The following is a 144,179-nucleotide window of genomic DNA, read 5'->3' on the forward strand; positions in this document are numbered from 1 at the left end:
GAAACGCGTGCTTTCGGTGGCAGCCGGAGCCAGTTGATCACACGGATGGTGCAGTGGATGGTGATGGCTTTCAGATGCGAACGGGCAGCCCGGTTGTCGATCAGAGCGTCGCGGGTGAATAGAAATGCCAGCCCGGTAGCGGCCGTGGTGGATAACTTTAGTGCAAGCTTTATCAGTCGCTGCTGTTGCTGCTCATCTTGGTACGACATGTTGACGTCGAAGAACTGCTGGACTCTATCTGTGTGGCTTTGCCCGGTCGGTGCGATGCGCTGATCGTGGGTGGGCTTAGCATATCGGTCCGAACGCTAAGCGCGCGTGACTCTTCGGCCCGTCTAGATTAGATACGGTGTGATATTTTTTGTATCGTATACGATATAAAGGGAATTTAATCAAAAGTAATATAATCATGCTCAGACTTTGTTGTTCTTCGGTACAGTGACGATTGAACGAAGCGATCTATCATCACAAATATTGTGATATTAAAACAATTTAGTTTTCAAATTGCAATTCACAATGCTCACTAAATTCTTTCACTATTATTGACAAATGGCTTTAAAACCTAGAACGTCCTCTTTATTTCATTGTATTCCTTATTGACATTGTTTTGTAATAGCTGTTTGAGACTGTCAACTGGCAGAAAACTCAGAAAGTTTGTTCTTTCTCTTTTCAGCGGTTTAAAGCCGGACTAGCTCGTGCCATACCAAGAAATTGTCTCATTTTCAGTCGGTCTAGCAGTGGTGTCCTTGAAGAGTACAGATTTCAAAGCACTATCGTGACTGTCGCCAATCTCGTGTCGTGCCTGGCCTATCGTACTGTTCCGACTTTCGCTAGATGCACGAGGATATCTTCCCTAGGAGTGCCCGCAGCTCATAACTTACGCGTCTACGTTACTCTTCGCTTTGCTATATTTCATCGAAATGGATCCCTGGTCTGGTTAATCTGTTACAGTTACAGCATTTCATACCATACGCTTGTAGATAAAATTGAGAAAGCTCTTACAGTAAAGGAAATTGCACTTTGTTGTTTCCTGGATATTGAAGGAGTTTTGGACACTACTTCCTATTCATCTATGAAAGATGCTATGAAACAAAGAAAATATAGGTAACACGCACATAATCGACTGGATTCATGCCATGATGGCAAAAAAGAGGAATCACTTCTGAGCTCAGAGCATCCTCTATAACAATAAAAGCAATGGAGGAATACCCACAAGGAGGAGTTCTTTCACCACTGTTGTAAAGACCACATGTATATGATCTACTTAGGAGCCTAGAAGCTGAAGGTTTTGAAGTGGCAAGGTGACCTTGTCATCATGTTGAGAGGAAAATTCGATAATATTATAGTTTCGGAAAGAATAGTTCACAGGCTCTAAGGCTTACCCAAATTTGGTGTCAGAAGGAAGACTTAAGCATTAATCCGAGAATGGACGTGGTTATCCATACACTAAAAGGAAGAAACCTACTTTAAAGCTTCTCAATCTTGAGGGAAAAAAAATAAAATTTAGTGAACAGGCAAAATTCTTAGGTTTAGCTCTGGATGCAGAGCTAAACTGGAATGCACATCTTGACATAGCGATAAGCAAGGCAGCCAGTGCATTGTGTCTATGTTCAAAAACCTTCGGAAGGAAACGGGGCCTAAAGTCAAAAACGATAATGTGGATTTACCCGTCTTTTTTACGACCGAAAGTTACGTATGCTTCGTACGTGTGGTAGCCAAAAACAAAGGAGGCTACTGCTGAATCAAAGCCTGCAAAACTTCAACGACTCGACATCGAAACTTGCTGTATTTTCGTAGAGCAAGGCGCTTTAAAACCGCAAATGAGCGTCACCCCACGCTGGTTTCCGAGGTGGTCTACGAGTGGGCACACAATCAGAGACGAGATTTTTCGTAGTTTGAGTAAAGTGACTAACAGCATCGTTAACAATCGTAAATATGTCAAGGAAATTCCAATCGACCCAACTGATTGCTTCGGCTAGGGCAGACACAAACTCTCAGAGGCCATATGATGACCGATTTCATGTCCTGGACAAGTCCCTTCGAAATCCGTACCGTGCTTGGATCAGGCCAGAAAATCTTTCCGGGCTCGGAAGCGGTCAGTCATATAGCCTCTGAGTGACATGAGCTGGTCACCAATCGCTATTTTGTGAAGTGATGTTGTTTTTCGATATGCGACATGACATATTTTACTGATACTGAAATGTCCCTCTATGAGAACCGGTCAGGATTCCCAGTGCTCCCCCGGATCCGGATGGCGCGCACTATGGCTTGTAACTGATATGATCACAGTCGATGATTTGATAAAAAACAACACGTTTCAAACAAATTTCAAATATTTAGCAACATTATCTAAAAAAGTTATTTTGCGGTCCCCCAAGGAACACCGGAATAACTCCGCAACCATGTCACATATGACTATGAGTTGTAAATATTATGAAAATAGAAAAGATTTTCGGGAAAATTTTCAAATTTGGTGAAAAAATATTGAAAGATAAAAAAGTTACGCCCATTTTTAGTAAATTGTCGGATGCTAAAAATGATGTAGACTTTGGAGAGGTTGCTGCTGATCAGATCCCCATTGCGTTCAGCGGGGAGGTAAATAACTCCTACGCTTTTTGTGTGGCCAGGTAGCTTCACACTTATGCAGATTATTGCTCAACTGTATTGCATGTGGGAAAGGGATCGATAAACGCACCGATACCGCGTGATTTGTGGCTATTAAAGGGTGTCCCAGGTCAAATTGCATCTCGGAAGTTATGCTGTAGAAAATTACCCATTGGGTATTTTCTCTTCAAAATTTGGGTAGAAGTAGTTTAGAGTGTACTATTTACACTGTATTTTTATCGCAGTCAGTCTTTCGAAAATTGGCAAAAATTGCGTCACTCGAAAGGCAACGCCACAACGTTATTGTGCTCAAGCACTTGGAAAATTCTCAACTCTCTCATCACGGATGATGAGACTAACGTCAAGGCAGCTTCCGGGGCTACTGTATTTCACCGCCCTGCACAAGTTTGATGTTCCGGAGAAAGTAAGGATGCAGAAACTTTCAAAGTTTGCATAGAAATACATGATTTGGCAAGCGATCTGCTCATGTGGCACACAGAGTGCGCCGTCCGTGACTACCAGGACTGTAAACGGGCAGATATACTTCAAGAAGTGTCCACAGAAGCGCCTGCTTCCTCTGTTGAAGCAACTTGAGGGTCCTACGATCTTCTGGCCGGATCTAGCTTCATGGCACTATTCAAAGGATATCCTGGAGTGGTACGAAGTCAACGGGGTTACTTTCGTACCCAAAAACATGACCCCTCAACGCTCCGGAACTAAGGCCCAATTAAAAATACTGGCCTATTATTAAGCAGGCAGGTTAAATCTGAGGAAGATATGAACAAAAAGTGGGTTTCCGTACAGAAGAAGCTGCAGCGAGATGTAGCACAAAACTTTTTGAGTGGAGTTAAGCGTAAGGTGTGAGCATACGGTTATGGTATTGAAGTTGAATGATATAAATATGCCAAAAGCTTACTAATCGGTTATATTTTATTGTCTTGAAAAGGAAAAAAAAGGTTTGAAAAAGATCGGTCAATGAGGTAATTTTCTACAGCGTTTCTTCCGTGATGCAATTTGATGTAGGACACCCTTTATATGATTTCCGACCATAACGGAAAATAGATATGCTGAATAGATTTTCTCGTAAGAACGATGATAGCGAAGTTTGATTCCACCACAGCAATAAAAAAAGTTGTCGATTTTGGTTCGCAATCCTCGTACATTTTGATAAAAAACCAACGTGTGAGTGTGGAATTCTCCATTGAAGATGGCAGAGGGATGAATGTTCTCTTTCTGGTGCTTTTTCTGGTGATTATTCATTGTTGGCCTTAAAACTATATCATGAGCAATCCCAACAAAATTCAAGTAACCAGACGAACATCGATAACAATAAAATCACACTATTTTAAGGACTATAAAATATGTAAATATCTCGAAGTTTTCATTTCTTCGCTCTTATATTTGACCTGCACAGTTGAATTGTTGTTTTCTATTCTCTTAAACTGCACAAATTTCCATTGATTTTACGATTTAGAACTATTCTGTAAAGGTTTTTCAATTCCAACCTTTAATTCCAAAATTACAACTACAATCAAAGATCGCTTAAGCTTAATTATTAACTCATTATTACGTACTCACGCACATGGTGACATAATATTTTAGTAAATTTAACAGATGTTATGTTTGTCATATTCCTGCTTTCATTTATGTTTCTTGAATTTTCTTAAAATTTATGGTATAAACGACAATTTTTTTTTTTCAAAACGTTAAGTGCTTCTTAGACCTGCTTCTTGCTGCCATCGGATTGCAGCGGTATAAAGGACACCTTACCGCCCGGAGAGCAATTGTTATCGATTTCCAGACAGGAGGGCTTAGCGTCGATTTGCAACCGTTCCGACGGTGTTTCATCATCGTAATCCGCAGCTGGTAGCTCACCCTCTTCAACGGTAACTACGTCGGAATCGATGTCCTCTACTGGCGAAACTTCGGCATCCTGGTCAACTTTCTCGTCGAAAGCAGGACGTGTGTCCGGGCGTTTGTTACCTTTGGTAGCGATACCGAAGCCGTTGTTGCCGAAGCTAGGATTGATGATCATTGGGTACACTGAGGGTGAGATAAAATGTTGCTGGTGATAAAATGCTTATCTGTTACCAAAACGTAAGTGGACTCTGGACAAAATCGAATGATTTTGCTGCTGCAGAATCGAGTTATGTCATAATCAAAAACTGACTAGGAGCACTAAATAAGGGGCAAGATGAATAGAAATCTCACTGCTGTTTTACAACGAATAAAGTTTAATCTTTGAAAGATTTGGTGTAATGTGCGCAATGAAAAAATTTCGTGCCAAACTGAATAATTTCATTAAACCGAAGTGAAGTATGTTGAATATAATATTCTTACCTGGGTAGGAGCAGCATGGTCGGTGAACGGCAAGAATAGGAACGTATTTGGCGCAGTAGTTTCTCAATCCGTAGTCATCCAGGGTAAAAATATGTCGTCCAAGGTCCAATACAGCACCATGTATTTGCGGTGAATACGAAGGCCATTCTCCGCGTGCGGCATAGTAGCATAGGATGTCTGCATTAAAAAAGTAATATGAAGTTGTTGTAACGTTTCTGCAATAACCTTTAACTAACTTACTTGGTAGCCTTTGCAATTCTACAAATGCCTGATTGTTAGTATCTGGTCTATTTAATGTTAAAGCTCCGGTTGCAAATGGCAATCCTGGACGTGGACTATTACCACCTGCTGTATTGCCTCCTAAAGTAATAACATCGCCTGTTGACGCTCCCGGCAGTAACGGTTTCTTTAAAAATGTTGCCAAACATTTACCATTGGAACCGAACCACAGGAGGAACGTTGCAATGGCTAGTGAAAGCCGTAAAATCCCTGGTTTTTGAGTGCACATAATGAAGACCAACTAACGACTAACACAGAGTGCTAACGTCTGCTTGTACTTAACGATATCACTATCCAACCGATTAGGTATTGAAACCATTATTTGAAACGCTATTCGGTTGCGTATCAAACGTTACACAAGGCAGGTGCCATTATATGTTGAACACTTAGCCGTCTGAGTGATATCCATTAACGAAAAAAACTTTGTAGAATTTTACTTTGTGAATGTTACTTACCGTTTAATTCCATTACCTCAGATGGAGGAGTTCAATAAATGTTTTGACACATGGCCGTTTGATACATTTGAATTGAATACAAAATTGGGAAAGGTCAGATCCATGAGACGTACCTCTGCGTATAATTAGTCAAGAGGTATAAAATTATTTTTCCACGGATTCTGTAATTAAAACTTTCTGTGCGAAAATAAACATGTCGATACAATAGACGTGAATAGCAAATATCGGTATTACTTGTGGGCAGGTTGTTGTTTAGTAATTCGATATTTTCGAAAGTCCGCTACCTTTTTTTCCTTTCCTTCCCCTTCCCAAAGAGCTTCATGCCTATTACAATTTAAGGGAGGGATCGTTGTGTAATGGGGTCGGGTAGTCGTGATGATAACGATACTTGTATCTGGGTCACCGGTCGTTAGGGCAGATTTTCAGGCAGATTCGTGGTAATACTTTTCCCCCGCGCGTATGTCCAAAAGACAGCTCGTTTATATTAATTTATTTCCATGTCTCGATATTCGTCGCTTCGCTATGATTAGCGATGAGGTCGACAAAAAATAAATGGACTGCATTAGTGAATTCTTTTCTTTTTGTTTGTTATTGTCACACTTTTGGTGCTATTTTAATTAGAAACAAGTGTGATTTTATTTAGAAATTTGTAACATTTGAATGTCTTTTTATAGCCTAATTATTTACCGGAAAGCCTGAAATAAAATAGACTTTGTTTATGTTGGAATCTATTCTTGCCCTTGCCTTGGTAAGATTTTGGCAGGGGAGGTAAAGTTTGGACATGTCTAAAAAAAGAACTGCATTGCGTACTGTGTGTAAACACATCCGAGATTATTTTAATTAATTAGCTATATATTATACGATCTCGTTTTTATTTTTCGGAAAATTTTTAGATTGGTATCGCTCAACTCTTGAACTAAGTGTCGCAGAATACGAATGTTTGGACAGAGTTATAAGCCATTTTTCAGCAATCTGGAAAAAATATGATTTGGGAAAGTTTTTCACAAAATTTTTCACTGAGGTGAAAAATACTGAAAAAAAGTCCAACAAAATATGTTCTAAATCGTGTCGAATTTTAAAAATAAATGGTGAAACGTTCACGACAGCATTTTTGTTTCTAAATTTCAAGTTTGAAGCTAGAAAGTTGGATTTGAGTTAGAGAGTAACGCTGTCAAAGCGTTTGATACAATCCTATTTCGAAAGCTTAGAGTCGCTGATTAGAGAATGCACTATTCGTGAATTAATCATAATGTAAAGAAATTGTTTTTGTCAAAGGTCAAAGGTTTTTGTCGATCTTCAAAAGTAGCCTACTCCTAGCCTTTGCTGACGACCTTGTTATCACTACTAGAAATCTTGGGACGGCGCACAGAGGAGTAACTAGGGCAAAAAGCTGGCCAAAATTATTTTCTTATGTATTAGGTAATATTTCGCTCGAATATGAAGTGAAAAGTAAAAATAGTTAATTTTGTAACAAACTGGTGCCATTACTAGTCATTTCAATTCACTTATCAGTGCAGATTCTGCTTTTCTTCTAGTCACTATTTTGCAGCCTTCTCCAAAACCTACAAATGCATGAGCAAACAGTATAATCAATATATATAGAATGCCAGTGTCGCTGGTGTTTCATGGATATTTTGGTGGCAAACATGTTGCTGATTCGTGTCTTGGATACGGGAACAACATTGTCAGATTATCCAATAGAATATTTTCCTGCCGACGAAATACCCCAAAACGACCAAATCGGGTGATTTATCCTACGTGGTTTACGGAAAAGCAGAAAGATTTTTCATTGGGTTGCCCTTTTAGTTTGACAATCAGATTCCCGTTTCGAATCGGTCACTCACACATATGCGCATACAATGTAAATACATAATTTTCAAATGGGCGATGTTTACCACGAGCACTGCAGACACACTGGCTATACATGGATTCTACTGAGCAAACCAATAAGTATCTTGTTTGTCTCTGATTCATATAAAAAAATGATATTGGTTAATACCAAATTGTTGATAGTGGAGTAGACTGATTCTTCGACGCTAAATCAACGCAGATGTCTTCTCTGTGATATAAAACCTCTGTTATGAAATTTGTCAAATAACAATAACGCCATACATACTATAACATACTTTACCGTCTTTACTCAACTAACATTTTTCCTACTATTTTTGTCAGCGAATTTTGTTGAATGGTAATGTTGATTCAATTAGTGACACATCTGGAGAACAGGCCTCATAATCCCTAGACATGTAGTAGGGCTAATGTGCCCATTGTATTCAAGGTGAATTATCTTGCACAAAAGATAGTACGCAACTAGATGCGAATTGTCGAAATTTCCTTGAAAACAGTGTGAAACATATAATTTTCAAAAGGGTCGCAAATGCCAGTCCGGACGTTTCCGGATGAGCTTTACGTACCGATTTGTTCAGAATACCACAAAGATTCATTCCTCCATAGAATATATGACCAGATTCTGCAAGATTTGATAACTTTTTTACCATTGAAAAAGCACAAAATTGCAATAAAATAGTTGTTCGACAAAACTATTGAAAACAAGTCATATATTCAAAATTTTAAATTTTCTTCCTACAAACCAGTTAGAATTACTTATGATGAACCTATGTTTTGATAAATATCCTGTATTAATCTTTTTGTTTATTTCTGATGGAATCCGTTTCCTGATGCTTGATGATTTAACAAAAAAATGTTTCAAATATTGTCAATGTTTGTACACCTGCCAAAACTTACAGGTATGTTTCTACGTGTTTTGACTAAGAGTACTTTGTGCAGCATCTATTTAAGCATACAAAAAAATATATAGTACATTAGAAGACCGAAAAAAATGTTTTTCTTATTTTGGCCAGCTTTTTGCCCTAGTTACTCCTCTGTGCGGCGGAGGCAATCTACGCCAGATTAAAAACAGAGACTAGGAGTAGTGGGTTACAAATCAATGTGTCGAAAACCACACATATCATTGGAAGATGCTCCAGAGAAAACAACGTTTGCCTCTTATGGAGAGTGACTATTGATGGGGATCGATTGAAAGTGGTTGATGAGTTCATATTTTGGGATCTCTGGTCACCGCCGACAATAACACGAGTAAGGAGATTCAACGACGCATTCAAGCTGGATGTCGGGCCTACCACAGACTAACAGACGTTACACTGAAGCCTCATTCCATCGCCAATAAAAACCATCATTTCAAATGTTCACTTAAGCCAAGACTCAATAGTCGCTGCGTGAGAACGCCGCTCGCTCACGCTGGCGCTGTTGTCAGATAATATACAAGTAAATTTATAGCATTGCTAAATTTATAGCAAGCTGCTGTGCGTAGCGCGAAGACTGAATCAGGTGGTGCTAGTGTTTTTCCAAAGTTTGGGGTGTCATTGGAACGATGTTTTGTTAGAAAATTTGTTCGAAGTGTTACGACTGTTAGTCTGTGGGCCTACTATTCCCCTTGCTCGATGTTCCGATCAAGGAGCATACGCCGCCGCACAAAGCTGACGATGTACAAAACGCTAATCAGACCGTCTTTCCTCCACGGATATGAGACTGTAACTGTTCACGGAAGTTATACGTACACTTGCCGTATTTGAACGAAAGATGTTGCTTTATTAGTTTTGGCGAAGTACAAACGCAAATCGGAAAGTGGCGCAGGCGTATGAACCACGAGCTGTAGGCGCTACTTGGATCGTACACCTGGCGAAAGTTTAGAGACTACGGTGGCCCAGTCACGTTACAAAGATGCCGGACGAATGTGCAGTAAAATGTGTATTCTTCAAGAATCCCTTCGGTTCCAGAAATAGAGGGGTCCAATTGGCTAGATGGCTCGACTAGGTTGAAACCATCTTGCGTATATCGAGTCACTCAACGAATTGGCGACGAGTAGCCCTGGATAACCCAGTTACCTTTGTGGTACGATCCTGGCCTAACAAACCAGTCGGTGCTGCTAGATAGAGTTAGTAGGATTGTTATAATAGCCCCGTAACTGTCCTGTACTCTAACAGTCTGTCGATAAAGAAGGGACAAGTTCTTAAGGACGTTTATACCCATGGCTTTGCTTTTAGTCCTGGATCGTGTGTTTTTTCTCGTTAACTTTAAGTTAAAGCAAGATAAAAGCTTTCCTTTTAATTCTACTATTTATTCATTTATTTTTAATTCAATTTAGTTCTACTTTTATCACAAAAATGAATTTTGCCTCTGACTTGCAGGTTTCATTAACGCTGTCTATATAAGTTTATATCTTATTTTACCTGCTTTTAATCTTCACGTTGTTTTATTTCTCTGTACTTTTTATTAGATTCAACATTCAAAGGGCAAAGCCTTGGGTTATGTACGACTCCAAGACTTGATCCTTCTTTATCAACAGAGCTCGCAGCCGGTTATTAGAGTACAGGACGATTACGGAACTAGTGCAAGTGCTCGAAAAAATTGACAGCCCTGCACGAAGGCGATTATAAAACGCAATCATCGCATACAGCTTTACCCCTGGTAGTATTTTTTTATCTGTAAGCCCATGGACATGACTTCTGAGCTGCTGACAGTGTTTATCTGTTTCACTTTTCTTCCCTTCATTATAATTCATTTATGAATTGCAGTGCTGAATAATTGCTCGTCTGACCTGGTAGTCAATTTTCTTGCTTTTTATTGATATTTTAGGTCTCAAAGTTTAGTTTTGAAAACTACCTGCTTTTTAAAATCAACCAAAACCAAACTAAAGGTTGAAGGAAATTGAATAAAACTCGGAGCAAGGTTTTCTTTTTTTTTTGTAGTTTCGTTCGCCGTTGTCGGCAGTTCAAAATCAAAAAAATGATTCACATTTGACTTCATTCGCTATTGTCGAAAATGAATGAATGTAGAAAACAACACGAACATGAATTCAAGTGATATTTGTTCTATTTACGTATGACAAATTTCGTAGAATTACATGATCTGTCAATATCTCTTTATTTGTTGCATTAGTAAATGTTTGGCGGTAAATTTTAGGAAATGTCAGTTTTAGCCTAAAGCAAAGTACAAACGAGACAATATTGGACATACCGAAATATTCTGGAAACTCATCGCCAAATGATTACCAACATAATAGAAACAGCATTATTGCGGTACAACGTTTCTGAGAAAAAGGTACATGAAAGCAGCAAACGTTATTTTACAGGAACAGGAATTAATTGAAAGTTCGCCGTAGGACGCGTCATTGTGATTGTTTTTTCGATCAGCCAATTCCGAATAAATAATAATCGATATCAAATTGCAGCATTGTTTTATTCAAAGAAACGTAACAAGTTTTTGAATGTAAAATCTACCGTTTTTCCAAGTCCCGCAAAATTGAACCGACTGAACCATCCCAGTTTACCAAAAAAAAATCAATCGCATTGCGGTTACGGTGAACCAAGCTCTCCTTATATAACTTCCGGAACTTCAATGAACGTTGGAATGTTAGACAAGCAAAAGTGTTTTCATGCCATTACGCTCGGAACGTGTTGAAGTGATAATAATGTACATTTCGAACCAAAAGATATGAGCCCACCGATTTCGCTGGAAATTTACTCTGTTGAAAACTTTGAGGACAGTATTTTCCAAGAATCCCAAAATTATCGAAAAGGAGCTGGGATGGTGCTGGAATTGAAAAAAGTTTGAATGAAAGTGATTAACCAAGTGGGGAAAGAAATTTGGATTGAGAGAAAAAATGGAGTGAAATAACAAAGACAAACCCGAGTAATTATTTGAGCTTCATTTTATACGAGCTTAAACAGCATTTGGAATTTAGTGAATTTTTAGCGAATATTTGTTTTCAGGGATGTTTTTCATTAGAGTTCATTATGAAGAAAGTTTCTGCGGGAGACTAAACTATTAAATATTTCTCCAACTTCATTACACATTTTAATTAAAGTGGCAACAGCTGATTTGCTGTGAAGTGAATAATAATAACAGTTATGTTGAACCACTGGAGATAGCAGCACACGTTTTCACTTCGTTCTCTGTGGCGATAGCACGATAGCATATCGCACATAGTGCTTCAACATACGAGCAAACTTTTGCCGGTTCCGGAACAAGGCATCCGAGGTGAGTCGATTTACGGAATGTTTATTAAATTAATAACCGAAACTTTTACTTCTGTGAGCAACCTGTTGCATTCGTAATTTTCGTCCGTTCATACTACCGGTCCTTCTAGACCTCCGGTAATTCAATTAGTTAGGGTTCATAAAAAGGAATATTGTTTATTTGAATGTTCAACCGAAAACATCTATTTTCGATAGGTCAGCACCTGTGCTCCTTTCCAGTCACGAATTTTCCTCGAACATTTCGCCAAAAATATCTCCCCGACAAACATGGTTGCAGCTAGTGCGGCACCCCATACGATCACCAGGATGGCCGGTTCGGTGTCCACCAAGCTGACCGGTACAAACTTGCCTCCTCCACCGGTACATTTGGGCTTCTTAGTGTAGAAATTCGCATTCTCGCGATACTGGATCCCGTGTTCGTTAAGTCGAAACAACCTGAAAAAACAAATTGAAAAAATATTTTTTCGAGAAACTAATATATTGGACTACCCAATTTTGACATGCTCCTTGAAGGATGAGTTCTTTTGAATGGCGTAGTATGGATCGATCACCTGCAGATATTGGATCTCTTGCAGGCCACACTTTTCATCCTCCTGGTAGGTCTCGCTGATTACCTTGTAGCCAACACCTTGCTCAACGTGAAACGCGTACAGTCCGCGTCGAATTCGATCGATTCCCTGCTCCAATGGGACGAAGTTCTCCGAACCATCCGGTTGGCGTATTTTCCGTTCGTAGATTGCCTGACGTGTAGGTTCCGTGGCATGGGTGAAGTAGTAATGGTTGAAAACTGTATCATGAGCTCCAAACTTCAACCGAGACGCCAGCAGGTCTTCCAGTGTTCGGATCTTTGTCGATGGACTCTGTAGCAGGGCAACGATGTTGGCCGAGTAGCATACGTAGAGGAACATTAGGATTGTGAAGGTAATCATGGTGATGGTTCTGGCAGAACAGCTTCGAGGCAGCGTGGATGAGCCCTGCTGACAGGTAGCTCCATAGATCATGAGCAACGTATCGCGGAATGTCGGACGTAGAATGCTAGGATCATTTGGATCATCTTGAAGTAGAGGAACGCTCCACTCTGCGTGAGCAGTTATAACCAGCAATCCGGAAGAAAGTATAATAACTATTGCAATACAGACCCAGACGATCTGTAATGAGAATGACCTTCTTCAACGTGGATCTCTAGACATGATGCTAACCTAAACGTACGTCATCGAACGGTAGAAGAAAAACGTTTTCGGTGAAGGAGAGTTTCGGCGATCGGAATATAAATTTCGAGCGAGTTGCCGATGTCATGGCAACATAATCGATTACAGCGATGCGATCACTGGTGAAAAACAGCGGTGAAGCTCCGAGGTCTGCCGTTCGGTGAGATAGTTCACCGATCATGCCGTCCCAGCGTTTCGTCGTAGAATTGTAGTAACCCCAGCTGGACACTACCGAGTAGTTTATCCGGGCACCCATGTAGTGTACTAGGTCGTTTGTCAAGACGTAGTTCACCTTTGTAATGGTATCGATGTGCTTGTCTCTTACGAACCGGAGAAAAATAGATAGTTAGACATTTCAAGATACAATTTAAGTTTTATTTCCCTCCTAAGAAGGCTTTTATGAACAATTTTGCTCGTAAAACCTATTATAAGAGTGTCATAAAACCCACATTATAATTGGGAATGTGATAGAACAATATTATCTTACTTGTAATCCGTTAGATGATGAAGAGTTTCCGGAATGGTGACAACCATAGAGGCACGAAGCATATATCTACGTAGGTTCAACCTTCTAACGGAGGTAACCACAAGTTCACGATGATCCGTGAAACTACCGTTGACCCAAGTTCCAAATATTTCCACTCTCAACGGATCGTCGTATCCAGTTCGGAAAACAAAATTCACCACAAAATCGTTCGGTCCTCGTCGAATCATAAACATAATTTCACTACTGACCAACAGGGGTAGCTCGGAAAGTTGATCCAAATAGGAACGTGTCTGAGTGTCCTCATCGAATTGGTCATTTTCCAATAGCACTGAATCCAACAGTAGCCAGCGATATTTCATGTACAGTAACTGTCCTGCTGATTGTAAGAGATTGATTGTGTTGGGACAGCTCAAATCTACCACAAGAAGTATTTGGTGATCGTTGATATCCTCTTCGAACTGATTTATATGATCGTCAGCGAATGACGTCAAATAGCGATCGTTTAGAGCGTTGAAAAATTGTAATTTCAGCGGTTCTTGCCAACAACTCATGATCTTCACTTTTAGAGGATACTTAATTGCTTCTAGAATGTTCAATAGCACTAAAGGTACAGCAGAACCGGTAGCGGTGGCTCGTCCTCCGAAGTAAAGAAGCACTAGAAAGGTTCCAATGAAGTTCATTTTTGTTGCCGTGAATTACGATTGCAGTGCAATTGAAAATTTCCCCACTTGCGAGCAGCATTTTATATCCTTTTTCTGTTGGCTCCGGTAATGTGTAAGTAAACAAGATTAGACATAATTCGTCTAATTCTTTCAACGGAAATTATTGGTGCAGGGACTTTTCGGATCTAGTTGAATGACTGCAATTTAAAAAGCAGGTACTTATATAGCTCGAAAACAGTTATACCATATATTGAGTATACAAATCGGATTGAAATACATCGATAGAAAGATGGTCTGCAGATTTTTGCTAGGTGGCATTGTGTTAACGTCAACATACATGGGAGAGTTATTTTCGGCTTCTTTCATAACTGCTGCGGCATGCAATCCGTATGATTGTGGTCCTTCCAATAATGATTCAAAAACTAAAATGTCGGGTCGGATTGGACTGATCTCTGAATTTATTTAAGATTGGTTTTTTGACTTTAGCTGAAACAGAATGGGATTCTGTTGCTTTTTAAACTCAGCTTTTGAATGTTGTATGACGTTTTCGAAAATCAAATAATCAACAAATTTGTTTTATACCTAAATACTAACAGCTATTGTACAATGATATTCAACAGTGATTGGTATTTTTTTCGTAGCTAACAGATGTAAAGATTTTATCGTGTTTCAGACTGAGTTTTCTTCAAGTCCCTGGAACATAAACAAGAAAAAAAATCGAATTAATTTAATTAGTACAAACATCTCTCATGGGCCTACCTACTACAATCGAGGTTGAAACTTAATTGATTGAATTATTGATGACGCATGAACCGCCCAAACTCACCTGCATCAATGGACTGATTGCCCTCGGCGCTCCGGTTGTGTACAGATGCAGAGCACCGTTGGAGCCTCGTGCTGTGTTTGAATTACTTCCGTGCTGGACTGGAGGAGGTCCCAGCAAGGTAGTCGTCGTTGCCGAAGATGCACAGCTCTCCCGTTTACTATAGGTTAATGGCCTGAAATTAGTTATACGAGAAATCAGCTATTAGAAATAAGGCATGAAACACGTTTCGTAGCCAGTATTATCCAGACTAAAGTGAAGGTTTTCAGAGTAGGAAGGAACATGAATTGAATTAGTGGCAGGAATGTACTTCCTCCATGTACTTCTTACTTCGGAAGTTATCGTTCTCAGCAATAAAATCAATTTAAAGTCTTACTAGTATATTTTTCGTCAATAAGTTTTAACATTTTGACGAATTCCAAATATGATGCTGGAAACTTAACTAACCTAACCAAGCATTCAAAAATAACATCTATAGCTTTGAAGGTTCATTTGCACCATATTCATGAGCTTAAAAATTTGAGCTTAGTGAGAATTGGAGCACTTTTATTGCATCCCAATCGCAAATTTTGCATTTAATTTCGCGTCGAGTTTGTCAATGATTTTTCGAGAAAAAGTTGTCAACAGTGTTGCGAAGCCCGCACTCGTATGATCTAATTTTCTCACACGCGCGGTCTCGTTGTAACAAGCAGACTGATATGATCACCTTTTTCGCACTTTCTTATTTTTTCATGCACTGCAACGAGTTTTTGCGAGTGTGCATTTGGCTATCAACCACTGTCACCGTTCTCGCACTCTTACCCGCGTATGTAAGCGAGGGCGTAAAATGAAGAAGAAACGAATAAGTAAAGCAAAGTTCATAACCATACATCTCAGTGGCCGCTCGTGGGCTGTTGGCTGCTCACGAGCTGTTGGCTTCATGAGCGAGCTGTGCATAAAAATGCTGCGAGGCTGTGCGCTTGCGAGTGTGTAAGTAGCAGGATGTATGTTTCCGTCAGTGGCATAAGCGTCGAATGCTATGAGTCTCACGCTCGCTCGTGGAAGAGTGTAACGAACTCACAAGAGTGGGCATCGTTTGCTTCTCACTCGATGTGCAACATTGGTTTGCAACTAGTAGGTAATGTTGTATCTCATCGGAGCCAAATCCAGTGCAAAAATTAACAAAACTCGTTACAATATTGAACAAAAAAATAGCGCGACTTAAAGAAAGTTTCTTTGGTAACCACGGAGCCTGCAAAATAAAATAAGGAAAGAAGAAACTTTTTCCCGGTTGAATTTCGTTAGTTATTTTATTTCACTGAAAGGTACGCATTTTACCTGTGGCATGGAGGTGCGATAATGCCGTTAAGAGTATACTGAAATAGCCGTTTCTTTGCAACTAAAAACACCATGCGTCTCCACTGCAGTGGATGGTATAATCACAACCTCCTCAAAAACAAATTTTTGATGTGTCATAGGGGAATTGTGTATAACGTGCCCCCCCCTGGCCAATGTGCCCCCCTTCGTTTTTCGCTAAACAAGCGAAATCAAAATGCAAAACCACCCAGAAACCATAGTATTTGATGGACCTAGCCTACTATGCAAGTATGACAGTTGTTACATGCTGTAAAAACAAAACAAAAATAAATTTGTTTTTGAGCAGCTTCCGATGTAACTTTTGGCGTCATTTCCATAAGCTATTTTCTTGTCAAAATTTGTAAATAACCGGTTGTTGCGATTCGATTGCGTAAAGTGAACTTCAAAAAGACATCCCTGCCAGAAATAACGGTATGAAACGCTTGATTTGCTTTAGTATTTAATATTTTTTCAAATAAGTAAAAGCAGGCCAATATGCCCCACTTGCGGTGGTGCAATTTGCCCCCCTTGCAAATGTGGCTATAAACATAGGTAAACAGATCTAAGTTGAAGCCAATTGCCATTATTTAATTCAATTAGTATTGTAGAGCAACCGTGGTGGGAATAATTTATTACCAACGTCCAAATTCTAGGTAATTCAACTACCCGGTACAAAACGCCACAGCTGCAGTATAATGTGCCCCACGCAGAAAAGAAAAAGTGCACCAGAAGGCCGAAACTAGGTTTATTTTACATAAAATAACGATATTTTGCAAAACAAAGGAAATAGTTTTGCTTTCTACAAAATAGAGTTGGTCTGTCACTTGTAGAAATACTCAAATTACCGCATTGGGCATATTATACCGCAGGTGGGGCATTTTACCCCGCGCAGACGAGAAACACAACATTTAGGTGCTTTTATTAAATAATTCCTAGCATGTTTATTCCACAATACTAAATGAAATAAACAATTGCAATTGGTTGTCAGCTTAAATACCAACATATACACGTAGTTGTAACGTTAATTTGGGGAAGTATAACGGAGATATATCCATTTATTCTTAGGGGGGGCACATTATACACATTTCCCCTACAACATAACGTCCGCAAATTTTTTATATGTTATAAAACATAATTTTGATAAAAATAGTCTCGGATTTCTAGTAATCTTATACATATATAAAAATGGATTTCTGTCTGTCGGGATGTTCTTATAGAATCAAAAACTACTGAACCAATCGGTGTGAAAATTTGCATGTAGAGGGGGGGGGGCTCCTGTACAAATGAAAAACAGATTTCCTCATAACTCGAGAACTAATCAAGCAAATGGAACAAAATTTGGCATGTGAAAGTTTTCGAGGGCAAGAATATTTTCTATGGTAAACTAGGACCCCTCCCCACTTTAAGAGGAGGGGCTCCTATACAAACGAAATACAAATTTCCTCATAACTCGAGAACTAATCAAGCAAATGGAACAAAATTTGGCATGCAGGTGTTTTTGGAGGCAAGAATTTTTTCTATGATGAATTAGGACCTCTCCCCCACTTTAGGAAGGGGGGCTCCTATACAAATGAAATACAAATTCCTCATAACTCGAGAACTAATCAAGCAAATAGAACCAAATTTAGCATGTGGAGGTTTTTGGAGGTAAACATATTTTCCATGGTGAATTAGAACCCCTCCCCACTTTAAGAGGGGGGCTCCTATACAAATAAAAAAACAAATTTCCTCATAACTCGAGAATTAATTAATCAAATGGAACCAAATTTGACATGTAAGTGGTTTCGGAGGCAAGATTTTTTTCTATGGTGAATTGAGACCCCTCTCCTCTTTAGAAAGCGAGTTATGATCCATCTCCCCTTGAAGAGGGTGGGCTTCCATACAAATGAAATGCAAATTTTCTCTTATCTCGAGAAATAATCAAGCAAATGGAACCAAATTTGGCATGTGGGAGTTTTAGATGGCAGAAATTTTTTCTATGGTGAATTACGACCCCTTCCCCTTTTGAGAGGGGGGGGGGGGTCCCATACAAATGAAATACAAATTTCATTATAATTTGAGTACTAATCAAGCAAATGGAACCAAATTTGGCATGTGGGAGATTTTGGAGTCTTGAATTTATTTTATGATAGTTAGAGACCTCTCACCCCTGTGGTAGGGGGATATGGACTCTCATACAAATAAAACAGAAATTTTTGCGAAACTCAAAAACTAATCGAACTCGAGAAATTCGAGACTCTTCCATAAAACATTAGTCATTAACAAGACCACAAAAACTGTCTATAGTAACTCTAGAAGCTAATTCATTTTGTTTGTTAAGATTAAAACCAGAAATATAAAATCAGAAAATGTAAGTTCAGAAATCCATACAACGAGTATTATTGAAAATGTCAACAACAAAGCTTTCAATATGAGCGAGTACGTGTTATCCACTGATAGATTGAGTGCATCTAGCTAGGTATAGGTAGTATATAGCTATGCATTCTTTATACGAAATCGATACACCGGCAAATTGGTCACGTAAATCGTGCAGTTGGACTGATTTATGTGACCAGAGCAAATATTTGCTCGTCTTCGAATTTTCTATTCGAGGGAGATTAAGTGATGTCTTGTCTATCCTGTGGTAACGAGCATGGTTTGAGGTTTGCGGGTTGGACAGTTTGAAAAATCGTATCTATTTCAAGAGCAGTTTTGTCGGAATAGTTCCACAATATTTGTTCAGTATGAAGCAGTTGAAGAAATTGGGTTTTAACTTTGTTCGTTGAGTTTGGTAGCATTACCACGGAATAGATAAATCAGTTTAATCAGTGCAGTCTGCAGTTTCGTGAGTAAAAACAAATATTTTGCTCTAATAAATTTAAACACCTGATGAAAGGTTTTGCAATAAATCAGTTTGCCATTTCATCTTACACGAGCGGCTTCCTCGTTTAGTCGTGTCTTTTCATCGTAGACGTTATCAGAACATCCATTTCGACCAGTCAATCGCTCAATTTACTGTCGTAATAAATTGCCATATACGTTTCATGCACATATGCTTCTCATAAATCTCCTTCTCCTTCTTGGCAGTGACCCTACCGATGTCCACTCGTCATAAAACTGGTAGAGCCAGCAATTGATCGCCGCAATGATTAATGGTGTATGAAAGAATCCCTAATGTGTTTTTTCCCTAAGGGAAGATGTTACCGAATAGATATTCGACTGAAAGATCTGAAAGAAGGTGTTGGAAGTGCTACGAAGATACTAAAACACGTTCTTTTATCGATTTAGACTGTGATTGACAACGTGTTGAAGTAGGTAAGTGAAATCCATTTGTGTTATGTGATTTCAAGGAGAGAAAATTGTTATTAGAAGAGTGGCACCAAAATAATGACGGGAAAGTTTAACAGCCGTACACCAATAAACACGCAAACATATGCTTTAACTGTCCATGTGCTAAGTGCTGTTCCGAAAATCACCTCTACTAATTGCATTACGGTGTGTGCTTAATTCTATTACTAGGCCATTACTAGTCCATTCAACCAGTGCAAAAGTTTCGCAATCTGCTTTCCCATAAAGGCCGCAGGATGAATCGATTACAAATATTTCGAATCGGTTGCCAGGACCGTCGTCCCTGTGAACCGCAGCTCAGTCTCCGGTAGGATATGTGCGAAAGCGTTTATGCTGCACTTTTCTCTTGTTTCCTAGCTGCCTGCTAGCTGGAGGGTAAACCACGTTACTGAAAACTTTGCACTCTTGCGAGCAATTTAATTAAAAGCAAACATTCATAAATCACACAATGACGCTGGAATGTAGAAACACAGCGCCGGAAACTGGTTCACCCGTGCATATAGTACTATAGCATTTGCATGTGCTAGATCCGGTGTCGCGACATAAAAAACTTCCACTTCTGCAACACCGTTGCGTTCACGGGACCTGATCAAGCTGAAAACGCCTTCCACTGGCATGGAACAAATTACGCTTCTAACGCAGTAAACTTATCAAATAAATCGTAGCTTTGGTTGCGCGTCAAGTGACACTTTAACTGTGACGAAAATTTTATGCATTCATCACTCTGCACACAGTCTGTGTCTGTGATAGCGGGTTTAAAGAGGATGTTCGTGACGGGGACGGGACGAATGTGCGTATCAATCCGGAACTGTCGTTACGATTTGGCCGAATGTCCCATGACCATGATTCACCATGACCATATGTATTATTTTTTTCGTAAATTTGTTCCATGTTTTGGTTCCTAATTTTTTTAACTCGATTAGCGTCTATTACAACAGAACTTTTTTCTTACCTTATCATTTCGACTTGTTCAAATCAACTATTTAGAAGCTTTTGCTTATGCGCTCAGATGAGTAGCAAGACGAAACTTGCCAATTTTGAGGTCGTTCCTTTTTTCGTTCCACACCGATTATAGCAAAAGGACTGTTCCGGCTTCCCCCGCCACCATTAGCTTACTCATCTTCAAAAAATAAGTGGTGACAGTGGCGAAGCAGGTACGAACCTCAAATAGAAATAGGTACCTTCATCACCAAGTTCTTACCGTTCCGTTCCGGTTTGGGCTTTTGTTCCAGCAAATCCCTCTGCTGGCAGTCTGTTCGTGGAAAAGTGAAAGTTTTCTCGAGTGAATCAAGTTGCCGTTGGCAGCTCGTTTGTTTTTCTCCGAGAAAGAAAAAAACTTTTTCGGACAGTTCAGAAGTTTCGGTTGCGCTCGATGTGCTTTTGAAAAAGGAGACACAATCGAAACTTTGAGCAAAGGAAAATCTAGTTAAATAACAGTTGAAATTATTCGAGTACACTCATCCGAATCCGAATGACGAAGCAACTCGATGTTTTGTTTAAGCTAGATAAACTTAGCGCTGTACCTACATATCTCAACATTCAAATAATACACTAAAACAACATTTCCGCTATGTGAATATTGTAATTGAACGGAAAACGTGTTTAACATCTGATTTTCCGCTTCCGTTGCTGTTGTTAGATAACCAACCGTTGTCCCTAGTTGACCGAACAATCACAGTTGAGCTCCCTTCCGGAAAATTAGATTTGACGGATATCCTGAGTTGAATATTTGATGATCAATGCTTCCCCATTCCATTTGTCTGTCGATTATAAGCAACGGATGTCTTTATCATTGAACAGAACCCAATCAATATTTTAAATAGTTAGTCTTAGAGTAAGCCAGTTGATTGTTAATCCGGCAACAAACGACAGCAGTATACTTCTCAAATTATGTAGCTAACGACCCAACATTTGCTTTTACCGAGGACACAACCTAAGTATAAGTATATGTCCTGCTCAAGCTGTGGCAACAAATACACACTAAAACGGAGCACTAATTGTGGTGCAGTTAGATAACTTTTCCTTCGATTTCAGCAGCAAGCAACCAGCAGTCCAGTCCGGTCAGAGGGACATTCATCACAGCGGTTCTCGGAGGGTGTCAGGAAAGTGTGCTGATTTATGCCGTATTTCAAAGTGCACATCGTCCGATGCAAACTTTGTGCTGCGCCCCACTGTAACCAGCCATTAATTCAGCCCTCTGCACCCTGCTCAGGCCATCGTCTGGCCCTTGCCAAGTATTTCCGTCGAACGTACTGTATTCTATTGTGGCAAGCTCTGTTTGTGAGTCAGCTGTGAGGGGCTAAATCCGAACGAAACCGATACAGCACACAGTAACCAACACGTAGGAGTATATCAGCCAAAAACCTGGCCAAAATTCAAAAATCCAAATGTCAATGAACCACGTGCTATTTATCATTGTTGCATTGTTAGATACTTATACCATCATATGTCGGCCATTTTGAAAACATCTCGATTGTTTACAAAATGATACAGCTGTCAAAACCTTGCTATAATTCGCAACGTGTTTTTATTTGCAAGTGGTCCGACCAACAAGGTTGAGTTCCTGCTGTGTTTTTGATATTTTTTAGAAACAGCCACGCAAAAATTCAACATGGATAATCAAGACAAAGGTATGTAGAGTAAATTTCAGCATAAGTTTGTTCATATATATTTAAGTGAAACCCGTAAGCCAGGCGTGGAAATAGCAACTATTTTCGTTCTTTTTTAAGACATTTTTTTTACAAAAAAGCGTTTTTGTTTATGTTCTAAGCATCTCTAAGCAAAAATATTACCATCATTAGAAAGATCTGGAGTTCTAGAATAATGTTCCGAAAGAAAATCTCACGCATCCTCACGCTCTCAATTTATTTTTGGATTTGAAGTTGTGACGATTTTTCTCGCGTTTTTTCAATTTTATCAAATAGTTGTGTTTGTCATGCATTAGTTGAGAAATTTCGATATATTCTTTCAGATTTTGAGAGAACTGACTGGAAATTTTCCAGAAACCACCTCTTTCAGTTAATACAGAAATGTCCTGATCGTTTAATTGACAAAAAGCTTTTGTTTATGGAAGAGAGACTTAAAGAAACTCTTAAATGCCCTCCGAATCACTATCAAACACTGAAACATCAGTTGAGTGGTTTTAAGACACAGTTCAAACGCAGATGGTTGGCTTCCTCTAACCATAGAGATCGGTTCCAAAAGGCAAACAAAAGTTGGTTGAGTTCTACAATCCAGTTATCTACTTGGTGTGATATTTCAAATGCAGGTCGTCCAAGGAAGAAGTTTGCTGAATCTAGTGAGAGAAGCAAGCGAAGAAAAACGTTAGAGCTGAGAGAAAATGTCCCAGTTGAGGTCCTAAGTTATGCAGCACAAATGAGTCAGAGATCTGTGGGAAATACGACGGTTTCCAGCATCATAAAAGATATCACTGAAAATCCCTCAAAAGCTTCAGAATTAAAAATCGCGTTGACAGCTGTACAGTCAAATACTGTTCAAAAGCATTCACCAGAGCAGGCTTTGGCTATATTCGTCGAAGCCAATCTTTCGAAAAAGCAGTATAATATTATATATTCTGCAAACAAGAACATTTATCCTTGTTATTCGCTTTTGAAGAACGCAAAACGAAACTGCTATCCACCAGAACTAGAATTTTCGGTAACAGATACCCATGCCGAGGTAAAGTTGCAGCCGCTACTAGATCACACAGCTACACGCTTATGTAAGTATCTAGATGAAGTAATTATGTCCTTGCCTGATAATGAAAAACAAAATTTGGAGCTGCTCAGCAAATGGGGATGCGATGGTTCTCAACAAGTACAGTATAATCAAAAATTTGAGAACCCGTCAGACAGTGATTCTCACATTTGTATAAGCTCGTTCGTTCCTCTCCGGCTGATAAGCAACGTTAACGGACAGAAGAAAGTTGTATGGCAGAATCCTATGCCTTCATCACCGAGGTTTTGTCGTCCAATCAGAGTTACATTTGTCCGTGAAACTAATGAAATAACTAAGAAAGAAATGCAATATATTGAGACGCAAGTCAATGGCTTAAAACAAACAGAAACCCAGATATCCACAGGAAACCTAGCTAAAGTTTCACATATCTTGGTTCCATCTATGGTTGATGGTAAGGTAAGTAACAAATAAGCGAGAAAAATTTGGAGAAAATCTATTTAATATAATTACGAAGTAGTTCTCTAATTTTTTCTCGTTTATTCGTTAATTCATTAAGAAGCTCGAAAATAATGTATTGTTATTCTGATGAAGGTGTGTAACGCTGCCACAGATACCACTTCGACGATGAGATGTTATATATGTGGGGAAACTTCGAAGGATTTTAACAATTTGACGAAGAAAAAAGCGGCTAATCCTGAGAACTATAAGTTTGGTCTTTCTATACTGCATGCTCGAATAAGGTTCTTTGAATTGATTTTACACGTTGCCTACAAATTGCCGATTAAGAAATGGCAGGCAAAAACCGACGCTGATAAGATAATAGTGTCGAAAAATAAGCTTGAAATTCAGCAAGCATTTAGAACAGAGATGGGTCTATTGGTGGACATGCCTAAAGCTGGTGCTGGCAATACTAACAACGGCAACATGTCACGGACATTTTTCTCAGATACGTGTAAAGCTTCACAGATAACTGGTGTGGATGTAACCCTAATACAAAGGTTCAAAGTGGTACTTGAGACGATTTCAAGTGGGTATAGTATTGATACCGATAAATTTGCGGTTTATGCTGAGGAAACAGCCCAACTTTATATTCGGCTGTATGGCTGGCACCCAATGTCACCGACACTGCACAAAATACTTATCCATGGAGCAGAGGTAATAGAGCACGCGTTACTACCAATTGGACAGCTGTCTGAAGAAGCCGCCGAAGCACGAAACAAACATTTTCGTGATTACCGATTGAACTTTGCCAGAAAGTTCTCAAGGCAGCAGTGCAACCGAGACATTTTTAATAGACTTTTGTTGAGCTCTGATCCTTTACTGAGTAGTTCTCGGGCAAAGCCAATAAAAACTACACACTCTTTTTCAACCGAAACACTTCAACTACTTGTTCCAGGTCAGCCGAACATGGAACTTGACGGATACAACGATGCATCAAACGCGAGTTCAGAAGAAAGTGAGAGTGATTCGAATTCGTAGTTGTCTCTAAATCGTAAGGATCGTAGGACTTCTGGCCTACGTTTTTTTATTGTACTGCTAAAAAAAATACAATATTGATGTAATTTTGTTTCAAAATCGTGTCTTATTTGATACTCACATTTGCTTAACGATAAATGGGAATACTATACTGAAAGTGTATAAGAAAAGCACATATGTGACTGCTAGGTAAATACAAGTTGTTGTTTACAAGTTTTATCATCTAAAAATAATAAATAATAACTTTTTTGAGCTATTTGATGCATCAACTGACTTAAAATCCTTTGAAATAATTTTGGCCACGTTTTTGTTCTGCATACTCCTATGTGCAACGAGAAAATTTAATGTGCATGCATAGGGGTTCAACTAGAAAATTGGTAGGGTTTCGAATAGAAATCATACCGACGTTTCTATTCTACTCAGGGGTTATTGTAAGAGTTGAACAAAACAATGAACTATGAAACAACGTGCACATTTTATAAAAGCATTATTACATTGCGTAGCATTTATAAATGCAATAGTATGAACTAAAGATCCTATAAGCTTTTAAAATTCTCCGAAATGTTACACTTTATTCTGTCCGATGGAATGAGCTGTTTAGAAATGAACGATTTAAAATTCATACGTTATGCCGGTATTTAAAATAATGAAACTGTAGGAGGCTTTAAGGCTGTGTTTGAATTGGTATAGTATTGGAACGTAAAATAATTGCCATTGCCCTGTTGTGTTTAACGACATAACGTCCACAAGCAGTTCAAGCCGCAGTAGCTGGTGGCGAGCATTAAATCTGCTATGAATGCAGTTGAACGCCAGCAGAGGTAGCCACGGAGACGCCGGAAGGATATGATATCAAAACCTGAACTGGAAGCTAACTGAGACCCTTTTTTCCAACAGCACATCCTTGTCACACCACAATACATTTTGTTTCATTAATCTTCCAATGAAATAGCACACTTAGATAAGAACATATAGAATCATATTCAAGCGAACAGTACAGCTGAGCTGTAGCGCACTTCCCCAACGCAGATATCAAGTTGGCCCAAAGAAGGTAATCCAGCGTGGCGATGATGTTAAAGAAGCCTATGATGCACTTTCCTTTCCCTGCACACTGTTGCCTCGGTACCTACTGGCTCAAATTCGGTGACCCAAAGACTAGTTAATGCAAACTGTCATACCCCTGGACTTTTCAAGAAGCAGGGTGGGATTACTAAGTAATGTGGGAATACTGATAAAAGATCGTCCTGTTATGGAGTTCAGTATAAATCAGCCAAATTTGGGTTGTTCTGAAAGCATCAAAGTCTCAGTTATGAATATCCAGAATCATACAGGCATATAAATAATTGGAAATCACTACTCCAGTCTGAGGGAAAATGAAGAATGCAATCAGTAAAAATGGAGAATAACGGAAAATTATTCCAGGTGAACCTTCACCATGGCAAGGCGTAAACAGCTGGTATTTATATCCTGGCATTTATAGCATAGAGGAGGTGTCTGTAATATGTAATGTGTGTTGTTTACATATTATTTGAGGAGTGGCCGGTAGCGTGGGACTGCAGTTTCCAGCGTAAATGGGATGAGGCGTGCAGATGGTAAACCACAGGATATCACATTGGTGATCCATTGCCAAATAGAAACTTTTTGGGTGACTTTAGAGGTAGTATCATGTATTGAATTGAACGCAGGGGGAGGATGTGGCGTCCTATCAAAAAACGCATGCTTTAAAAAATGGACTAGTTTCAGATTTTATTTTATTTTATTTGCTACGTCTTTAGTACAGACTGTACAGACTGCCCAACAAACATTTATGCTGTATAATTGCTTATTAAGCGCTTGATTCCCAAACATTGGCTATATAACGGTTGAATAATCTACTGCTCAAAGAAAATGTTTGTTGGTTGAATGCTTATTACCTATGCTAGATGTCTTATGCCAACTTTTAAACGGTCTCTCGTTACGTGAAAGTCGAAACCTACATTCAGATTACATAACAAGCAAAACATTTCTCAAGTGGATGGTTTTGTCCAAATACAGTTCTATGTCTTACAGTCAGAAATAGCAGACGTTGTCGAGATCGACGGGCTGGGACGGAAAAGTTTGCCAATCGCAAGAGGTCTGGAGAGACAGTATGTTAAAAGCAAACATTCGCTCCAATCTTATTAGTAGGCATCGCTGTTCGTACGATGGTAATCTTTGCGGTTCACTCTAAGGCAGTCGTCGTAGCGCGAAACGAACGAAACAACGTTGTATCGTTTCAATACGAGCAATCTGAGTTGCATAGTAAGGTGTCCAGATTTGAAATGCATTTTCGAGAACGCTTCGTACGAGTGAGAAGTACAGCGTCGTCAATGAATACAGATCGCGGAATTATCGTACATTACGGCGGATGAATCAAAGCATGGCAAAAGCATTAGTAGTTGTCGCATTGATGTGCTCGCTAAAACATAGTTTGTAGTTCATTATCACTCCCAAGCCTTGTGTCGATGTAACACGAAACACGATCCATACTGAAATCGTATTTTAGCGGCGTCCGAGCTTTACTTATTACCTTATTACCTTGCACTTCGTTGCGTTTATTTCCATTCCGTTTACGCCACACCAACTTGCTTTAAAACAGCGCTCGTTTGCGCTGATCAGCTAGCAACTAGCTGATCATTCAGTATATCTTCAAAACATCGGCGTACATAAGATGATGCGAGTTAATTCGGTGGCTCAAGTTATTCACGAACAGGAAGCAAATTAGAGGACCGAGGTGACTACCTTGTGGCACGCCGGATGGTATTGAAAAACAACCTGACTCAACTGATACCAATTTCACAACGGTTGATCCACGTAAATACTGTCCAGTTGACATCGTTTCTCCAAACTCGAGTTGAGTTGAACTCGAGATTTGTGGCCTAGTAGATCGGTTTTTCATGAAGCCATGCTGATATTCATTTATGATGGGTTTCACCGCAGAATACAGTTTATCGTGTATCAGAAGCTCGAGCGTTTTCGCAAGACACTAGAGAATCGAAATCGGTCGGTAATTTTTAACGTCGTGGGCGTTTCCGGCTTTAAGAATAGGTGTAACAGCAGATAACTTCCATGCTTCTGGAAATACACTCTCCGAGATCGACAAGTTAAATATGCAGTAGAGCGGTGGTCCAAGCACATCGACGCTACAACGAACACATCCGGTAGCCTATCCGGTCCTGGATCTTTGGACGGATCAAGAGACTTCAATGAGCTAGTGACTTGTGTTATGTTGGGCAAGGCATGTGTAAGGGCAAAAAACTTAACAGCTTCGGGGAACCAGCCGGAGAGTTAACGTTGTAAACGGATTTGAAAGCGAAGAGTTCAACCTTCAACGTCGTTACTCGTTTTGCCTCCGAAAGACACATCATGTAGGGCTATTTATGAAAAATCGCCAGAAAGTTCTAGAGAAAGTATCGTTCTAGAGATGTACTTACGAAAGGAAGAACTGGCAGAACATCCCTATTTTCTGTGGTGCGATGACGTAGAAAATAAAGACTATTCAATTAATTATAGAACATATTTTTTCTTAAATCCTACGTTAATGACGCCTTTTACAGAAATGCTTCGACGCCCTGCCGGGCGGCCTTACGGCTGATAGCTGGAGCCTTAGCCATGCTCGATGAAAAGTTGGATGTCAGCATGTTCTTCAGCTCTTTGGTGCTTTTTAGTTTTGACCACCAAATGATTGGAGTAGATTCTTTGTTCCTATTCCGAGCTAATGACATACTAATGCACAAGTTTTACGAGAAGGTAAACCAAACTCGTAAGGGCTACACACCGAAACATGACATGTGTAGGGACTAGGAAGGGAATCTAATCACAAATGAGCGCGAGGTGGTCGACAGGTGGAAAAAGTTCTTTGATGAACACCTCAATGGATAAGTTGCAGAAGGAGGCGGAACGGAAGTTAGCCTAGGAGTGTCGATGGAAAATAGTAATGTCCCAGCACCTGATCTCCAAGAAATCAAACGAGCAATTGCTGAAGACCGATAAAGCCGCGGGTAAAGACCGCCTACCGGCAGAGCTTTATAAAAATGGCCGAGGAACGCTAGTAAGGGCTCTACACTGGGTTATTTCCAAGATTTGGGAGGAGGTGAAGCTACCGAAGTACTTGGTGGAAGGAGTGGCTTGTCCCATCTATTAAAAGGGTGATCGGCTTGACTGCTGCAACTGTCGCGGTATTACGCTGGTAAACGCCACCTACAAGGTACTCTTTCCGAACCTGTTACGCAGGCTGTCACCGATAGCACCGGATTTCGAAGGGACTTACCAGAGGGGCTTCATAGAGGCTCGGGCAACTACGGACCAGATTTTTACTATCCGACAGATCTTGCAGAATCATTAGGATTACAACGTGCCCATGTGTGGTCACATATTTATTGATTTTTAAGCAACATACGATACAGTCGAGAGTAGCTGTGGCAGATAATGCACGACAACGGTTTTCCGGATAAACTGACGCGACTGATCATAGCTATATTGGATTGTGTAATGTGTTTCGTGCGCATCTCGAGGAGACTCTTGAGTCTCTTCGAGACGCGGCGAGGGTTAAGACATGATGACGGCGTATCCTGCTTGCTCTTCAACATCGCCCTCGAACAGGTGATCCGACGAGCGGGCGTCGAAACGAGAGGCATGATTTTCACCAAGGGTAGTCAACTCCTAGACTTTGCCGATGACTCATAGCCAGGAACTTTGCGACGGCAGAGGCAATCTACACCAGCCTAAAAATAAAAATAAGAAAACTTATCCAATTTAATTCTACTATGTGTATTTTATTCAATGACAGATACGTATTTCGCCTACGACTTGCAGGCTTCCTCAGTGTCTGTTTTCGAAAACAGACACTGAGGAAGCCTGCAAGTCGTAGGCGAAATACGTATCTGTCATTGAATAAAATACACATAGTAGAATTAAATTGGATAAGTTTTCTTATTTTTATTTTTAGGTTTCGTATTCTACTAAGACGCTCCAAAAACTTCAGTCAATCTACACCAGACTGAAAGCGGAGTTTAGAAGGGTTGGGTAAAAATGAATGCGTCGAAGACCAAATACATGAAAAGAAGAAGCTCAAAGAAAACAAACCCTCAGAGGCGAATGCCAAAATAGGCAAAGTCAAAAAAAAGGAAAACAAACGCATGCCTCCCACGGACGGTAACCGTTAACGGCGACGAAATAGAACGGGTAGATGAGTTCGTGTGTTTGTGATCGCTGGTGACCGCTAGTATAACATCAGTAAGATACAGCAGAGCATTCAAGCGGGAAATCGGGTTTAATTTGTCCTTCGCAAAACGCTACGATCAAGAAGCATAAACCGCCATACGAAGCAGACAATGTACATAACCCTAATTAGATTGGTTGTTCTTTATGGACTGAAAACTGAGGCGCTGCTGTCAGAGGACATACGCACTCTGGCCGTGTTCGAGCGGAAAGTGCCACGAATGATATTAGAAGGAGTACAAACGAAAAGCGGAGAGTGGCGCAGGCGTAGACGAGCTACAGTCACTGCTTGAAAAGATTCCCGTTGTACACCTGGTGAAAGTCGGCAGGCTATGGTAGGCCGGACACGTCGTAAGGATGCCAGACGATAGTGTCACGAAAACAGTTCTCTTCAACAACCCCATAGGCATCCAGGAACATATGGGCAAGATGGCTCGACCAGGCGACCAAAAGTGGTTTGCGACTTTTGAGACGCCTGGGAAATTGGCGACAAGTGGATGAGTTGAATGGAGACGAATGCTGACGACGACGGCGACGACGAGGTCTTTCATTAGATGTTCTTCAAAAAAATTCTATTGGTCGAAGCTAGGGTACGTTTGGAAAGTTGGTGGCCTTCCGTACAATGTTCAGCTTCGGTCCATCTCCAAAGAATCATTACTACCGGCGAGCCACATGTCCTGGTGGGAGGAGTGGATTCGATTCCGGTTGTTATGCTCCGATTACAGCTTGGTTCAATCCATGGAATCCCCCAGCTTGGATAAAAGATTACGGCACACAACTTCTTAAGCGTTGTTTCAGCGTTGACCTTCCCTTATCCCCTCATCTTCCGCTCGATCCCCTTCATGCCTGGTCTCAATCTGTTAGATCCTATCAACTCTTTGTTTCATTACTTTCTTCTACCGTTCTCGTCCCTGGATTGTAAAAACTACCATTATGAAAAAACTTAATGATTTCAGGAACAAATTGTTTTCCACGAATTTGAATCATCAATCAAGACAAATCATAACCGGGTCGGCGCCGGTAGCGGTAAAAGCTATAATGTACTAGGTGATGAAATAATCGTGCGATAATAGAAAATCATAAAAAAATATTTTTTCCATTTCCCATTCCTTGCTGCTTACGGGAAAGTTATTGTGTCAGCAAGAGGACCCACAATTGACTGGTGTTGCTGCCGGTCTCGTCGGGCGTCGTAAATTGTTATTTTTTATCGTTTTGACGTTTTGAAAATTACGATGTGTCGTGTTCAATGCACGACTGGACGGGCTAGATAATGCTATGATTAAAACACTATCACAATAATACTAGAAAAATGGTATGGAACTCTACGAGTAAACCGCACATTTATTTTATTTGGTTGACTAGGGTGAAATTTCAGTATATTTCCGAGACGCAAAATATGATGCTTAGTCGATATTGGGAATTGTTGCGGCTACGAATGTACAGTTTAATCTCGTAGTGCTTGAAATAAAATCATTTGAACAACCATTTAAGAGAATTCCAAATATGCTCGAATAAATTGTGTTAGGGTGTGCTAAATATTTATTGCGAAGCACCACCTAACATCATGTTATCTTGTCAACTGTTTCAAATTAAAATGGGTTTGCAATATTATCCATTATAAATCCAGCGATAAATTCATATCCAATGATATTTGTAGTGTCAAAGTGCACCCAGTATCAGCGCCGGCTATAGCTGCAATAATGTTCATTGAAATTCATACGCTCATCGTGATACGTGTGCAATGGTTGCACTATTTGCTGAATAGATACGTGTATATTTTGACTGCCAACAGCTGCCGGTCAGATAGCAGGAAAATGGGGATGGACATTGGTGAACACTCGTGCGAATTCACGCGTCGGACACAGGCTAATGGATGCTCGGTTCGGCACGGAACGATACAGTCTGTTTTGCTTTGGAAAATCACGTATTTCAAACCGTATATACTTGTATGGAAAGAATAGTACTCCTGATTGGATTGTTTTAAATGCTGTTACTAGATTTTCTGCCCTTTTAAACATAGCTTTCACCTAAATCGAATCCAACTAGACGGAACAAATTGATTAAATGGGATTATTAGCACTCGTAAACTAGTGCCAAGTTAGAAACGTTCGCGGGTAGAATTAAAAAGCAGAAGCGTACATAGCACCTTTGCATGGAAAATTCCGTTTCATTCAAAATATTCTCAAGACACCAAACAGGGGATGTTTCGCTTTTGACCAATTGCAGCGAATGGCTGCGAATGTTTGCTCATTCGACTATTTCAGTTGCCTGAGTTGAGTTTGCATTCCAATCGCAAATTGACTTGTCCAATTCAACACTTCGGTAGAGAGCATTTAGTTTCAAGCATTCTGAGCAGCGTCAGCTCGTGATGTTGGAAAGGGACTCGTCTCTGAAAACGAAATTCGCAACAAGCGATTTTCTGGGTAATTAATTCTTTGTAATTATGAACAATCAAAGAGTTTAAGATTGCCTTGTACTATTCTCACCATAGCATTTGTGACGACTTATAACAATTGAGTCAGAAATAAATCCGATTTTCCGGCATCAATCAACTCATTCATTGGAAATACCTCAGCATCCCGCCATTGCTCATTGCTCAAGAATACAATGATATTTCAAAAAGGTTATCCTATCGTGGAAAAGGAATTGCACAGATCAATGAGATTTTTTCCGATTCATGAAAATTCAATTGCTCGGCTGCAATTGCTGCAAACAATGGAAATAGCTATATGGCTGTAAGTAAGTGGTGTACAATCACAATACTAGGAAGCGTGATGATGATGACGATGATGATGATGATGACGGATGGTGCGAGAAAAAGGTGAGAAAAATGCAAGTAGTTTTATTGCAATATGATGCCTGTTGTAGCTGATCCATAGAGCAAAAAGTTGAAAAGGGCATTGTGTTTGAATGCTACTTTACCGGAAACTTTCAGTTCTAGAGCGGGGTGAGTAGTCCTTCGAGAGGCCTTCGGAGTTGGTGAATCTGTAACAAGATACAGAGAGATAAAAAAAGAAAAGCTATAAATGCAGTTGCTCTAGCTGGCTCGACGAATGTATGTATGCAGCGGGCTGGTTAGGATTGCACGGAATATTACATTCCAGTGCTGGTCTTCAAAGGTTGAGAAGTGAATATTTGATAATACGAACAGCAGCGGACGATGCGCAATAATGCTGCTCCTGTGAACTACAGTGCCATGGAAATACAAAGTGTAGTAGTTGAGATGGATTGAACAGGACCGCTAAGTGACTTTTAACAATACATATTACATATTTGATTAAGCTCTGAAGTTTTGTTTTTAATCTGCAGCGGGTTAAGCGGCGTCAAAGAAAGATTGCACCGGAAGCTAAAATATTTATGGAAAAAGTATACCAATTGGTGTTAAGTATCTAATTTGCATCATCCGGTGCGCGCGTAACTGAAACACTCGCGGAAAACTTCTCATGATTATGTAGATGATGTTTTAAAAATACAACCAGTAGCAAATCATCTCTATTATTATGCCGGCTTTCAGCACATATTTTATTCAACACGGACTGCTTTCGCAGTAATCCCGGAACCGAGCTCGCAGGAGAAGATGGCGCAAATCTTTGACTTTTCGCTAAGTAATGCAAATAATTACAAGTGAGCTCACAGTGACTTTGTTTTCCATTACCAGCAGGAAAATGTGCCGTTCCCTTCGATGGTTTGAAATATGAACTTCGTTCGGATCGTAAAAAGAGCTGGGTACCTTAGAATACTAACGAGTGAGTGGTTCTTGTCCTATTCCATCTAAATGCTTGTTATTTTATGTCTGCATTTTGTTTTCTACCTTTGTTTCGTGCCTAGCCTAACCGAGGAGAATAGCAGAAGAGTGACGGTGGGTGGTGGCATTCTCATTTATGCTGATGCGTCAGTTTAGCTTTCCAACCGTCGGCAGGTAACCTAAGCATCAGCAGAAGAAGCAACATCCTGGGGGTAGTTTAGCCGTTCCGACCGAGTAAATTGAACGTAAATATTATGTGCTCACACAGTATGTCACAGCCTAAGCACCGGATGTTGTAGCTTGTGGCGAGAGCTCAATTCGGAACATGCGTTATGATGACATCATTTTTTGAGGAGCTAATTTATTTTGTTTCATACTGTTCTACATTGTTGTTGCTGCCGCGCCGGTTTTTGAGAAGGTCGTTTGGAACAAGAAAAATAGAAAAGGACAAGCTTGGCAGAGTACCAAGGAACAGAAGCAAGAAGTTCATTCTGCTTTAATCGGTGAAGCATAACAAGATTTTTTTTGATGGATTACTTCGGTTACCACATATGCCGCCACATGAAACGGAAATAATACGAATGTTCTCTGCTAATTTTAACTGCGTAAATGATTAATGATGAACCAGGGAAATCCATGGGTTACAAAGTCTAAATGAACAAGATTGATAAAGATATTTAGGAATCTTGATTAGACACGTTTGTCTTAGGATTGTTTTATGAATGTTTGAAAATAGTTTTACAGTTATTTGTGATCTTTTGACTCGGTAACTTTTTCTCCGCAACATTGCTATTCGCTAACACATAAGGCGCCTCCATTGAGCTGAGTGGGAATGGGGACGCAATATTATTTTTCTACTAACAATTGACGTTATAAAAATAAAAACTAAGGCATTTAAGGGAAAACCGAAAGTGGTTAGGAAATGGCTAACGAATGATGCACGTAGCCTGTGCTTCCAGTGCTGTGTTGCAGCACAAAGCCGCAATATGACCACGTTGACCTTCACATCTAGCAGGCAATGTCAATGACATCCTTTTTAACAAAAATAACGCATTTTTCAATTGATTTTTTCTGAGATTCCTGATGGAAATATTTTTTTATATAGACAAAATGTAGTACTTTCACCTAATGGTTGTCTGGTTTGCGCGAAGTTGCCCGAAATTGAAATTTTTTTTTTGAATAGCGCGAATTTTTTTTCGTATGTTTTATAACTTATTAAATATGCGTCTTAGCGACAAACAGTCCTCAGAGTGTACTGTGTAAAATCTGTACTTTAGCATACTGAATAACTTTATAGAACACTTGAAAGCAATAAAAAAATTGTGAGCAAAGTTAAGAGATAGATAGTTGCAAAGTTGCTTATTTCAATATGTTCTGCAACTTTTTGGAGAAAATCACCCTAATAGTGCTAAAGGATGCGCTATATTTTATTATTAAACTTCTCCGAAGACACCACCCTTGAAAAATTACGTATTTTTTTACACAATTGCTAATGTCCGCATTTTTTCAAAATCGGACCACCGTGCGTTAGTATGGAATAGATGATCACGATTCTAATTAGGTACCTGAAATTTGTCATTTCATTTATCGATTCGATATATATCAACGAACGTTCAGCAAAAAATAATTGCTTTTTGAAAATGAATTGCATTTATCATATTCATCATGACGTGTTTATAACATCGTCTAGAGTCAAATCTGGCACTAGTACCGTAAACGTACCTAATTCTGCGTATTGTTCCTAATTCTGCGCATCGCATATTTTTCTTAAAAATCATAGCATTCTCATATAAATAATTTTATGTACACATATTTTCCTAGATGTGGTAATTAAGATAAAAAGTTGCAATTTTGACTAAACGAGTTATGCAGAAATTTGTGCTTCATTTGTATGGGAGCCCCCCCCTCTCAGAGGGGGAGGGGTCTCTAACCATCATAAGAACCTTTCCCGATCTTAAAAACCCTTGCATACAAATTTCCACGCCAATCGGTTCTGTAGGAACGTATTCTGTAAGGAACATATATACAGACAGACGGAAATTCATTTTTATATGTACATATAGATTTATTCATACGTCAAGCATAAGCAGAATATATACAATAGTAATTATATTAGAACTAGATGAGTCCGAATCTTACGATCCGGAGAATATAAATGTCTGTCAAGAAAACTGCGAATACAATCCATTTCCCAGTGTTTGCGAATATGTTTAATCTTGGTATTAGTTTTTTGAGCTTTATATAAAATTTATTTGCATCACGGCATGCGAAGATCTTACGATTACAATAATATAGCTCTAAGATGTTGTATATAAAAGAGTCATAGCCGGAAACTGAAACAAATAGTTTTTATGCTCGCATTGGGGTTTATTTGACTAAATAAAAAGATCTCCACTTCTGCCGATATGTGGGGAAAATGGCTCTTTTGTGAGTGGCTCTGAACCGTCAATTTTCTGCCGCGAACCGATTCAAATGAGCGGCACGTCGCGATGAGCAATCGAGTCGAGCAGGCGAGTCCTGCAGTCGAATTTTTCAGTTAATACGAGTAATCAAGTAGAGCACACATATCAAGCAGTCATATCGAGCAGTCTAGTCAAGCGGTTCATTCGACCAGTTCAGTGGAGCAGTTGAGTAGAGCAGTCGAATCAAGCAGTCAAATCGAGCAGTTGAATTAAGCTGCCCAGTCACGCCAGCGATGCGAGCTGTTAAGTCGAGCAGTTAACACGAGCAATCAAATCATGTTGTTAAGTCAAGCAGTGGAATCAAGTCGAACCGAGCAGTACAGTGAAGCAGTTCAATTGACCAGTTCTGTTGAACAGTAGGGTAGAGTAGTCGAGTCGAACAGTCAGATCAAGCAGTCCAGTCAAGCAATCCAGTCGAGCAGATCACTCAAGCAGTCGAATCGAACAGTTTAGTCAAGCAGTTGAATCGAGTAGTCTCTTTGAGCACTTGAATCGAGTAAGTAAATCCAGCAGTTGAGTTGGGCAGTCGTATCGAACAATTTAGTCAAGCAGTCTAGTCGAGCAGTCGAGTCTAGCGGTTCAGCCGAGCAGTTAAGTCGAACATTGAAATCGAGCAGTTAAACCAAGCTGTCTAGTCTAGCATTCCAGTCGAGCAGTTCAATTGAGCTGTCAAGTCAAGCAATCAAATCGAACAGTCCAGTCGAGCAGTTGAGTCGAGTAGTCCAGTTGAGCAGTTTAGTCGAGCAGTTGCACCCTCTAACGGTTAACATCGTAAAAACGATGCGATCAAGCAAATGACTATTTTATCATGAAAGTACACTCAAAAGAAGCTCGAGTGTAGATTTTCATGAAAAAATATTTATCTAGAGAACCGTCAGGTATGAAAAAGTCCAATTTCTTTTTTTCTAGTTTTTCAAGCCTAACGCTCTACCCAAATATTTTTTCAGTTCAAAAATAACACAAAATTGAAAAAAAGCATGTAAACTACTCATAGAAAAAATTTGAGGTCAAACAGTTTGTTCTAAATGTCATTTTTCTTCAAAAGTAAAAAAGAGAATATTCGCATCATAATTTTTTTCAGAATTATTCAGAATTCTTGTTTTTGAAAGATGGTAACTTTTGAACGCATGTTCAGAATGTTGTGATATTAATATCAAAATGTCAGGAAATTTGTTTTGAACACATTTTTCATATTGTCAATTCAAGACAAATTTCGTATGTGGCTCTGGAGCTCCAAAAGTGAAGGCCGTCTACAGACGGTCTTACCCGTTAGAGGGTTAAATTGAGCTGTTCAGTCAAGTCGATTTGTCCAATCGAGCAGTTGAGTCGAGCAGTCGAATCTAACAGTCCAGTCGAGCAGCTCAGTCGAACAGTTGAGCAATGGACCAGTCGACCAGGGAGCTGACTGAGAGTAGAAAGCGACGTCCTGTCAGAGACCTGGTTTTGGCTACAGACAAGCCTCTTATATATAAGATGTTACAATGTTTGCATGCCAAGTCGCTTTTTAATTTAGATTCTAGACATAGTGAGGTCAATTCCTTTGTAATTTTCGTTATAAAGACGCATCATGCTTTTGACCGATCCATTTTTTGTGTAATTTGTCCTATGCAAATTTTTCACAAATATTTTTCGAGTTCTAAGCACACAGAAGTGTTTAATTGAGAATGCAATTCTGCTGACTGTATTCGCGACGACGTGCTTCATAAGATGGTAACAGAAATACTGTCCAGTTTAGTTTTAGAAGCGTGTATAGTAGAAATTTGTTGGTGTTTGTATAGTAGAAATATGTGATGGTGGTGGTTTTGATGATGATGTTGATTTTGATTATGATGATGATAATGATGAGGATGTCGATAAGTAAACAACATTAAATTACCAATTACCTAGAAAGCTACTCTACTGTTAGTGGAAATTAGGGTACGTGAGGATATTTTCAGCATGTTTCAGCCAATTTTCCTTTTTTTTCGCAAACAAAAATACTTGGGCGACATACAATTTTGATGTGTTATAACTATTTTCTCAAGACTGTAAGTAATCTACTGCTTTTTATTTAAAGAACGTCAATACCACCTGTTCTTCCACTAGAACTAGGTCATTGGCCGAAAAATAGATGCAATCGCTTAATGGGCCAAAAATACCGGCCTGCCCTACCATCCACAAGAGATTTAGCAAATATTTTTGATTTTTACATTTTGTTCACATAAGACAGTTTATGATCAGCATAAAATATCAAACAGCTGAAAACAGACCTAGGAGAAGGCAATTGTTGCTTTGGCACGGAGCCGTAACTAGCTGTAACCTGCCTGCGTCGACTTGCGTCTAATTGAGAGCGAATCGGAGGTACCCAACCTAATTTTCTAGAATTTCGACAAAAAACACTTTTTTTGCTGTAATAATCTAGCTTCACTATAATAAAGGTAACCGGAATGTATGACCAAAACACCTAAAAGTACCTCAAACGCTATGTATCCAAGTCCAAGTGCAACTCCAGGTCCAGGTCCAGGTCCAAATTCAAGTCCAAGTCCAAGTTCAAGCCCAAGCCCAAGCCCAAGCCCAAGCCCAAGCCCAAGTCCAAGCCCAAGCCCAAGTCCAAGTCCAAGTCCAAGTCCAAGTCCAAGTCCAAGTCCAAGTCCAAGTCCAAGTCCAAGTCCAAGTCCAAGTCCAAGTCCAAGTCCAAGTCCAAGTCCAAGTCCAAGTCCAAGTCCAAGTCCAAGTCCAAGTCCAAGTCCAAGTCCAAGTCCAAGTCCAAGTCCAAGTCCAAGTCCAAGTCCAAGTCCAAGTCCAAGTCCAAGTCCAAGTCCAAGTCCAAGTCCAAGTCCAAGTCCAAGTCCAAGTCCAAGTCCAAGTCCAAGTCCAAGTCCAAGTCCAAGTCCAAGTCCAAGTCCAAGTCCAAGTCCAAGTCCAAGTCCAAGTCCAAGTCCAAGTCCAAGTCCAAGTCCAAGTCCAAGTCCAAGTCCAAGTCCAAGTCCAAGTCCAAGTCCAAGTCCAAGTCCAAGTCCAAGTCCAAGTCCAAGTCCAAGTCCAAGTCCAAGTCCAAGTCCAAGTCCAAGTCCAAGTCCAAGTCCAAGTCCAAGTCCAAGTCCAAGTCCAAGTCCAAGTCCAAGTCCAAGTCCAAGTCCAAGTCCAAGTCCAAGTCCAAGTCCACGTCCAAGTCCAAGTCCAAATCCATGCCCAAGCTCAAAACGGTCAATGATTTTATTAACCATGTAGCACCGAATGCACAGTGCACAGGATTACGACTATTTAGCTCAACTCCATCAACGGGTATACGCAGTCCGTAAACTGTGTACAGCAATTGAAATCAAGGGAAAGGAAGAAAGCGTGGACCTTCCGTATCAGACGCTTCCTATATAGTTAATGATTTATTTACAGCCGCTAATCTTTGCTAATAAAGGTTAAGTGATACTCCGGACCCTCGAGGATGAACTAATGGAGCTAGGCTGCAATTGGTCAAGGTTTTAGCGCCCTATTTCGTTTACTAAAAATGATTTATGAATCTTTAAAGCTTCGAATATCGAATCATAATTTTAGGTTTTGAAACAATGTTGTATTACGCTTAATGTTGCATGAAATTTGAAAATTTGCCTACACTATTGAATAAATATATATTTTAGTGGTATTGATTTAATATAGCAATTAATTTTTATTTTTTTTTTAAATCAATGATTTTACCCTTTGTGAAGCTTGGAATGAAACAGATAAAATGTTGCTGGAAAATGTACGTACTATTAATGCAAAATGTACGTATTATCGAGGATACGTACTATCGACGCAATATGTACGTATTATGGAGGGTACGTGTTATCGAGGTATACCTGTATTTAGGAATCTAAGAATTCAAGATTGTTGAATTTAACTATGTCCGATTTGTAAGTTTAGCTAATAATGACTTTATTGTAATTGGAATTTTCAAATTAGAATATAAATTTCGAAAATAAATGAAAATTTATATTTTTAGAATCATGTAGACGCCGTTCATAAAATTTTATATCTTTCATTTGTTTTTTTTTTTCACAGATTTGCTCAAAACCTAGTTTTGAGAGTGATAGATAATGATTGAAATGGTGCTAGAGCATGCGGTAAATATCAATACGAGTACTATGGATAATTTAATAAAATGTAAACGTATTAAAATAGTTAAAACAGCCAATTGTTTGTTTGAGAAAAATGTGTATGTCAGATTCACATTGACGTTAGGCCAAACTGTGAGTGATATGTTTGGTGATAGATGATAATAGATAGTCAACAACTTGCCAACTACTACACTGGAATGATGGAATTCTGCACTTACCGCATGCTCTAGGGGAAACGGTCTAAACTGTACACTCAACGGTGGTAGTACAGGTTAGAAAACCCTCTGGATTCTCACAACTCAAGCACCTGCAAAAACAATAAGCTTGCATCAATGGTTGTGCTTGAAACAGTTTACGAAAACAAAAATTGGTTGTCAATAGAAACATCAGTTCGAGATTTAGATGGAAATAGGCTGCAATCCAACTTTTGCATGCTATGAGTAGAATATAATGATAAACTATGAGTGCTCTGATAGTTGAAACGGAGAACTTTCAGGCCGAGAAGGATTTTGCCTGATTCCGGTGCCAGAGAGTCGACCTTCTAACTAACTAGATAATTTGCCAATTTTATTTTTTCAACATAATCTTGGCAGGAATGTCTTGCCAGAAAAAAAGCTCCCAGGAAACGCCACGTTTCAGAGAATATTTGAAAGTGTAAACCTGATCATTTTATAATGTCGCTCACTAGACTGCTATAAAAATGGCAAGCTTCCAAGGCTGTGCGTCGCACTTCTAACGACATAAGTTTCTGTTCAGTTCTGTAAACTGATCTTATTTCCTGATGCAATTTGTTACCTGGCGGCAACGGCAGCGTCGGTAATGCCGATAGTGATGTTAACGTTAACGTAAATTGAATTTCATCGGCCACATATCCTGAATAGTTGACACCTACGTACCAAAGCGGATAGTTTTAGCTAAATCGATTCGATTGATTGAAAGAGGCGAGTGAGCAGATCCAGAGAAAAACAAACCCGTAAATTGTTTCCGGCTGGCGGAAACCACGTTTACTACAGCCACAGTCCTCTTGGGAGCAGAGTTAAATGCAAACTTAAAAATATGGAAGTTTACAAAAGTTTGAATCTATTTTAGTGGTACTTAGAAGTTGCAAATTGCTTTTTTTTAAACTGGTTATATGTATTTTGATAATATTCTGAGCAACTGCTTTGTATTTAACATTTTTTTCGTAAAATAAATAACGAAGATTTAATAATCTGACTGTTGTGGTACAACTGCAACGGTAAACAAAACTCAGTTAGAATTGCGAACAAGTCGATTGCCGGCACATAGAAAAAAGAAACTACGGCGGGAAATGGATAATAAACGACACTCGACAGGGTTAGCCAGCTCAAATTGGTTCTCGAGTAGCTACCGGTTATCGTTCGCCCGTAAAGCCAATCCATGCTGAGTAATCGGAACGGAAACACTTACTTACCGGCGACTTCGCTGGCGGATCTGACCCAGCCGGATGTTCCGTTCGTCCCGCCAGCGTTCCAGCCGATGCCGCAGGGCCAGCCGGACCTCTGAGTTTAGGAAGCAGTAGAACAGCGAAACCGAGAAACCCTGCGGAAGATAGAAAGGCAGATTGTGAATTACGAGCCGTGGTGGTGGGTTGTTATTTTCTTTACAAGAGGTCCGGGGGCAAGGTTTGTCATTTTATTGAGTTTGTGATTTATTGACTGTAGATACGTTATTGCCACCAGCTTTGTGTTGAATGCGAAATGTTCTTATCTGTACATGACACTCGCTAAAAAGAAAATGCACTCGAAAAAAGCGTTTTTAAGGTTGATTTAAATATTTTTTTTACATAACAAAATATCTGGAACAGTGTTTCAAACGAATACATTCCGCGGAGTCTTGAACTAGGAAAAAGCATATTTTATCGAATTACCTCAAGTGGCTAATAAGAAAATAATGACATCATCATTTTGAATTCATAAGAGTCATTGTTGGCTAAGTAGCCGAGTGACACGATGGTAGTCATTTCCTTTCAACGATGCTAGCAATCAACAAGGTGGCCCTTCAAAGTTCAACTTTCCCGCTTGGTTTAACATTCTTTGAGCTGTAACCTCTGGGGGGAGAAAACTTTTCACCTTTCAACGGCAGTCTTATGCCTATACTGTTATGAAAATTATGAAGCTTAACGATGAGATTGTAGCCTACCGGGTGTAATTGACATTTTTCCGTGCAGTGTGCGAACATTGCCGTTTGTATGCTATGTTAATTTGTTGCCTTAGTTTTTTTTGAATTTTACTGCTGAGTAGAAAGAGACGGTAAACAACTAGCATATGTAAATTCGACTATGATTACACCTATATTAGGCTTCAGTTATGGTAATTTGCATAATTTATCTCCTTCATTTCTATATGCATAACCTGTTAAAGTTCGAGGTCAATTCTAAGTTGAGAGAACTGCCTTAGAATATCGCTTGCTCATCGACTCAGCGCAAACTTCATTAATTTTAATCTTTTTGAAAACATTTTCAATCACGGCGCGGCGTTGAGTGTTTCACCTTACCTGCGTGCTTAGTAGCAGAGCCCGGGCGATGGCGAAAATGTCACTCACAACCCCCTCAGCGGGTGCTGCCAGCACCACTAGGTACGTGATGCCCAGCAGCGGAATCAGCACCAGCAGTGCCTTCGATGCTTTGCGATATTGCCGCGACTCGGCCGTGTTTGCCGATCGTAGCTTCGTGATTAGTACCTGCAAGGGGCAAAAGATTAGCAGGGTTATTAGAGCTTTGCTTTTATTAGCTAATCCACAATTAGAGGATGGAATTGGAACAGCTAAGCACATAGTTGTGTCAAACAATCCATCCGGTAAATCACGTTTTATTACGGTCATTATTGCCCGAGAACGGGCCTTTTACGACCAGAAAAGCTATCCATATTTTTCACACTTACCCACATGATTCGTATCAGAAAAACGAGATTGATGATGAGCACCACACATACTGGGCCCTGGAAGATCCAGTCCACAACCGATTCACGCATCCAGGAACATTCTATTTCGAGCTGAAAGGACAACAAGAGGCAGGGATCAGAATGGGTAACATTATTTTACCGAAATGCAGAGGCGATTGTGCGAGTAGGTACTAGTTTGAACCTGTCGGTAATCAAGCGCACTTTTCTTGGTTAATTTACTTCACCTCATTTGTAGGTAGTATAATAGTAGGAGTAGGGGAATGTCGGTGTGGTTGGGCCACCTTTCAGCATTTGCCCATAACTTTCGATTGAAATGTAAATGGTGGTGTTCCCTTTTGGGGGAGGTCCAAATAAAGAAACAATTTGTACGAGGCCCAGGTAAAGAAAAGGGTCATAATTTGTCTTGCAATATGGGAATTCCCACATGTATATATAAGTGGTTGAGAGACAAGAAGAGGATCTGGAAAGAATGGGGGTGGAGTGGCTATTCACATGACGGGAAGTTTTATTTCTCTTTATTTATAGTCATTTCAAAAAAGAAAATAGATCTACAAGTAGCTGAGAGGCTAAAGAAGGGTGCCGACGTTCAAATGAGGAAAAAAGTCTTGCATCATAAGAATTTCCATTACACTAACAGATGTGCTGTTGAAGGGTTCGAGTAAAATGGGGTACCCACAGCTAGTATTAGAATGTATATAATAAGAATGACTTAAAAACTGCTGAATCAAAAAAAAAAATAGCATTCGAGTATTTTTGTGTACGGGAAGTGTTCCTATGTCATCAATTTCGCTCTATTTCAGCGGACTAACGAGTGACAACTAAAATTTTGGATTTTTTTCGAGGCCCCTATGCAAAACAACAAACGAGCTCAGAGAGAAATGAGAATGTATATGTGTTAGCTCTTTCTCTCCTCTTTCTGCTAGTATTTTTTGTTTTGCTGATGCTTGCCAAGTTTTGCTCAAAATGGCGTCAAAACAAGAAGCATTCCACGAGCGCGTTGTACACTTCTACAAATTGCACAAAAAACATTTTAAAAGCGATTTTGAGCTCCGTGGTGTACAAAAATAACTGGAGAGTTACTAATTGCTAACAATTGGTAGAATCACGAGATGCATTTGCAAAGTTGACATGACGGCCGCAACGCTGCAACGGTGCAACGCTTCTGTTTCGACATCAAATGGAAGCTTCGCCGAACGGCTGATTACTGACCAGTAATTTTTTTTCAACAATGGACAATGTATCTTCAATTTCTTTTTTTTTTTTGGACAGCTTGAGAACTAAATTCCAGTTTCGCTCTTTGTTTTCTGTTTCCGTCATTCTATAATTTAGATTCTAGTTACCGTTACGAAAATATTAAAGATTTTGAACGCTTATAGCTTTGCCAATTATTGATGGATTATCATGGTTTGGATACCGATCGACTCATAACAAAAGCCTTGGGCTTAAACCGTCATTTTACATTACCCTTCTTTATCGACAGACTTCGTAGCCGGCTGTTTGAGTACAGGAAAATTACGGGGCCAGTGTAACGATCCTACTGGCTCTATCTAGCAAGCACCGCCTAACCGAGATTCGAACATACCACGACTGACTTGTTAGACCAGCATCGTACATCGAAGCATCGTAACTGGGCGGGGATCGACTCATAGCAGATGTAGCAATTATGTGATTGCTATTATAATTTTGACTTTCAATCACGAATGACATACGTTTTCTTCATGATCGCCTTGCTTCACAGGCAGGAACGACAGTTAAACACACCATATATTTACTGTGATTTCGATTACTTTATTTTAGGAAAAAAGTGACAAAGCCCCCTCGTCCCAATAGGTCGAAGGTTCTTTACGATGTCCAGATTTATACTAATTTGATATCTGTGCTTGGGAAGTACGCCAGAAAAAGAAACAAAACTTCTTAGGACCGCTATAAACCTCATCATGACCCCGATAAACCTAGTCCAAAGTCCAAAACTAATAAAATTTAATTCTATTGTGTATATTTCTGTCAAGAATAAATATACATAGGGTATGTTGCTGCTTCGTCGTAATTGCCTATTCACATCCTATCGAACACAAATTACACTCAAGTCGCTTTTTACGCGCAGGATACGTCCCGCGTAAATCAAAACCGAGTAAAAAAAACCGCGTAAATTCCGAAAACCGCGTAAAAAAACCGCGTAAATTCCGAAAACCGCGTAAAAAAACCACGTATATTCCGAAAACCGCGTAAAAAACCAAAATTTCGCGTAAAAAAAAACTTTGTGGATTTCAACACTACGCGAAAAAATAGACGTTTTTTGCACATCCGCGTAAATTCCGAAAACCGCGTAAATTCCGAAAAGCGCGTAAAAAACCGCGTAAATTCCGAAAACCGCGTAAAAATAGTCGCGTAAAAAAAACCGCGTATAAAAAAACCGCGTAAAAAGCGACTTCAGTGTATTAAAAATATCAGCATTTTTATGACACACAATGTAAAACTAGTTATTCCCTAATATTTTAGTTTGTTGTCTATCACACGCGATCAATCAAAGTGAGCTGAGATCTATTTAAATGCTTTTTATCATTAAAGAAGTCCTACCAGCCAAATTTCATACGTTTTTTCGTGCGACGAAGAAGAAAATGTCGACTAATCGTTTTAATTTCCGTCATTCAAAAATGAAACTAACTCACGCAAGGCATTGTCGTTATTCTACAGCCAGGAAAACTTGCCTGACCCGCAGAAATTTTACAGTATAACATTTGTCATTCCGTCCTACACAAATACACGCGTGTTAGCTTCGTAAACATTGTTGTGATTTTTAGTTCGGACGATGAAAAATTTTGATGGACGGATTTTAAAACGGTACGACGAATTTAAGAAATAAAGTCAGTTGCGTAATTTCAATAATATGCTTTAATAATCGCTTTTCAGTGATTTCAAAGTTTACGGATCGGAAGGTAAGTGTCTTTTAGTCAAATCAGCACAAGAACTTTTGGAGTATTCATTAAATCTATCCAACAAATGATGAAAATTAGAATGGCGTTACTTACTATGACGGGAATTAGAAATAAACCCTAGTAGACTTAAATTGGATTAATTTTCTTTTTATTTAATTTCATGATGTCTAGATGTCTTGATGATATGAAAAAGGGGTTGACGGAATATTGATGCGTGTGTCGTGATGCAGCAATTTTCCAATTGAAGAAGAATTAGCGACTGTCTGATCCGAAAATAGGGTTTGGGCGTTTAATTTGTTGCTTTGCAATTAGTTGCATGTCATTGTTTACATACATTTGATTGTATTGCTGTCAAGTAGGAAATAACTGACAAACAGAATGTCGAATAGAACTATTAGTATGCAGAGGACGTTAGCTAATTGATGATATTTTAACTGTCATAATTTTAACTCGTTGTTCGCATGTTAGTTGAAAGGCAATTATAATTTCAAATCAACCTGCCACAACAAATGGTGCTATCCCAAGCAACAATGTAAGTTTTATTGTACTCTTATGGCAATTTTTATGACCAATTTTGGTCTTAAATACCTTCAGAAGAGTGAATTAAAACCTAAATTGTTACTTGGGATATCAACTATTTGCAAGGAAATTGAAGAATGTGAACCAGATTATTTTTTTCCGTTCAATCATAAGTTGTGTGGCCAATAACAAATATGTTATGTTTTGAGCAGGATCCGTAAACCAGCAAACATTTATTTTAAGCAAGTTACCTAAAAAAATTGCGTAACAAACATTCGCAAAATGTCAAGGTTTGTCGAACTACACATTGCCTAATTTAGGTCCCATTTCATGTCCAATTTAATGTCCAATTCAGATTTTATTTCGTTCGTTCCTGTGTCCAACTTAAATTAAAATTTCAAATTGAAAAGTCTTTTTATTTACTCGTTTATGACTCTATACGCGGTCATTACACAAAAGGAAGTGTCTGATGACATAGTCCAAGAGTATATTAGGCTGTGCAATGGTAGGTGGTGTTTGCACCCATGTTCTTTCGTTTAGTACCCGTATGCTTTACTCACTAAACTACTCATAAGAGTCGCATAGGAGTGTGTGGTGGGTATACGGGAATAACTAGGTATTACTTACTTACTTAATTGGCCTAACGTCTTATGACAAGGCCTGCGCAGTATAATTTCTCCATCTGTTTCGGTCCATGGCAACTGATCTCCAGTTCCGCGGGCACCCAGTGCTCGCCAGATCTCGCTCCACCTGGTCTTGCCACCTCGCTCGCTGTGCCCCTCTTCGTCTTGTTCCTACCGGATTTGATGCGAAAACCATTTTTGCAGGATAGTTGTCCGGCATTCTAGCAACATGTCCTGCCCAACGTATCCGTCCAGCTTTAACCACTTTCTGAATACTTGGTTCGCCGTAGAGACGCGCGAGCTCGTGGTTCATTCTTCGCCTCCATACACCGTTCTCTTGCACTCCGCCAAAGATGGTTCTTAGCACCCGCCGTTCGAAAACTCCGAGTGCTCGTAGGTCCTCTTCTAGCAATGTCCACGTTTCGTGCCCGTAGAGGACAACCGGTCTAATTAGCGTTTTGTACAGTGTGCACTTTGTACGGGGGCTCAGATTGTTCGACCGCAAGTGTTTGTGGAGTCCGTAGTAGGCCCGACTTCCGCTGATAATACGTCTTTTAATCTCACGGCTGGTATTGTTGTCCTCTGTTGCCAGCGAGCCAAGGTATACGAACTCGTCGACTACCTCGAACTCATCCCCGTCGATTACCACGGTGCTGCCCAAGCGAGCCCTGTCGCGCTCGGTCCCGCCCGCCAGCATATACTTCGTTTTAGACGTATTTATCTGCAATCCAATCTTCTCTGCTTCGCGTTTCAGTCTGGTGTACTGATCTTCCACCGCCTCAAATGTTCTGCCGACAGCATCCACGTCGTCAGCAAAGCAGATAAATTGACTGGATTTATTGAAAATCGTGCCCCGCATTTCGATCGCCGCTCGCCTTATAACACCTTCAAGCGCAATGTTGAATAGCAGGCAGGAAAGACCATCTCCTTGTCGAAGTCCCCTGCGAGATTCGAATGGGTCCGACAATCCACCCGAGATTCTCACACAGCACTGGATCCCATCCATCGTAGCCATGATAAGTCTAGTAAGCTTACCCGGAAAGCCGTTTTCGTCCAAAATTTTCCATAGCTCTTGTCGGTTTACGCTATCATATGCGGCTTTGAAATCGATGAACAGGTGGTGCGTGGGGACTCGGAATTCGCGGCACTTCTGGAGGATCTGCCGCAGGGTGAAGATTTGGTCTGTTGTAGACCGACCCTCCATGAAGCCGGCCTGGTAACTTCCCACAAATCTATTGGCTATTGGCGTATTAGACTACCTAACCTAGGCTAACTAGGTATTAGACTACCTAATATAATGGGGCGGCAGTAGTTTAGTGAGTAAAACATTCGGATCCCCCTGCCATTGTACTTCCCAATATAGTTTAGGTCTATATCGAAATTTTCCAGTTCATCTAGCAACGATCCTACTGACTCTTGGAGCACCGTCCAAGCCGAGATTCGAAAATACGATAACTGGCTTGTAAAGTCAGTATCGTACTTCGAAGCACACAGCTTAAACGGTTCAAAAACCTGGACTTGAAGTTAAATAATTTGGGCTTTGGTCAGGATCTGTTTTTACACCATTGATTTACTTACGGCAAAAATACTGGGTTATTAAATTAAATACATATTCTGGACTAGCCGGGTATACTTTGAGGCGAATTATTTTGTTGTACCTTAAATTTTTTTAGAGACATGTGCCTCAGCCCGGTTATGAAGTGCATGAATGAAGGAGTGCAAGTTGATGCAGTTTACATAGATCTGACAGTCGCTTTCGCAAGTCGCAGTCAGGGTTGATCACGTACCCGCCTTGTAAAGCTGACAGGAAACTAAGCATTGTAGCAGTCTTGCAAATGCATTCTTTATAAATGAAACTTGTAGTTGTCATCCAAAGACGTTGTGAAAATGGCAGAAGTGTCGCAATTCTATATCGAAAAGGAACGGAAAAAGCTAGCAAACGATCAAAAGAGCTTTATAGGAATTCGTTGACGAAATATAAATGCGTTGCTGTGGATGATGTAAAGTTTTGCAAGGCCGTTTTCGGAAAGATCCTGGACAAATTTTTTGTACCTCTAATTAAGTCGATTAGTCGTCGATCGAGTGGCCCGAAGATAGTGTAATTAAAAAGAGGTTAAGTTCTGATTCATGGTTCCAAAAGCGTCTGTTTTTCCGTTCGCAACTGAAGATTGTTTACCGAAAGAGGAACTGTACCTCTTTCGGTAAACAAACGCTTTTGGAATCATGAATCAGAACTTTCATTAAAAGGAGGCCTTCAGAAGAAGTTGCTGCGGTTTGGCAAGCTGACACCAAACTACGTACAACGACAATGGCGTCAGTCGGAAGTGGTCCAACGAAGTGGAATCCGTCCAAAATTCCAGAGCAAAGTCCTGGCTAATTAGGATGAAGCGCACCGAAGATAATAAGGTTGGAACTGCAAGCGACGGGAAAAAGTTCAAATGCAAATGGAATTTGGTTGCCAAACAAGTGGGAAAACAGCTAGCGCAAATGATAATTTTGCTTTAATAAAATGTTTGTATCCGTTCTTTCGTTTTCAACCTTAATTTCAACATGATGAAAAAGCATTTTTTAGGAAGTTAGCGTCTACACAATTTGATACACCATTTATTTGGTAGAGGAACCGCACTACTTTTGAAGCAAATTTATGTTTGCACGACGGATAGAATGACGTCGACGGTGATGACGACGACGATGACGAGGGGAGTTGAAATGTCAGATACACATTTTAGGGCCCACTAATGGCCACAATCAAATCATCAGGCAGGGGCGTTTGATTTGTTGAACGCCAGACAATAAATTATGGAGAAACGGTTACGGCACGGTGCTTTGCGGAGAAATATAGGTCACATGCAAAGGCCTGTGCAAATAGTTAAAACAGATATCAATTCTCTGGAGCCTGTCGGTATTTATAGAGTACGAGATTGCATCCATGGGGACTTGTAGATTGCGATGTTTGTCTTCACTGCGGATTCATCGCCGTTGTGAGTGTGTGGGTATTCATAGCTGCGTTTATTGACAATGCATAATGCGATGCAGAATTATTATTTTAAATGACTTACCGTAGCGGCTCTGTCCTGACCAGAGATGGCAATACCCTTGGCGATAGCCCAGAGCACAACACAAGCGGCGGGGCCCCCTGTCGATGAAAAATGAATGCAAAAATATTTTTAACATAATCGCAGGCCATAATGCATAAAGCGGTATTTAAACGAACTGCTGTGTGAGCTGTGAGTGCTAAAGATTAATGTTTTAATACGCTTTGCAATCGGTTCATAAAAGTGTGTTAAATAAAAGTCTGCGGAAAAAATATATATAAAACTCTATCGTCCGTTAGCATCAGCTATATCATTGCTCAGGAAGACTGCCGCAGCTGGTCTCGACAATTACTCCGTCAAAAGTGAATGAACGGAGATAATTGTGTTATGCATTGAGGTGAAGTAATAATTACTCCTGAAAGAGGAAGATGATTCAAGGGGCGTCGCGGTCGAGATAAACTTGCTATCATCTCATTTGATGCGATGTCTAAGCATCATTGGAAGCACGTCTTTGATTGGTAGATTGTACTAGAAGATTGTATTTTTTTTCGAGCATGTTTGGAGTCTATGAATGACGGTGTTCTTCCAAAAGCTTTTTTCGTAGAATTCTAGCATTGTCCGTTGAAAAACTATTATTTAATTTCTCTTTCAGTATAAATAAAAAATAAAAAGGATCAGAGTAACCATAAAAGAAACAAAGGAAGGAACCAGCAAGTTAATATATAATTATTAAGTTAAAAATAATAATATAAAACTTATAGAATAAGAACGCATCTTGAGGATTCACACAGTCTACAAGGCGTCTCCATCGATTCCAATGAAATAAGTGATGCACAAACCTGAGCAAGGTGAACAAAGTTCTTTACCAATTTCTGCAAAAAACGCATTGTAATTGGATAAACCTTTGTTTGTTATATAACAACCAACAACCATTTTCATTCTATTAATTCTTATGAGGACGCCATGTTATTCGTTTTTGCTCAAAAACTTTGGCACTGAGACGTAAACCCACATAAATTATTTAACTACACAGATTGAATTATATATGCCTTAACCTAGTAAAGTGCACTAATAAGACGAGTCTATAATTGTTAGCTTTACTTTTAAACAACTTGCAAAGTTTCCTAGCTGCGATAAAATACTTTTCCCATGATGACTTCTGTGTGCACACAGATCGTAGCGGACAGTTTTCCACCGAGGAAAGAATAAAAGTCGTATAATGTTCGCTTTCATTAGTATGCGCGGATTTTAGCATCTTCATCATGCTTCGGGGGAATAAAAGATGCATTCTCGTGCAATGGCTGACACAGCACCCGTTTGCATGACTTCTCCAGATGGTTGTCCTGAAGTAGCATATTATTGGACATTGCAGAGGCAACATCTTTTATTTATGTTCCCAAAGGCTAGGTGGAGCGTGGTACAGAACAATATTTTATTTGCATATCACTGCTACGCTATAAAAAGTTTCTGATGGCTTCTAAAATATGATTGAAATAAGGCACAGGCACTGATTTTTTCCTTTACACTTTATTCTGTAAAGAAAAAAATGAGAAAAAACCAGGCACACTCGAATCACGTGCCGAGGCTTTTTGGCGAATCATCGACATTCAATTAGTGGCTCGAATCAAAACGGATTTCCACCGAATGATACAGTTCAAAACAAAGCAAAACACCGCTTTTATCGGGCACAGAAAAAAAATCTGCTGTCGTTTTGAAGCCGCGTGTAATGGCCGCTGTTTTTGAGGGAACAACACGAAATATGGTAATTACCGAGCAAGTACAGTGAGCACGCGGAAAGCTTGCGGAAAACTTTTTGGGCTGGCAAAACGTGCAGCAGAATTCATTTAGTGATCTTTCCCGGCGGCGGCGGCGGGTTGGCAGCCGGGAAAATGTGTTCACTAATGTTCAAAGTTGTGCTTGAGGGCTACCTACTGGTATTATAACGCTTCTTAAATGCCGATACTTGCTTGCTTGCTGACTGCAGACTGAGCCGTTTCCGGTTGGTTACGGGTGTACCAGCAAAAGTTACTAATTTGCATGATTGTTAAGACGGAGCCTGAATGTGCAATAAAATACGGGATTTTTCTTGAATTTATGACTTATGAACATTAAAAGTCTTTTCGAAAGTTTTTTTTGTTAACCTTAGTTGGTATTCAAAGTTTCTGCGGGTGCTTAGGAAATTTGAGTGCTAAATTGATTGTCCTGAAAAGAAGAGCGGTAAGTAAATTGAAATGTCTATCATAACAAAAAATTTAAGGGAAAATTTAATGAACTATAAAAAATATTTAGTATCACTATAGTAGAGATTGTTATACTGTTTAAGTTATACTCTATCGACTACACAGAACATTTTCAGAATTTTTTTTATTCTTTCCGACGTTTCGGCTTTTTAATCTATTGTTATCATATATATTATTTTAATCTTTTAAATTAATGATTTAATGATTTAATTACTGCTCAATCCACAAAAGCATAACAAAAATTGCAAAAAATCTGTTATTTTATCCTTATTATTAATTCGATTTCCATTTAAAGAGGCTATGGTAAAGGAGGGTGTGCCTAGCAGGGATGGCGCAATCACTTTAACTCAATTAACATTCGTTTGACAGTACAAACATTTTATATGGGACATTTGTAGAATTAGTTATTATCTACAATTTTGCTGAATGAAGTTTTGCTGTATCTTTTGTAGTTACGGCACTACAATGCTAATACCTCTTTAGTGATTAAGTGAACGTTCATTTAGTCTAATTCTACAAATGCCCCATATAAAGCTTTTTCAAATTCTGCATGACTGCGACGGTACTGTCAAATGAATGTGAATTGAGTCAAAATGATTGTCCCATCCCTGGTGCCCAGTAATGATCACTCTAAAGCAATGTTCCTCAAGCTTTAACCAGACCAGTGCTATACCCAAAAAATGGTTTTCGCATAGTTAAAATGGGAATTGAAGCCCATGGGTATGTAATCAGCGAAAAATTCAATTTGGATTCAATTTAGATAAAAGTAGGGAATAGCAGATGGAAATCAGAAAGGAGAAATATTGAGGAATGGAAAGAAAATTAAAAGATAACAGTAAAAATAGGTAAGCGAATAAAAAGAGAATTGAAAAAAAATGTTTTAAAGCTAAGGCCAAAGTTAAAAAGCGAAATCGGAAAGTGAAAGGTGAAAGGGAAATGGGAAAGGGAAATGAGACAGGTAAATGTGAAAAAGAAAATAGAAAAGAAAATGGGAATAATGAATGAGAACGGCAAATTTGAAAGAGACATGTGGAAGGAAAGGAAATGATTAAGGGAAATGGCAAAAAGAAATTGGAAATGTGTTAGGAAAATGAGAAACGGAATTACCTTAAGAAAGGGGGAAAGAGGGAAAGAGAAATGGGAAAATAAAATAAAGGCAAATAAAATAAAGGCAAAGGCAAATAGGAAAGGGAAATGAGAATGGAAAATAATTAACCTTCCTAGTGCATTGGGGTCGTTTTCGACCCATCGGCATACTTACAGTAATGGAACGAGCTAGAGACTTGAAATTTTCTGACTTTTCCTAACTTTCGAAAACTAGCATTGTGGGGGAGTTTCAGCTTTCAGCGACATCTAGAAGAGCCACAGCAAAAAAAGTTACATATTATGCATTGGGGTCGAAAACGACCCAAGTTTTGAAATTGCTCTCATTCATCCATTTTCAATCCGGATTTCGTTTTCTTTACCTCGTTTGAAAGGTATGGCCAAAAACTGGCACCCAAGGTATGTTAGGGAATATTTGTTGACTAATGGCCATTTCTGCGTCGGTTCCGGAACACCCTCTAACAGGTCCCGGAGGACATTTGTATACATTGAGCTAATTCATTTTGCGGCACATCAAATCACATTGGCTTGATATAATAAGAATAATTGAAGTACAATGGGGACATTTTGGAACCAAATGGCCACTTCACTATAGGTTCCGGAACATCCGGTACTCGGTTTTAGAGGACAATTTTGAATTTTGCGATGATTTATCTTGCAACACGTCGAATTACATCTGTTTAATAACATAAGACTGTTGAAAGCATAATAAAGACGTTTTGAAAGCAAATGGCCACATCAGCATTGGTCCCGGAACATTTTTGTATTTTAGAATAACTCATCTTGCGACACATCAAATCACATCGGCTTGATCAAATAAGACTGATGTGAGTAAAACTAGGTCATTTAGAAGCCAAATGGCCATTTCACCATCGGTTCTTAATGCATTAGGAAGGTTAAGGGAAACGGGAAAGGAAGAGAGAAATCGGCACCAATTTTTCAAAAGGGTTAACCTGCAAAATGTAAACAAACCGAGTGAGGGTTTCTTTCCCTATGTCCAGCAGAAAATAGCCCTCACACATGTTTACATTTTGCAGATTGGCCCTTTTGAAAAGTTGGTGCCTAAATGCTTGCGAAAATAGGAAAGAGAAATGGCAAACACAAATATGATAATGAGTTGTGAAATGGAAATAGAAAAGAAAAATGGGAATAAAGAAATAGAAAAGAGGATTGGGAAAAAGCAATGGGAAAGCAAAATAGGAAATGGGAGAAGCAAATGGGACGTGAAAATTGGATAGGAAATGGGAACGGGAAAGGAAAAGGAAATGGGAGAGATAAATTGGGAAGGGAAAGAAAGAGACAAGGGAAAGGGAACTGGGAATAAGAAATGGGAAAAAATTGGAAAGGCAAATGTGAAAGGAAAATTGAAAGGAGAAATAAGAAAATGAAACGGGAAAAGGATACGGAAAAGAAAATGGGAAAACGATATGAGAAAGTGAAGTTGGTAAGGGAAATAGGAAAGCGAAATAAGAAAGGGAAATGGGAGAGGTAAATGCGAAAGGAAAAGGTAATTGGAAAGACAAATGTGAAATGGAAATGGAATTGAGTAATTAGAAATATGAAAGGTAAATGAGATAGGGAAATGGGAAAGGAAAATATCAAAAGAAAATGGAAAAGAGAAATGGGAAAAGAAAATGGGAAAGAGTTGCGAAAGGGAAGTACGAAAGTGAGGTGGGAATGGGAAATGAAAAAAGGAGGGCGCAAGAAAAATGGAAAAAACAATGGAAAGGATAATAGGAAATGGAAATGGAATGAATTTTATAAAGGTTTTATAGCGGTATTAATCATCACCTCTGGTTTGTTAATGGTATTATGCCTTACTAAGATGATGCGAGTCAAAACACACTTATAGGTAGTTATAAAACCATAATAAAACTGTTAATAAAGCAAATTTATTTTGGAAGCTTATATGACCACGATAAAACTACCACACGTGTGGCGTAGCAATACAATATGGCAAACGAATCAAAATTGATCTCATTATGGTTGCTTGTCACACCGCAATAAATCTGTTAATTTGATAGGGTTATAAAAGCTTTGCTTTTATCATATTAATTTACTCGAAAAAATTTAATGCGCACATGCTGCACAACTACGAAAACTGTTGAAAATTTATTGATCTTCTGCGGCTGAGGTGGTAGTCTGATATACAACAGAAAGCAGACAAATGCAACAGAACCTGTATGCATTGTATTTTGATTCTTCTCGGCTTATATCTGCGGTTTAATTGCCTCTAATAGCTGACAGACTGATTTAGTTTTTTACCAGAGCAAGCTGTACGCTTTATAGCCTTGTAGCGAAAAGCTTTATTAAATTATGGTGATAGCTGTTAGGCAGCGAAAAGCATAACTGGCTTCACCGCTTCTTCCTGTAGGGTATTATAAAACTACTTAAGCTCATAACCAGATTCTGAAAGAGGTTATAAAAGCTTTCTGAAGAGTGGTCGGAAGGCAGTTTTATGGCGGTCATAATAAAGTACTGGTGGAGCTCATTCTTTTATTAGCGGTTTTATAGAATTGGTCATGAAAACCACTAGAGGAGCGTAATGAAACTAAGAATTTTTACTTGGGAAGACAAATGGGACAAGGAAATAAGTAAAGGAAATGGGAACCGGCAATAAGAAATACAAATGTCAACGGGAAATGGAAAGAGAAAAGTGGAAGGCAAATGGGAATGATAAATGGGAAAATCAAATGTGAAAGGAAAAGGAAATGGAAAAGGGGAAAGGGAATTGAGATAGAGAAATGGGAAATAGTTCAGGGAAATGCAAGAGAGAAATTAAAACGAGAGTTGTGAAAGGGATATAGGAAAGTAAAATAGAAATGGACATGGGAAAGAGAAATGGTAAACCAAAATGGAAAAAAGCAATGGGTGAGTGAAATAGAAAATAGGAGAGGAAAATAGTAGAGATAAATGAAAAATCGAAAGGTGAAAATGAAAGGGCAAATAGAATAAATAGGAAAATAAATAGGAAAGGTAATTGTGAAAGGGAATGGAAAAAGGAAATGGCAAATGAAAAACGGTAAGGAGAAACAGGAAAAGGGATTGTGAAGTGGGAAAGGAAAATGAGAAATTGAAATGGAATATGGAAAAGAAAATTTAGTAAAGGCAAATGAAAGGGCAAATGGGGATGAGAAATAATAAAAAGAAAAATTAAAGAGAGTAGTGATTGGGATTGGGAAAACTGAGGAAAGAAATGAGAAGAAGTAAACAGAAAAATATTAATAGAAATTGGAAATATTGAAAACAAATGCTAAAGAGAATTGAAAAGACAAAATCTGATAGGTACATGGTGGAAGAAATAAAAAATGGCAAAGAAATTTGCAAACCGTAAATGAGAGAGGGAAGCTGATATTCGAAATGGAAAGCCGAAATAGCAGAGCGAAGTAAAAAAATGTATTACGATATGAAGAGAATGAAATTGGCTGGTCTTTTTATCAATATATCTGAAAGTTCGGTTCGCTGGATAACCCAGTTTCTCTTAATAGTTCTGTCATCTATTTCTGGCTTATTTTTAACCTTGGTCTTTCCGTTTCAACTGCTTAATCGTTTTTACTGTTTTCTTTATAATATTTTTCCTCCATATTGCTACTTTCACTTATTTACAACCAATTTCTACTTTTCTTTTGCACTATGATTATATTTGACTGTATTTGAATGTAGTTAACTAATAAAAGAGTACAATGAAGAAAAATTTTTCCTAACTGATTGATAAGCGCTCATGGAAAGGCAGTATTGAGTGGAGCCCAATTTAACCGAGGACACACTGAAGCAAATTCGTCAGAAGTTGAATTAAGTCATTGTTTTGAAAATCGTGGTTACTCCAGTTTTCTTATTCTATCAATAGCCCTTTTCCGGACTTATTATTTACTTCTTATTTAAAGTAGACGTACATTAAGTGGAGGCTTCCTAGTACTGCAAAACCAAAATTAATTGGTGCAATACGTCAGTAGAGCTTAGACTCACAAACTCCTTTATTTAATTCATACGATATGGCGACCGTGACACAACTCTACCTAACTCTCGAAATACGAAATAACTCTCAATTGTTCTACCGGTTACAGATGTACGCATGTCGAGTTTTTCAAGTTCCAATCCATATCAACAAAAGGGTTCAGATCACCGTTGTTTAAAAAATGTTATGTAAATTTAAACGTTTTGCAAAAAATTTAGATATAAAGTCCCATGTGCATACCTCGTACCAGTGCACTGAGCGGCGGTAGTCAGTAAGTTAAGAAACGTTAGCAGACTGCTCTAGTGAATTTCTTTCTGAAATCAAATTGAACACAATTCATATTGTGTTCGATAGTAAAATTATCCGAATCCTGTCCTATCGAATTATAGGCCATATTTTGGGATTATATATTTGTTTAAATTTACCTACAATTTTTTTCTTCTGTTCTGATTCTGATTGTTCTTCTTATTGAAGAATAGATTCCCAATTAATAAATGTCTCATTCTATTACTGCAAATTCAATTCAATTATTGAATTAATTTACGAGATAAATCTCCCATAGTGTACCCTTATTGGTCAAGACTATCATGCAGGACATACAGGAAGCTCGCATAGAATAGTTAATTTACACAAAAGGCCAATTTTATCTCTGACAGTAATCAGGGTAAAACGTCAGCAAAATCGTTCCGGAGTTCGGAAAGTTTTCATCCAGTAAACTATAAGCTATGGTTTGTGTATACTCACCCCATCCGATGGCAGCGTACATGTTGAACCGCAAGTTATCGCCGGAGAAAGTTTCCACAACCAGCATGTACAGATAAAGTCCTGTCGGAAGAGAGAACAACGGAACGGAATGAATATTCGAAAAGAAAAGTTGAACATTGAACAGGGGCAGCCAGCCGACTGTGACAACGTTAATGACCTGCTCGCAGCGCACCAGTAGAACAGTACCGGAAAAATTAAGATTAGCAATGGTAATCGAATGGTTTTGATCTCATGTACAATTTATCTTCAACTTTCAGAAGCTTAACACCAACTAGGTACAAGATTTCATAAATCATTTCACCAAAAGGAAACATTACTCGCAAATGTACGTCCGGCATTATTAAGACTAATTCCGTAATACCGTGATCTCAATTGGTCGGTGTTAGTTCCACTTTTGCCATTTTCTTATCGGTCACAAGTTCATGCTCGGTGGTCATTAATTTTCGATGCTTTTTTGCGTTCCGGAGTAGGTACCGCGCGCTCAGCGTTGCGGTAAAGTGCTTCTGCTCACATCGTAGCTTAGCCATTAGGAGGCTCCGAAGAACCCGTCGACGGAGCGGTGCAAGCGATGGCGCGCCTTCTAGCTAACGGTCGCTGCTACATAGTTCACTACTGACGGAAGTGACAGTTTGAAGGTTTAATTATGCTGCAATTAGTTCTGCCTCCACCCCGGGGCGGTCAGCGTGGCTTTGGGTGTGAGATCAGAAAGATTAGACGGGAAAAATGGTGTTCAAACAATAGATAGCTCATTGCAGCAGCAGCAGCAGCAGCAGTTGGGAAAGGGAAAATGAAGCACATCAGTCACACCCGGATGCAACCCGGAATCGTTGTATCAGCGGTACCGAGCGCTGTCGAGCGGTACTGACCAAGACAGCTACCATAGAAAAGGCACGAGCTGTTAGCTCGTCCGTCCTTGTGCTCTTGCCATCGGAGTCAGTCTGTTGGTATCAATTTTCATTACGATCACAAGGAAGCGCAATATGCAGATGTAGTAAATGTAATTATCGTGAATGTTGACCACTTTTTTCTTCAATTTATTAAAGACAGACGGTACCTTTCAACAAATCGTTCGCCAAGCGCCAAACTGGTAGAATTCACCAATCATGTATGATTGGTTTCATTTGTCCAGTGAAATTTTATTTCAGTTAAGTTTAATTTTTTAATTGTTAAAGTTGTATGAGTACACGAAAAAGAAGTCCAAGTAATCTTACCGTGCCCAAATCGTAATAAAAGGCGGGCACCAAACTTTTACAATACGTGATAGACCCGTTTGGTTAAAGCTCAGGTCATTTAGAAATACATAGGACATCTTCGAATGGGAATATTTTTTACCCTTCTTTCAATCCAGAACCTTTCTAAGGATGTATCTATAAAGGTATAAAGGTAATTATATTATATTTCATGGAAAAACTGAAACAATGAATGGTATTTTCGAATGAATTCTTTAACTATACTGCTCATCAGTCGGCCCACACCTTTTTAATACACGGTCGTGGCCAGTCCGTTCGAATTCTTCACCTGAACATAGTTGCTGCTGACTGCTCTCATCACTTTCAGTCTCCGCTTCAATATCGCCCAATATTTCTCAATTGGATGGATCTGGGGGCATTTTGGTGGACTCAGCTCTTTTGCGATGAACTGTATCCGATTGTCGTTGTACCATATTGTAACACGTCCTTGCTGTTCTTGAGTTAGCTACCCAAATCAGGTCAAAACGTAACTTGACCATCGTGGAATTAACAATCTTATCCGTCAGAAAACATTGGTATCCTTGCCACAGGAACAGATCCCTTGCTAAATCATGACTTTTTCGCGAATCGCGCGCCGCGAAAACAAAGTTGATTCTGCTATGAAGCTTGCCACGAGCAAGAGTCTGTAGAATTTTACCCCCGGGAATTGGTTGAAATGTGCTTTCTCATAAGTTTCATCGTCGAGCAATCGCGTTCCGTTAGCACTTGGTCTGCATTCTGGCCACTGCTTGTTGTTTGAAGCTTCGTGTGTGTTCTCTACTTGCTCGCTAGCACTTATAGACTTGTAGACTGTAGACGGTCAGAGCTGTCCCGCTCTTTATGCTACGATTTTACTTATCTTTACCTTTATTCGGCCGTACCACCTCAGTCCAGCTAAATTTGAAAAAAGTTATGTATGAAACACTCATAGATCTTATCATTATCTCCAAAATTGTTGAATTAAGTGTTACTCGAGCTTTTGTATTTACGGCGTATTCCCGGTCTTTGTGCAGCAACAGATGTGAACCGGAAGTACTCCGCAAATTCTTGAGATAGAGCAATGCTTAATGGTCAACAACACTTATCACTAATGATCGAACACTTTTTATACGGGTCACTTTGATTCGGTGCAAGATTACAGTTGATAATTCTACAACTGCGAACATTGCAGTTTAGTGTTTCGTATTCTGATTTTTTCTGTTGTACGAATAAATTGTTACAGTCATATGGGTGTTACTCCCCCTTTCCTGTCAGCAACCTCCGGTCATCAGCTCCCCCTTTTGTCACACCATCACTTATGGAAGCACCGTCCAAAAATTTCGGAGTTTCCGCCCTGTTATGTACCCCCACGCTTTTATCAACCCCTTCAGTTCTGAGTCCCTTATGTCAAGGCGTTTCGGAGCTATGATCTCCCCCCTCATTAATTGCCCCCCATTTGTCAATCCCCCGGTGGTGCTTCCCTTATGTCAAGGAACATGTGTGCCAAGTTTGATAAAGAACGGTCAAAGCGTTTCAGAGTTACGGCCTCTTCCACTGTTGGGGCTCTCCCTCCCTATTAAAGAACCTCCCGTCCTCCTTTTTGTTAACTCCGCAGTGCTGATTCTCTTATGTCGAGGAACATGTGTGCCAAGTTTGATGAAGAACCGTCAAGGCATTTCGGAATTTTGACCTCCCCCCGTTATAAACCCCCCTCTTTTGTCAACCCCCAGTGCCCTTGTATCAAAAAACATGCGTACCAGGTTTGGTGGTGATCGGTCAAGGCGTTCTGGAGTAATGGTGGAACATACAAACATACTCACGCTCACTTTTATTTACATACTAGCTGATTGCCCGATCTCACTCGAGGCCCCTTTGTCACTCAGTCACTTGTACATTTGTTTTTGAAACGAAAACTCTCATAATGCAAGAAACAAAACCCTTTTTTCTATTCCCCCTTTCAGAAATAAAACAACTTATACAACTGCTATCATTCCAAATGCAAGAGGAACGCACCCCTTCACCCATTTCAACCTTTCTCTCCCCTTGTAAGAGACCATCTCCCTCTTTTGTCAACCCTCGGTGCTGATTCTTTTATGCCAAAAAACATGTGTTTGACAAACGACGTTTGATGAAAAACAATCCAGAAGTTCCGGAGCTATGGCGGAACATGCATTCATACTCACGTTCCTCGTCCCCCTACATATTGGTTACTTCCCAGTCAGCTCTCCCTTCTGTCACGTAGCTAATTATGCATCGGTTTGCTCAATGAAAATCGCTATAATGTAAACGAAACAAAGGTTTATTTGCCATACGTTCCTCCTCGCATGAGCCTCCCTCTTTTCTCAAAGTCAGTTGCACAGTTTCAATCGGTTTAAATGCAAGAGAAACGCAACCCCTTTTTACTTATTTAGATCTCATCCCCCCTTGTCCGGGTTTTCCCCCCTTTTGTGAACTTCCAGTGCTGATTCCCTAATGTCAAGGAACATGTGTGCCAAGTTTGATGAAGCCTCCTTTTGTCAACACCCTGAGTTCTGATTCACTTATGCCAAGGAACAAGTGTGCCAAGTTTGATGGAGAACCGTTCAGGTGTTACGGAGTTATGGTCTCCCCTCCTCCTGTTATGACCCCCCTCTTTTGTCAGCCCCTTCAATTCTGATTCGATGTCAGTCGAAGTCAGTCGATGTCGATGATGATCTGATTATGTCGAGAAACATGTGTGCCAAGTTTGATAAAGCACCGTCCAGACGTTTCGGAGTTAGGGCCTTCCCCCCTTTTGTCAGCCCCTTCAATTCTGATTCGCTTATGTCGAGAAACATGTGTGCCAAGTTTTGTGGAGAACGGTCAAGGTGTTCTGGAGTTATAGTGGACCATAACGGGTGGCAACTAAAATTTTGGAATTTTTTTCTCAAGCTGTCAAAAAAAGACAAAGATACACGAAGAAGATCTAATTTACCAAAATTAAAGATACATTATTCATTGTTGAAAAAAAATTAGTGTACATTTGAAAACGGTCCGTAATCGGCTGTACGGCGAAGCTTTCGTTTTATGTCGAAATAGGAGCGTTGTACGGCCGTCATGTCAACTTTGTGAATACATCTCTTGATTCTACCAATCAACTGTTTGCAAGTCATGGTCCTCCAGTTATTTTTGTACAAGAAGAAACTCAAAATCCCGAGAGAAATTTTCGATTGGGCGCACTGAGACAGATTTTCCGGATCGTGGTTTTTGGGTAAAAATTGGATCTAATGGGTATTCAGGACCGATTGTGTTTTTTTGGCGTAATGCGATGATGCTCTATCCGGTCAAAACACGTATTGTCCATCTGCATGATGTTTTTGTAGAAACGGGATCAAAAATTTCGTCTGGTGCATCTTAATTGATAGCCAAACCAGAGGGCTTGTTGTTGAAGAAACGAGAAAGAGAACGATGTCGTTCTGCGTCCATAATTTTGGCTGGATTTCCACTACCTTGCTTGCGAATAGTTGTTGAGCATCTTAGGATACGGTAAACAGTCGAAGTCGCAACATATTTGCTTTTTAAATGTTGTACCGTATATTTTTTGTCAAGATTTCTGTTGCATAGAAGTGTACAACGCGCTCCCGAAATGCTTTTTGTTTCGATGCCATTTTAAGCAAAACTGGACAAGCATAAACAAAAAATATTAACAAAAAGAGGAGAGAGAGAGAGAGCCAACACATACATACTCTCATTTCTCTCTGAGCTCGTTTGTTGTTGAGCATAGAGGCCGCGAAAAAATTCCAAAATTTTAGTTGCCACCCGTTACAAACATACCCACGCTCACTTTTATATATAGAGAGAGAAAGATATAGATAATAAGCTCTATAATTAAGGGCTGAAAAGTAAAATAAGAACAAAAAAACAGCGTATAACGAGCTTAATTTTCGTGTAAAAGATTCATTTTTTCAATTTTTACTAGGTTTTGTTGTCCATTCAGCCTGTCAGATCGTTTATGCTGGAATGTTCTTTCTTATGAGTATTGTTTTTCTTTTAAGAATATACAGTTTCAAAAAAGTTTTATGGCAGCATTATTAAGGTAAGTCCATTTTGCAAAAAAATGTCTTAAAATTTTGTCAAAGTTATTGTCAACTTTTAAGGAAGCTGTAAAACGTCGTTTCGTAAAGCGTTTCGTAAATCTAAGTATCCTTTGAAACCATTTGTAAGGTGGTAATACAGTTTTATTGGTGTTTCTTTAAGTCTTCTTCCATCGTATTTCGGAACTGTTAATCAAATAAGACTAAATTTATTTGAGGAAAACCATTATAAAACCTAACAAACTCAGCAAAGCTCTGATAAAATTATTATTAGAATTGAATCCATTTGGTTCATCTTACCTAACGTCTGTATGCAGGGCTGTCCTGTATTCATTGCACCTATTTCGTTTATTTAACTGTAACACCCCAACCAAGCCAAACTCGAAAATGTTATGTAACGGGCATTTATAGGGTTAATTATTATCCATAAGGTTGCTGAACTAAGTATTACTCTATCTTAAGTATTTACTACGCATTCCCACTTAACACTGGATGGTGCGCAGAGAGCGATTTTGGTGTACCGCCCGTAATTGACTCTATAAATGCCCAATACATAACATTTTCGAATTTTGCCGTGTGTCCGTATGCCTATCGTCAGTATGCCTAATGGGATACACCCATTTCGATATGATGTATTAAAAAATTTCAGTTTTCAGCTCAGCAAAATATAAAGCCAGTGTTGTGAAGTCCATACTCGTATGGTTGTAATTTTCTCACACACGCGTTCTCGTTCTAACGAACATGCCGAAACCCCAAGTAGCACAGGTCTGTCACATTTTGTTTCTGCAACCTGTTTATGACTAAAATTGGTGATAAATGGGTTACTGCAATTTAATAAGATAGCGTGTGATACTTAGCATAAGCATCCCTTTCGGACTATCGCTATTCATGCACTGCGACGAGTTTTTGCGAGTATTTAGCTAACAGACCACGGTTGCACTAGTTCGTCATTGCAACCCGAGTAGCTGATATCAAAAATTCGTGAGGGCTCGCATTCCCGCCCGCCTGTGGAATCGAGAGCGTAAGACGAAGAAGAAAAGAAAAAGTAATGCAAAATCTGTATCCCAGTGTATACAGTGTGCCTCATGGGCAGCTGATTGCTCACGAGTCATTTGCCTCGCGAGCAGGCTATGCAGAAAGACGCTATGGTGTTGTGTGTTCGCGAGCGTAGTTGAATGTCTGCATACAGCAACGGTGGCTTAAGCGTTGGATAGGATGCTTCTCACACTCGCTCGCTTGAGAGGCTAGTTTGCTTCTCGCTTAATTTGCAGCATTGTATAAAGCAAGCGATCCTCAATTCAAAGCAACAGGAAAATTGTTTCTTGCAATCCTATAGAAGTTGAACTTGGGGCTAATATTCCTGAAAATCTCGTTAGGAAACCGTAGGGGAACTGTGGGTAAGACGAACAGATTAAGAAGAACAGCTCATATAATACAGAGAACTTATGATTTATAAAACCTAAATACAGTTAACTTTAGTTCAATATATTGTTTTCAAAAGTAGCTAGTGGAATATTTAACAAAAAATGTTTTTCAATGTGTATTTTGAGTATTAAAAATGGTCCGAAAAAGTGAATTTTTGTTGTGCTGCGGGTGAAACGGACAATGTGTGGGGGTAAGATGGACAGGTATTGTAAATCGCTCCAACTGAGAGCATTTTATTATTTTTGACCCTTAACAATTTGGATACGTAAAATATGGTGGTGTAGTCTGCAAAAAATGAAGGGGGCAGTCCACCCCCTCCCACTAGAGGCAGCCAACAGAAAGTTGTGTGGCAGCGGCAATATGAACAAGCATTCCAAAAACTGTTTCATGCCTGGCCGCTGCTAATTTGTTTGAAGTTCATATCTGCCGGTTAAATTTTCATTTATATGCTTGAGATATCACTAAGAAGCAAAATCAACAATATTATTATAATATGTTCACTGACCATCTTACCCACACTAGCAATTGTCCATTTCATCCAATCATTATACATTTTTTAAAAACGTTGACAATTTTTCATACGCAAATGAAATTACGTATTATTTCAAAGCAGACGTTACTTGAAAAGGTATTAAATTGAAATACTTCATGCTATGGGCAACATTTTGGAATAAAACCACTCAAAAAGCTTAATTTCAATGGAAAAAAATTACATCCAGACACAGAATCATTTCCAATTTTTAGTTTTTCTGTACTTTATCGAAATTGGAAAGTTCTAAATGATGATGGAAACATTCAGATATCATGAGATAGCAAGATGGTTGGATGCCCATCAAAACATTTACGAATTTTAATGCTTAACTAGTAGAATCAACCACCTGTCCGTCTTACCCACCCTGTTCGTCTTACCCACAGTTCCCCTACACTAATTACGAACGGGAAAAGAATGGAAGCGATACGAAAAAATCATATATCAGACAATCGTACAAAATCTTACATGGGAGGAAAGGTGTTTTAGAAATGGGGAAAAACTCTTATGTAATTAATGCACAGCCCTTAACATATCTTTCATGTGGTATCGAAATCATTGAAATCGGTTTAGTAGTTCAAACATTTTAAATTTTTAAAGAAAGTTTGGCAAAAATGATATTTTCGGTACCACCCTAACACAGGACCAACCAAGGTAAACACCAACTTAAAATATATGGGCCTTATGTTTTCAGAAAAGGGACAAGTACATAAAATTTGTAAAAAATCGGAGCACTCTTAAGTTTCGACAATACTTTTTTTCATGGAATTGCTGAATGTTCAAAGTTTTGTAGTTTGTAGAACTTCTTTGTTTCTATCATATTTGTTTTTGAGTTAAACGAAAGCTAATCAGATAACCAAAAAATCAATTTGTCATTTAGTTTTACCACAGAGAACAGACATCCAAGCGAAAGGTCCCCACTTGGATAAAACTTATGTCAAATTAGTTGGGAAACTATAGTGATGATGTCGCTATAGGCGCATAAAATTCTACACTAAACTCACAACAGCTAGCTTCTGGCGCTAGCATAACGCTTACAGTCCATATATACTAGCGCCAGAGGAGCCAAAAGTTGTCAGTGTACAAATCAAAAGTATCATTTAGTTGCGAAACTAAAGTGGTGGTGTCGCTAGCATATTAGGTGATTTTAATTTGAAATTTTATCCAAGAATTCCCGAAAAATTTGTTCCTGAATGGATGTCTGTTCTCTGTTGTTTTACTATTAAAAATAGGGTCGCTAATCCTTTCACACAAATTATGGTATTTTAATTAGTCATTAGTAGTATCCACATAACAACAGAACGCGTAACATAGACATCATAAACCTTATTTGTGCTCATCGAAACGATTTTCGTACGAATGAAAAAAGGAACAATGTCATTCAAGTATAAATATTACTCATTTCGATCACGACATTGTAATCAATTTTACTTTCTCCTGCAAGGCTCCAACTAAAGCGTTCCAGAAATGAGCTATACAATCTTCTACTAAATTGACGCTACACTTCGGTGCGGTGTCGGATGACAAAGGAATCATTCTCGGGCTTTCGTTTGTTAACGGCGACGAAACGAGAGTAGATGAGAGTACATTCATTGATATTCAGCTTCGTACTGGCACTTGAGCAGCCACTCTTTGCTCGAGTGCATGCATTCTGCTGCTGGCTGGATGTCCTTTCTTGGCGGTTGTTGTAAGGTGTCGTTCCGTCCGAGCAACCGCAGCGGACGAGAAACTTACGTTGATATCTGGAAGGCCCATCTGACATTATCTTTATCTTGACTTACAATAACAAGACAGTGTAAAGGTGGTACAGGAAAGTGGTTCTGAGTTCTGACGAGTGTGGCATTTGCACGCCAAAGTTAATCCATCGTAAAACTTCTAAATTAGATGTTGTTATGAGTGATGTCAGACACGGTTGCGATAAGGAATGAATATGTAATGAATTTTCGCGATAGCTTCTGCGGGGACGGAATTTGAAGGTAGACAGACAGAGCAAGAAAGTGCGACATCGTTCCTCGTAGACCCAGCGTATGATTGCACTTCGAAAACTGTGCGAGATATCCAGTCGAGGGTGCGTTATTATTCTGTTCGACAACAAGCTTGGGAGTAAACCTCAAAGATATTCAATAGTTTGATGATTGTATACATGCCCAACAGCGAACAAGTTCGAAAGTGGTTACATTTCGCAAGTTGAAATGGACGAGAAGTGAAGAAAATGTACTAAATTTAGTTTTCATTGTTGCAACGAGACGTCATCGACAGCGGAATATGCAAATGTAATGCAACTTCTGAGTCCGACGGAACTGAACCGCGCAAGGAAGTAATGCACCACTCCGATATTGTTACCATTATTGCAGAACACTGGCTCGATTGCTCATCGAAACGAAAAGATTGCGCTTCCGGGAAGACAAGAAGCACTGGAAATTTGTACTTTTTATTTCCAGCACGTTTTCCTTCTTCTACTTTCAGGTTTCCTTAAATCCATTTGCTCTTTACCGCTGCCACATAAAGGATCCGTGGTCGGGCGGTCCGCCGGAGTAATTCTCCAGTAACGATTTTTTTTCTTTCGCACTCACACCATTTCCTTTTTTCTGCACTTGGTAGGAAACCGGCAATAAGTTAACGTTAACTGTCCGACGAACAATGCGAGTGAAGGATGCAAATGGTGTTATAATTCGGTCTAGCTTCTTCCCTGCTGCTGGACCCAAGCTGTAATTAAGAAAACTTTATGATCTTGTACCGGCTGCCTAGGGAACGTTTTGTGTTGTTGCCGGTTACTGGCTATGAAACTATTTATTTTCGACACCCACCGGCGAAAGGGCACACGAGTAAGTAAAATTACCTTTTTCTCGTTCCAGGTTTTTTTTTGTATATTTATTACATTCTTCCATTTTTTTTCTCCATAAATATCTGACTATTGGTCGCCGTGAAAGCCTAAATCAATTAGCTAGCTATTCAACGTTTTTTAAAACTCCGATGCATTACTGAGTGACTATAATCATCAATGCAAACTTCTTTACTTCTTTACTGTGGTCCAGTAATAATGTTCATGAAGGTTTATGAAAATCAAAATCCAATTACACTTAAATTAGTTTAGTTTTACTGTTATTCACCAAAATTTAGTTGGTAGCTTCAATAAAAAATATGCGTCCCGAGGCGTCTTCATTCGTTTTACACTAGCCACTTGATTGCCATTGAACCAATAACAAACAACCAGCATGCGTTAATAACATCAGCAAACTGCCAAACTGTGCTTATACAATTGAAAATCCATAACCACGTGGAATAGTCGAAATAGCGGGTTAGTCATCGAACGATCAGCTTATGTCGCCTATACCTACATCGAAGCGTCTTGTTACAAGAGCTTTCTCGACCCAAATAGGAAGCTGCTGCTAATTGGTTAACAAGCACGCGTGGCGTGCTATTTATATCGAAAGTACTGTTTGGTAGATTATGATAATGAGGTACAGTAGAATGCCTATACATCAATTCTGATAAATCTTGACAAGACATCAACCATTTAGGGTGTAGTTATACTGTGGCTGAAGGGCATTCGCGGTGAAATACGGGTGTTGGACTGAATTTCTTCGGAAAAGCGTTCCTTAGCATGCAGCTTCGAAATGATCAAAATTTTACTTTTGGTTCTGATGTTTTCGTATGGATTTGATTTAGTTTTCGGTGAGAATGTAACCAGAATTTTGCATCGTGAAAAAAGAATAGTGTTTCCTTTTAACAGTGCTACCGGTGTAAGTATTTTTTCGCTTCCAAATTCCAAGTTTCCAAGTTTCCAAAACAAATTCAATCATTTTTCCGATTGTATGGCAGATATTGTGCGCACTGTCGATTCCGCTGGTCATTCCGGAGAGAAACATTTTTATGTCGTACAATTTTGAAATGAACTATGGTATGCCAATTGATTCAACGGATTATACTCAAGGTGCTCTAAAGCGGGTTGATACGACGGAAATCAATTCCAGAGTTTTAAAGGAGGAGAGAGCATTGCACGCTGTGCGACGAAGTGCAATGTTAACGCGGAAAAAAGTTTATCGTTCAATTGAAATTCAGCTCAACAAGTAAGTTACGGGCTAGTTTGCATGTTGATTGGAAAAATTAATTCCTTTTATTGGTTACGAAACTAGGACGGGTTTGAATGGCAAACGGTGCATTTTGCGGGCAATCTGTGAAGCGTCGGAACTACCGGTATACGAGCATAATGGAGTCGTTGGCGATTTGCTTCAAATTTTACTAACGTAAGTAACAGAATTTTCATTATCTTGGGTTTAGCCAACGTAGTCAATATGTTTCAGACCGTCTCATTCTGAAGATGAAAATTTACCGTTGGAGTTCTACCGTGCGGAGTTTATGGGACATCAGCGTGACTGCAGCAAATACCGGCGGCACTGCCCTACAAGCATACTGAATATGATTAGTATTTTATTGTAAATTACTTTGCACCGCGGTTCAAAAATGAAATTTAAGTGGATACTAATTGTTTTGTAAAATTATGTAAGATAGATCTTCAGTGACTGAGAAAAAAATGGGAAGTACTAACTCTGAATCTCAACGTCGCAATCATTGCAAAACTATCCTCTTGAAATTCAAGAACTATAACTTTACTTTATAGAAAAATTATAGAATTTCTTAGACCAACCTCATGTTTGAGATCTTACCTTTAATAAGGGAAGGGAACAGTAGAAGAAAGTGATGAAACAAAGGTGTTGATAGTTTATCAGGGCGAGACAAGAGGTGAAAAGGGAAAGAGTGGAAATGCGGTAACGGAAGGTCATTGAAGCAATGCTTATTAAGTTTGTATAACGTTCCTCTTTACCCAAGATGGGGGATTCGCGGATTGAAGCAAGTTATAATGGGAGCCAATCGTAACCGGATTCGAACCCAACTCTTCCCTAAGGCAGTGAATCGCAAATATTGGTTAGCCTTTGAGCCACAACGGACTGGATAAAAAGAAACTCTACAACCCCCTTATTAAGGGTGCGACGAATATCAAACTTTACGAACACTGGCGGATTGAGTTATTTTTAGATACCAATTCTGCCTCTTCCCCCGACTATTGTAGACAATCAACGAATGAGAAGTTGAATTTACTATGGTAAAGGTTCATCAATATTTGCGATCCACAAAGCCAGGGGGAAAACTGGGTTCGAATCCGGTCATAATTGGCGCCTATTATAGCTTAGTTTGATTCTTGAGCTTGGGTAAAGAGGCGTATGCAAACTTAATGAATTTTGCTTCAATGACCTTCTAATACCTAATTTTTCGTTCTTTCTCCTTCACGTATTGTCTCCCAAAAGATACTAGATATCAACTTCGTACTATAATACTGTTAAAATACTATTTTTGTAACTAAACCTATTTTGTACTACAAAGGCATACAAAGAAAATATTTTTCTTATTCTTTACCAAAAAAACCTGGTATTACCTCATTTTCATAAGTTTATTATTAAAATGGGCAATTACTTTTAGTTAAAAACTTTTCCAGTTGAAATTATTCAATATTCTCTATTTGATAACAAAAATTAAACACCAGTAAATGAAAATAGATCTAAAATATTTTCATCTTTTCACCCGCGAATGCAGAAACCATTGGTTGGAACGAATGCGAATGACAATAAGCTGGCTCGATTAAATTTTTAATTATTATTATCATTACCAAGTGTATTTGTTAAACTAGTTTGTGAAATCGTAGAATAAGTGGAAGTGATTGAAGTGAATTAGGTTTGCGCGTGGACACCGACTTGACCTTGGATTTGGACATGGACTTGAATTTGGACTTGGACGTGGACATGCACATGGACTTGGGTTTGGACATGGACTTGGACTTGGATTGGGACTTGAAGATTGACTTGAAGTTGAACTTGAACTTGGATTTGGGCTTGGGCTGGGACTGGGATGTGGACTTGGACTTGGACTTGGATTTGGGCTTGGATTTGGACTTCGATATGGACATGGACATGGACATGGATTTAGACTTGGACTGGGATTTGGATACAGACATGGATATGGACCTGGATTGGAGCTTGCACTTAGACTTGGATTTGAACTTTCCAAGTAACAATTCTAAAGCCAGTTGATTTTACTTGAATTTTGTAAAGGTTGCATTACGTAATTAATTATTACCGCTGGTTTTATTGTGGAATTACTCATTACCAAGAGGATACGATTCAAAACACACTTATAGCTAGCTATACAACCATAATAGAACTGTTAATAAAGAAAATTTATTGTGGTTGCTTATATTATTACGATAAAACTAGTTGGCTGCACGTCGTATCCTATAAACTTACCAATCAAAATTGATCTTGTGGCGGTTGATTGTCAAACCGCAAGAAATCTGTTAGTTTTATAGAGCTATTGAAACGGTAACACTCTGGTTCTGGACGTGGGTTTGGACTTGGACATGGACGTGGACCTGGACATACACATGGACTAGGAATTTGATTGGGACTTGCACTTAGACTTTAACTGGCACTTGAACTAGGACTTGGATTTGGACACGGACATGGATATGGACTTGGGCTTGGACATGGATTTGGATTTTGACTAGAAATGGGACTTGGAGTTGGGCTTGGATTTGGATCTGGACTTGGTATTGGACTTGGACTTGGATTTGGACATGGTCACGGACATGTATACGAACATGGGAACGAACATGGACACGGACATGGACATGGACGTGGATATGGGCGTGGGCTTGTACTCGGACTGGGACTTGGGTTTGAACTTGAATTTGGATGTGGACTTGTGTTTGGACTGGAACTGGGACTTGGACTCGGGTTTGGATATGGACTTGGACTTGCAGTTGAATTTTGACTTGGACTTGGATTTGAACTTGGGCTTGGACTGGGACTTGGATTTGGATTTGGACTTGGACACGGACATGGACATGAACTTGGATTGGAACTAGCATTTAGACTTGGACTTGAACTTGGGTTTGGGCTTGAACGTGGACTTGGATTTGTATCTGGACTTGGACTGGAGCTTGAATTTGGACGTGAATGTGGACTTGGATTTGGATTTGGACACGGATATGGACTTGAACTGTACTTGCACTTGCACTTGTAGTTGGACTAGGATTTGGATTTGAGTCTGGACTTGTAGTTGGACTGTGACTTGGACTTGGATTTAGATTTGGACACGGACATGGACATGGACTTGGGCTTGGATATGGACGTGGGCTTGTACGCGGACTGGGGCTTGGGTTTGGGTTTGGGTTTGAGCTTGAATTTGGATATAGACTAGGGTTCGGACTGGAACTGGGACTTGGATTTGGACGTGAACCTGGACACGGATATGAAAATGAACTCGGACTTGGATTTGGACATGGACTTGGACTTTGATTTGCACTTGGACTTGAACGTGGACGTGGATGTGGATGTGGACGTGGACGTGGAAGTGGACGTGGACGTGTACGTGGACGTGGACGTGGACGTGGACGTGGACGTGGACGTGGACGTGGACGTGGACGTGGACGTGGACGTGGACGTGGACGTGGACGTGGACGTGGACGTGGACGTGGACGTGGATGTGGACGTGGATGTGGACGTGGACGTGGACGTGGACGTGGACGTGGACGTGGACGTGGACGTGGACGTGGACGTGGACGAGGACGTGGACGAGGACGTGGACTTGGACTCGGACTTAAACTTGGATTTGGATTTGGACTTGGACTTGAAATTGGACTTAGTATTGGATTTGCACTTGAACACGGATATGGACGTGAACTTAGAATTGGACTTGGACATGAACTTGGCTTTAACTTTGACATGAACTTGGATTTGGTTTTGGAATTAGGCTTGTGCAAAAGTTTGGACTTGGATTAAGGTTTAGGTTAAGGTTTGGAGCTTTTTGGCTGTGATAATCCAGAATCACTGATCAGAGCTACAATTGATCGAGTGATGTGTTTCGTACGCATCTCTGGGACACTCTCGAGTCCCTTTGAGATGCGGCGAGAGTTGAGACAAGGTGACGGTTGATCCTGCATGCTGTTTAACATCGCTCTTGAGGGGGTGATCCGACGAGCGGGCATCGAAACGAGAGGTACGATCTATACCAAGGGTAGTCAACTTCTAGGCTTTGCAGATGACTTCGATATCATAGCCAGGAACTTTGCGACGGCGCAGGCAATCTACGCCAGACTGAAAGCGGAGCCTAGGAGAATTGGGCTAAAAATAAATGCGTCGAAGACCAAATACATGAAAGGAAGAGGCTCAAAGGAAACAAACGCGCGTCTCCCACGGACGGTAACCGTTGACGGCGACGAACTAGAAGTGGTAGAGGAGTTCGTGTATTTGGGATCGCTGGTGACCGCGGACAACAACACTAGTAAGGAGATCCAGCGGCGCATCCAAGCGGGAAATCGGGCCTACTTTGCCCTTCGTAAAACACTACGATCAGGAAGCGTACGCCGCCGCACGAAGCTAACAATGTAAAAATTTCTTATTAGACCGTCAGTTCTTTATGGACTTGAAGCCGTGATGCTGCTCACGGAGGACATACGCGCCCTTGCCGTGTTCGAGCGGAAAGTGTTGCGGACGATATTTGGCGGAGTACAAACTGAAAGCGGAGAGTGGCGGAGGCGTATGAATCACGAGCTACAGGCGCTGCTTGGGGAGACTCCCATCGTACATCTAGCGAAAGTTAGCAGGCGACGGTGGGCCGGACATGTCGTAAGGATGCCGGACGAAAGTGCGACGAAAATAGTTCTCTTCAACAATTCCACCGGCACCAGGAACAGGGGGGCCAACGTGCACGATGGCTCGACCAGGTCGAAAGCGATTTGCGGATTCTGAGACGACTAGGAAATTGGCGGGGAGTGGCCCAAGACCGAGTTGAATGGAGACGAGTGCTTGAAACAGCACTAACCACCCCGGCTCTAAAAGAAGAAGAAGGATAAGAAGAAGAAGAAGAAGAAGGAGAAGAAGAAGAAGAAGACAAAGAAGAAGTGTTAGTTCTCTCTCTCTCTCTCTCTCTCTCTCTCTCTCTCCTCTTTTTGTCAATATGTTTTGTTTTGTTTATGCTTGCCCAGTTTTGCTTAGGATGGCGTCGAAACAAGAAGTATTTCAGGAGCGCGTTGTACACTTCTACAAACTGCCACAGAAATCTTGGCAAAAAATATACGGTACAACATTTAAAAAGCGAGTATGTTGCGGTTCGACTGTTTACTATTTCTCAGAATGCCCAACAACTATTCGCAAGTAAGGTAATGGAAGACTAGCCAAAATTATGGACGCAGAAGAACATCGTTCTCTTTCTCGTGCCTTCAACAACAAGCCCTCTGGTTTGGCTATCAATTAGGATGTGCACCAGACGAATATTTGAAGGAAAATTTGATCCCGTTTCTACAAAAACATCATGCAGATGGACAATACGTGTTTTGGCCGGATAGAACATCATTGCATTACGTCAAAAAAACGTAGTTGTTCCTGAACCCTTTTGATCTCATTTGTGCCCATCAGACACAACCCGACATATCTGGCTCGCTGCACCCAATCGAAGATTTCTTTAGGATTTTGAGTTCCTGGGTGTACAAAAATAACTCAAGAGCCACGAATTGTAAACAGTTGATTGATAGAATCAAGAGATGCATTCGCAAAGTTGACATGACGGCCGTACAACGGTCCTGTTCCGATATCAAACGGAATCTTTGCCGAACAGCCGATTACGGACCGTTTTCAAATAAACATTAATTTTTTTGTCAACAATGAACAATGTATTTTTAATTTCATAAATCAGAGCTTCTTCATGTATCTTTGTCTTTTTTTTGACAGTTTGAGAAAAAAAATCCAAAATTTTAGTTGCCAGTCGTTCTTTTAACTATAATCGTTAATTGCTCGATACTTAGACTCCGGCGTAGATTATATCAAAGGTATTCACAGTTACTCTAACAATTTCATGTCTTTGACCATGATTCAGGATCAGTTACCCACCTTCTATCAATGTTTTTGCTACCAGTTCATCTTCAAACAGTCTATTTTTGGAATGGAATTCAACATATTTGTACTCTTAAATATAAATGACCCCAACATCTCCGGAGCTTCTCCCAATATGTAGTTCCACATCCGGATTGGAAAGACGACATCAAAAAATATTCTGTTTGTCACACAATTCCACGCCGGTTAGTCAATTTATCATATCTTTCGTTCTCAAGTGGTAGGTAGGTATGTAGCTATGCATTATTTCTAACCTGACACATATTATCGTACCTTAGCTTGACTGTCGGTTCCAATATCCGTATCATCAATAATGTATTACGTTACCACAGTGGAATAAATCTCAGGAAAAATGTTCAGAACCAGCAGCGCCAGGCAAAATCGCGTGCAAACTATATGCAACCCATTCTACCTCGCAGCTTGATGCCAACCGCACACATCAAAGAGCGAGCGCGAAACGAGTAGGGGAACTGTGGGTAAGACGAACAGGTTAAGAAGAACAGCTAATATAATACAGAGAACTTATGATTTATAAAACCTAAATACAGTTTACTTCAGTTCAACATATTGTTTTCAAAAGGAGCTAGTGAAATATTTAACAAAAACCCGAATTAATCCACCTAGCGGAGTGACCTAGCCTTTCTACTGCTACAATAATCATTATTTAATTTCTCAGGAACATCTATAATTAACTTGACTATATTTTTACATATCCGTTCCGTATTCCTCAAAATCCTTATTTGCCAGTAAAATTCACAACGTATTGCGTAGAATAATAATATTTTCTTTCCTTGGGTGCGTAAATACTTGTAAGCGTCATTTATGTTACTTGATGAACACCTTATTTAGTTTTATAATCGGTCGGCCTTAACTTTCGGACTTCAGAGCCACATACGAAACTTGTTTTGAATTGACAATATGAAATATGTGTTCATAGCAGATTTTTTGATATTTTGATTAATACCATGCGTTCAAAAGTTAGCATCTTTGAAAAACAAGAGTTCAGAAAAATTATTATTATACTTCGCTTTTGAAGAAAAAGGATATCGACAACAAAATGATTACCTAATCTCAAAATTTTACTATAAGTTTGCTTGGCTTCACTTTTCCAATAGGCCGTATGAATAAAACAGTTTACTTTGACAAATAAATTTTTTGTGCAACGTAAGAGCACCACAATCACTAGACACAATCGCGGACAAGACACTTCTAACTCTTACAAAATGTTAAAATAAAACAAATTACTTTTAACTTACACGTCGACCGGTTTCAGGCATCATATGCCTATCTTCAGGACGAGAGCCGATGTCCAACTCGTTGGACATTTTATTTTAACATTTTGTAAGAGTTAGAAGTGTCTTGTCCGCGATTGTGTCTAGTGAGTTTACTTTGCTTTTCCAGTTTAAATCGTATGGGAGCATTTGCTCTAAATTTTTATTCATACGGCCTAATATAACTGAATTAGAAAAAATAACTGAATAGAACATTAGATATGAAAAAGAGAAATTGAACTTTTTCTTAGCTGGCGCTCCTTCAGATAATTATTTTTGCATGAAAATCAAAACTTAAGCTTCTTTTGAATGTACTTTCATGAAAAGATAGTCTTGATTAGCTTGATCGCATCGTTTTTACAATGTTAGAGGGTTAGGAAAACAAGATGTGCTCGAAAAATAATGCAAAAGCTGCGCCATTAACATGCTTGAGAATGGGAAATATGATCGATATGATGTCCAGTGGTTGTCATTTTTGATTTATTTATTAAAACATGATACATGACATAAGACATCTGTACTTTAAAATGTCACTAACGAACACAAATCTTACAAATTTACTACCGTGCAACGTTTACTTCCTATTTTTCATGTAAGATTTCCAAGCTCTAGTATCTATTGATTGAAAAGAGCATCTATTGATGCGCAAAATTTGTTTGAAATTTGTATAAATTTATTTGGAAAAATCAACCCACTAGTATTTTTAATCCTATACACCACTATACCTACATGCTTAAATTAATGGCTTTTCTTCGCTTTTTGCTTTTCTTGTACAATTGTGAGTAACAACAAGTGAAGAAAATGACAATTGAAATCTGAAATCAAAGAAAAGAAAAACTTTTCGATTGAATCCCACTATTTAATATTTATTTGCAACAGACACGTAGTTCGCCTACGACGTGCAGGCTTCATCAGTGTCTTATTTCAAAGCGTATACGTATCTGTCGCGAATAAATATCAAATAGTGGAATTTAGTCGGAAAGAGTTTTTTCTTTTCTTTAATTTCAGAGTTCGTATTCCACTAGGGTAAACGCACCATTAGTGGTGGTAGTACCAGTAGTGGTGGAAACTCGAATTATTCCATTATTTTTGCAGATTTTGGAATAAGTTTAATATTTATCAAATAATACTGTTACTGGTGGTTCGATACTTATCAAACTTGTACCAAAATCTGCAAAAATAAAGGAATAATTCAAGTTTCCACCACTACTGGTACTACCACCACTAATGGTGCGTCTACCCTAAGAGGCTTCAAAAACTTCAGACAATTGGCATGTTTCTCACTTCTCTTGAATTTCAATGCAAATTTAAAAATTGCAAATTGTCCTCACATACACACATACATACATACATACATACATACATACATACATACATACATACATACATACATACATACACACATACATACATACATACATACATACATACATACATACATACATACATACATACATGCATACATACATACATACATACATACATACATACATACATACATACATACATACATACATACATATATACACACATACATCACACACATTGAATACAATCAACATTTGATTGATATGTTTTGATTTCACACGTTTTAACGGTTTAATATACGGTGCTTAAGTGTTAAAGTTTGAATAACTTTTGAATGAACCGTCCGATTTTCAATAACTCGGTTTTGTTTGATAGATCTCAACAGTAATTTTCAAATAATAATAAATTGTGTGATGTTTTACATTGAATTAATGCTTATATGTTACAAAAATATGTTTTAAATACAATTTTTTCACATTTCTTTATGTAACTTTTAAACTACAACCCCAATCGTCATGAAATTTGGGAGTTAAGGTTTTTAGAGGCTCCCCTTTCATATGCAATCAATTTTGTTCAAATCGGTTAAGGGACCTATGAGATAATGAAGTCCCATATTTTTCGTATTTTTATACATAACTTTTGAACTAAAAGTCCGATCAAAATGAAATTCAATAGCGACCTATGGGACACCTAGACCTTTCATTTGACACAAAGAACATTAAAATCGGTCCAGCCATCTCCGAGAAAAGTGAGTGAGATTGAAAGCGTTACATACACACACACACACACACACACACACATACATACACACACACAGAAAATGCTCAGTTTTCGAAACTGAGTCGAATGGTATATGACATTCGGCCCGCAGGACCTTCTTTCCATTTCCGGTTTTCCAAGTGATTTCTATACCTTTATACTATATATTTATATAGTAGAAAGGCAAAAATGTTTTTCAGTGTGTATTTTGAGTTTTAAAAATGGTCCGAAAAAGTGAACTTTTTTAGTACTGCGGGTGAAACGGACAATGTGTGGGGGTAAGATGGACAGGTATTGTGAATCGCCCCAACTGAGCGCATATTATTATTTTTGACCCTTAACAAATTGAATACGTAAAATATGGTGGTGTAGCGTGCAAAAAATGAAGGGGGCAGTCCACCCCCTCCCACTAGAGGCAGCCAATAGAAAGTTGTTTGGCAGCGGCAATTTGAACAAGCATTCCAAAAACTGTTTCATGCCTGGCCGCTGCTGATTTGTTTGAAGTTCACGTTTTCCGGTTAAATTTTCATTTATATGCTTGAGATATCACTAAGAAGCAAAATCAACAATTTTAATATGATATGTTCACTGACCATCTTACCCACACTAGCAGTTGTCCATTTCACCCCATCATTATACATTTTTTTAAAGCGTTCACAATTTTTCATACGCGAATGAAATTACGTATTATTTCAATGCAGACGTTACTTGAAAAGGTATTAAATCGAAATACTTCTTGCTATGGGCAACATTTTGGAATTAAACCACTCAAAAAGCTTAATTCCGACGGAAAAAAGTTACATCCAAACGCAGAATCATGTCCAATTTTTAGTTTTTTTGTACTTTATCAAAATTGGAAAGTTTTAAATGATGATTGAAACGTTCAGACATCATGAGATAGCAAGCTGGTTGGATTCCCATCAAAACATTTACGAATTTTAATGCTTAACTGGTAGAATCAACCACCTGTCCGTCTTACCCACCCTGTTCGTCTTACCCACAGTTCCCCTAAGGATTTCTTCTGTGGGTGGTTTGCAATCATGCTGCTGGTTGTAGTGGGTACGAACGTGAACAAATATCTCGTACCTAGGTATGGTGTAGCAGCAAACAGCAAACATACGCATCACCACAACTGAGGACTATGGGTCAAACCGCGAGCAGGATTATGTTTCGTTGATATATAGTACAGCTTACCTTCTACTAGCATCCAGAAGAAGTTGGTTAAGGTGAAATAGTGCAAAAGCGTAACGAATATTACACAGCTTGTACTGCTTGAGTTGCTCGATAGCTGCACCCGTTTTCAAGGACCAGCGATGCATGCAATTGAAAAAGGAAGCAATCCATTGTTATGATTCGCCGTCAAACTACAGACGTTCCTCAATTGAGGTACATTTAAATTTTCCAAATTACCTGTAGCGTCAGGATGGTCATCCACATTAGAGCCGACAGAATGTAGGTGATGAACAGATTCGCATGGATGGTGTTACGTAAGCAACGCAAATCCCTGTAGGAGAAAAGAATAAACATTTGAACAGCAGGCCGTTTTTCCCGAGGTTGTTAAATGCTCACTTGAAATAGACGAATACTATCACAGCAAGGCTCAGCGCAACTAAGCTAATGATGTATCCGGTGTAGTAGATGATGGACGTGACTTCCACTATATCCGGCGGGTGGTCGCCCATGTGATGACAGGCTGTGTAATGGCTGTAGTTGTCCCACTTCCCGTTCGGGTGGCAGTAGCGGGTGGCATTTTCTGTTGTTGGTTCGCAGCACAAACCCCCGAATGGATGAACGAAAGAAAAACAGAAACAAAAAAGAGATATTTTAATTAAAATCTCATGGACCAACTTCTCTTATCTATCGACCGACAATGCAAGATTTATTTTCGGGCAATTTACTTCGTACTTCATATGCTTTCTTCAGACTTGCTGGTGGCGCCGGTGCACAACGTCGGGCACTGATATTGATGGGTGGTTCAACAGGTAGAAAACATTTCGATAACGGTCGACCTACACCGGTCCAGCACCGGTCGGTGTTTGGCAGTAATTGAAATTTAGGCTGTGACGCAAAGTAATCGATGGGGGAAATAATCAAACCGACGCAACGGACAGCGATTAATGAAAGACCGGTCACCGTTGAACTAATTGATTTGTTCAACAGGTGTCGTAATGAATATTCATCGTTGAATTTAATTGACCCGTGCAAGAAGGCTAATTTAAAGCGGGGTAATTAATGAGAGAGACCTTTGCGACTTCTTCGGTGTCCAGAAATCACTGCCCCTCGAATGTTTTGTTATGTGAAATTGGATTTTTATGCTCAGTTGAGAAGTTGAAAATATTATGCCTTTACCAACGATACGAATTACATCCATAGAGTTTTTTTTGAAGATTCTTCCAGGCTGGTTAATAACCATGCGTCTCCACTTTGCACAGTGCGAGGCTCTTTGTTAACCATTGCTACGTGACTTCTTTTTTTGAATCGATGTATGTGATTACTATCTTCACTATGGTTGTAGCGATTACAAAAGTAACTGTTTGAGTTTGTAACATACGAACTTGTTCGATAATTGTACTAGTTTTTACACTTAATAATTATTACTTTGTAGATTTACACAATCACTCACGCCATCGCTGCTCATTGTTTTCTTACTTGCAATAGGGTTAGTGAGGGGTTAAAAAATTTCTGCTGGTAGAGGATCTAAAAAATACTGATTTTTTATGCATAGCTAGCCAGTCCCCCACCAAACCATTGGTCGACTTCTGGCAATTATCCGAACGATAATACTATGTCTTTAGGTCCAATCTAGAGCATATTTGCATAGAATAGTATTAGAAAGGCAGAACCAGTAGGAAACTATAATTTATGGTAAAATAAACGATCAACTATATAAACAAGAGTATCTCTAAGAAAACTCTTCACTATTGAAAAGATCTGCACTTCGATCAGTAGCAAAATGATAAAGACAATTCAGACAATCAAAGGAAAAATATGAAAAAATAAAGATAAATTGCAGTAAGAAACGAAGACTTCAAATATTTGTAATGAGAATAGTAATGGAATGACAACATTTTTTGTATGTGACTTTGTATGAATTTTCACCGATAAACTTTTGCAGTGTGAGAAACGATTCTGTACCATTTTCTTGGATTTTGCTCTCACTTTTCGTTTTTTTCTTCCCTTTTTTTTCTCTTTTCTCTGGTATTTCTTTTTTTCTGTCCCGTGTTTTCTGTTTCATTGTTCCGTTTCTCTTCGTTTCCTGTCCCATTTTTTCTTATTTTCAGTCCTCGAGTCCTTCAGTTTTTCCTGTTGTTTCTCACTTATTTTTCATAACTTTCTTTCCCGGTTTTAGTCTTTTCTCTTCACTTTTATTCCTTTTTCGTTTCCGGTTTTCTTCTTTTTCTAACTTTCCTCCTTCCCCTTTTTTGTCTTGGTTTGATCCGTTTCTCCTCTTTGAGATTCTTCGGGTTTTCTTCTTTTCTATCATGTTTATTTTGTTTTTCGGTGCCCCTTTCCTTTTAGCGCTGGGTTTCCTTTTTTATCTCCCGTGTTTTATCCTTTTCTCTTTCGTTTTAAAATTTGCTTTGGTCCGTATTTCTTGTTTGTATTTTCTTTTTTTCTTTTCCATTTCCCATTCCCATTTTTGCCAGTTTCATTTTTTTATATTCCATCTCAAATCTTTTTTCCGTTTTCCTCTAACGGTTTTCTTTTGGAAACGAAATAAAAATTAATTAAAAAGAAAACTTATCCAATTCAATTCTACTATGTATATTTTATTCTTGACAAATACGTTTTCTGTTCGAAAACAGACACTAAGGAAGCCTGCTGCAAATCGTAGGCGAAATACGTATCTATCAAGAATAAAATATACCTACATAGTAGAATTAAATTGTATAAGTTTTCTTTTTATTTAATTTCCAGGTTTCGTATTTTACTAAGACGCTCCAAAAGTTAAGGATTTCTTTTTTTTCTGTCGCTAATTCTTCTTTTCCTTTTTGAAGTCCCTGGTTTTCTGTTCGGTTTTTCCTTCCTAGTCCCGTTTTCACACTTTTTCTTTCCCGTTTTCCCATCTTTCCTGTCACGTTTTTCTTTCTTTTTTTTATCATGGCTTCCCCCATATTCTCTGTTTGTCGCTCCTTTCCTCCGTCATTTTTCCTTTTTCTGCCCACTATATTCTCTTACACTATATCTTCTTTTTCTGTCTCGTTTTTTGCCCTTTTCAATTAAGATTTTTCTCTGTTCAGGTACTTTTTTTGACTTTTTTCGACTTTTTTCCATCCGTTTTTCTTCATTTTCAGACCTGTTTTTACTCTTTTACTTCGGTCTCGTTTTTTTATTTTGTGACTGGTGTACTTCTTTTTCATTTTACTATTTTACTGGTTTTAATTTTCGTTCGGTTCATCCTCTTATTACGTTCTGTTACTTTGTACTCTCCCGATTGACTTCCGTTTTAATTTTTTCTTTGCAATTTTCCTCTTTTTCTGTTCTCGTTTCTCAATTTTCCAGCTCCCGCAGGACCGTGTTTACTATTTTACAATTTTCTCTTCCGTTAACCCCTTTTCTATTTTTGGGTTTTGCCCTTTTTCGTGCTTCCTCTTATTATGTTCCGCTTTTCCTCTTCTTCTAGCTGGTTCAGTTTTTTCGTTTTCTGAAGTGCTTTTCCTCCTTTTTTATCCCATTACTTCTTCTTTTGATTCGTTTTTCTCCTTTTCTGATCAGTTTATCCAGTTTATTCCCATCTTCTTAGTCTTCGTTTTGGTTTTTGTTTTTTTTTCTTTTATTTGTTTTTCCCCGTTTTCGTCTTTTTTCTTCCCTTTTTCCGTTTTCGTTTCCAGTTTTCGTCTTTTTCTTACTGCTGTTTTTAGATTCCTCGATTATTATTCTTTTCTGTCACGTTTATTCTGTTTTTGGCTTTCTTTTTTGGCCCTCTAGTTTTCCTTTATTATCTCCCATTTTTCATCTTTTCTCTTCAATTTTACAATTTTCTTTGTTCCGTATTTTTATTTCCTCTTTCTTCTTTTTCTGTCTCATTTACTTGTACCATTCCCTTTCCCATTTTGTGCCATCTGTCTCTTTTACTGTAGTAAATTTGAATTCTTTTTTCTGTTTTCCCCGTTCTCTCTAACGGGGTTTATTTTTTCTCTTTTGATATTCTTGTTTTTCCCTTTTGGTGTCCCTTGTTTGCTATTCCGTTTTTCCTTTCTAGTCCCGTTTTCCCATTTTTGCTGTCATTTTTTACTATCTCGCCTTCCGTCGTCTTGTCCCTCCTTTTCACTCTCGCTTTTCCTTTTTATGTCTGTTTCCTATTTCCTCTTTCTCTTGTTTCACCCTTTGTAGTCTTAATTTTTCTATGTTCTGTAACGTTTTTCGACTTTTTTCGTCCATTTTTCTTCCTTTTTCAAACCCTATTTCTATTTTTAGGTTTTCGTCTGTTTCTTGCTTCCTCTTATTATTTTCTGCTTTTCCTCTTACCGTTTGTCTTCCGTTGAATTTTTTTTCCATTTTCTGTTTCTTCTTTTTCTGTTCTCGTTTCTCAATTTCCCGGCTCCCGTGAGAAATGCTTTTCTGTTTCTCCTTTTCTATTTCATTTTTTTCCAATTTATTAATTTATCCTGTTTGTCCTCATTTTCTTCATTTTTTTGTTAGATTAGGCCATTGCAAATAATTTTTAAAGTTTTTGTCACCCCCACCCTTTGAAATTGGCATGCAAATCGGAGGGCAAAAAAATACTTTTTCGGATGTATTTCAAATTTTTTTCATAAAATCAATTTTCTGTGGGCTCTACAGCCTAAAAAACTCGAAAAATGAGTATCAACGCTAACACGGAGGATAAATGGAAATTTCGAACTACTAAAATTCCGAAAATCGGCAAAAAAAGATTCTTTCGATTTTGTCTTTCTTTTCGTATTTTTTTGCATGGAAAAAAATAAAGTCTATATAAAATGCACGAATAGATTAAATTTTTACGTTTAAATTTTAAGTAAAAATGCTTAAAACGCAGTTTTTTTTTGCTCGATCAAAAAGTCTCTTTGTTTTTTTTCGCCCCCCACCCGTCAGTTGGCCAACACCGGAAGGACAAAAACTTATAGTCACTTTAACAGCCTATGTCATTTGTGACTTCTGCGGGGCTGGGATTTGAACCCGGGTCCTCGGCGTGAGTGGCGTGAATGCTAACCACTACGCCGGGACTGACCCCATCATTTTCTTCATTATTTTCTATCTTCTAACTTGTAATTCTTTTTCCCTGGTTTTGTTTTTCCTTTTTTGTTTCCATTTTCTTCTTTGATATTCCCATTTTGTCCCGTCTTTCTTCTCTTATATCTCTCTTGAAATGTATTTTTCCGTTTGCCTCTAACGGTTTTCTTTTTTCCCGCTATTCTTCTTTTTCCTTTTGGTGTCCTTTGTTTGCCGTTCCGGTTTTCCTTTTTGATCCGGTTATTCGACTTTTCTGACACTTTTGGGTCTGTTTGTGTCCCGTCTTTCCTTCTTTGTTTGTCTCGTTATCCATCCTTTTCTCGTTTTTCCTTTTTTCTGCACGCACTTTTCCTCTTTCTCTTATTTTTCTGTCCAGTTTTTCACCCTTTTCAGGTACTGATTTTTCGCTTATTTTTCTTTCTTCTTCTATTTTCCGCCTTTTCGTTCGCTTTCTTCATTTTCAGGTCCATTCGTTCTCTTTTCCAGTCTCGTTTTTGATTTTCTGTCCTTTTCTATTTTTTGTTTTTACCTTTGTTATACTATATAACAAAGGTTTAGAAATTGGTCGAAAAACACGAAATTGATCCGAGGCCCGTAGGGCCGAATCACATATACCAATCGATAGAGCTCGACGAACTGAGCAATGTCTGTGTGTGTGTGTATGTGTGTATGTATGTATGTGTGTATGTGCAGCTCATTTTCTATCGCCTGTTTCTCGAAGATGGCTGAACCGATTTGATCGCTTTTACTTTTGTTTGAAAGGTATTATTGTCTAGTATATCACTATTGAATTGCTTTGCGGTCCGACGTTTCGTTTAAAAGTTATAAGCAAAAATGTGAAAACTACGTGACACGCGTTCCTCCTGAACTACGCAACCAATTTTAACGATCTTAGTACCAAACGAAAGCTCTTGGTGTTACTAAACTTTTTACCAAGTTTTATTGAAAACGGACAAGCAGTTTAAAAGTTAGCCTTAAAAAACCATTTTTGATAAGGTTCAAATGATCGCCTGTTTCTCAGAGATGGCCAAGCCGATTTATGCGCTATTAGTTTTATTTGGCAGGTAATATAGCCGGATAGATCACTATTGAATGGTTTTTGGATTGGACGTTTAATTTGAAAGTTATGAGCAATCGTATACACCACACCAAAATTAACAATAATTTACAATGATTTTAACCAAGATAATTTACCTAATTTCAATTATTTTAATATCAAACGAGAGGTTTTGACACTACGAATATATATGCAAGATTTCAGAAGAATTGGTTTTACCGGTCAAAAGATATCAATCCTCAAACGCTCGCGCCAACTTTTGCAACACAGTTACTCGCGCGCACAATAACCCAAAACCAAAGAAAACGTGCGCACTAGAGTTTTGACTAGGAAAACTTGTTTTTAAGTTTATCGAACCTTTGGAAGAGTTTCTTGAAATTGAATGCTCTATCATCTGGTGCAATTTAAATTTGGGTTAATCCCCCTAAAAGTGAAAAAAATTTTTTTTTCAGTTTCAATATAACACATTGATATGTTCTGCAAAGTTTTAGAGCCTATTATTACAAGAAATTTTGCTGAAGACTGTAACCTGAGATAGAAGCGAAGACAGAGAAATCTTATTTATTGTTTCTGTATTTGTAAAATCAGTTTTTCTATTTTAGCTCTTTTTGTAATTGTTGTATGACTTTTTCAAGTGTTACAAAGTTATACAAATAGTAAAAATACACAACTTTGCTGAAAATAGTATACCTCTATGTTTGCTTGTTTAGGAACTGTAGAAGTTTGATTATAAAATACCCTGATTTTAACCCCGAATTACTCGACTACCAACTGACGGATACATTTTAAACATTTTACATTTGCTGATAGTTTTGCTACATACAGACATCATTTTTCCATATGAAGTAACGTGAAAAAATTCCAGTTTGGGGCCAATAGCGGTACACCCACGGTTGCCAGTATGCCAGATAAATCTGGATTTTGCCAGATTTTTGATTGCGCGCCAGACCAACAGACAAAGCTTAAAACCTTCCAGATATTTGGCACTGTGCCAGATTTTCGATTATCCGTCTTGCAAAAAGGTCATCACTTCTAATTTTGGACAAAATTTTGCATCTACGGGGAGCAAAACGAGCAAGATTTTTTCAGGAAAACGCCTCCCCGTCGGATTAATTTACCACCAGATTTTTGCCAGACACTTTTATTCGTGTTCGCCAGATTTTTGGGAAAACCAGGCAACCTTGGGTACACCTCACATGCTGCTTGCTTCGTTTCTGTGCTCTCGGTTTATGCTGATCTATTTTCCTAACAATTTAAAGTATTATTGCATTGAATAATTCAGACATTTTGCTGAACATATTTTTGAAGAATATACGTTAGTTGAACTCCGATTGGTAAATATGGCATTCAAAAACCTACACATGTTATTCAGTATACAACAGCGTGAGTAACCGAAGGTTAATAAAAATTGATGAAATTTTTTCAAGAAAACCTTATTGATGCATAGTTATGCATAGTTCAAAAACCTATAAACTAGACCTTTACTACGCAATGTATATGTTAAAGAATAATATTTCTTCTTACAACTTACTTTTACTTGCACTTACCCACATTAGTAACAACTTACTCAGCAATTTCATAAGAAAAAGAACTATCAAAATTTGTAAGTGCTACTATTTTGTTCAAATTTTGTAAGCTTATTCAATTTCCAAAATTTTTATGTAAACCAACGCACAATGCAACGTTAACTAATAGATGAATTATGTTCCGAAGACGTGTCGATTTCTATCTCAAATAGTAAGTAAGACCGTATAACAAAGGTTCCTTTCACCAATAGGTGGATTAAATCAGGTTTTTTGTTTTCGTTCTGCTTCCTCTTATTATGTTCCGCTTTTCCTCCTTTTCTGTGTAGTTCTGTTTTTCGTTTTCTTCCGTTTTAATTCTCTCCATTATATTCTTTTTCTATTATCGTTTCTCAATTTTCTTGCCCCCGCGAGAAAAGCTTTCCGGTTCCTTCTTTTCTATCCCATGTTTTTCTCTTTTGATCCGTTTTACTCCTTCTCTGTCCAGTTTGTCCTCATTTTCTTAGTTCGCTTATCCGTTTTTCCTTTTTCGTTTCTAGTTTCGTCTTTTTCGAACTCTCTTTCTTCTCGTTTTTTGTCTTCGGCTGTTTTCAGATGCCTAGATTTTTCTTTCTTCCTGTCACGTTTATTCTGATTTTGGTTTCCTTCTTTCCTTTTGCCATCCGGTTTTCCTTTACTATCCCCCGTCTTTATATCTTCAGTTTTACATTTTCCCTTTGGTTCGGTTTTCTTGTTTCGTTTTCATCTTTTTCTGTCTCATTTCCTTTTCCCATTTTCATTCCCATGTTGTCAAATCTTTTTCTCCTTTTATATCAAATTTGAACTTCCTGTTCCATTTTTCTCGTTCCTTCTAATGGTTTTTATGATTCTCTCTCGTTATTCATCTTTTCCCTTTTGGTGCCCTTAGTTTGCTGTTTTGTTTTTCTTTCTAGCCCCGTTTTTCGTCTGTTTCGTTCCCGTTTTCCCTCCTTTTCTATTGCTTTTTTTCTTTTACTGACTTGTCATCCATCGTCTTCTCTCTTCTTTTCTCTCTTGCTTTTCCTTTTTCTGCCCGCTGTTTCCTTTTATTGTGTTTCTCTTGTCTGTTTCATTTTTCGTCTATTTTTCCTCATTTTTGGGCCCGTTTTTACGCTTTTCCAGTCTGGTTTCTAATTTTCTGTCCCATTAAATCCCTTTATTTTTTTGTTTTTGTCTTTTCTGTTCTTCTTCTTCTTATGCTCTGCTTTTCCTCTCTTTCTGTCACATAGTAATTATCTGTATCTTACCGGTTGCAAAATACATATTATGATTTGTTTAAAGAGAGCACTTAAAAATCTATTTTGTTTTTTTTTTATTGCTTTCAAATGTTCTACAAAGTTATTTAGTATGTTAAAATACATATATTCTGGGAAGACAGTTTTTAACTAAGGTGCATGTTTAATGAGTTATAAAATATTTTATCAAAGAATCCTAATTGATTGATGCGTAAATCTTGTTAATCTGTGAAGAAACGAGTGAGTTATTAGCGTAGAAAGGTAGCAGACATTTTCAAGCAGATGAAGCAAAGCATAAAAAATATTTATTTTAACAGCCTGTCTGTATCTATGAGTCCGTCAACCTCGAAATACGCATCAGTGAAACAGTGTCTGGTAAAACATTTGTTGTCTTTTCTAATGCAACATGATTGTTCCGCGCTGTTTTGGCTGGATTTTAAATCCTGCCGTTTCGCAACAAAAAGCATCTCGCTGACAATGTCGAAGGACAAAAACCCTTCCAATACTCTAGAGATACACCCAATCTGGAAATATTGCACTTTCGTCAAGTCGAATCTGAAGATGATTCCGTAAATTGTTGGAAGTGAGAAGCGGTTGCTGGAGTTCTGCGACGAGCAAAGTGAACGAGGTGACTGTACAGAATCTGACGGCGGAACCGATCGAAAGCTTAGCTGAATATTTGTACTGTCTCTTATACTAATTAAACTACAAATAGAAAATAATTTCATTAATTTAATAGACAACGTAAGCAGTCTATATGCATTTCCGGTTGACCAAATTTTAATCGTAACACCCTTTAGGGTAGTTTATAATAATAGCAATAAATCATCCGCTGCTGATTTCAAATGTGTTTTTGTATATGTATCAGTGGAAACCCACTGTATAGGAGATATTGTGAATGGACTCTACTCTTTAATTGCCTTTGCTTCGCATTGTCCCATTTTATGCGCTCTGGGACACGAATGCCAAAGATTCCTCTTTTGAAGCTGTTATTACCAGTTGACCACTAGATCAATCCTTTCAAAAGTCGTAAATCTTCTTCATTGTTTTTTCGTGATATAACGCAGACGTCCCGGCGGACTAAAACCCGGAAACGTAGCTCATCTACTGTTTCCTATAATAACCTGGATCCTGTATCCAGGATGGAAAATTGCATTTCCATTCACTCTTTGCTTATTGCCGGGCGGCGGTGATATTTCTTTCGTTCTATCTGGGTTCGTAATCGAACCCGTTTCATCCGAACCCTAGGCATTGCGTTCCGAAAATTCGAAAACAGGATTGCAATTATCGATGCATCACGCTCGGATGCTATCGATGTTTGACACGTTGCTCGAGTCTTTCGCATTCGGAACGTTCAGTTGTTCATTTTGAATCACTCGCAATTGAACTTCTAGCTCAGAGTAGTTTAGATTTGTCGATAGATTGAACAATAAATAGTTTAGTATTCACTAATTAGTTAGATTGCTGACGCATGAGCTTTTCGATAAATGCTTGTTGGTGTTCTATAGCAAATATACATTTGTTCTATGCCGGCAGAAGTTCGATTTGTTGGTTTCATAATTAGTAATATTCTATTCCTTGATTTTAGTTCCATTCATTATGGGAAAATATTTGATTGTTTTGCTGAACGAGACGTGGCTACTTACGCGTGGGATCATAATGGACACCTTTGAACTCTTCGAAGCATGGAAGCACCGCCCAGGTGGCACGTGGTGTTTTTGGCCAGCATAGGATCCGGTCAAAGTCTACCGGACAACCATCGAATGGAGTCTGCGGGGGAAAAGGGACAGGGAGTTGGTAGTTTAGTTCTAGCAAAAGTCAGCTTTCTTTCCGCACGTAGAGATTGCAGTTTGGAGAAACCTATTTTGCAGTGCAAATCGTGACCTTACCGCGGCTTGTGCATCCAGGTGCGCCTGCAGTAGACATTCTAGCTCGGTGCTATTCTCGAACGATTCGAAGAGATCGGGCGGAAAGGAGTTGAAATCCTCGTAGTCCGCCACTATGACCAACGTGTTACACTATGTTTCAGTCGACTAGTTGAGTAATTTTTTCTCCGATGCTCAATGGCTGGTTTAAAGCACTGTTCCGGTAATAACTGGTGATATTTCACTACTATCTTCACTTCGAAATAAAACTCCCAAGCTTAAATTTAACTTTTTTGACTCCTTCTAGCATACGTTCCTCATATTTCACTTCCGGTTAAAGGTAACAAAAAGCGAAATTCGGTTTGCAAGTGTAATCATACACCACAGCTTCTCACGTTCCGGCAATCTACCGTGGGACGGCAGCAATTTACAATCGTGAGACAAAAACTCCACAAATCTCCGCTCGAGCATAAAGGTAAGCGTTGCGGTCGCTGACTGAAACATAAACTATTTCCGTTGCTTTTTCCGAACAATTCATTCCGGAAGCCCGTCGTCAGCGACGTGGACACTTCAGCAGGTTGGCTTACGGTTAGCTGACAGGCTTCCGGCGATTGCGTTTTCAGTACTACCGTCCGGCAACTACACAAAAAGAAAACGAGATTTTCACTGCTATTAACACCGCACTTTTCTGAGTGTCTATTCACCGAGAATTTCTTTCGTGTTTGTGGGAACCGGCACTGGTTTTGTTTCTCGGACAAGAGGAGATTATAGCTCACTGTCGAGCTTCCGCTTCAAAGACTGGCTAACGTTGATTTTTTTTCTGAAAACAGTGAAGAATGAAAAGAAACATTGTTAGCAGATTTACTCTATAGTTGGCGAAAAAAACATTGCCCAAGGAATAAAATACGTTTTCGGGGAAACTCCCGTAGGAAAAAGCTCAGAAATTGTTAATATTAATGAGTTATTGTTTCAATACAGTTTCCCATCGCTTTGAGCTTTCCCAATTCGAATCCGTTTTTGCAATGCAATCAAACCGTGGGAGAACGTGCAGACCGCTGGAATTATCATTGCCAACAGTCAGGATCAACAATTTATGTTGTGTATTGTCGATGTTCTCCTCATGGAGTATCGCAAATGGCTAGCAATCACAGATAAGTACGGTTTCATCCCACTTTGATTGCTTGGAGAAAAGCAACTCGTGTGGGACGGAAACTCCTAAGCGTCTATCTTACTTGTTTGTAAATAAACACAATGCAATAGTGAGTGTCTTAGTTAGAGTATTAAGTAATGTACAGACTTTTATGTCAAAGCTATGGAATTAGAGTTAATGTTTTGGTAGAAGAAGAGACCTGTTGAGTTTGCTGGAAATGAATACACATTCTTTTATTTAAAATCAAAGTAATACTTTGAAGGTAACATTATTAAAAACTGAATTAAACTACAAGCACTGTTTCAGGCTGAGTATTTGGTATTGTGGAAAGTTTTCGTTTCTGTTAGAATTTTTGTTTTGGTAGAAATTCAGCCTTCTGGTAAACAGTTTGCTCGAAATGAAAATATATTCTATATATTCTAGATTTTAGAATCAAAATAATACTTTGGAAATAATGGAGGTTTGTTCAAAAAGTATCGCGAATTTTGAATTGTCGCGTGCTACGTATGTTCGATTTTCGATCTTTTTGTGGCGTTATGTTGGTTCATTACCCTCACTGATGTTGATAATATCGGCCATTTTGAATGTTCAGTCAGTTTTTGACTGCTATTGTGCGTGGACGTGTTTTAGCTAATCTCCGATTTTTGTCTATTCCATAAAATGGTGAAGGTTTTTCTGACAGTTTTCTTCGATGGCAGGGGTGTGGTGAATTATAAGTTTTTGCCGCAGGGTAGAATGGTCAATAAGGAGTAACTATTAGATTCAACTAATACGCAATTTGCGAGAAACAATCCGCTAGAAACGCCAGGATTTATGGAAGAACAAAAATTGGCTTTTGCACCATGATAACGCCCCTGCTCATGCATCATTACTTGTGCGCAAATCTTTGGCCATAAACAACACTTCAATAATGCCTCACCCATTGGGGCCCTGTAGCCGCAAGGTTATCGAGTCTGTCTTGACAAGCGAATGGTCGTGGGTTCGAATCTTAGAAAAATCAGGCCATTCGATGTTAAGTGACTTTAGCATGGGTTTATTCTCAGGCCCCTCCATATCCTTCCTACTGCATTCTGCATTTACTAAAAACGTTATCGTTATCACAAGCGAATAATGTCTGATGGGGATTACTTTGAAGGGGACAAAATAGATATTCATGAATAAATAAACAATTCTTGAATAATTGACCAAACTCGTGACTTTAGTCATGACCTTGAAATGCGGTCAGGCATATATTAATATTTTTTTTTTTTGAAACGATGATTCTACAATTGATGAAGGGACGGTAAGGGAAAGTAATGAAGAAGGGTTTTTTTTTCTTGAATAAACATGAAATTCGCGATACTTTTTGAACAAACCTTGTATTGCAGAAAACACCTGAAATCACCATTTGCTATCAAAATTTTTTTCTGGCCTTATAAAACTCATGTTTTTTCACAATCTCACATCACTGTTTTAAACTCATTCTTCTTTTCTCACTTTTTGACATATGACTACGTCTTTGTTTACTATACTGGGACTGGGTAGCACTTTGTGAAAATGAAAATTGACCTGTAACGTTTGAATGAAAGATTTCAAATGCTAATAACTACTAAACTACTGAACGAAGCTGAACAATTTATGTGTCGTTGGATAGATAAAATAATCAGCAATTTTATGGAGGGGTCAGAGGGCAATTTTATGGAGGGCGTAAGATAGGGGGCTCCTATACAAATGAAAATAAATTTCTTCAAAACTCGAGAGCTCATCAAGCAAAAGGAACCAAATTTGGAATATGGGGGTTTAGGAGGTAAGATTGTTTTCTATGATGTACTAAGACCTCTTCCCCTTCTAAGAGGGGGGTGGGCTTCCATACAAATGAAATACAAATTTCCTCATAACTCTAGAACTAATTAAGCAAATGAAACCAAATGTGGCATGTGGGGGTGTTTGAAGACAAACATTTTTTCTATGGTGAATTGAGATCCCTCCTCTCTTTAGAAGGAGGGCTTCCATACAAATGATATACAAATTTTCTCATAACTCGAGAGCTCATCAAGCAAAAGGAACTAAATCTGGCATGTGGGGGTCTTAGAAGGCAGAATTTTTTCTATGGTGTACTGAGACCCATCCGTCTTTAAACAGGGAGGGGGGCTCCTATACAAAGCAAACACGAATTTCCTCATAGCAAGAGAACTAATCACGCAAATGGAACCAAATTTGGCATGTGGGGTTTTTGGAGGCATGAAATTTATTTCATGATGGTTTGAGATCCCTCACCCCTGTGATCGGAGGATAAAGACTCTCATACAAATAAAACCGAAATTTTTGCGTATGTGCTATATTTGCTGCTATGTAACAAGCGGTAAGCTGTAAAAGTAAACTTATTAAACCTTTTCGAAGCAAAAGACAGTGAATTGACGCCGCTAACTTATGTGCCTTTTGCCATACATGTCAAAAGAGGACATTCGAATGGCACGTCATATTTGCGATGAACGTGCTTTGGCTTTATTTAATGTTATTTGTAACCAATGGCCCTTTTAAAGGCCACAAGCGAGTTAAAGTAAGATTATTGAAACATGTCGAGCTACGCATAATCATATTTAATACAATAATCTGTGCGCTGGTCATTCATTACTATTTCAACCTTTATGATGCACACAAGTGATTTTTAAAAGAAATCTCTATGTCTCAATGGTTGAAGGCGTTGTATTTATGAACCCCCGACCACGTATTTTCAAAGCCACCATTGTATTCAATGAAAAATTGAATCTGAATATTTCGCTCGTCGCTTTTAAACATTCACTTAAACAATGGCACTCACAGATTCTCATAAACATATACATATATATATACATATGCCAGAAATGCAGTTTACATTAGTCTTTGATCTAATGATCTGATATAGCTCTACGTCACCCTTTCGTACAACCCTTAGGGCTGTATACCTTGTAGTTTTTTCTTCGATCAAAACAATTATGACGGCACTCTTGTTGCTAGTTTGGCTATCAACAAATTATCTAAAATATGAAATAAATCTACCACCTTATTTGCACAGTCAGAGTGATTTTTGGTTCGGACGAAGGAAAATTGTGATGGACGGATTTGAGAACGGTACGACGAATTTAAAAAATAAAGTCAGACGTATAACTTCAAAAGAATGCTTAGATTAATGGGAAATTGGCAGACATTAACTTTTCGTCAGAAAGCCGAATTTCAAAAGCAGTTTTTGGGCCCAAGATAAGCGCTCTGTTTAATCGCTTTTTAATAAAATTAAACTAAGTGTGTTTGTGTCAAATCAGTGCAAGAATTTTTGGGTTATTCGTTAAAATCCATCAGAAAAACAAAGCCTTGTGTATAAACGTCTTGACTTGATTCTTCTTTATCAACAGACTTCGTAGCTGGTTTCTATAGTACAGGTTAATTACGGGTCTAGTGGAACGACGCAACTTGAACTCTAGCAGCATCGCCTAGCCGAGATTCGAACATACTACGACTGGCTTGTTAGACCAGCATCGTTCCTCGAGGCTAACTGGGCGGTCGATATGTGGGATGGGAATTGCGAGAACTTGGATGTCCAACTTTAACATGCAAAGATACTAGCGAGAGAGAGAGAGAGAGAGAGAGAGAGAGAGAGAGAGAGAGAGAGATAGAGAGTGTGAGAGAGAGAGAAAGGGAAATCATTGCATGTTCACACTAAGCTATGAAGTTCAAAGTAGTCTGCAGTACTCTTGACAATCTCAAACAGCTTGATATCGTCTGCAAATAGCATGCAGCAATCATCCAGAAGCAAGAGTGTTATGTCGTTAATAAACAGCATGAAGAGCAACGAGCCAAGATTGCTGCCCTGAATGTTGGAGATTCTTAAGAATCGTTCAGATTACTGTTAACCTATCTTGACATGAAGCATTCGATTCTACAGAATAGTAAATAGAATCGAAACCGTCGTATAAGTGTACAATTAACGCCAGTCGCAGTGGTATGCTGAGGCCAACCCGATCGATTGCAGCTTTTAAACCGGTATAAACTGCATCAAACTGAGCACCTACGTTCGTGTTTTGCAGGAATGTTGCTTGGAATTGCATAAGGTTTGTAGCAGTGGAGCGCATTGCATAGAATCACTGTTAGTCTAATGAGACGTAGTGCTTACAGTTTGCGTAAAGGGCATCGTGAATTATTATTTCAAACACTTTTGAACATTACTAACACATTCAACTTCGGGCTGGTACCGAATGGCCGAAACATAAATGGGCGAATCACGAATGGCCGAAATCCAAATGGCCGAATTTCAACAACAGTCATAGAAGGCCGAAATTTCGTTTGGCCGAATTACGAAAGGCCGAATCAGATTACTTGATTATAAATACTGCATAGAGAAAATTTTACTTTGATTTATTTAAAAAAGTATAAATCCACTTTAATATCAGTGAATATTAAACAAGGAAGGAAAGCATTTCGTAAAATTCTGCACCTTAGTCTCAGAAGAACAAGCCACTCTGCACCTTGTTTTTTTATTTTGGTAGGGATGTTACTGCTTCGTCGTAATTGCCTATTCCCGTCCTATCCAACACAAATTATTAAAAGTATCAGTATTTTTATGACACAATGTTAAACTAGTTATTCCCTAATATTTTAGTTTGTTGTCTCTCATACGCGATCAATCAAAGTCAGCTGAGATCTATTTAAATGCTTTTTATCATTAAAGAAGTCCTACCAGCCAAATTTCCTACGTTTTTTCGAACGACGAAGAAGAAAATGTCGACTAATCGTTTTAATTTCCGTCATTCATAAATGAAAATTACTCACGCAAGGCATTGTCGTTATTCTACAGCCAGAAAAACTTGCCTGACCTGCAGAAATTTTGCAGAATAACCTTTTGTCATGCCGTTCTACACAAATACATGCACGTTAGCTTCGTAAACGTTGTTGTGATTTTTAGTTCGGATGATGAAAAATTTTGATGGACGGATTTTAAAACGGTGCGGCGAATTTAAGAAATAAAGTCAGTTGCGTAATTTCAATGATATGCTTTAATAGTCGCTTTTCAGTGATTTCAAAGTTCACGGATCGGAAGGTATATGTGTTTTTTAGTCAAATCAGCACAAGAACTTTTGGAGTATTCATTAAATCCATCCAACAAATGATGAAAATTAGAATGGCTTTACTTACTACGACGGGAATTAGAAACAAACCCTAGATACAGATAGTTCTTTCTTCCCCTAATTGTAGGTGCAAATGATTGATATAAGGTACGAGACCTATTTACCGTATTAGTAGTAAATGTTTCCTGGATGATTCAGAGTCAGACGGTCGCGAGTGTGCGCCGAAGACCCGCCGAATTTCGGCCATTTGTGAATCGGCCATTCGCAGGTAATCCGTATATTACAATCTGCTATCTAGGGTCAGGTTTGGTCAAATCTGGACATGTTTGGGAGACTCCGGGAACCCCTAGGGAAATCAATAACAAAATATGTGGTTTGATAATAAAACCATGTCCGGAATAGGCCATTGTGGTTCTAGGTACTCAATTTGGCTTATATGGATCTATTTTAAAAGTTTTAGTGTGACTTAAGGTGCCGTATGTTGAGCTGTTGTTCATGTGCGGGGTTCCCGGAGTCCTCTAAACATGTCCAGATATGACCAAACCTGACCCTAGATAGCAAATTTGGCTTTCATTGATCTAGTTATTGAATTCTAATGTGATTTAAGGTGTTGCACAGTAAATTTTTGTCCATGAACGAGACTGGGCATTTGTCTGGGTGTTCCCAGAAGTTCCCGGAACTTGTCCAGATATAACCAGCGTGGTACTAGGTAGTTGATCTGACTTCGATTAATCTTGTTTTAAATTCTGGCGTAATTTGAGGTGTAGCAAAAACTTATGTTCATGTCCGATACTGGCCATTGCCCCCAGTTTAATTCGGAACTTTTCCGGTTAGTCCTAATTCAGCGTAAAACTCCTAAAATGGTCACCAATGGGCATATATTGCAAAAAAAATCCATACCGGCTGCGATTTACGATCATTTTGGAAGTGTCATTGAAGATTTTATTTAATTACTTTATATGAGCAATCTGCCCTTTAATACTTCAAAAAGGCGTAGCCCAAAAATTCGTCGAACGATTTTTTTTAAATTGGTTCGAAGGTTTAGGATGGTAATACAAGCCAACTAGCTTTTACCGTATAAATGGCCTATTTCATTTTTTAATAAAGGTATTTTGAACACCGTGAGAGAGCTTCCATAACCAATTGCTCGATTGCTGATTGCAGGAGGGTGTTTAACACTTCTGGGGGAATTGTTTTCTACTTTACTGTGAGGAAAAATTGAAAATTTGCATATTAAAATACCCATAATTTCATTGTGACGTAGCTGCCAAAATGAATCTTCAAAGGTTGAACTCCTCAGTACTTGCATGTACAATTTATGTACAGCACAGTTTGATTTGTGGCAGGTATATTAACTTTGTCTTACACTGAAAACAAAAAATGCAAAGCCTTGGGCTTAAACGTATTTTCTAAGATTTGACCCTTCTTTATCGACAGTCTTCAAAGCCGGCTATTAAAGTACAGGACAGTAACGGGGCTAGTGCAACAATGAAGCACATTTAACATATTCAACAGCTAGCATTTGTGAAACTAAAACGCATCGGACAATATTGTAGCTTTTTTCACATTCAAGCATCATAACTTGTCCTTTTGTTTTCAATATTTGTTGTTTTTCTGAAGTGCCAGCAATGCTTTTGTTTTCTTATTTCAAAAACACGTGAATGCTTGTGCATACAGTGTTCCATTCGCGGAAATCTCCATTTTTTGTTTACATTTAAAGAGAGTTTAGCAGAAAGTCACCGACTGCCGTGTTCTGAGTGGATGCTGCTTCAGACTGGGTAAACGTCTCAAGTGAAGAGCAGGCATATTTCGACATAAACGAGCAACAGTATGAAAGAAAGTTTACAGCTTTTAAATAAACTGAATTGAAAGTAACTTTGGATTTTTTTCATCTCAAGAGAAATTTGCTAAAAAACAACAAGTAAACTGTCAATAATAAAAGAAACCTCCAAACCTGACTTGTACATTCAATAAATCTAAATCTTGCATTGGTGTAAGGTCAAGGCAAAGTTTCACTTCCAGCGTAATGCTGTTTCACTCATTTGTTTTCGGTTTTTATTTCCCAATGCTATATTTAACTTGCACCACTTCGTCGTCGTCGTCGTTCATGTTTTATTCACTTTTTACGCTGTGCAAAAGTGTCCACTTCAATCGAACGAACCATCCCTCGTACCTACTACGACCGCTCTCTGGCGAAGGGATTTCAATTTCACAAAAGTACCTCTTACACCAACACGTCGGAAAGGTAAGCTTCTTTACTTTCCGTACAGGAACCGTGGGCCACCTTTCCAAAAGTTTAATGCTGCTCTGGGGGAGGGGGAGGCGAAGAATGAAAAGCTTCGAGGGGCTACATTGTAATGTACCTTTGCAGCAGATCGAAATCAAAATCCCACCGGGTGTTGGGATAGAATTCGACAGAAGGTTGACGTTGTATTGTATTCTGTGTCGTTACGTCATTGTGGTCGGCAGCAAATATAGAAAGCATCTTCTAGGGTTCGCGACAAGATTTCGAGTATTAATATTTGAGTAGGTCGTGTAATCGAGAAAGAACTGAATTAAGTTTGTGTACCCTAGTGCTGTTATTTATCTGGAAAGCAAAAATTGGTTTCTTCCTAACGGGAAGTTAAACTGAGATTAAGGAAAGAGCATTTCAAATTGGAATCAATTGATAGAAGTGCTTGGAATTGTTCCTTCCAAAACGATGTTAGATAGTTCGATCCTTCTTGAAGGCAGCAAACTCGAATACAAATATAAACAATTCTCTTTGAGCAGGAGCGGGAAAGTTAAAAGTTGTCCTTTCCATGTAAGAGTTAAGCCCAGTTTATCAGAATTTGGGTCGACTATTTGTGTTCTAGGAACTTTCGTTGTGGTGTGGATCTAAATTAGAACTAAAATAAACATACAAGCTGATTATTTGTTCGAGATGCCTCAAGACAGCGTTTATTAATAACAAGCGTATTTTTAGGATCAGCAGGATCCTATTTACGCAAATAATTTTAGGAAGCATATCAGCACAAAATCAATCTCACTCTCTCATGTTTGCCAGTATCCAATCCATGTAGTATGTAACATCGGTGAAGATAGTCGGCACATACCCGCAGGTGTTGCCCAGTGAAGTAATTCCAAACTGCACAAATCGCACTCCATGCAATTTGGCACCGTAACCCAACGGTCCTCCGCTGTCCCCGGCGCAGGTATCGACGGAGTCATTGCCACCTCCTAAGCACAGTTGACCCTCCGCTAGCTGAGGTTCACCACGCAAGCCGTTCAACCATTCCTGGCACTCGGACCTATTGCCTGGCATAACCGTTCCTTTCTGCAGCACTGGCGAAAGCTTGCCAAGAAGATCGGTCAGACCCCATCCGGCGACAATGTAGCGCGGGGGTTGGTAATGGCGAAGAGCTGCCGAATGCGGTAGGCATATTGGTTGAATGTGATCTGTAGAAAATTGCGTTACGAATTGACGACTAGAGCAATAAATTTAGCCTACCTTCTAGAATGACATTTTCACCGAGACGAATAAGGGCGATGTCATGATGTCTTTTAGGGAAGGTAAACCGAGGATGAGTGATAATACATTCTATGCCGTAATCACGAACCGGTGGTGCACAATCCTCGTTGCCGTCATTGCAATCCTTGTCTTGACCCATGGTGTGTTCTCCCAAACGAACTTTATTTCTAAATAAAGGAAAAATAAACATCTAGTAGGCAGACTTGAGTAAAACTTGGTAGCATCTACATACGGTAAAGGATTTCTAATGCAGCTGGCAACCGTAAGGATGTATCGTACGTGGATTAGTGTACCCAGACAAAGAAACTGCATATTACGGTGCAATATTATGGCCATCCAGGGAAATTCAAAAACTCGTGTCGACTTTCCACCTGTGATGCGATCCGGAATATAAACACCGCAATGTCGAGGCAAATGGTTTGGATAGCTTTCTCCAGGAAGTGGATCAATTGCCTTACAAGTTCGTACGTCACTATCCCCTATAAATAATAAAAAAAGCAATTTCCAATTTCAGCCCAAACGTCCGTTAAGCCAAACACTTACGCACAAACTTCATCTGACTTATCCCACTGATCCACGAAAGATATTTCTCCACCTTCGTGAACGCCCCGTATCCTTTGCTGTGGCAGATACCAGTTCCATCGGAACGCGTCTGAGAGAACGAAACAATGCCTCCCAAAAACCAGGTATTGGCCCTCTTGAAGAATATTCCTCCTCCACTGTCGCCGTTGCAGACGGCCGTCCCATTGGTAAATCCAGCGCAAAACAGTCCATCATCGAGTGTTTGTCCGAATAATGTCCTGTCGCTCTTGAGACAAACTATCGGATCAATAACCGGCATATCAACCTTTCTCAAGATGGTAGACACGTCATCATCCTCGGTCAGTCCCCAACCAACCACCGTACCGTACTCACCAGTAATGTTAGGTTCTAGATTCACACAAACTGGTTGCACGTAATCGTTAAACTGAATAATCGTACTCAAATGTATTAACGCGATATCATCGATGAATCGGGTAAAATTTGCAAAAGCGTGAATCTTTCCCACCTCGTGCTGCTGGACGGATTTTGGATTAACAACATTCAGATCATGAATTCCCATCCGAACGACAATCCGGTTTGGCGCCAGCTGAAACCCGTTAATCGTGTTCATGATGCAATGAGCTGCCGTCAGTACGAACTGCTCGTTGATGATGCTGCCCCCGCAGGCGAATTCCATAGAGCGACCCTTCCGGTGGTAGATGGCCACATGCCACGGCCAGTCACCGGGAGACGTTTCCAGTCCATTTAGAATCAACTCATTGCCGGCGATTTGCGGTATGCCACACTGTGGTGGATTGTGATGGAATGCGGCGTACGCCGCACAGACGGCGATTACGATGAGGAACAACGACAGCAGACCACTCACCATCATGCTGTCAATCGAGGTGTGAATGTATTAACTGATGACCACATACTAAGCGTTCTCGGGCGAGCAATCAATGCTCTTACCGGTGGTAATGGCTCTCCCATTGCTTGAACGACTCAGAGATAGGTACCTACCTACCCAGTCAGCTGTTTAACCCATCATGACCCAACGAGGACTGTACCGTTTACTACCAGGATTGAATGAGCACTATTTATTCCATCTTCGAGATAGGAACGTCGACTTATGCATAAGCCGTAGTTTAAATTTATTATTTTGTACTGCAAATGTATTTTAATCGACAACAAATGGCACGGAATGGGGCAATTTAGTTTAAACAACACACTGATAACGGTAGTTTTCGTTCGACATTGGGAAATCCCGAATGGTTGGTTATACACGTTTAACTGCATCTATTTATAGCCGGAGAGATGTTTATAAGTCCAATCACGTTGAATTAATCCTGGTGGCTTACTGGTATTCTATTCATTTGTGTGTCTGCAGAGTTTAACAAAGGTAGAGCACTAAGCTTGCACTGTACAGCAAATCCGTTTTATGTATTGCAATATTCATAGGTAATCATGATTTTTTGTGTCTTTTAGAACACACTTTTAACTTTTTAAAAGAGCGTATTTAGAAAAGAGATTTTTAAAATATTTTGTCTTGCAAACTACTAATTTGATTAAAAATGCAAAGGAAAAGTTATAGGAAATTAAGTTTCTCTTTAGAAAAAAATATAATGAAATAAAATATGTTGTAAAATCATGAAAAAAAATTATAAAATGTATATTTTCTCAAAATATGCCCTCTTTGATTTTAGTAATTTACCGACATAATACTACGGAAGGTAGCTGGTATAGGGAGGCCTTCCAAAAAATCAACAATTCGAGTATCACGAAAAAATAATAGGTTTTGAGCGCTAGTCACTCAGTGGTTTCCAGATCAATTTACAATATATTTGTGTCGATCGATCGGATAATGTTCTACGGATCCACTCCAACAAAGAAATCTATTAATTTGACAGTACGCACTATAAAATAATTGAAAATTATGAATCATTGTCCAACTGGAAATCCTCGTTTTGTGATTCGTTGAAAAAGACGCCATCATAGTTTTAACGTGTCTTTGACTCAACCTCCCCGTCCCAAAAATTCGTAGATTCTTTTGCGACAATTGAATCTATATCAATTCGATATCTGTGCTTGGGAAGTACGCCAGAAAGAGTGACAAAATCTCCTCGTATCAACCAGATTAACACCGCGATTGAACCTACACCAATTTGATGTCTGCGTTAGGGAAATGAAAAATAAAATGACAAAAGTTCCTCGCCTCAAGTCCCAACAAATTGCAAATTCTAGGGCCAATTTGATATCTGTGTTGGAAAAAAGCGCTACAGCTGTAGTGTTTGGTTATAATATAATTCTGTTTGGATGTGCATGTTTGCGTTTCATTGGAAGTGTAGTAAAATATGTGCTGCTGATAAAATGGGATCGAATTGATAAAATCCTTCAACGTGGGGGAACGATTGGTAATAAAAACAATCTATAATTTCTGTAAAGTAACAGAAAAGCAATAGTTTGTGTTCATGATTTTGTTAAATTGTTTCCAAATCCACATAGAAATAAGTCTGAAAGCTAATGAGAATTGAAAGTACATATACAATGTTACTACTTTGATAAATATTACATAACGGGTGGCAACTAAAATTTTGGAATTTTTTCTCAAGCTGTCAAAAAAAGACAAAGATACATGAAGACGATCTGATTTACCGAAATTAAAAATACATTATCCATTGTTGAAAAAATAGTGTACATTTGAAAACGGTCCGTAATCGGCTGTTCTGCGAAGCTTTCGTTTGACGTCGAAACAGGAGCATTGTACGGCCGTCATGACAACTTTGCGTACGCATCTCTTAATTCTACCAATCAACTGTTTGCAATTCATGGCTCTCCAGTTATTTTTGTACACCAAGAAACTCAAAATCCCGAAGAAATCTTCGATTGGGTGCACTGAGACAGATTTTTCGGGTCGTGGTTTTAAAATGGGATCGAATGGGTATTCATGAACGATTGTGTTTTTTGGCGTAATACGATGATGCTCTATCCGTCCAAAACACGTATTGTCCATCTGCATGATGTTTTTGTAGAAACGGGATCAAAATTTTCTTCAAACATTCGTCTGGTGCATCATAATTGATAGCCAAACCAGAGGGCTAGTTGTTGAAGAAACGAGAAAGAGAACGATGTCCTTCTGCGTCCATAATTTTGGTTGGTCTTCCACAAGATTACGCAAGGTTATGAATAGTTGTTGGGTATCTTAGGATACGGTAAACAGTCGAAGCCGCAACATATTAGCTTTTTAAATGTTGTACCGAATACTTTTTGCCGAGATTTCTGATGCAGTTCGTAGAAGTGTACAACGCGCTCCCAAAATGCTTTTTGTTTCGACGCCATTTTTAGCAAAACTAGGAAAGCATAAGCAAAACGAAAAATATAACCAAAACGAGGAGAGAGAGAGCTAACCCATACATATTCTCATTTCTTTCTGAGGTCGTTTGTTGTTAAGCATAAGGGCCGCGAAAAAATTCCAAGATTTTAGTTGCCACCCGTTATATGTAATATATGTACAATGCATGTAGCATTAACTAGTTTGAATTGCCTAAAATGCAGTCAAAGTCTTCGGACAGTTAACTATTAGTTGAAATAAATGTCCATTCGCACTTAACAACTGCCTTGTAGGGCCATCTACATTCGGTGACCGGACGAGAGCCATAAATACGATAGCCATGCGGACGGTTGCCATACGTGCGAATGCGGAAAAGCCGCTTTTTTAAACTGAATCAATTAGGCCTCTTGCAACTTGGTCGCAAGGGTCCTTTAAGCTTTGAACTGGTCGAAGTGTAATTCTGGGCCTCCATACCAAAAATATGAATTATGGCAAACGTACATTATGGCTCCCGTCCATTATAGCAAACATTCATTATGGCATTCGTCTGTATGGCAATCGTTCGTATGGCAACCGTCCCACAGTGGTCAAATTTTGAAAAAAAAGCGAAAAGCAATTGGGTAAAAAAAGCGAATTGTTCAAGGGTGTATCTTCGGAGAAGTTTAATAATAAAATATAGCGCATCTTTCTGCACTATTAGGGTGACCGTGAATTTACCTATTAGGGTGATACGAACTATTGTTTTTTTTAAATAATTTCAAAATTTTTTATAACTCATTAAATTTGCATCTTAGTGAAAAACAGTCTTCTGAGAGAATGTGTAGTTTAGCATACTGAATAACTTTGTAGAACACTTGAAAGCAATAAAAAAATCTTGTGCTAAGTGCAGCTTTTTGGTACATCATTACAAATCGCAACCAGTAAGAGATAGATAGTGATTATATTCAGCAAAGTTGCTTATTTTAGTATGTTCTGCAACTTTTTGAAGAAAAAAAATTTTTTTTTTTGAGATTATTTAAAAAAACAAAAGTTTATATCACCCTAATAGGTGAATTCACGGTCACCCTAATAGTGCTGAAAGATGCGCTATATTTTGTTATTAAACTTCTCCAAAGACACTATGCCTCAAAAATAACTCATTTTTACGTTATAGCAAACTATTGTGATTTTGGTGGTTTCATTAGGGTGATTTTCGTTTATTTAAATGCATTCAAAAAGGTATGGTGTCTTCAGCAAAGTTATAGAACACATTAAAATAAGCAACTTTGTTAAATATTGTAACTCTCTATCTCCTTCGCTTAACGAGCTATAAAAATTTTTATCAAAAAATAACACATTTTTCAATTGATGCTTCCGGGATTCCTTTAGAGATCTCCTGATGGATTTTTTTTTCTAGATAAAATATAGTACTTTCACCTAATGGTTGTCTGGTTTATGCGAAACGGCCCGCAATTGAAAAAAAATTAAATATTGCAATTTTTTCATATATTTTATAACTTATTTCATTGGCGTCCTAGTGACAACAGTCTTCAGTGAAAATGTGTATTTTAGCATACTGAAAACCTTATAGAACACTCAAAAGCAGTAAAAAAATCGTGTGCAAAGTTATTGAGCATAATTGATTTTTAAGCGCTCCTTTTTAACACATCATTATATTTCGCAACCGGTTCAGCAAAAGTGCTTATTTTAGTAGCAAAGGTGCAACTTTTTGAAGATTTTTTTTTTGAAATTTAAAAAAAAAACAAAAGTTCGTATCACCCTAATAGGTACATTCACGGTCACCCTAATAGTGCAGAAAGATGCGCTATATTTCATTATTGAACTTCTCCGAAGACACCACCCTTGAAAAATTACGCACTTTTTACCCAATTGCTAATTTCCGCTTTTTTTCAAAATTTCACCACTGTGCGTCCGTATAGCAAACGTATATATGGCTGATGGAGTGTCGTCCTACATTCTTGATAAATTGTTTCAACCTGTTTGGGATAAAATTAACAATTTCTCAAATATACCTCTTTGAATTGCTGACCAATTTTTTACAACAACTCGGTTTAAGCCAAAGTGATTGGAATTTAGTTGGTTTCTCATTATAACTATAAACTTATCTAAAAAGATGCTAAATGGGGCTCAAACCTGGACTGAGTACTAACGTTTTGATAACGCTAGGACAATTGTATGGTACCACCATACAATCGACAGTATGCTTAGATTCATAATCCCGGAACAATATCAATGTACCACACAATTACAATTTTAATTTAATTTTGGCTAAGATTATTCAGATAATTGAGTTTACACTTAATTCTATCCAAAAATATATAACTTTGCCACCTCAGAGCTTTCCATGCCTCCACAAGGTATGACACCAACAACCATTATGCAGGAATAACAAAAAGAAAATCACTCGTCAGCAAGAAAATTAGCAATGATAAATCAAAATTCGCTTTTGAACATATAAAACGTCTGTTCAGCTATAAAAAAATCGTTGAATATGACACCTTTGGCTCCGATGGAAAGCAGAATATGTGAAAAGCGAAATATTGAATTGTAGTTGGAAACAACAGTCAAACGTTGCGGTTGGTGTCATGCCCTGTGGGGGTGCATGGAAAGCTCTGAGGTAGCAAAGTTATATACCATTCTGATTCAAACTTAGAACAGTCTCAAAGTTTGAACACTTCAGAATCAAATGATCGTTAGTATCGCTAATGTGATAAAATATTATGCTTATAGTACACCACCGTGTTCGTTAGAATGTCCTCTATCCGGTGAGGTATAGCATTGAACTGTAGGACTTCTTGTAAGGAATCAGCAGACGTTGGGAAAGAGCGAGAACTCACATTTTAACTTGGTTTGCATACTCTTAGCGTTTCGTGCAGAAGTAGCTGTTTTTTCGTTTGCATTATTTCACTAATTTTAGAATGTTTACCTTCGCATTTCGTGTATTTAAGTACTAAAAGATAGATAAAATACAATATTTCCTACATAAATTTAAAGTCATTAGATAAATTAAAGTTTTCGAAGTTTGAATCACGTTTTGAGGCATGATTCAAACGAACAGCCACGAATAATATTAGCTTTTCTCCGGGAAAATGAATTGTGTGCATTTTAAGGCTGTACAAAGTCAATTTGCTTTAGATGTGGCACATAGATTTCGAAAATATTAGCAAATCACTACAGTAGTATGGATTGAAACCAATAATTGTGAGGAAAATTTCAATCATACTGTCAGGTGGATTTAAAAATACACTGTATGTAGAAAGGATAAAATTTCACTTATTAAAGTTGAATAATACTAAAAACCCGAATTAATCCACCTAGCGGCGTGACCTAGCCTTTCTACTGCCACAATAATCATTATTTAATTTCTCAGGAACTTAATTGTAGATGTATAGATGTTATATTAGACTATATTTTTAAATATCCGTTCCGTATTCCTCAAAATCCTTATTTGCCAGTAAAATTCACAACGTATTGTGTAGAATTATATTTTCTTTCCTTGGGTGCGTAAATACATGTAAGCGTCATTTATGTTACTTGATGAACACCTTATTTAGTTTTATAATCGGTCGGCCTTAACTTTCGGGCTTCAGAGCCACATACGAAACTTGTTTTGAATTGACAATATGAAATATGTGTTCATAGCAGATTTTTTGATATTTTCATATTAATACCATGCGTTCAAAAGTTAGCATCTTTGAAAAACAAGAGTTCAGAAAAATTATTATTATATTTCGCTTTTGATGAAAAAGGATATCAACAACAAAATGATTGATCTCAAAATTTTACTATTGGTTTGCTTGGCTTCAATTTTGCAATATATCTGAATTAAAAAAAATTACTGAATAGAGCATTAGATATGAAAACGAGAAATGGAACTATTTCTTAGCTAGCGCTCCTTCAGATAATTATTTTTGCATGAAAATCAAAACTTAAGCTTCTTTTGAATGTACTTTCATGAAAAGATAGTCATTAGCTTGATCGCATCGTTTTTACAATGTTAGAAGGTTAGGAAAACAAGATGAGGTCGAAAAATAGTGCCAAAGCTGCGCCATAAACATGCTTGAGAATGGGAAATACGATCGATATGATTCCCAGTGCTTGTCTTTTTTTGATTTATTTATTAAAACATGATACATGATATAAGACATCTGTCCTTTAAAATATCACTAACGAAAACAAATCTTACAAAATTTCTACCGTGCAACGTTTACTTCCTATTTTTCATATAACATTTCTAAGCTCTAGTATCTATTGATTGAAAAGAGCATCTATTGATGCGCAGAATTTGTTTGAAATTTGTACAAATTTATTTGGAAAAATCAACTCACTAGTATTTTTGATTCTATACACCCCTATACCTACATGCTTAAATAAACTGCTTTTCTTCGCTTTTTGCTTTTCGTGTACAATTGTGAGTAACAGCAAGTGAAGAAAATGACAATTGAAATCTGAAATCAAAGAAAAGAAAAAACTTTTCGATTGAATCCCACTATTTAATATTTATTTGCAACAGATACGTAGTTCACCTACGACGTGCAGGCTTCATCAGTGTCTTATTTCAAAGCGTATACGTATCTGTCGCGAATAAATATTAAATAGTGGAATTTAGTCGGTAAAAGTTTTTTCTTTTCTTCAATTTCAGAGTTCGTATTCCACTAAGAGGCTTCAAAAACTTCAGACAATTGACATGTTTCTCACTTTTCTTGAATTTCATTGCAAATTTTAAAATTGCAAATTGTCATCACATACATACATACATACATACATACACACATACATACATACATACATGCATACATACATACATACATACATACATACATACATACATACATACATATATATATATACATACATCACACACATCTCATACATTGAATGCAATCAACATTTGATTGATATGTTTTGATTTCACACGTTTTAACGGTTTAATATACGGTGCTTAAGTGTTAAAGTTTGAATAACTTTTGAATGAACCGTCCGATTTTAAATAACTTGGTTTCGTTTGATAGATCTCAGCAGTAATTTTCAAATAATCATAAAATGTGTGATGTTTTGCCTTTCTACTATATAAATATATAGTATAAAGGTATAGAAATCACTTGGAAAACCGGAAATGGAAAGAAGGTCCTGCGGGCCGAATGTCATATACCATTCGACTCAGTTTCGAAAACTGAGCATTTTCTGTGTGTGTGTATGTATGTGTGTGTGTGTGTGTGTGTGTGTGTGTGTGTGTGTGTATGTGTGTGTGTGTGTATGTGACGCTTTTAATCTCACTCACTTTTCTCGGAGATGCCTGGACCGATTTTAATGTTCTTAGTGTCAAATGAAAGGTCTAGGTGTCCCATTGGTCGCTATTGAATTTCATACTGATCGGACTTTTAGTTCAAAAGTTATGTATAAAAATATGAAAAATATGGGACTTCATTATCTCATAGGTCTCTTAACCGATTTGAACAAAATTGATTGCATATGAAAGAGGAGCCTTGCAAACCCTTAACTTCCAAATTTAATGACGATTGGACTTGTAGTTTGAAAGTTACATAAAGAAATGTGAAAAAATAATATTTAAAACATATTTTTGTAACATATAAGCATTAATTCAATGAAAAACATCACACATTTTATTATTATTTGAAAATTACTACTGAGATCTATCAAACGAAACCGAGTTATTTAAAATCGGACAGTTCATTCAAAAGTTATTTAAACTTAACACTTAATCACCGTATATTAAACCGTTAAAACGTGTGAATTCAAAACAAATGTTGATTGTATTCAATGTGTGTGATGTATGTGTGTATGTATGTATGTATGTATGTATGTATGTATGTATGTATGTATGTATGTATGTATGTATGTATGTATGTATGTATGTATGTATGTATGTATGTATGTATGTATGTATGTATGTATGTATGTATGTATGTATGTATGTATGTATGTATGTATGTATGTATGTATGTATGTATGTATGTATGTATGTATGTATGTATGTATATATGTATGTATGTATGTATATATGTATGTATGTATATATGTATGTATGTATGTATGTATGTATGTATGTGTGTGTATGTGATCCCAAGCAACAATGTGAGTTTGATTGTACTCTTCTGGTGGTTTTCATGACCAATTTTGGTCTTGAATGTCATCATAAGAGTGTAATAAAACTCAAATTGTTACTTGGGATGACAATTTGCAATTTTTAAATTTGCATTGAAATTCAAGAAAAGATGTTTCTCACTTTTCTGAATCAATTGTCTGAAATTTTTGAAGCCTCTTAGTGGAATACGAAATTTGAAATTAAAGAAAAGAAAAAACTTTTACCGACTAAATCCCACTATTTAATATTTATTCGCAACAGATACGTATACGCTTTGAAATAAGACGCTGTTGAAGCCTGCACGTCGTAGGCGAACTACGTATTTCCCATTCTCAAGCATGTTTAAGGCGCAGCTTTTGCAACCCTCTTGTTTTCCTAACCCTCCAACATTGTAAAAACGATGCGATCAAGCTAATGACTATCTTTTCATGAAAGTACATTCAAAAAAAGCATAAGTTTTGATTTTCATGCAAAAATAGTTATCTGAAGGAGCGCCAGCTAAGAAAAAGTTCAATTTCTCTTTTTCATATCTAATGCTCTATTCAGTTATTTTTTCTAATTCAGATATACTGCAAAATTGAAGCCAAGCAAACTAATAGTAAAATTTTGAGATTAATCATTTTGTTGTTGATATTCTTTGTCTTCAAAGGCGAAGTATAATAATAATTTTTCTGAACTCTTGTTTTTCAAAGATGCTAACTTTTGAACACATGGTATTAATTAATTATCAAAAAATCTGTTCTGAACACATATTTCATATTGTCAATTCAAAACAAGTTTCGTATGTAGCTCTGAAACCCGAAAGTTTAGGCCGACCGATTATAAAACTAAATAAGGTGTTACAAGTATTTACGCACACAAGGAAAGAAAATTTAATTATTCTACGCAATACGTTGTGAATTTTACTGGCAAATAAGGATTTTGAGGAATACGGAACGGATATTTAAAAATATAGTCAAGTTAATTATACATAGATGTTCCTGAGAAATTAAATGATGATTATTGTGACAGTAGAAAGGCTAGGTCACGCCGCTAGGTGGATTAATTCGGGTTTTTCATTAAATTAATGCTTATATGTTACATAAATATGTTTTAAATACTATTTTTTCACATTTCTTTATGTAATTTTCAAACTACAAGTCCAATCGTCATGAAATTTGGAAGTTAAGGGTTTGCAAGGCTCCTCTTTCATATGCAATCAATTTTGTTCAAATCGGTTAAGAGACCTATGAGATAATGAAGTCCCATATTTTTCGTATTTTTATACATAACTTTTGAACTAAAAGTCCGATCAGTATAAAATTCAATAGCGACCAATGGGACACCTAGACCTTTCATTTGACACTAAGAACATTAAAATCGGTCCAGCCATCTCCGAGAAAAGTGAGTGAGATTAAAAGCGTCACATACACACACACACACACATACACACACACACACACACACAAACACACACACACACACACACACATACATACACACACACAGAAAATGCTCAGTTTTCGAAACTGAGTCGAATGGTATATAACATTCGGCCCGCAGGACCTTCTTTCCATTTCCGGTTTTCCAAGTGATTTCTATACCTTTATACTATATATTTATATAGTAGAAAGGCAAAACATTAATACTTATCAAAGTAATACAAGTATTCGATGTCTGAAACTGAAATATTCGAGCTTTGAATCTTGACCATGAAAGTGTTCGAAGTTTGAATCAAAACCGAACTGTAACTTTTTAGTGTTTTTCAATGTTGAATAACGTTTTATCCTCATTTTTAAAATTTTCTTACGAAAATAAATAAATTGTCATGCTATTAAACCATTTATGGGGATAGAATAAAGTTGTTTTCAAACATTTTACTTTGAAGAAAGTTTCAGCATAGCTTAAGTGTTCGAAGTTTGAATCAGAACGGTATTTTTGAATAGAATTAAGAATTAAGAATTTTGAATAGAATTACACTTGATTATTTGATCAATCTTAGGCAAAATTGTTCTAAACTTGTAATTTTGTGGAACATTCTTACTGTACCGGGATGATGATTCTAAACAATTCTTCGATTTCCAATCAAAATGAAACTGGTTAATTCTACCCTAAACAAATTGAAACTTGCCACCATTAATGTAGATGGTCTTACAAGGGAGTTGTTAAGCAAGAAAGGACATTCATTTCAATACTAATTTGATTGCATTTTTGGGCACTTCAAACTATATGGACTTTATATTCAAAACGGAGAGCTTTGCCCTTATTATTGCTATGCACCTAAATATACTTTAGTTAAAAATTGTTTTAAAAACCCGAATTAATCCACCTAGCGGCGTGACCTAGCCTTTCTACTGTCACAATAATCATCATTTAATTTCTCAGGAACATCTATGTATAATTAACTTGACTATATTTTTAAATATCCGTTCCGTATTCCTCAAAATCCTTATTTGCCAGTAAAATTCACAACGTATTGCGTAGAATAATTAAATTTTCTTTCCTTGTGTGCGTAAATACTTGTAACACCTTATTTAGTTTTATAATCGGTCGGCCTAAACTTTCGGGCTTCAGAGCCACATAGGAAACTTGTTTTGAATTGACAATATGAAATATGTGTTCAGAACAGATTTTTTGATAATTAATTAATACCATGCGTTCAAAAGTTAGCATCTTTGAAAAACAAGAGTTCAGAAAAATTATTATTATACTTCGCCTTTGAAGACAAAGAATATCAACAACAAAATGATTAATCTCAAAATTTTACTATTAGTTTGCTTGGCTTCAATTTTGCAGTATATCTGAATTAGAAAAAATAACTGAATAGAGCATTAGATATGAAAAAGAGAAATTGAACTTTTTCTTAGCTGGCGCTCCTTCAGATAACTATTTTTGCATGAAAATCAAAACTTATGCTTTTTTTGAATGTACTTTCATGAAAAGATAGTCATTAGCTTGATCGCATCGTTTTTACAATGTTGGAGGGTTAGGAAAACAAGAGGGTTGCAAAAGCTGCGCCTTAAACATGCTTGAGAATGGGAAATATGATCGATATGATTTTCAGTGCTTGTCATTTTTGATTTATTTGTTGAAACATGATACATGACATAAGGCATCTGTCCTTTAAAATGTCATTAACGAAAACAAATCTTACAAAATTACTACTGTGCAACGTTTACTTCCTATTTTTCATATAACATTTCTAAGCTCTAGTATCTATTGATTTAAAAGAGCATCTATTGATGCGCAAAATTTGTTTGAAATTTGTATAAATTTATTTGGAAAAATCAACTCATTTTTAATCCTATACACCACTATACCTTCATGCTTAAATTAACTGCTTTTCTTCGCTGTTTGCTTTTCGTGTACAATTGTGAGTAACAGCAAGTGAACAAAATGACAATTGAAATCTGAAATCAAAGAAAAGAAAAAGCTTTTCGATTGAATCCCATTATTTAATATTTATTTGCAACAGATACGTAGTTCGCCTACGACGTGCAGGCTTCAACAGTGTCTTATTTCAAAGCGTATACGTATCTGTTGCGAATAAATATTAAATAGTGGGATTTAGTCGGTAAAAGTTTTTTCTTTTCTTTAATTTCAAATTTCATATTCCACTAAGAGGCTTCAAATATTTCAGACAATTGATTCAGAAAAGTGAGAAACATCTTTTCTTGAATTTCAATGCAAATTTAAAAATTGCAAATTGTCATCCCAAGTAACAATTTGAGTTTTATTACACTCTTATGATGACATTCAAGACCAAAATTGGTCATGAAAACCACCAGAAGAGTACAATCAAACTCACATTGTTGCTTGGGATCACATACACACACATACATACATACATACATACATACATATATACATACATATATACATACATATATACATACATACAAACATACATACATGCATATATACATACATACATACATACATACATACATACATACATACATACATACATACATACATACATACATACATACATACATACATACATACATACATACATACATACATACATACATTCATACATACATACATACATACATACATACATACATACATACATACATACATACATACATACATACATACATACATACATACATACATACATACATACATACATACATACATACATACATACATACATACATACATACATACATACATACATACATACATACATACATACATACATACATACACACATACATCACACACATTGAATACAATCAACATTTGTTTTGAATTCACACGTTTTAACGGTTTAATATACGGTGCTTAAGTGTTAAAGTTTAAATAACTTTTGAATGAACTGTCCGATTTTAAATAACTCGGTTTCGTTTGATAGATCTCAGTAGTAATTTTCAAATAACAATAAAATGTGTGATGTTTTTCATTGAATTAATGCTTATATGTTACAAAAATATGTTTTAAATACTATTTTTTCACATTTCTTTATGTAACTTTCAAACTACAAGTCCAATCGTCATGAAATTTGGAAGTTAAGGGTTTGCAAGGCTCCTCTTTCATATGCAATCAATTTTGTTCAAATCGGTTAAGGGACCTATGAGATAATGAAGTCCCATATTTTTCATATTTTTATACATAACTTTTGAACTAAAAGTCCGATCAGTATGAAATTCAATAGCGACCAATGGGACACCTAGACCTTTCATTTGACACTAAGAACATTAAAATCGGTCCAGCCATCTCCGAGAAAAGTGAGTGAGATTAAAAGCGTCACATACACACACACATACACACACACACAGAAAATGCTCAGTTTTCGAAACTGAGTCGAATGGTATATGACATTCGGCCCGTAGGACCTTCTTTCCATTTCCGGTTTTCCAAGTGATTTCTATACCTTTATACTATATATTTATATAGTAGAAAGGCAAAAATATGTGTTATAATTCCCTGCAAAAATACTGAGCAATATAATTAAAAGAAAATTTGATGTGCTGCTGTCCGAAACTGTTTTGGTTGACTGAACATGAAGAATCCTATTATGTTACATGCAAGGATGAATGCTACTAGTTTCTCTGTTTTGTACCAATTTTAGTATATGTCCAGCCGAAGCTAGGACTAAAGAGCTAGTAAAGAGACGTTACACAACCCCTCTGATTTTTTTAAAATAGATAGGTTAATTAAATAGAATGTGGGCGATACGCTCTATACAATTAACGGTTGTTATGATTTTGTTTATCACCGCATGTGGGTGCATGCGAAATGAACTCTTGCACGAACGAGACCGAGTTGGCACTCAGATGCCGACAGGCGACTTAGTTAACACGGGATAGAATAGGACGACATAAATGTCGTAGGGAAACACTCGAGAGTAGGAGAGGTTTTTCTTCTCTTTAGAAGGGGGGGGGGGGGGGGGATTTTGAGTGATTCTGAGCTTAAATTGGGATCATTTTATTTTTCGGTCTTTTCTGGCCTTTATAAGGGGTTGAGAGCGACTCTGAGCTTATTTTGGGATCATTTACTTTTTTGCCCTTTTCTAGCCTTTAGAAGGAATTAAGCACGATTTTGCGCTTAAATTGGGATCGTTTTCTTTTTTGACCTTTTCTGACCTTTGTAAGAGGTTTAGAGCGAGTCTGTGTGTGTAATATTACACATATATATGTGTGTCCGGTTGTTCGGCAGATATTTTGAAAGAAGGATAATTGCAGTGATACTTAGTCTATGCAATCATCTAAGTTTCGGGCTATAGAAGGGGTTAGCTCTACTGACAGTCCAAAGATCCATAAAGAATGACTGAGTACCTGCAAATTAAATAAAAAGAAAACTGTCTAGTTCGAAAACAGACACTGAGGAAGCCTGCAAGTCGTAGGCGAAATACGTATCTGTCAAGAATAAAATATACATAGTAGAATTAAGGTTTCGTATTCTACTAAGACACTCCAAAAACTTCAGTCAATGACTGAGTACTTGCAGCGCATCCTGGCATCACTTTCTTGTTAGCATGCCTTGCCAAATAGTAACACTATAATCATGCGGATTTTTCTGTTACTTTCGGACTTTCAACCTATTTGGTATGTTTTTGCCAAAGGAGGAGACACGAGATAAAATACAAGAAAATGGGCTGAATTTAGAGGTACGCTGAAAATATCCTGTCGTACCTTAAGCTAAAGAAAATAAGAGGGTTTGACAAAAATCTCTTTTCTTTAAAATATTAGGTACTCGGACTCGCCTTAACAAATTAGCTCCATGGCTATCCGTCTCCAATCTCTCGAGTGTCCTATACTTTCCAGGCCTTGCTCCGTTTGGTCTAATCATCGAGCATACTGTGCACCTCTGCATCTGGCACTAACTGGATTCGAGAGATCACCATTTTTGCGGAGTTGTTGTCCGGCATTCTAACTACATGTCCCGCCCATGTACTCTTCCAGCTTTAGCAACTTTCTGGATACTGGGTTCGCCCAAAAGTTGCGCCAGCTCGTGGTTCATCCTTCTCCTCCATTCACCCATATAACCTCCTCCATAGATTTATTCAAGATCGTGCCCCGCATGTTAAAACCCACACGATTCATAACAACTTTTAGCGCGATGTTGAACATAAGACAGGAAATACCTTCGCCTTGTCCAAGTCCCTTGGTGTTTCAAACGGGCTTGATAACGCGCCCGGTATCCTCACATCAGAGCACTGTACACCATTGTGTCTTTAATCAGTCTTGTTAGCTTCATGAGAAAGTCGTTTGCGTCGATACTTCACGGTCGATAGTACGGTCTTGAAAGCTTTGAATAGGTTGTGCGTAGGGACTTGATTTTCGCGACACTTTTGGAGGATCTGTCGCAGCACAAAGATTTGGTCCGTTGTCGATCATCGTTGTCGGTGAGGAAGCACTTCATTGACGGCGTTGAGAATGGTGATCGCTCGATAGTTCTCACATTTCAAATTGTCGCCCTTCTTGTATATTGGGCATATTATCCCTTGCTTCTACTCCTCCGGTAGCTGTTCTGTTTTCGAAATCCTAACAATTAGCCGGTGCAGACATGTCGGCAATCTATCCAGGCCCATCTAGATGAGCTCCGCCGCGGTGCCATCTTTGCCAGCTGCCTTGGTGTTATTGAGTTGCTTTCACTCCATTTTTTCTAGGCGACGCTGTTTGTCTTGGAAAAACTGGGTTTGTTGTCTTCGTTTCTATCTTAGTAGCGACCTCAGGTAACTTGAGTCGTTCCAGATTGTACTGAGGCGGGCCACGGTACCGTACCGAATGTTAGTAAGTGTTTGGTGCGCTTTAACCATTAAAAGGTAGCGGCTGGAATCGATGTTTGCCGTTTTCGTTTGTAACCGGGTGTACGCTGAACTTTACAATAATCGGTCCGAGTTCTTTCTCCTGGCCAACCTGAACGTTGACGTCTCCAATGACGATTTTGACATCATGTTTTGGGCAGTAATCGTATTCTCGTTCAAAAAGCGTAAAACATAGTAGGCCCACTAATTAGAAGCATGCCGAAAATACCATCCAATGCCCTACTTACTGTATTTGAACGAAAGGTCTTGCGGACTATATTTGGCGGAATACAAACAGAAAACGGAGAGTGACGGAGGCGTTTGAAGACAATTGTGCGCCTGGTGTCGGGATTGGTGGGTGCGCGGGCGGTGCAGTCAGGAGTCTACGGTGGGCCAGTCACTTCGAGGATGCCGGGCGATTATGTAATGAAATCTGTTCCCTTCAACAACCCCACCGGCACCAGGAATAGATGATGATGATGCATGGGCTACATGCTTCATCTACAAACCACAAACTCAAAGCAGATAAAAACTTAGAACCAGCAATCGCACAAAATATACCTTGTTCTAAAAATAATATAAGCTTACAGCATCAAAGCAAATTTTATATACTGATAATTTAAATGCTCATTGGTGCCAGATAACTGGCATCATTTTACGATTTGCACCATAATATGAAGGTACTCAGTAGGATAAAACACAATCATCTTTATGCTATTATGACTTGCCAGCCACCACGTGTGAGAAGTTACGAACGATTTGCATGAGATGGATGATATAAAAATCCAGTTTTTCCGACTGCACACTGTACAAGTAACCTCAAAACTTCCAAACAACAAACTGAGCTTCGAAATATTTTCCCGAAATTTCGCTCTTTTGCTGGATGTGGAAAAAAATGTGATCTAATTAGTAGATATATGTAATCCGATATTGCGTGATAATAATTTTTTGGCTAGAGCAACTTTTCTCTCCTTCCATTACACTGTCTATCTACTTTATCACATCAGACTTATTGACAAAGAAGACTTCCTTGTACTGAAGATTTGACTGTTTTATCCTGAAGGAAATGCAAAGATATTAAATTTATTCTGATAAATTTTGAAAGCCGGAAAGCACTATCCTTGCATCCTGCATTTTGCTCTCTAGAATGAATGATTGAAGATACAAAATATACAAAAACTTTTTTGGGAAATGTAAATGCAAATGCAAATCAATATGCTCTAACTCCACCAAATAAATATGTTTTGCAATCGCAGCAGCTGGCAGTCGTTTGGTCCAAAATGAAAAATCAGTATTGTTAAAGTTTTCGCATTGGTGTTCCCCATTTGTTTCGCTATTTGTTTCAATGGTACCGGAAATATGACTGTTCCGAAAGTACTATCCACGCCACCAGAACGATTGTTGCATCGTGCCAGTTCCAAACAATGTTGATATTTTATTTTAGAGTGCAGCGAATAAATGCAATATTTATACGTTGAAATGATGAATCTGTTTCGCATTCCACCAACAGGAACGGTTTTCAACTTTGTGTCCTACCCGAATTCAAATTTATTTGAACTGCGCTCTGCAAAAGTAATAGCTAACGTAATTCATTGCTGCAATCGGTGTCCTATTCTACTGCTGGAAAGTCGAAAGAAAAACTTTCTACGGATTTTTGTCCGAATTAAAGTCATCTCTACGAAAGGCAACTCAAATTCCCATTTACTTTGCGCTTTTTATCCTGCCGTACTTTTATTTTAATCAATCCTGCCGAGCAGCTCGGTTGTATACCACACGGCACCGCAGACCGCACCCGGAATTCAGCTAGTCAGCCAGCCAGCTTCGGGGTTACGAGAACTGCGTACATAATGATGGGGCTGATCGGCTTTTAATTACACAGCGCCACAAACAAGCAAAAGCAAACCCCGAGCAACCCGAGCGCCGAGCAAGACGTAAACATATGCTCCCCGTCGACGTCCTGGTCGTCGTCGCCCACTGTCGGAGTTCGGTTGGATCTGGTTTGGATCGCTCGTGTACGTGGAACGGATTTAGATAAAACTTTCCACTGAGTCAGAGCTCGGTTGTTCGATTTTTCCGCGTGACACTTGATGTAAAAAAAGCTTTCTAATCGTTACTTGATGAGCTTATTATACAAAACTGTTTCAATCGACTACGCCTGACGTTGCTCTAGTTTTCCAGTTTGAACAAAGTCAGCCAACCGGAAAATTAAAGCTTCTTTGTTTCGAGATTTAATTGAAATGGGTTTCCTCTCCAGGCGGAAAACGATACAGAAGGGATTGCTTTCGGAACCTGCAAAGCTAATTCCAAGGACGTGACCAATCAATTATCGTTTGTTTACCGACAGTTTCAAACCTGTCCGTAATTCCTTTAGGAGAAAACACAGACGTGGAGGAAAAGATGTGATAGAAAAAAACCTAAAAGCATTTTCCAAATAGCTTCGAAAAATTAGTTACTGAGAGGTACTGACTGTTTGAATGAGGTGATAAACTAAATGCCACTCTAGACGTACCCAAATGTTTATTTCAGTATTATAAACAGACAGTAACCAACTGCAGAAATATCGTAACTGAACTTGGTAACCCATTGAAAGCACAACGAAAACCATTAAAAATGGCAGTTTTACTATATTCCGTCCCCATAAAAGCATCCTTTCCGGTTATCCATCCAATATGGTACGTAATTCCTTTTTACGCGCAGCCATCGAACTGTATTTTGAATGCAATAACCTAGGGATGTCGGTGCTGCCATTTATTTCAACAAAAGCGCGTTCATGTAGCGAATTAATTTTTTGGAGAACTGAGAATTTCCTGTGATGAATCCAGTCAGGAAATCAAGGCCAATTACGCTCGGATCCTAATGGATTCACGAAGACTGATTTATCTGTACCAAAAAACTATCATCCAAAGACATTCCTGTGGAAAAAATGGAGCCACTGTAATGGTTACCATTGAAACAGGCATAAAGGGCGTACCAAGTACCTATTATAAGCGAGGCCATATACACATGATCCACACATGCGGGTGACTCCACCATCCACTGTCAGCGGAAGCCATAAATCCTGCGAACTGCACTGGTGCTACAAGAGGTACACCATTCATCGCATCGCAGCATAAAAACCACAATCCGGAAAATCAAACACACGCTACGCTCCCCGAAACCAGCATGAAATATGTGCCGAGAGTGAAGCGTTATGGGTTCCCGGGTACCGACAACAAAACGCCCGCCACTGGCTGTATAAAGTAATTTTCAACCAAGTCGCAAATTTCCATAAAAATTGAACAGGGTGCAACATTCTGGGCTCCTACAAGGTTCGTCATTCCGTCTGTTGCGCAGCATCGTAATTTGCATTTTGCCAAACGTCATCGTTCTCCGTCGCCGGATTTCGTCTACCGAGGAAACGTTGATGCTTCTTCAGTAAAATTATTACAATTGCATATTTACTGTACGAGGTGGGTGGTTTGAAACGATGGATTTGTTAATATCTGAAGAAAAATGGAACCAAAATTGAGAAGTCACTATGATACCCCGTAACGGACGGTTTGAGCAATCGAAATGCACTTTTATTCTTGGTACCCACATAGGGTTTATTTCTAATTCCCGTCGTAGTAAGTAAAGCCATTCTAATTTTCATCATTTGTTGGATGGATTAAACGAATACTCCAAAAGTTCTTGTGCTGATTTGACTAAAACACACATACTTTCCGATTCGTGAACTTTGAAATCAGTGAAAAGCGATTATTAAAGCATATTATTGAAATTACGCAACTGACTTTATTTCTTAAATTCGTCGTACCGTTTTAAAATTCGTCCATCAAAATTTTTCTTCGTCCGAACTAAAAATCACAACAATGTTTACGAAGCTAACGCGCATGTATTTGTGTAGGACGGCATGACAAATGCTAGTCTGCAAAATATCTGAACTGCCGCTGGAAGCATATCTGTCCCATGTTACAAAACACGAAAATGAGAAAATGGCACTCAAAGTTGAAATACTGATTTTTCTAAAATTATTTAGTTTTGATGTTATTATTTGTCCCTCTTTGAGATAATGTTGTAAAATTTCACTCAATTTTGTATACAACTTGAAAACATTTTATGTGAAAAGCAGAGGTTGGAAAACTCGCAAAATGAATAGATACGCCGAGCATCGGCAAACGGTTTTTATCATGATAAAACAGCTACGCGAGTGGTTCAATTCGCCTATAACAATGAGCAACATAAACTCACGCTTCATAGCATCGCTGAATATACAAGTATCGTGAGCAACGCAAAAGTGCGAATTACTGCCTTCTGCTGCGTGTAAAGCCACTAACACTACTTTAAACTATTCCCTTTTAGTAGTAATATTATTTTGAATACTTTCCAGCGTCTCCGGGCATTCTATCTACTGTATAAAAATGGATTTCTGTCTGTCTGTCTGTCTGTCTGTCGGGATGTTCTTTATAGAATCAAAAACTACTAGAGGTTTTTGGGGCCAGGAAAGGTTTTAGTGATGGTTAGAGACCCCTCCCCCCACTAAGAGGAGGGGCTCCCATACAAATGAAACACAAATTTCTGCATAACTCGAGAACAAATCAAGCAAATAGAACAAAATTTGGCATGTGGGTGTGTTTGGTGACAAAAAATTATTCTATGGTAAATTGGGACCCCTCCCCTCTTTAGAAGGGGAATTAGGACTCCTCTCCCCTTTAAGAGGGGGGGCTTCCATACAAATGAAATACAAATTTCCTCATAACTCGAGAACTAATTAAGCAAATGGAACCAAATTTGGCATGTGCGTGTTTTTGGAGACAAAAATTTTTTCTATGATGAATTGGGACCCCTCCCCACTTTAGAAGGGGGGGTCCTATACAAATGAAATACAAATTTCCTCATAACTCGAGAACTAATCAAGCAAATGGAACAAAATTTGGCATGGGGGTGTTTTTTGAGGCAAGAATTTTTTCTATGACGAATTAGGACCCCTCCCCACTTTAGGAGGGGGGGCTCCTGTACAAATGAAATACAAATTTCCTCATAACTCGAAAACTAATCAAGCAAATAGAACCAAATTTGGCAAGCGGAGGTTTTTGGAGGCAAAAATATTTTCTATGATGAATTAGGACTCCTCCCTACTTTAGGAGGGGGGGCTCCTATGCAAATGAAAAACAAATTTCCTCATAACTCAAGAACTAATCAAGCAAATGAAACCAAATTTGACATGTAAGCGGTTTTGGAGGCAAGATTTTTTTCTATGGTGAATTACGACCCCTTCCCCTTTTAAGAGGGGGCTCCTATACAAATGAAATACAAATTTCCTTATAATTTGAGTACTAACCAAGCAAATGGAACCAAATTTGGCATGTGGGGCTTTTAGGGGGCAGAAATTTTTTCTATGATGAATTAAGACCCCTCCCCTGTTTAGGAGAGGGGCGAACTAACTTGAGAACTAATCAAGCAAATGGAACCAAATTTGGCATGTGGGAGATTTTGGAGTCTTGAATTTATTTTATGATAGTTAGGGACCTCTCACCCCTGTGGTAGGGGGATATGGACTCTCATACAAATAAAACAGATTTTTTTGCGAAACTCAAAAACTAATCGAACTCTAGAAATTCGAGACTCTTCCATAAAACATCAATAACAATAACAAGACCACAAAAGCTATCTATAGTAACACTAGATCATTCAGGACGAGACGGCCGCGAGTGTTGCCGGTGACCTGTCGTTGGAAGCGCCGCCCACTGGGGGGAGGCAACTCCCCGCAGAAATCACTACTGTCTAGGTTTATTTGTTTTCCTAGGTCTACCTGGGTTTCCTGGAACGAGCGACAGCGAGTAAGGAGAGGATCGCGAAATGGGACTTTCCACAAAAAAGTTTTCCGTGAAATGGTACATTCCACTTTACGTTTTTCGCAAAATGATATTCGGCGAAATGTTGTACAATCATGGCGAATATTACTATCCGCTTTCTGGCTATGCAATGAGGGGACAGGGGAGTTGTTTTCTACTTTACTGTATAATTTGTATATTAAACTACCCATTCCTGGTAACTAATAAGCATTAACATAAGCAGCAAATCAGCGTATCTGGCATTTTATACTGCACGTTGTTGTATATTATGTTTTTGACTGCATAGGTGTTGTAAATTGGCATCTAAAATTGTATTCAAATTCTTCGTGTCGGTAATTAGCTGTAAATTAGCATTGTCAGCACTATAAGAAGGTTATCAGTAAAGTAGCTGTATATTTTTCCAAAATAGCATTTAATTTAGCATTTAAGCCTACATTTAAATAGCATTGGTGATGCTTATTAATTACCTGGGATGCTTTCATAGTTACGTAACTGAATCATCTAAGGTTGAACTCCTCAGAAACTTGCAAAACTCGAGATTGTGACAAAGATCATCCAAGATTCATGATTTATGTACAACACAGGTTAATTTGTGGCAATACGGAGTTTGTCGGGTCAGCTAGTATCCGATAAATCGAACACACTCAATGTTCAATATTCAATTTTCGAACGAATTCTGATGTTCACATTGAGTTCATGATAAAATTCAAAGCTGATGCGTGCATTATCGGCGAGGCAGACGAATAGTGTATGTTCATGAGGGATGTTCATCGATTCAAATGATCACTTTTTCGCGAATCCTCCAACCACTGATGAAAAGGCATATGCAGTGAGACAAATATGCGTCCATTTTTCCAGTGGGACAAATTGTCTTCAAATTTTTTCGAGATTTTCTAATATAAACACCATGTTTTCGATTCATATTATAACAATTCATATATAATTATAACATTTGACAACAAAATGTCGAAAATGACAAAATGTTACATGGGACAGTTATACTTCTACCGGCAGTGCAGGTCTGGCAAGTTTTCCTGGCTGTAGAATAACGACAATGTTTCCAAGCCAGAAGAAACTGCATCCTTTCTCATTTATTTTTAATTCCAATTTCTAAACAAACTAACACATATAAATCGAACTTTTGTGTATTGTGATAGGTAGTAAAATCAAATGTCAAAATTTCTTTATTGCTCATATCAATAGTCGCACGTAATGTACCGTTCTGATTCGAATTCCGGACACTTCTGCATGAAATGCACATTAACATTGCTAATATCTACAGCAAAATTATATGCTTATTATACACAATCATGTTCGTTAGAATGTCCTCTAACCGGAGATGTAAAACATTAAGCTGTAAGACTATTTGTTGAGAATCAGTAGGCGCTGGAAAAAAGTGAAAACTCGGATTTTCACTTGATAAACTTACTGTCAGTCTTTTACCTAAAATTTGCTGTTTTTTCGTTCGCATTTTATCAATTTTAAAATAATATCTTTGCTTGCTATGATTATTAGGTTCGTGGAAGATATGTATTAACTAAAACAAAGTTGAAATACAGTGATAAATGCTTTATTTTGAAAATATTATGGAAATTTAGGTGTCCGAAATTTGAATCACATTTTGCACGAGTGATTCAAACTTCGGACAGCCATAATTAAAATCAGATTTTTCAGGTTATTATCTTACGAAAATAAATTGGCCTGATTATAAAGCTGCGTATACTAATAGCGAATTCATAAATTAACCTGGGTTCGTGCTAACTCCAACCCGAAATTTATGAACGATACGGGCAGTTTGACAGATCGACCCGTAAACCGTAATGCTAGACAGTTTTAACCTGCGCTTCAAACTGAATGCTGTCAGTTTAACCGAGATGCAATCTCGGTTAATTTATGAACGCTTTGACAGCACTTCGATTAAAACTGAGTGCTAATCGACCTGAGCCAGGTTAATTTATGAATTCGCTATAAGCTTGCTTTAAATGCCGTTCACGCAGTTTGAAAATATTTATCAATTAACTAGGGTAAAGAACCGGTTTTAAGCAGTCTAAGCTGCTGATTGTTTTACCTTATTACAAGCGATGGGTTGACTAAGTGGGGGATATCAGCATACCAATCTTCTTGCTATCTTTAGTTCTGCAAGCTGGAAGACACTATTGTTGTGCTAAACTTTCGATTATCCGATTTAAAAGTTGGAGCGTTGGAACTAATTTTGATCAGACCGAACATATTTTCACCCTGAAGGTGCTTTTTTAAGCAATCCTGAAATCAGAATTTTTTTACGTCCCCGTAAAAAATCCTTCGAACTTTTCCCAATATTCAGTAAGTCGCGTTCCTATCCGCGACCTACTAATCGGCGTAATCGGTATAGCCTATCGGCATAGATGCGTGAAAAGCCATCTGTCTAAATTGTTTATCGGGGCATACACTCACCGCACCGTTCGGCAAACGGTATTCGTCGTCTCTTTTATTTTCTGGTGTTCTTATGGGAAACTGCGAGTTTGACGTCTCACTCGCTGTTCATAAGGATGGTGGGAGAGGTAAACATAGCAGTACGCACGGTCCGACTCAGAACAGTGTTGTCAAAGCAAATAACATTGAAACACATCGTTGCTTCATTAAATCACTGAGAAAATCTTCGGAAATTATTGAAAAAGCTGTCTTTTGTGTTGTTTTTAATAAAGAAAAATTAATCATGAACATACATTTCTCTTGAAAGTATTGAGCCACGTTTTCACCATTGGAGGTTTCAGTTAATTTCAAACCTATAATTCTTATTTCTAGAACCGAAACAGTGTCTTGGCAACACGATAGTTTATCAGTTTTGCTGCAGTTGCTGCTACTGGTGAACAGGTTCCGTCAATTCAGAATTTGTTTTCAGTTTTGTTATAAAATAACAAAACTTTCGGCTAGTAACAAAGCCTTAGATAATAGAAAAAAAGAGAGTGAATAATATGGTATGTGACAATTGAGTGCTTGACTTTTAGAGTGGTTGTAATCAGTGCTGAAAAGTGTGATGGATTCGTTAGTAGCGAGGTGGCGATTGCCTTCAGCAGCTGAAAAATGTACGTTTTTGGACAACAATTTTTAATTCATCATATTTCTTCTTGGAAACCCAGTAAATTGTGTTTGTGTGAATCAAATGTATGGTTAAGTGATTTGTGAAGATGATCCTATCAAAAGATTTTGAAAATATGAATTCAAAAGTGCGTTTTCGGCTCATTTATTTTCAACTGATTAAAATAGGTGACACTGCTTAACTCGTTCCTTACCCTATGTCAGTATTAGGGTTGGAAGTATCGACAGCATTTTTGAGAACCGGTATTTCGGTACCGGAAGGTTCAGTACCGGTACCAAAAGTTTTTAAAATGAAATTCCGTGTTCTTAGAAAAATCTGCTAATACTAATTTATTGGAGGCACAATTCTTAGGTCAACTCACCCCACTTAGCTGTCACCATTTCATTTGTACTGTCATTCAGGTTTCAGGTAACCAGAGTCACCCAGGAGCTTTTCAGAATCACTAATTGTGTTCTCATCTAGAAAAATTAGGTCACTATGAGAATAGAGCCCTTGTGAAAATGTATTATCTTAGTCATAACAGAATTAGCGATTATAAAAATTTGAGAGATTCCCAAAGTACACCTAACGAAAATCGGGAGGCTACGATGGGTCGGCCACGTCGCAAGCATGACGGATCAATGTGCACTGAAATTTGTTCTCCTAAAAAACCCCAGCAACACCTGGAATAGAGGGGCCCAACGACCAGGTTGAAGTCGACTTGCGTGTGTCCAGACGTTCAACGATTTGGCGACGAATAACCCAGGACCGAGTACTGTCGAGACAAGTTCTTAATACAACCCGCCGGTTGTATGATGCTAAAGGAGAAGCTTGCCAAAATTTATCTTTCAGATGCACAGAATATTCAATGTACTGTCCACCTTGCGGAAACGAATCTTAGCAACAAAACTTCCAGAAACTGAAAATACTTTCTCAGAATCTATCGCTGAAGGACAAACTGTACTCAGGGCCGAAAAGCATAGTCCGATACTTACTCTTCAATCCTTGAGTTTCGATGTAAGCGAATTCATTTCGCGGAGTGATTTAGTGTACATGTCTAATTCAACTCCTTAAAGCTGGAAAGCCATAAGGTTTTGTGAATTAGTGAATTTCAAAAGCAGTTTTTTGTTTCAAATAAAAATGCTGTTTATGAAAATATATTTTTTGTGTTCAGAATGCCAAAAAAATGCAGCTAACAAATTTTTAAAATCTGAGCCCCTGTTTTGGGCCCAAAACCTGCTTCCGAAATTGGGCTTTCTGACGAAAAGTTAATGACTGCTTATTTCCCGTTGAGCGTCTGAAGTCCGGTCAAATTTTTCCTTCATGATCAGCTAACCATCTTCATCTCCATAACTACGTTCAATAATTTCCTCAAACTCGTTGCTGGTGTTAAATCGTCATAGCAACTAAGAAAGTTATTTTAAAATTATTACTCATCTTCGATTTTATGGGCGAATGTTAGAAAAATTGCATGATCGATCAGTACCGAAAGTACCGGTATTCTCTTGTGCCAGAATGGGTATTTTGGTATTGGAAAATCAGCCGGTAGTACCGGTATTCCCGGTTCCCAACTCTAGTCAATATCGATTAAAATATTTTTATGTGAAAAAGTCAAATCATACTTCCCGGCGGATAGAAAAGGCAAGCTTTTAGCAAAAATATGAGAGTAAAAATATTTTACCACACTTACAATTAATTAAGTTAAGTTGCAGTTGTTAAACGTAAATTTTCATCAATATGTTACGCGCACGGTGCGCCCTCTGACCGTGGTATAAAAAAAGCTCTATGAAATCGGACCACACCAGTTGATTCGTGAGGTTGTACTGCATCTCTGGTGAAATTTTCAAAATCCTCTTACGGTGTAAATTTGAGTTACGCCCTTTTAAGTGCCGTAAGTGCTAAAAACAATGTAAAAACAACGAAACACTCATTGCAAACCACGTATTAAACCACCAGTTGACGAAAAAACCTACAGAAAGTGCTCTACATATTTCAGATCTTCACTGATGATCAACACTGACGCTAGTACACCTAGTATCTATGGCATATGGGTACTACAAAGTGAAATTTGATACACTGTATTGTTCTTTTCTATATGGAACTAACTAACATTAATAGTAGTCGAATTTATACGTTTAACATATTGCGACATTTGCCCCTATTTAGACTACCCCGATTTACACGATTATCACAGTCGAATCTCGCACACGATTTCGCTCAAAGAATATGAAGTGAAAAAGAAGGGGAAGAAGGAAAAAGAAGTCAAACTCATTAGAAGATCAAACTAAAAGCCACTTTAGTGTCAGATTAACAGTGCAAAATGCGGTACGTTGCATTAAATGATTATTACAGTAGTCTAAATGGTCATAAAAGGGGCAATATTAGATATTCAATAAAAAGCACTTACGCCATTTCAACTTTCAAACTAGACTTACCAGCAGCTGTAAAGATCATGTAATGTTGTATCTGAAATGTGTAGAGCACTTTCTACAGGTTTTTTCTCGTGAACTGGTGGTTGAACATGTGGTTTGCAATGAGTGTTTCGTAGTTTTTACATTGTTTTTAGTACTTACGGCACTTAAAAGGGCGTAACTCAAATTTACACCATAGGAGGATTTTGAAAATTTCACCAGAGATACAGTACAACCTCACGAATCGACTGGTGGGGTCCGATTTCATGGAGTATTTTTTTTATAATAGCGGTCCAGGGGAGCATCGTGACGCGTGTTTGAAGTGTGAGACAGAAATGAAGACCAATGAAAAGGGCTCAATTCCAAAATGTAAACAAACCGAGTAAGGGTACCGGTAAGGGAAAACGAATCTTCACTCGGTTTGTTTACATTTTGGACTTGAGCCCTTCTCAATTGTTGGTCTTCAGTCCGAAGTTTGAATCAGAACGGTTCAAGCTGGTTGTTGAAAATTTAGTCGATCAAACAGCTTAATAGCGCTAAATGAAATTGTTTTGAATTGAGTAAGAAAAAAGGAACAATTGAAGCTGGTGAGAAAAAAGGAACAACTGAATGGTTGGTTAACGGCTGGATAATGCGTAACCGTGCGCGTGCCTCGCGCACCTGTAAGTATAAAAAATATCCCACAGTGTGCCTCAGCTTTTTATGCAGCAACTTTTATTCATACCTTCAGGTGGTACCAGCCGGAATACGAGCAGCCTTTGCGAAGATCAGGTAAATAACTTCTATGGAAACCCAGTGGAAAAGTCATATACCGGCAGTGAAAGAGACACTTAAGCGAATGCCTATTGCAGTAACGAGGTAAACCTTGTCAGCCTTGAACATCTGGTCCCGTATCAAAGGCGGCTCGTGGGGGTACGATGCGGATCAGCATCTTTGACTCGAGCAGCACGTTCCTCACAGATGCGGATGCATATGCCATTTCTACAACTATACCATGATAAATGTGCACTAATCACACGAAGGTAGGCCCAACGATGAGAAGGAAGCATTCTACCCAAATGCGCTCAGCCGGGGGCAACGTACGATAGCTGTTCGTCACAAAACTGGCTTAGAAGAACTATCTGAGCGTTGCTACTAGGGAGAATTTGGCTAAATACTGACGAGCAAGGAACTAGCTAATCGAGATCCTTGAGTACTCTTTTACTAAAAGTGCCAGAAGGAGAACAGATATCGTGAAGAATTAGAAGGGATATGAAGGGACGTGGAGGAAATCTGGCCACAAATGAGTGCGAGATGGTCGACAGGTGGAAGCAGTGCTTCGTTGAGCACCTCAATGGCGAAGTTGCAGAAGAATGCGAACCTTTAGGAAGATAGTAGTGTCCCAGCACATGATCTGTAACTACCTTACGTTGGTAAACGCCGTCTATCAAGGTACTCTCTCAGATCTTTTTACGCCGGCTGTAATTATCAAGCGAGGTTCTTGGGAGGTCGCGAAACTATGGTGCCTACTCAACATGCCTACTCCTTACATCTTTGTTGACTTCAAAGCAGCGTATGGTACAGTCGATCGAGACCAGGTATGGCAGATAATACTCGAACACGGTTTCACGGACGACCTGTTGTGACTGATTAGAGCTACATTGAATCGATTAATGTGTTTCGCGAGCGTTTCGAGTACGTGAGGGCTGAGACAAAATGACGGGTTGTCCTGCATGCTGATCAACATTGCATCAAACGAGCATCGAAGCGAGAGGCAAGATTTTTACCAAAAGTAGCCAACTCCTATACTTCGTAGATGACTTTGATAGCCAGATCATACCCAGGAAATTTTCGACGGCGGAGGCAATCTATGCCAGACTGAAAGCGGAGTCTAGGAGGATTGGGCTTAAAATAAATCCGTCGACGACCAAGTACATGAGCGTGCGTCGTTCACGGACGTTAACCGTTGACGGCGACGAACTAAAAATGATAGATAAGTTCGTGTATTTGGGATAGCAGGTGACCGTGAACAACAACACTAGTACGAAGATTCAGCGATGCAGTCAAGCGAGAAATCGGGACTTCTTTAGCCTTCGCAACACGCTACGATCAAGAAGCATAAGCCGTCGCACGAAGCTAACAATATACAAAACCCTCATTAGACCGGTAGTTTTTTATGAACTTCAAACTATGATGCTGCCCACGGAGGACATACGCGCCCTTGTCGTGTTCGAGTTTTCTTACTATATATTTGGTTTTTGATGCAATGATTTGTAGCACAATTATTCTAGCCTCCGTTTTTAGTCTGGCGTAGATTGCCTCCGCCGTGCCGAATTTTCTTGGCTACGAGTTGGTAGCTTTTGCTGAAGATCGTTCCTCTCGTTTCGATGCCCGCTCGTTGAATCCACCTTCAATAGCTTCAATAGTTGAATTACATACAGGACAGTCCATGCCGCAATCCTCTGCACGATTCGAAAGGACTCGAGAATGCCACCGAAACGCGCACGTAGCACATCACTCCCACTCCAGGGTAGCTTTGATCAGCCGCGTCAGTTTATCCGCACAACCGTACTCGTGCATTATCTGCCATAACTATTCGCGTTCAACTGTCTCTTATGCTGCCCTCAAATCTACGAAAATATGATGCGTGGCACGTTGTCGTATAAAAGCATAAAAACTGTTTTTAAAATCCCAGAAATCAACGATGCGTGTTTGAACCTTAACGAGCATCAGTTGGTCGAGTCCCTCGTGAAGAAACGTTATTTAAAACTCGACGCAATCATTAAAGACATGAATTGAATGTCCGTTTTGGATTTGTACGAAACAGAAAATTCGAAACAGTGGCAATATTAGCGTTGACGTTCATTTAAAAGTTTTTCACCATTTCCGTATTGTTTCGTCGTCCGGTATCCGTTGTGGGCGGACACAAACCATTCACCGGAGTTAGGAGAAACAGAGCAAAGTAACTTTTCGCCGACCGTTCAACAACCATCGTTATTGTCTCGTACTGCAGCGCTTTTTCTACAGCAGGTAAAATAATAATTAAAAACATCATTCAGGGACCCCCGGTGCGGTGTCCAGCGCACACGGCACAGCTGTTGCTGTTCGTATTTTTTTCCCTGTCGGTTGACCTGAATTTTCTGCGAATAATGCTCAATGCTTCAGGTAAGACGAAGTTTTCATCGTTGTACAGAGATAGGTACAGATGCTAAACTTGAATAGCGCAATATCAAACGTTGACTTTCTTAATGAAACTTATTTGTGGATAAAAACCCGAGGTTATAAACTCTAAAACTAAATTTTCGCATCATCTAATGAAGCTCATGTGGACAAGAACACAGACTGAATAAAAACTCGAGTGAATACTTTATCAAATTTCAGTTTTCCATTACTTTATGCAAGTATCGTAAGTAACATTTTATTGAAAACAAAATAACCGGAATGAGCTGTGAGATTAACCGTAATTAAATTACTCTCAATTAAACCTTTTATCCCATCACTGTACTGTATAAATACTGTACCGAATAGAATTCCTGTTTCGGACGGTGTTGAATCGGTTTTCATTTCGGTCAGGGCAATAAAGATTGTTACACTGTAATTGCTACACACGATTGTTGACTCGTGAGATACAGATTCCCCCGCTTCGTAATGGAACCCTCTGCTGTGGACTTGATTTTAATAATTAAATTACCTTCAAACAGTAAAGGTTTACTGGATCGGAAACAATTAGCTTATAATTTATTGAATAAAACTGCAACGCTCGATTTCAATTATGTGTAGCAACTCGGCACACATTATTGGTACTAATTATGTATCAATACCAATTACAGGACCGTTTAGGTCGCAGCCGAACCACGCCGCGTCAGGGTATCGGTGCTTTCAAATTAACCGCAACACCGGTGTCACTTTCAATTCCAATGAATACAGGTGCGAGTATACAAGTGAGTTTAATTGAGTCTGGCAGTTGAATTAGAAGCAATAGTTAATGTGTGTCAATATGCAGAGCTGCTAATTGAAACAACACAATCGTTGTACCGATTCAACGTGTATCGTCAGTCACTGAAATCAACCATTTCAATTGTTTTTATAGGTAAAGTTAGAAATAAAAATAATGGTTGATTTTATTGTATCACAGCTCGCATGCAATGACTATTGAAGCAAAATGCAAAATTCATTCTAGCATTTCGTCAAGTCTCACGGACGAGTTCACCAGCTTCAACTGATACCTACTGTTAACGTATCAATCCGCCGAGCCGAATTCCTAAACAGAGTAAATCCCTTACAGTTGTCCGTCAACAGAAATAAAATGGAACAGAAGTAGTTGCTGAACTCATAACCGGAAAAAAAATGTACAATACGCGAGCATCCGGAATTTGAAAAAATGCCAGCAGCGGCCGCATTGTGCCATCATTCCATCATCCGCCACACAGTTCTCTCGTTAACCAGAACAGCAAACAACAGCCTGCCGCCATTCCGGTCCGGTCAACGTGGTCTTTCCGTCCTTTCCGGCCGATGGCACATCGAAATGACCAGCAGTTGAATGACGACGCGTCGCCGTCGTCCGTCAGTGGTTGGGAGATTTGAAATTGAGCGTGCCCAACCGAGCACCCTCGAACCTGCTGCTGCTGCTGCTGGCATCGGTATGTTTGCAATCTCACACCGTGTGGCCACATTCTTTTGTGACCGGCTGCAGACGGGCCCCGGTGGTTGACTAACGAGGCGTCGACGAGGCGACTTAGAACTGTGTTGACAGTATCCGCCATCCACACGGAAGCAAAGAACGCGTAAATTTGAATGATAATTCCCTACTGTGCTGGAGGGCGGACCGCGTTGGCATTTAATGCTGGTAACCAGCAAGGCTGGCTTCGTTAGTCCGAGGATGAACATTTGCATATGTAACAGAAAGCGGTGCACAATACCACAATGGTTGCCCCGCCGGGAGGGTCCCGTGATAGGATATATAATTTCTCTAATACGATCTTGAAAAGATGCCATCTGTTGGCACAAGTTGCTACACCGAATGATTTTTTTTTTCGGAAAAAGAAAGAATAAGTTCTACGACATGTTTTCAAAATGAGAGTCGGATTTGTCAAAAAATAAAACTACCTAGACGACATCGTCTGCATTCTACTACTAAAAGTGCAATGCGCCTCCAGCGACTGTGGACTAATTATGGTACGACTCCATACTCGCAACATGATTGTTATTATTAACTATTTTAACACTGCAATAAAACACTAATTAAACTGTCTACGCGCTTGGAGACCAGCTGAAAAAAAAACCGTTGGCCTCGAAACCAGAACACGTCAGCGGGTTCCCATTTTGCTGCCCACGGGCGCGTAATAAAAGGTAAACTTTACAACTTGTACCGTTTCACGTGAACACATGTGCCAGAACCTACATAGTTTGGTGAGAATGATTCTAGAAAAAAAACTGGGATCAAACCTTTAGTCGGTCACGAAATAAATTGGATGCTCGAATTTAATGGTTTTATGAACAGCATTCTAACTTTTCGCACAGTTGTTAACTTTGACCGCCGCAGAGGGGAGGAAGAAATGTAAAACATTTGATATTACCACTACTTTATTGAGTGTAAGATCTAAAATGTATATTTAAGTCGTAAATAACTTTCACAGCAGCCTAGCTTTAATGAGTTAATTCTGCATAGAAGTTTCATTCCAAAAAATCTAAAAATGCGAGCATCTTGAAAAATGATTAAGTTTTGGGCGCACATAATTGAGCGATTGCCTGATTAAATTTCAATATTTTTGCACCAATCGATTGAAAAACTCTTGATTTTTAAATGCGGTCCAGCGAAAAATTACTAAATGTCATGCCTTATCCTATTTTGATGTCGGATCACACTCAAAAAAATAGGCACGTCAAGCTTACGTGAAAACACAGGTAATACTCACCCAATACACTTTTCATGTAACGTTCACGTGAATTATAAGTAACTTGCACTCACACTAACCAGTTTACGTGCGATCCCGGTAAATTTGACCAACTTTCCTATTAACTAGTTCCTGAAGTTAATGTAAGTTACTGTGCAGAAGTTTACATGATTTTTCACATGAATGCGACGTGTCGATTTTTTTGGCTGTACATCTAACCACAGGGTGTTATTCCATAATTTAAATTCAAGTTGCCGTCTCGAAAATATGAATGAAGCGTTCAATAACAGCTTTGTCAAATATGGATGGATTTTGATGGCACTAAATAGTGAAAATTAACGAAAAGTTTCAAGGTTAAATTTCCCCATACATTTTCTTTTTGATCGCTTTGCTCCACAGGAAGTGTGAATGCTCGATGACATAAAAGGTTTCATGCCAGACGCCAGCACGGTTCCAGCTTTTTAAGCACGGTCTGACTATGTGGAAACAGCGATTGAAGCTCATGAAACAAAGGACAAAATATGTTCGGATGGAAAGGAACAATACTGAATAATTGGAAGGCAATTTAGTATACAAAAAATTCTCACTTTGAAAATTTATGTGAAATCTTTGAAGACATTTGCTCCACAATTTTCGGACTGTCCTAGCACAAACGATACGACTTTAGAGTCAATGGATCACCTCTCGGATCGGAACACATTGAACGTAACAGTCCTGATCACGGGAAAGCTGGCTGTTTTGAATGCAAGTGATGGGTGAATGTATGAGTATAGGAATAAACATAGCTGTTAAGAGGGCAGTGTGGAGGGAAATCCCGATTTAATCCACCTATTGGTGAAAGGAACCTTTGTTATACCATCTCATTTGTTATACCATTTGAGATAGAGTTCGACCCGCCTTCGGAACAAAATTCAACTTTTTGATAACACCATGGTAGTTATCATCAATACATATGCATGTGTATGTAATATACTGATAAATTTTTATAATATTTAAAAGCAATCAAAAAATCTAAAATTAAAAAAGAAGAAAACCTATCCAATTTAATTCTACTATGTATATTTTATTCACGACAGATACGTATTTCGCCTACGGCTTGCAGGCTTTCTCAGTGTCTGTTTTCGAACTGGTTCAGTCAATCAAAAAATGTCTTCCTTTTATTTGTAACTAGCTGATTGCCCGATCTCACTCGGGGCCCCTTTGTCACTCAATCACTTGTACATCTGTTTTTGTCAAGAAAACTCTCATTATGCAAGTAACAAAACCCTTTTTTCATTTGAATATGTCTACTCCCTTTGTATGTTCCTCTCACGTTGTCCGCCAACCACTTGTAAATCTGTCTTTTTCTCGGTAATTCCTATAAATCGACACAAAACGTTTTTACGTTTTTGAATCTCCCCCTTTTTAATGGCCACTGTCTTCCTCCTTCCAGAAATAAAGCAAGCAACTTGTACAACTGCTATCGTTCCAAATGCAAGAGAAACGCACACCTTTATGCATTTGAACATTTCCCTCCCTTTGTAAGAGACCGAACTCCCCGGCATAAAAGATTCATGCCAAAAATATGTGGCTGACAAACGCCGTTTGATGACGAGCAGTCCAGAAGTTCCGGAGTTATGGCGGAATGAAGGATGGAAGAAGTCATTCACTCAAGTGAGCATCGCTGATTTAGGATCATAAGCTGTCGAAGGCATAAAGATTATTACCACTAACGCTCAGCAGTGATCTAGAACTTTACTGATTCGCTCTCTCTGTTAGTTGTGCACGAATCAGTCTCGAAAGAGAAATGATTCGAAAGGGATATGAAAAAATAGTGATTGAATCAGAACCGACACAATAACAAGATGAACGTAAGCGATGGGAATTGGTTTGAACTTGGTTCACTTACGCTCACTGATACGTTCAGTTTTAACTCAATGGTATTCACATTTCTGCTATTAAAATATATTGTAATTATTATCCATATATTTCAAATATTCATACACTTTGTAACTTATCCAGAAGTTACATAACTTATTGAAGCAAAATTAAAGCTGATTCAAATGACGATTGCAATCGTTTTCGATTCATGAACGATTGAGAAAATGAAAAGCAAAATAAAATCGGATCAGATTTGCTAAGTGGCAAACGGTTGGTTCGCTTCGTTAGGGTCAGATAGTGAAATAAACAGAGTGGGCATGATCGCAATCATTTCAGCTCATATTCAATTTGGTTCGTTTGCAACAAATGATGCAAACTGTTATGAGAGCACGCTTGGTCTCTCTGAGTGAGTATATAAAAGGTGATGGTTGTGTGACTTGAATCGGTGATTGAGTATCGATGACAACCTTTTGATGCGATTTTTGACCATGCCTGGGCGGAATATACATTCATACGCACGTTCCTCGTCCCCCAACATGTCGGTTCCTTCCCAATCAGCTCCCCCTTCTGTCACGTAGCTAATTATGCATCGGTTTTCTTAATGAAAATCGCTATAATGGAAACAAAACAAAGGTTTAGCAAAGCAAAGCCTAAGTGCTACATTCCGTTATCGAAACTTGACCTTCTATTTTTATACGACAGACTTCGCAGCCAGCTGTTAGAGTACAGGACAATTGCAGGGCCATTTACTACGATCCTATTGACTATAACAGCCTCTCCCAGTCGAGATTCATACCTCGCCAGCATCATACCTCGAGACCAACTGGGAGGTCGAAACAAAGGTTTATTTACTATATATTTCTCCTCGGTGGAACCCCCCTCTTTTCAGTATCGGTGGAACCCCTCTTCAAAGTCAGTTTCACAACGCCCCCTTTATTTATTTAGATCTCTCCTCCCCTTGTTAGGGATTCCTCCCCTTTGTCACCTTCCCAGTGCTGATTCCCTAATGAGCAATTCCAGCTCAAAACGCAGAAAAACAGGCCATTTTTGGCTCGATTATTTTTGATTGGAATGAAATTTTCCTGAAGTGTTGGGTTTTGGGTACCACGCAAGAACTCATTTTACACTAAACTCAGCTCTTGCTTGGTATTCAACACGTTAATAAAATTTCATTCCAATCTAAAATAGTCGAGTCAAATCGTTTTGCTAATTGAGCTGGAATTGCTCTAATATCAAGGAACATTTGTGCCAAGTTTGATGAAGAATTGTCCAAGCATTTCGGAGTTATGGCCCTCCCCCCTCTTATCAACCCCCAGTGCTGATTCTCTCATGTCAAGGAATATGTGTACCAAGTTTGGTGGAGATCGGTCAAAGCGTTTTGGAGTTATGGTGGAACATACAAACATACTCACGCTCACTTTTATACATATAGATTTGTTATTTTGAGTTAATAGCGGGGTCGCATTCTGGGGTTCGGTTTAAGTTAGAAACTGGCCGTTTTCCTGGATGTATTCCCAGAACGTGTCCGGCTGTAGCCAATGTAATCCGTCTGCCGGGGTTAGATTGGGCCAAAAAAGCGTATGTTTTTGTTCTTTAGCTTATTATACACACAATTTAGCGGTTACGTTGATTCAAAGTCTGTCAATATATACTTCAATGTTTAGTTAACAACTACCAGAAAGATGGTTTAGTTACAATGACCATTAATAAGATTATAATTGCATGAACTTTGGCACAATCTCATCCCTTCTAGGATTGACTGGTAAGGCAAATTCTAATCAAATTTAGCAAATATGTTCACAGCGTTAAGGCTCTCGTTTGATACCAAAGCATTTGAAATCTGATTATTTATCTGGTTAAAATCGTTATAAATAATTGTAAATTTTATTATGCTGCACACGACTGCTCATAACTTTCAAATTAAACATCTAATCAAACAACAAATCAATAATGATTTATGAGGCTATATTACCTACCAGATAAGATTAATAGCACATAAATCGGTTTGGCCATGTGTTCAAACGACAATTTATTTGACCGCAAGCGGTTATACAAAAGATAGCAATTTTCTAAGGAACACTACTTTATTTAGGAGAGCTAAATTTATTAGGTGCGATATCTATCGCGATCGAATTTCAACTGCCACTGCCCTCGTATTGAACGCGATATGATGGGTCAGTGGTGAATATAATTTTGCCGATATCGATCGTCGTGCGATCGTAATAATAACTCTCTTGCTCTTTCTCTACTAGCTGATAAGAACAGATTGATTATAGGCATGTTACAGAGATTAATTCTCTTCTGTGGATCACATTTCAGTGATATTAGACTGGCCAACTTTATAAGCTTTAACATACCGGCCGCCTTGAAATTATTGAAATTTCAATCTAATCTATAGCTCTCTATAACCATTCAATGTATGTACTTCTACTACTATCTATTCTCTTACGGATTGAATATTTTCGTTTTGTTTCACTATTATCATATATATGGGTTGGACTGTATGTTTCTATGATGTGATTGATGACGAAACTGCTGCATCTCGACAGGCTGCTGAATGGGCTTGATTCTGAATGGGGCATCAATGTGAATGAACTGGAACGGTTTCGGATTGACGTCGTGCTGTACTGCTACTTTCGGATTGACGTCTCGATGAGCTGCTACCGTCATATGGATAACTGCTGAACTACGTTGGAATTGTTGAGTCACTTGGAGATATCACGATGATTCCAAAATGATGCTGCTGGGCGTGGATGCACTTCGAAGTGCACCGACGCTTCGATGTACGTCTCCTCCCTCAGATGTCCTTCACGGCTGAACGGCGGTGGGTCGCATGTCACTACAAAATATGGGATGCTTGTTAAGGAGTAATTGAGAAAATTTAAACGACTTGCCAGGAAACGGAGGCCTCCTGGCCTCCGCGGGTGCTAATGCACCGACGATGGCGACTTGCGCGTCGCATACTGTTAGAAACTGTCTGCGTACGAATTCGACGATATTGGCAGACGAAATGATTGACGAGATGGACTGAATGACGACTTCTTGAAGACGACTGTCCCGAAGACCGGGACGAGGATGGCTATGGGAGATGAACATTCCTTAAGTTTTTTGCAAGAAATTATTAAACAACTACTTAACTGGAAGGCGGAGGATCTCTCTTTGGAGACCTCCGCAGTGCTGCAATATCGGCACCCGACGAAATTCAAACTGCTTCTGAATGGGACCCATCGTTGTCCCTAATAGGAAGGATGCAAATCTTTGAAATGCCCCTTGTGAAAACACCGTCTTTGGTTCGAACGGTTAAAACCCGAATGTTTTCATCCTGGCAGAAAATATTTGTGTTATTCGACCTAATTGCCACTTTTGGGGTGGCAAATTGTCCTCTTTAACTACGACCATCGTTCCAAGTTTGATATTGTCGCGTTGTTGAGTCCATTTCGTCCTGTTGTGCAGGTCAGACATGTATTGCATTTTCCATTTTCGCCATAATTGTTGAACGAAATTTTGCACGTGTTGCCAATGCGAGAGACGGTTCTCAGGGATTTCCTGCAGATCTGGTTCCGGTATTGCCGTGAGCGGTCTGCCTATCAGGAAATGTCCCGGAGTTAATGCTGAGAAATCATGCGGATCGTTACTTAACGGTGTTAATGGCCTGGAGTTTAAGATAGCCGCAATTTGCTGAACGACGGTGTGCATCTCGTCGTAGGTTAACGTTCGGGTTTCAATGGTTTTGCGAAAATGGCCCATGAAAGACTTTACAGCCGCTTCCCACAATCCTCCAAAATTCGGGGAGCGAGGTGGGATAAACTTAAAGTCTATTCCTTACTCTTCGGCATACTTGCATACAACATACTGGCACAGCTGGTCGCACAATTGTAGTCGTAGTTGTTCGAGTTCTCTATTTGCTCCAACGAAGTTGGTAGCATTGTCGCACATAATTGTCTGTGGTTTCCCACGAATTGCAACGAATCGTTTTAATGCTGCCAAAAACGCTTGTGTCGAAAGATCAGCCACAACTTCCATGTGAACTGCCTTGGTTACTAGGCAGACAAATATGCATACGAAGGTCTTTATCGGGTTACTCCGACGTCCTGGGTATTTGATTTGAAACGGTCCACAAAAATCAAGTCCCACTGAATAGAATATTGCTCCAGGTGTAACCCGAACCGAAGGTAAATCAGCCATTAATTGTTCATGAATTTTCGGCTTACTTCGAAAACAGGAAATGCAACGATGAATTACCGAACGGGCTAGACTGCGAATACGGGTTGGCCAATACTTTTCGCGAACTGAAGCAATCAATAGTTGCTGTCCGGCATAGAAATGTTTACGATGATAGTATTCTAGCACCAGCCTTGTAAATGGATGTTGGTGGTGCAGAATTATGGGATGTTTACGAGTTTCTGGAACTGGTGCGTGCGTTAGCCGGCCGCCAACACGAAGTACACCATCCCTCAGGCGAGGATTAGTCGATAAAATAATGGACGATGGTTTTAGCGTTTGTCCCTTCGAAAGGGCCGAAATTTCTTCTTGAAAGCTTTCGCGTTGAGCTAAACGTACTAAAGCAACTTCCGCTTCATTATACTCAGCGCAGGACAGATTACCAATGCGTCTGTTTGCGCGATTTGTGGAATTGTATCTAAAACGCCGAATCCACCCAACTAGTCGAACGAGGTCCGGAAGCGAGGAACGTAAAGCGAAGATTTCGCTGATTGCCATACCTCGAACAGGAAGCGATGTCGATGCTCTTTCTTCTAACACAGATTTGTTGAGAACTGGTTGTTCTTCCGATGGATTTGGCCATGTCGAACGGTCTTGACGCAGCCATAACGGACCGTTGAACCATAAACTTTGATATTGTAACTGTACGGGTGTCATTCCCCGCGAAATGATGTCTGCCGGGTTTTCAACGCCGGCTACATGACTCCATACTCCATTTTTGGTGAGATGCTGAATCTCCGACACACGATGTGCCACAAATGCTTGCCATCGGGATGGCAGAGAGGATAACCAACACTTGACTATTGTAGAGTCGGTCCAAAAATATGCCTTGGCGGAGAGTTCTATGCTACTGCAGAGCTTGTCATACAGATGACTAAGTAACAATGCGGACGAGAGTTCTAAACGAGGTATAGACAACTTCTTCTTCTTGCGAGAGAGATCTTCTAATGGGGCGACGCGAGATTTGGATGTTATCAGGCGGACTGTGACTGAGCCGTCATCCAATTCACACCGCAGATATAAGCATGCACCATATGCTGCTTCCGAAGCGTCGCAGAAGCCGTGAAGCTCTACGGCTTTCAAGTTGTTGCTGAAATTCGTCCATCTTGGAACGGACAGCGACTCTAATGCCGAAATGTTTCTACGATATTCGGTCCAGAAGGATTGGAATTTGTCTGGCAGAACTTCATCCCAATCGTTCTTCTGCTTCCACAAGTCCTGCACGAAAATTTTCGCTAGGACTACCACGGGACCAATTAACCCAAGGGGGTCAAAAAGCCGAGCTGTGTCCGAAAGTACTACTCGCTTGGTGATTGTTCCTCCAGTATTCCAAGACGGTACAGTGAATCGAAAGCTGTCAGAGGCTGGCTCCCAAATCAGCCCCAATGTTTTAACTGAAGACGATGACGAATCGAGCTCTAGGGAAGCTCGAGTATCCCTAAGCTCCTGAGGAACGGTCGATAAAAGTTCTGCGCTATTCGAGTTCCACTTTCGCAGCATAAATCCTGCCGAACTCATGAGCTCGATGACCTCTGCCGCAAGCATTTTTCCTTCTTCCAAACTATCTGTGCCGGTCAGCATATCATCGACGTAAAAGTCTTTCTTGATTACCCTTGCTGCAGCTGCGTGTGTAGACTCTCCTTCGCACGCTAACTTCTGAAGACATTTGGTTGCCAGGTACGGCGCTGACGCTGTCCCATAGGTGACAGTGGTCAATTGGAACGATTTAATGGGTTCAGTAGGAGTTTCCCTCCACAGAATGCGCTGAAGCGGCTGATCGGTATCAACCACCTTTACCATACGGTACATCTTGGCCACATCCGCTACTAATACGAATTGTCGAAAGCGAAATCGTAGAATGATTGATAGTAAGTCGTCCTGAACGACGGGTCCCACCATTAGACCTTCATTCAAAGAGACTCCAGTAGACGTACGACTAGAAGCGTCGAATACAACCCGCAGTTTTGTCGTGGTGCTGTCGGGTTTCAAAACGGCATGATGAGGCATGTAATATGACTTAGTCTCGCTAGTGTCCTCGTGAATCTCACGCATGTGACCCATCGATATATATTCTCGAATGAATTCGCTATATAAGGTTTTCAGCTCCTCGTTCGTTGCAAAACGTCTTTCTAACCCGTAGAATCTTTTGAGTGCAATTGCCTTCGAGTCCCCCAACTGACTTATAACATAGTTCTTTTTCGGCAGTGTCACAACGAATGTTCCTTCTTCATCACGTACCGTTGTATGTTCAAACAGCTCTTCACACGCCGTTTCTTCCACAGAATGCGTGCTCTTAATGGTACAAGTTTCCAACTCCCAGAACTTAGCTAACATTTCACGAAGATCGAGGGTCGAACATGAGTGAGTTACAGTTCTACGAACTTCCATAACGCTGCCAGGAAGACGTCCTGATACAACCTATCCAAATACGGTCTTCTGCAGAGTGGGTCCTTCATCTGTAAGCTTCATACGTTCATTTAACAGCAAATCGTAGTAATATTCCGCCCCAATAATCATATCGATTGAGCCGGGCTTATGAAAGTCAGGATCAGCCAGTGTTATGGTGTTTGGGAGGGACAGTTTCTGCACGTTTACTGCCTGTAGCGGTAGTTTGGAAGTAAGCTTCGGCAATACGTGCAGTTGAATAGTTTCGATGTATGATGAAATCGATAAAGATCGAGGCGCAATTGTTGCTTCGACCTTCTTTGTAGACTGAACTACGGAACCGCCAATACCTGCCACGGACAGGTAACTAGCACCTTCTACTAACTTGAGTTTTCGAGCAAGTTTCGTAGTGATGAAGCAATACTCTGAGCAAGAGTCCAATAGTGCTCTAGCTAACTGAACATTTCCGTGCATATCCGATACTCGTAGCAAGGCGGTTGATAACAAAACTTGTCGGGTTGGGGCATAGATATTTGTAGAAAGGCAATTGGAATTGGGAATTGGATCTGTGGTGGTTGGTGGGTGTGTTTGCGAATGCGAATTTGTATTTGCGATAGGGTATGAGCTCGTAGATTGGCTTGTGTGCTGGGGAGGTATGGTTTGGTTCTGGGCTTGTGGATGTGTGTGTGGTGTGTTCATTCCTTGGGGTCCGTTCTGTACACGTGGGACGGAGGAATCTTTCTGCGATGCTGGTGCGACAAATCTTTCACTGTTCGATGATCCAAGATGTAGAAGGGAGTGGTGTTTTTGATGACAATGATGGCACGCGCCATGTGTACAATCCCGAACAAGATGTGTGGACGAAAAGCAGTTTAGACA

The 144,179-nt window shown here is 38.8% G+C and overlaps 5 protein-coding genes across 5 annotated transcripts in view; all 5 read right to left on the bottom strand.

The window, feature by feature from the left end:
• Positions 1-11,916: 11,916 nt before the first annotated feature.
• Positions 11,917-14,109, bottom strand: LOC128736562 (ionotropic receptor 75a-like). The gene is made up of 4 exons (XM_053831048.1): positions 13,430-14,109; positions 12,944-13,262; positions 12,224-12,882; positions 11,917-12,169 (listed from the first exon to the last, which is right to left on the bottom strand). The coding sequence occupies exons 1-4, from the start codon at positions 14,107-14,109 to the stop codon at positions 11,917-11,919; spliced, it is 1,911 nt and encodes a 636-aa protein (XP_053687023.1).
• Positions 14,110-14,697: 588 nt separating this feature from the next.
• LOC128736563 (diuretic hormone receptor-like) lies at positions 14,698-97,219 on the bottom strand. The gene is made up of 15 exons (XM_053831049.1): positions 97,122-97,219; positions 91,161-91,368; positions 90,754-90,882; positions 90,511-90,634; positions 80,409-80,592; positions 80,250-80,343; positions 80,034-80,127; positions 58,323-58,403; positions 50,304-50,380; positions 43,146-43,256; positions 42,760-42,945; positions 41,678-41,805; positions 32,888-32,950; positions 14,918-15,089; positions 14,698-14,784 (listed from the first exon to the last, which is right to left on the bottom strand). Exons 1-15 carry the CDS (start codon positions 97,217-97,219, stop codon positions 14,761-14,763), a joined length of 1,773 nt encoding a protein of 590 aa, XP_053687024.1. The 3' UTR covers positions 14,698-14,760.
• A 2,668-nt stretch (positions 97,220-99,887) lies between these two features.
• On the bottom strand, positions 99,888-101,892 carry LOC128733457 (transmembrane protease serine 9-like). The gene is made up of 4 exons (XM_053827055.1): positions 101,012-101,892; positions 100,701-100,947; positions 100,448-100,635; positions 99,888-100,395 (listed from the first exon to the last, which is right to left on the bottom strand). The coding sequence occupies exons 1-4, from the start codon at positions 101,880-101,882 to the stop codon at positions 99,983-99,985; spliced, it is 1,719 nt and encodes a 572-aa protein (XP_053683030.1). The 5' UTR covers positions 101,883-101,892; the 3' UTR covers positions 99,888-99,982.
• A 38,624-nt stretch (positions 101,893-140,516) lies between these two features.
• LOC128736564 (uncharacterized) lies at positions 140,517-143,249 on the bottom strand. The gene has a single exon (XM_053831050.1). The coding sequence runs from the start codon at positions 143,247-143,249 to the stop codon at positions 140,517-140,519; it is 2,733 nt and encodes a 910-aa protein (XP_053687025.1).
• Positions 143,250-143,333: 84 nt separating this feature from the next.
• The window catches only part of LOC128736565 (uncharacterized), a 1,992-nt gene continuing 1,146 nt past the window's right edge, over positions 143,334-144,179 (bottom strand). The window contains exon 1 of the mRNA XM_053831051.1: positions 143,334-144,179. This exon is cut by the window's right edge and continues 1,146 nt beyond it. Coding sequence (XP_053687026.1) covers positions 143,334-144,179 — 846 coding nt within the window.

This window comes from Sabethes cyaneus, chromosome 2 (assembly GCF_943734655.1).
Source record: "Sabethes cyaneus chromosome 2, idSabCyanKW18_F2, whole genome shotgun sequence".
Classification (NCBI taxonomy): Eukaryota; Metazoa; Arthropoda; class Insecta; order Diptera; family Culicidae; genus Sabethes; species Sabethes cyaneus.

Coding starts and splice junctions, on each gene's coding strand:
- LOC128736563 (XM_053831049.1), bottom strand. CDS start 97,219: ATGGCCGATTCACAAATGGCCGAAATTCGGCGGGTCTTCGGCGCACAC. Junction 91,369..97,121: donor AAACATTTACTACTAATACG/GTAAATAGGTCT, acceptor CTTTTTGTGTAG/TTGCCGGACGGTAGTACTGA. Junction 41,806..42,759: donor CTCTGCTACTAAGCACGCAG/GTAAGGTGAAAC, acceptor TATCTTCCGCAG/GGTTTCTCGGTTTCGCTGTT.
- LOC128736564 (XM_053831050.1), bottom strand. CDS start 143,249: ATGTTAGCTAAGTTCTGGGAGTTGGAAACTTGTACCATTAAGAGCACG.
- LOC128733457 (XM_053827055.1), bottom strand. CDS start 101,882: ATGATGGTGAGTGGTCTGCTGTCGTTGTTCCTCATCGTAATCGCCGTC. Junction 100,948..101,011: donor AAGTCAGATGAAGTTTGTGC/GTAAGTGTTTGG, acceptor TATTATTTATAG/GGGATAGTGACGTACGAACT. Junction 100,396..100,447: donor TGAAAATGTCATTCTAGAAG/GTAGGCTAAATT, acceptor AATTTTCTACAG/ATCACATTCAACCAATATGC.
- LOC128736562 (XM_053831048.1), bottom strand. CDS start 14,109: ATGAACTTCATTGGAACCTTTCTAGTGCTTCTTTACTTCGGAGGACGA. Junction 13,263..13,429: donor CATCATCTAACGGATTACAA/GTAAGATAATAT, acceptor CCGGTTCGTAAG/AGACAAGCACATCGATACCA. Junction 12,883..12,943: donor TTCTTCTACCGTTCGATGAC/GTACGTTTAGGT, acceptor TTCTCATTACAG/ATCGTCTGGGTCTGTATTGC.